Source organism: Prionailurus viverrinus, chromosome A2, assembly GCF_022837055.1.
Source record: "Prionailurus viverrinus isolate Anna chromosome A2, UM_Priviv_1.0, whole genome shotgun sequence".
In the NCBI taxonomy this organism is placed as follows: domain Eukaryota; kingdom Metazoa; phylum Chordata; class Mammalia; order Carnivora; family Felidae; genus Prionailurus; species Prionailurus viverrinus.
In genome coordinates, this window is record NC_062562.1 from 11,026,115 (window position 1) to 11,169,646 (window position 143,532).

General features: G+C 45.4%; 12 protein-coding genes and 5 pseudogenes across 12 annotated transcripts in view; 6 read left to right on the forward strand and 11 right to left on the reverse strand.

Annotated features, from left to right (window-relative positions):
* Nucleotides 1-648, forward strand: part of LOC125160450 (olfactory receptor 10H1) — a 948-nt gene extending 300 nt beyond the window's left edge. The window contains exon 1 of the mRNA XM_047849412.1: nucleotides 1-648. This exon is cut by the window's left edge and continues 300 nt beyond it. Within this exon, the coding sequence (XP_047705368.1) occupies nucleotides 1-648 (648 nt within the window).
* Nucleotides 649-12,048: 11,400 nt separating this feature from the next.
* LOC125160431 (olfactory receptor 10H1-like) lies at nucleotides 12,049-13,008 on the reverse strand. The gene has a single exon (XM_047849376.1). The coding sequence runs from the start codon at nucleotides 13,006-13,008 to the stop codon at nucleotides 12,049-12,051; it is 960 nt and encodes a 319-aa protein (XP_047705332.1).
* Nucleotides 13,009-23,057: 10,049 nt separating this feature from the next.
* LOC125160429 (olfactory receptor 10H3-like) lies at nucleotides 23,058-24,002 on the reverse strand. The gene has a single exon (XM_047849374.1). The coding sequence runs from the start codon at nucleotides 23,985-23,987 to the stop codon at nucleotides 23,058-23,060; it is 930 nt and encodes a 309-aa protein (XP_047705330.1). The 5' UTR covers nucleotides 23,988-24,002.
* A 9,456-nt stretch (nucleotides 24,003-33,458) lies between these two features.
* On the reverse strand, nucleotides 33,459-34,403 carry LOC125160464 (olfactory receptor 10H3-like). Its single transcript, XM_047849430.1, has one exon. The coding sequence runs from the start codon at nucleotides 34,386-34,388 to the stop codon at nucleotides 33,459-33,461; it is 930 nt and encodes a 309-aa protein (XP_047705386.1). The 5' UTR covers nucleotides 34,389-34,403.
* Nucleotides 34,404-34,565: 162 nt separating this feature from the next.
* On the forward strand, nucleotides 34,566-43,543 carry LOC125149015 (olfactory receptor 10H3-like; annotated as a pseudogene).
* Nucleotides 43,544-52,078: 8,535 nt separating this feature from the next.
* Nucleotides 52,079-53,023, forward strand: LOC125160456 (olfactory receptor 10H3-like). The gene has a single exon (XM_047849419.1). It carries the CDS (start codon nucleotides 52,094-52,096, stop codon nucleotides 53,021-53,023), a length of 930 nt encoding a protein of 309 aa, XP_047705375.1. The 5' UTR covers nucleotides 52,079-52,093.
* Nucleotides 53,024-62,153: 9,130 nt separating this feature from the next.
* LOC125160453 (olfactory receptor 10H3-like) lies at nucleotides 62,154-63,104 on the reverse strand. The gene has a single exon (XM_047849416.1). It carries the CDS (start codon nucleotides 63,102-63,104, stop codon nucleotides 62,154-62,156), a length of 951 nt encoding a protein of 316 aa, XP_047705372.1.
* A 6,699-nt stretch (nucleotides 63,105-69,803) lies between these two features.
* On the reverse strand, nucleotides 69,804-73,854 carry LOC125149017 (olfactory receptor 10H3-like; annotated as a pseudogene).
* Nucleotides 73,855-77,136: 3,282 nt separating this feature from the next.
* On the reverse strand, nucleotides 77,137-78,081 carry LOC125160421 (olfactory receptor 10H3-like). Its single transcript, XM_047849360.1, has one exon. The coding sequence runs from the start codon at nucleotides 78,064-78,066 to the stop codon at nucleotides 77,137-77,139; it is 930 nt and encodes a 309-aa protein (XP_047705316.1). The 5' UTR covers nucleotides 78,067-78,081.
* A 9,456-nt stretch (nucleotides 78,082-87,537) lies between these two features.
* On the reverse strand, nucleotides 87,538-88,482 carry LOC125160463 (olfactory receptor 10H3-like). The gene has a single exon (XM_047849429.1). The coding sequence runs from the start codon at nucleotides 88,465-88,467 to the stop codon at nucleotides 87,538-87,540; it is 930 nt and encodes a 309-aa protein (XP_047705385.1). The 5' UTR covers nucleotides 88,468-88,482.
* A 162-nt stretch (nucleotides 88,483-88,644) lies between these two features.
* LOC125149027 (olfactory receptor 10H3-like) lies at nucleotides 88,645-97,635 on the forward strand (annotated as a pseudogene).
* An 8,536-nt stretch (nucleotides 97,636-106,171) lies between these two features.
* Nucleotides 106,172-107,116, forward strand: LOC125160455 (olfactory receptor 10H3-like). Its single transcript, XM_047849418.1, has one exon. It carries the CDS (start codon nucleotides 106,187-106,189, stop codon nucleotides 107,114-107,116), a length of 930 nt encoding a protein of 309 aa, XP_047705374.1. The 5' UTR covers nucleotides 106,172-106,186.
* A 9,130-nt stretch (nucleotides 107,117-116,246) lies between these two features.
* On the reverse strand, nucleotides 116,247-117,197 carry LOC125160452 (olfactory receptor 10H3-like). The gene has a single exon (XM_047849415.1). The coding sequence runs from the start codon at nucleotides 117,195-117,197 to the stop codon at nucleotides 116,247-116,249; it is 951 nt and encodes a 316-aa protein (XP_047705371.1).
* Nucleotides 117,198-123,896: 6,699 nt separating this feature from the next.
* Nucleotides 123,897-127,947, reverse strand: LOC125149036 (olfactory receptor 10H3-like; annotated as a pseudogene).
* Nucleotides 127,948-131,229: 3,282 nt separating this feature from the next.
* LOC125160423 (olfactory receptor 10H3-like) lies at nucleotides 131,230-132,174 on the reverse strand. The gene has a single exon (XM_047849366.1). The coding sequence runs from the start codon at nucleotides 132,157-132,159 to the stop codon at nucleotides 131,230-131,232; it is 930 nt and encodes a 309-aa protein (XP_047705322.1). The 5' UTR covers nucleotides 132,160-132,174.
* Nucleotides 132,175-141,630: 9,456 nt separating this feature from the next.
* LOC125160462 (olfactory receptor 10H3-like) lies at nucleotides 141,631-142,575 on the reverse strand. The gene has a single exon (XM_047849428.1). It carries the CDS (start codon nucleotides 142,558-142,560, stop codon nucleotides 141,631-141,633), a length of 930 nt encoding a protein of 309 aa, XP_047705384.1. The 5' UTR covers nucleotides 142,561-142,575.
* Nucleotides 142,576-142,737: 162 nt separating this feature from the next.
* The window catches only part of LOC125149048 (olfactory receptor 10H3-like), an 8,991-nt pseudogene continuing 8,196 nt past the window's right edge, over nucleotides 142,738-143,532 (forward strand).

Sequence of the window (143,532 nt, forward strand, 5' to 3'; positions counted from 1 at the left end):
ATGTTTTTCTCCTTCACGTTCGGCTTCACCCACTCCTTCCTGCTCACTGTCATGGGCTACGACCGCTACGTGGCCATCTGCCACCCCCTGCGCTACAATGTGCTCATGAGCCCCCACGGCTGCGCCTGCCTGGTGGCCTGGTCCTGGGTAGGTGGCTCGGTCATGGGGCTGGTGGTGACCACGGCCGTTTTCCACCTCACCTTCTGTGGACCCAATGAGATCCACCATTTTGCTTGCCACGTGCCCCCTCTCTTGAAGCTGGCCTGTGGAACTGATGTACCAGTAGTGGCCAAGGGCGTGGGGCTGGTGTGCATCATGGCCCTGCTGGGCTGCTGTCTCTTCATCCTCCTCTCCTATGCCTTCATTGTGGCCGCCATCTTGAGGATCCCCTCAGCTGAGGGCAGGCACAAGGCCTTCTCCACCTGTGCGTCCCACCTCACTGTGGTCATTGTGCACTACGGCTTTGCCTCTGTCATCTATCTGAAGCCCAAGGGTCCCCAGTCTCTGGAAGGAGACACCCTGATGGGCATCACCTACACGGTCCTCACCCCCTTCCTCAGCCCCATCATCTTCAGTCTCAGGAACAAGGAGCTGAAGACAGCCATGACCAAGACCTTCCTCAACAAACTCTACCCAGAAAAAATATGATGATCAGGGAGGAATTACTTGGAAACAGCTAAGTTGGGTTACCAACTTAGAAATTGCACCCTTGAGGGGCACCTGGGTGGCTCAGTTGGTTGACCACCCGGCTCATGATCTCAGGTCAGGTCTTGATCTCAGGGTCTTGAGTTCAAGCACGACATTGGGCTCCATGCTGGGTGTGGAGTCTACATTAAAAAAAAAAAAAAAAAGAGGAAAAAGAAATGGCACCTTGTAAACATGTAATAACCTATATTTATCTGATGCTTTAAGGTTTACAAGGACCCTTGAAGGCAACATCCAAATGCACACACAATGGTTAATCAGCATCAAGAGTATATTCAGAGTGGAAAGATGTATAAGATGATGACACAGAGAAAATCAGATTTCATGATTCTCATCTGCTGCATGACATTTTATCAGACAGCCTCAAACCTGGGATCTGTTCTTCTCCTGACAGCAGCCAGAGTGGTCTAATTAGTCCCACTACCATTAGTCCACACTGCTAGGAGAAATGGAAGATGTCAGGTCCCCACCTTCTACTAGGCAGTAATGGGTACCTCCAACATGGATTTTGTAAGGCTACAAAAAACTAAGCCAGATTATAGCCGAGGAGAGAAAATCACCCTAAATTTCAGCATTGCACAGATCTGTACAATAACAGTTAGAAACAGTAACTGAGCAGACTCACAGAAAAAGTCAAGGAAACCTCTGCATTTCAAGTGTGAATCTTGAGAAGCTGCAGGGACACAGAGAAGTCTCTATAATAAGTCCCACCATGAGATATCGCCTTCTGTGTTAGAGAGTGATGTGACACATGGGCCAGTGTGGAACTCTTTGTTGAGCCACATTGAGTTCAGAGTTCAGGATAAAGGTGTATCTCATGATCAGACCAGCTAAATGCTTCCCTGTGGCCATGAGGGGGATTTAAGGTTGATCATACTACATAGTATTTATACTTTGTTGAAAATAAGTGTATTCAAGAGAATGACAAATACTGTATAATATCATTTATATGCAAAGCCTAAAAAAGCTGAACTCATAAGAACAGAGAGTAGAATCATTGGTTACCAGGGACTGAGGGGTGAGGGAACTGGGGAGATGTTGTTTAGGGGTATAAATTTGCAACCAGTAGATATATAAGTCCTGGAGGTCTCATGCACAGCATAATGATTATAGGTGACAATATTGTATCAGTAACTTCAAAGTCCCTAAGAGGCTAGATCTTAATTGTCCCCACCACAAAAATGAAATGATAATTATGTGACATGATAGAGGTGTTAGCTAATGCTACAGTGGCAAGCATATTGCAATATATAAATGCATCAAATCAATACACTGTACACCTTAAACTTACACAATATTATGTATCGATTATATCTCATTTAAAAAAGTTTCTCTTGAGGCACCTGGCTGGTTCAGCCAGTAAAATATGTGATTCTTGATCTTGGGGTTGTGAGTTCAAACCCCATGCTAGGTGTAGAGATTACTTAAAGAAGAAATTTAAAAAAAAGTTTCTTTGACAAATTTAAATTGTTTCTGAATATGAATCTATGCATTCATTTAAAAATAATAATTTATAGGGGCACCTGGGTGGCTCAGTCGGTGGAGCGTCCGACTTCAGCTCAGGTCATGATCTCACACTCGGTGAGTTAGAGCCCTGCCGTTGGGCTCTGTGCTGACAGCTCGGAGCCTGGAGCCTGCTTCGAATTCTGTGTCTCCCCCTCTCGCTGCCCCTCCCCTGCTCATGCTCTGTCTTTCTCTGTCTCAAAAATAAATAAAAACATTTAAAAAAATAAATAAAAACAATAATTTATAGTAATACTTAATGGACAGTAGCTTATAGTGATACTGTTGTGCACAACAGATGTAATTAAAATGTACGAGGAATGGGGTTCCTGGATGGCTCAGTCAGTTAAGCATCTGACTCTTGATTTCAGCTCAGGTCATGATCTCATTGTTTGTGGGATCAAGCCCCGCTTCAGGCTTTATGCTGACAGCGTGGAGCCTGCTTGGGATTCTCTCTCTCCCTCTGCCCCTCCCCTGCTCCCACTCTTTCTCTCTCTCAAAATAAGTAAATAAACTTTAAAAAATATTTAAAATGCATGAACAATAAATTAAATTACCTAAAGCTAAAATAAAGAAAATGTTTATTCATGTTTATGTTGAATAATAAACTATTCATCATTTGTCCTAAAGTTGGACTCAGTCTTTCTCTATAACTCGAGTGGTAAAAATATCCCATCTTATCATGAAGTGGGGGGATGTAGGAAACAATTTCAGTCAAATGTGGGAAATCCAGACCATCCTTCTTTGCAGAATATACACTGCACTGCATGTTTCCTATTACCCCTCACGAACATAATCTCATCATAGCCACATAAGGGGATCAGGGCACATAAACACATCCATTCCCTTTGACAGAGGGGAAACTCAGGGTCAAAATGGTTGTATGACTCATCCAAGATCACACAACTTGGTAGGGCCAAGTTTCTGGTGTAGGTCTTTTGTGAATCCCGGTCCTGGCCACCCAATGCTTCACACATCTTCCTATGGTGGGTTTTGTGGGGTGCCTGTTCATGGAGGACTAGTCCACCCTCAAACCAAACACCCCATAATCCTAAGAGACTTTTAATTTTTTTTTTCAACGTTTATTTATTTTTGGGACAGAGAGAGACAGAGCATGAATGGGGGAGGGGCAGAGAGAGAGGGAGACACAGAATCGGAAACAGGCTCCAGGCTCCGAGCCATCAGCCCAGAGCCTGACTCGGGGCTCGAACTCACGGACCGTGAGATCGTGACCTGGCTGAAGTCGGACGCTTAACCGACTGCGCCACCCAGGCGCCCCCTAAGAGACTTTTAAACCACAGGCAGGCACTCGCAACCCGCCATGCATGAGCTTTGGGACACTGATGGATTATTTCTATAGATTCAGGTCTACTTCCTGATTTTAAAATAAGTTTCATCTTGCAGTGAATTCTTATCACACTGAGCCAAGATGCTCCTCTTCTCCAACAGCAAGGCCAATCTGGACAAGAATACAAGCTAGTCTCTTTCATTTTCTTCGTTAAAGGCCAAGTTGGCCTCTGATCCTACTGGTATCTGAATAGACAGAGAACCTGGAAGGTAGTTGGTGGGCCAGTGTGAGTCAGGCCTCCAGTGTCTTATGCTAACTTATTTTGATCCCTTAGGCTATCCGCTTCCTGAGGTCAGGAAGTCTGTCTATCTTGCTTACCATCACACAGCATCAACATGATATTAGGAAGACATAAATTGATTAATAAATATTTCTTGGGTGGACCTATGTATTCCCTACAGTACTGAAACAAACCAGAATATTGGTTTATAATATTTACTGTAAGAAGCCTCATTGCCCTCCAAAGCAGTGGGAGATGGTGTAGGGGGAGCTGTGTTTGAGGTCAAACTGACCTGGGTTTGAACTTGCTTCCCATTTTTCCACCGAATTCAATCAACCTCTTACAGATATATTCCACATTTGTGTAAATAAAAGTATATTCAGAGAAATGAAATTTATGATTGGAAAGCATTAGATATATCCATTAGTGAAGGATTGTTAAATGAACATTTGTTCATTCATACTTGAAACACAAAGCAGTTATTGCCAACTTGACAATAAATTATATTAAAAAAACAAATAAATGACAGAAGATTAAAAAAAGAAATTTGATCCTTGGACTTCATCAATGTCCTTTCTCCCTGGGGATCCTATCCAGTATCAGGACTTTACGTACACTCTACATACAGGTGACCCCAAAATTGTTATCTTCATCCCTATCCAATAGCCTACTCAGCATCTCTACATGGATATCTAGTAGGCAACTCAAACTTAATGTGTCCAAAATCTAACTCTTAGACATTTTCGTTGCCATTATCATTTTCTCTGTGTCCCTCCCTCTCTCTCTTTCTCTCTCTCTCTCTCTCTCTCTCTCTCACACACACACACACACACACACATTCTTCCACAGTCTTTCTTATCTCAGAACACAGCAACTCAATCTCAATTCCTTGAAGACATTTCTGCTCAAAAATCATACAGCCCTTCTCTAACCACACTACACAAAATAGATACACTCCTGGCCATGTCCTATGTCTCTTGATCAGCTTTATTTGTCTGACATGTGTTTATCACCACCTGGAATATACCTGCTTATTAGACATTGTCTGTCTCCGCCCAATAGAATGTTGTTTGAGGTAGTCAGGGACCCTTGGCCCATTTTGCAAACTGCTATATGCCTACACAAAATGCAGTAAGTTCTCAAATATTTGTTGAAGACATTAAGTAAAAAGAATGATGACAAATGAACATATAACTGTGAGGTACAGTTTTTGTCTACACAATAAGATGGACAAAAAATGTTTCAAGTTTATTAACACTGTTGGAGTGGGTGTGGGGAAATTGGCTGTCACACTTTGTTGTTTGAGCTTAGGCAGGTCACTTCCCCTCTCTGAGCCTACACTGAAAGAATGTAACAGCACCTACCTTCTAAGACAGTTGTAATATTGAAGTAAGACAATGCTTACAAAGGTTTAGCATGGTTAGCATGGTGCCTGGCGCAATGGTAGCCACAGGAGTTAGGATGACATTATAATTTCAAGTTGTTTTTTTTTTTTTATAAGTTTGGGATCAGAGGGAGAGGTGTGAATTGAAGCAATGACCATCTGGAGCCATCAACTTTGATGTATCCATCTTGGTTATCAGTGTTGCAGAAGGAGTAGGACCTCAGTGGAGAGGATTGGGGTCCAGCAGGGGGCACCACTGGGAGAAGGGTTGCTCCAGCTAGGCTTTCTGACCTAGCCTTTTTCTCCCAGAATCCTCTTCTCCTCCTCTCTGTGGCTCCTAGCCTCCATGCATGGTCCCCATGACTCATCACCATGGCAACAGCTAATGGGACTGGAGATAGGTGATGACACCTGGCTCTCTCAAGAGACAAAGAGGTGCTCTGAATTGCAGACAGGGCTGTGCAGTGGTTAAGTGATGAAGCAAAGTGGTGTTGGTTGAATTACATCCCATTTCTTGGCCTCAGTTTCCCATCTTTAAAATGGGTTCAATAATAATGTAGTCACCTGTTAGGATTGTTCTGAGAATTAAATAACATTGTGTATGTAGGGTAATTGATGATGACTGGCATCCGATTGCACTCAATGCCAGCTTTTTAAGATCTTTTCAGTAATTATTTGTAGCTTTCAAATGTGTCTCAATTCCTGTGCTAGTTTTGGGAGCACAGAGATGGGTACATTGCTATTTCCTGTTTCTAGGTGATTGGTGGAACGACAGAGAAATATCAGGGCTCTCACCAAGATATGGACCAAGGGCTAAGGGTCACCAAAGGGGCATGACCCTCACCTTTGCCCACCAGAGGATGCTTGGAAGTTTCTGGAGAATTTTTGGTTGTTAAAGTTGAAGGAGGGAGACATATGTCACAATATCTAGTGGGCGAAGGCCAGGGATGACATTCAACACCCCACAATGCATAGAACAGACCCAACCACAAAGAATGAGCCATCTCCAAATGTCAGTCATGCCAAGTATGACAAATCCTATTGTATTTCTTCAACAAACACTTATTGAGCACCTACTGTTTGACAGGCACTTTTTTAGATGCCACTAGGGATATAATGTTAAACTCATTAGACATGACCCCTGATTTCAGTGCTTGTACTTCAGAGAGGAAGACGTGGATATTAAACAAATAACCTAATGAACATATATGATAAACTGTGATAAAAGCTGGGAGGAAAAGAAGGGAGTTGCTGTGATAGGAGTTGCTCATAATAGGGGTGGTGGGGCACCTGGGTGGCGCAGTCGGTTAAGCGTCCGACTTCAGCCAGGTCACAATCTCGCGGTCCGTGACTTCGAGCCCCACGTCGGGCTCTGGGCTGATGGCTCAGAGCCTGGAGCCTGTTTCTGGTTCTGTGTCTCCCTCTCTCTCTGCCCCTCCCCCGTTCATGCTCTGTCTCTCTCTGTCCCAAAAATAAATAAACGTTGAAAAAAAAAATTAAAAAAAAAAAATAGGGGTGGTGACACAGTATGGGGAAGTCAGAAAAGGCTTTCCTGAGGAGGTGGCATTTAAAGCCAGACCTATGGATACGTAGGACTAAGGCAAGGTATTTCAGGTAGAAGCAGCAGTCTGTGCAAACTTCCTGAGGTCTGAGCATGCTTGGTTTATTACCGAACAGCTGGAGAACTAGAGGGGCAGGAGAGCTGGGAAGGGCTGTGGGATAAAGCTGGAGTTGAAGCAGTGACCCAACCACACTACAGTTTGTAATGTATCTCAAGAGTATATAAATAGACTGGTGATTTTTCAGGTTTTCCCTTTAGCAAGATCCCTCTGGCCTCGGGACAGAGATAGTCTGGGAGGTTGGGGGTGGGGGAGGAGGAAAACACCCTTGAGGAGGGAATTGGCAAGGGCAAGGGGGTCAAGTCAACATTGGGGAAGAACAGAACAAGAGGAGTTAAGGCAGCAAACTGCATCTCTCAAGCTGGCCTTTGCCTCCAGAAATTAACACTGAAACACTTGGTGGCTCTAATTAGTGCAGGGAGAGGGGTCCCCTAAAGTCTGGAGATCTCGCCATCAACAGCCCTTCTCAGCACTCCAGGCCTTTTAATCACCTCTCTGGGCTCTGGCTATGCCTTGGGGATACCAAAGAATGTGGCACAAAGGGGACCATTAGCAAGGAATGGCAAACAGTGAGGAATGGAGGGGGTGGGGGCAACTTCTAAAAGGGGAAGCTGAATCCTGGCGAGGAGGTGGGACACTTCCCCTGGGCGTGGGGGTGGAGTCCTGGCCAACACTAATGAGCAGAGGGGCGGGGCTCTCTCCCCTGATGTGGAGGGTCTTAACCTAAAACCCTGATGTGTTTACACTGACTTTTGGCACATATTCCTACTTCTATTTTCTATCACCAGATAAGTTAATTATGGCTTCTATTTTTTGGTCTTTTTCAGGGAAAATAAATGCAAGATTATTTGGGGTGGCAAGGAAGGGGAGTCTAGCAAGGCAGGGACTAGGGTCAAGCAAGTGAGGCATTCACCTTGACCACCAAATTTAAGGGGCCACCAAAGAATTCAGTGATCAAGATAAATCATATTTTGGGGCACCTGGGTGGCTCAGTCGGTTGAGTGTCTGACTCTTGGTTTCAGCTCAGGTCATGATCTCACCGTTGGTGGGTTTGAGCCCCACATCAGGCTCTGTGCTGATGGTGTGGAGCCTGTCTAGGATTCTCTCTCCCTCTCTCTCTGCTCACTCTCTCACAATAAACTTAAAAAAGATAAATCGTATTTAATGCAACCTTTTTAAAACCAAAATTAATGCAAAAAATGTATGATGAGCAGCGCATCAACATTTTAAATAAAGATGGGATGTAACGGTGAGCTTTCATAGCTCTGCCTCAAACATCTCGTCCTGACCCAGCCCTTGGGGTCTAGAATCTGTCACCTACAGAAACAACATACATTCACTAACTTCAATTTCCTTGGTTGTTTTAAATTTTCAAAGCAACTAATACTAAATCAAAAGAATTAAAAACGTGGTTTTTTTTTACATTTCGGAGTGCATTGTCATTTGTCAGTCCAATTAGAGGAAGTGGATTTTTTCTCTGATGACCACAGGGAACCACACTTACAGTTTTTGGATATAATCCAGAAGCCATGTTTGCCATCAGCTCTTTCAAATTCACAGTCTCTCACCTGTTTCCCAGGTCAACCAGTATACTCCAAGATGTCTCTGGATCTGTAGCCAGCTAAGGAGCAGTGGCTACACCCCAAGACTTATGCTGGCCACTTAAACATACCTCTTACAGGGCAACTCTAAGAGGGGTCGATCTTACCATCTGGACTCTTTCTCAGTTTGTAAGGGGGGCAAAGGATGTCACCAAATACTGCTAGCTAACTGCCTTGAATCTTCCCAGTATAACCTAGGAATCTGGCTTTAAAAGGAATCAGCATTTCTTTTTTTTTTAATCTTTTTTTAATGTTTATTTCTGAGACAGAGGAGGGGCCGAGAGAGAGGGAGACACAGAATCCGAAGCAGGCTCCAGGCTCCGAGCCGTCAGCACAGAGCCAGACGCGGGGCTCAAACCCACAAACCGTGAGATCATGGCCTGAGCTGAAGTCAGTCGCTCAACTGACTGAGCCCCCCAGGCGCCCCTAAAGGGATCAGCATTTCTTTAGAGCAAACAATTTCATGTTTGAATATAACAATATTTTGCATATTAATACATCTACTAATAAAAACATAGAAATGTTCAGCCAGTTTGGTCGAGATTACGATGTGTCTCACCGATCCTCTCATGCTGAGGGTTTCCTCCTGACCCCTGAGAACGTGTATCTCCAGTTCTGGCTTGTTTTTCAGGGCTTGCTACAATTGGTCCTCTCCTTGCAATTGACACCTTCATGTCTCCATCTCTTCTTGGGACACACTGGCTTCCTCTCCTCATAATTCCTGAGAAATGTATGCTTCTGACCCCAAGTTCCAGCACTTCAGGGCAAGACCTTTAACTAATGGATTTAATCTCTTTATAGCCCTGTTTCCTCATCTTTGAAATGGAGCTGATAATATTATCTTCCTTGTGAAGTAAAAGACCCCACGTGTGTTAAATCATGTAAGACCAAACCTATCATTGGGGCACTTGGGTGCCTCAGTTGGTTGAGCACCTGACTCTTGATCTCAGGTCAGGTCTTGATCCCACGGTCAACGGATTGAGCCCCACCTGAGGCTCTGTGCTGAGCATGGAGTCTGCTTAAGATTCTTTCTCTCCTTCTCTCTGCCTGTCTCTTTTCCTGAAATAAATAAAATTAAATTTAAAAAAGGACTATACCTATCTGTCATTAGTTACCAGGGAAATACAAATCAAACCCACAATAAGATACTACTAGAATGACTATAATCAAAAAGTTAGATACATTAGCGTTGGCGAGGATGTGGAAAAACGGGAACCCGCAGAGACTGCTGGTGGGGATGTAAAATGGAGCCACCACTTTGGAAAGCAGTCTAGCAATTCCTCAAATGATTAAACATAGAGTTACCACATAACCCCTCATTTCTACTCCTAAGTACACACCTCCCAAGTGAAAATGTATGTCCACATAAAAACGTGTACATGAATGTTTATAGCAGCGTTACTCATTATAGCCAAAAGTTAGAAACAACTCAAATATCTATCAACAGATGAATGGATAAATAAAATGTGGCCTATCGAAACAATGGAATATTATTCAGCCATAGAAAGGAATGAAATACTGATACATGTGGATAAACCTTGAAAACATTATGCTGAGTAAAAGAAGCCAAACACAAAAGGATAAATATTGTATGACTTATATATATGACTTATATAAAATGTTCAGAACAGGCAAATCTATAAATACAGTGGATTAGGGCTGCTTAGGGCTGAAGGGAAGAAAGGAAAGAGGGATGACACTTAAAGGCTATAAGGTTTTATTTGGAGGTGATGAAAGTGTTCTAAATTGACTGATTTGGATTACACATATCTTTAAACAGGTGAATCTTATGGTATGTGAATCATATCTCAGTAGAACTATTTTTTTTTAAACCTTACCTAGCTGATGATAAATGTCCCTCCCTCCCCCCACCATGGGGAAAAATGGAAGCTGTTATCAGCATAACTATTAACAAGAAAGGAAGAAAGAAAGGAAGGAAGGGGGAGTAGGCGCCTGGGTGGCTCAGTTGGTTGGGCGGCTGACTTCTGCTCAGGTCATGATCTCACAGTCCGTGAGATCGAGCCCCACGTTGGGCGCTGTGCTGACAGCTCAGAGCCCAGAGCCCGCTTCAGATTCTGTGTCTCCCTCTTTCTCTGCCCCTCTCCTGCTCACACTCTGTCTCTCACTCTTTCTCTCAAAAATAAAGATTAAAAAAATTCAAAAAAAAAAGAAAGGAAGGAGGGGGAGGGAAAGAAGAAAGAAAGAAAGAAAGAAAGAGAGGGAGGGAGGGAGGAAGGAGGAAAGAAAGAAAGAAAGAAAGAAAGAAAGAAAGAAAGTTGATTGCTTTTGTTTCCAACTCATATATCTGGCTTTATCTTTGGGCTAAAGATTCTGTAGGGCAGTGGTTCCCAAAATTTCATCCTCAGACCTGCAGCCCCAGCACCTGAGAGCTTGTTAGATGTACGGATTCTAGAGCCCTACCCTGACCTGTTGAAGCAGACACTTTGAAGTGGGGCCCAGCAGCCTGTGACCTAACCAGCCCTCCAGGTGACTGTGATGTGCCCCCACCTTGGAGCTCCATTGCCACAGAGGACTCACTGGGCTGGTGGCATACCGCATCCCTGCACCTGTCTGGTTTCATGAACCTGGGCAAGTCTGAGCTTCACTGTGTCCATTTCCTCATTTAAAAAACAGGTGCAACCCAAAGGGGCTGCCTGACTCCACCTGAGCACCTCCCTTGAAGCAAGACCCAGCCTGTGGATGCTTCCCTCAATATATCTGAGTACACAACACGTGAAAGAGAAATGGATTGCTTATTGAGGATTTCAAGGGAGTCAGGAAAGGGGGAATTATACCAGGCACTTTATGGCAACCTCATAAACCTTATAAAATGCCCATTTACAGGCCTGCTCATTCCTCAAACTTTTTCACCAGTCACTAGGCCCATCACCTCCCTTACGTCCTGGAGGTTAAGGGCCAGCAACTGGTTCTTCTTCCTGTCCCGATGCTTTCTCTCAGTTCAGCCCCCACTTCCTTATCCCTCTCCCTCTCCACTTCCTTATCCCTCTCCCATGAAGGCTTCAACTCCATGTGTCCACACATAGCTTTTCTCCCAAGGAGACATTCAGATCCCTCCTCTTTCTTTCTCCTCAACCAGTCATTCAGCTCAGTCAATGAAGGCAACTCCTAAGAGGAGACACCTTTCCTCCAAAAATGTGAAGAATTAAAAATGAACAATCATTTTCTTCATCAAGAATGCTTTCCTTTCTTCAGTGTGGTATTCAGAATGACAGCAATGGTGTGTCTGAGGCAGAGGACACAATGCTTAGTACACAGCAGGTGCCCAATCACAGTTTATTCATTTTGGGCAGAGTCGACATCCCTCATTCACACATTCATGATAAACCATGAACACAGGTTCCCCAACACAGCGACGTGGGCACCCCCTCCCCCAATGCCACCATCAGGCACAGGAACCTGGAGGAAGGTGACATACTAGGTCCATAGTGGGAAGGTCGACACCCCAGTGAATCCAGGAAGAACAAGGTCAACCAGACTGAGAGAAAGGAGAGAACACACACATCTAGAATTCGGAGTACTTGCAAAGTGGGGAGGTGGGGTAATTCCCATATAAGAATCATCACCAGTGAAGTGTGATCATTCCCATTTTACAGATAGAAGCCTGAAGTGCCTCTACCTGGCACATCATTGCCATGAAAGGAACCACTTCAGGAGCTCTGGAGATGGAGTTTTCTGAGGAAGGTCTTGGTCATGGCAGTCTTCAGCTCCTTGTTCCTGAGACTGAAGATGATGGGGCTGAGGAAGGGGGTGAGGACCGTGTAGGTGATGGCCATCAGGGTGTCTCCTTCCAGAGACTGGGGACCCTTGGGCTTGAGGTAGACGACAGAGGCAAAGCCGTAGTGCACAATGACCACAGTGAGGTGGGACGCACAGGTGGAGAAGGCCTTGTGCCTGCCCTCAGCTGAGGGGATCCTCAAGATGGCGGCCACGATGAAGGCATAGGAGAGGAGGATGAGGAGACAGCAGCCCAGCAGGGCCATGATGCACACCAGCCCCACGCCCTTGGCCACTACTGGTACATCAGTTCCACAGGCCAGCTTCAAGAGAGGGGGCACATGACATAAAAAATGGTGGATCTCATTGGGTCCACAGAAGGTGAGGTGGAAAACGGCCGTGGTCACCACCAGCCCCATGACCGAGCCACCTACCCAGGACCAGGCCACCAGGCAGGCGCAGCCACGGGGGCTCATGAGCACACTGTAGCGCAGGGGGTGGCAGATGGCCACGTAGCGGTCGTAGCCCATGACAGTGAGCAGGAAGGAGTGGGTGAAGCCGAACGTGAAGGAGAAAAACATCTGGCTGGCACAGGCCGCCCAGGTGATGGTGCGGCGGGTGGAGAGCAGGTCGGCCAGCAGGCGCGGGGTGATGGCCAAGGTGTAGAGGATCTCGGAGGTGGACAGGGCGCACAGGAAGAGGTACATGGGCGTGTGCAGGCTGCGCTCGCTCCAGACTGTGGCCATGATGAGCAGGTTCCCCAGCAGCGTGAACAGGTACATGAGCAGGAACAGCAGGAAGAAGGCAGGCAGGAGATGCCTTGGGAAGGTGGAGAAGCCCACGAGGATGAATTCAGACACGGAGCTGTGGTTTTGGCCCAGCGTGGCAGCCATCCCTGGGTGGGGAGAGAGCGAGGGCGGCCAGGTGGGCGGGAGCTATGGGTGTGTGCTGAGCCCAGCCTGGGAGGACTTCCCCGAGGAGGTACCCCCTCACCCCACAGGCCATGGCCGGTCCCTCGGCCACAGGCTGCTCATGAGGACGGTCAGCGCTCCTCTGAGCTGCGCGGGGTTCACAGAAGATTGTGGGCCTCAAGTGCTTAGCACTGATCCTGGTGCACGGTAAGAACTCAGGACACGATGATAATAATAATACTGTTAATAATAATGGCTACTAGTATTTTAAAATCCCAGTGATAGGAGCTCTGGGTCTCTACTCAGCCACACACCTGGATTGAGTTGCCACTAGCTTGTCAGTGCCTCCAATCATTGTGCTAATAGGGAATGGAAAAATAAAGAAAAACACAATTCAGTCTTCTTTTTTAAAACAGTGATTATGCTGGGGTCTCCCATGAAATATTTTGAATTGGAACAACCTGCTGCTGGTTGGTGTTCCATCTTTGAAAGGACAGCACAAACCTCGCCATCATATGTCCTGTAGGCTGCATCTCCTTAGAGCCTGCCAGGCTTGCTAAGTATTGTGGGGTGGCTTTTCTCTCTTTTTAGACAAAACTCTACGATGTTATCTGCCTAAGTTAAATAAAGTTGAGACGTTGCTTTAAAACACTCTTGCAACACCAACACCAACCACAACAACATTGGGTTGGTTCCTTAAACTTTTTGAGCCTCAGTTTCCTCCTCCATAAAGGAAGTTGATCATAATAATGTCTGGCTGACAAGGTTGTTATGAGAAGTAAGATTATGCACTTAATGTATTTACTGTGGGGTGTGAAATAGAGTAAACACTAGAGACGCTGAGAATGAGGAAGGGCGTGAATGACCAAAATCAGAATCCCTTAAAATGTAGCAACTTATGGTTGTATCTCTCTCTTTCTAGAGAGAGCATGGAAGCTGGGGAGAAGGGCAAGGGAGAGAGAGAGAGTATCTTTTCTTTGGGAGCTTATTTATTTATTTTGAGACAGAGAGAGAGAGAGAGAGAGAGAGAGAGAGGGAGAAGGGCAGAGAGAGAGGGAGAGAGAGAATCCCAAGCAGGTTCCACACTGTCAATGCAGAGCTTAATGCAGGGCTCGATCTCATGAACCATGAGACCATGACCTGAGCCAAAACCAAGAGCCAGATGCTCAACTGGCTAAGCCACCCAGGTGCCCCTGTATCTCTTTTTTGATTATGCATTTAATGCATTTACCACTTTTGTAATTCCTGGTGTTTCTGTCACATTATTTAATACACACACACACACAGCTCAAGTATATATACACACGTATGTGTATATATATGTGCAAAAGCTAATATATACTTATATACATATATTTAACTTGTATAAATATACACAAACATGCATACACTCCTATTCAATACACCAAACAACAAAATAAAACAAAACAAACAAACAAAAAACCCCAACACGAGGAGCATGGACCTATCACCAAAAAAGACCATGTGTGAGGCCATAAAGGAAGTGCAGGTGCATTCCATTCCCAAGTACCAATACCCAAAGCCCCAGATATCTGACCATTTGGCAATACAACTAGACTTTAATAAGAAAAGGACCCCTCAAAATTCCCATGTATTTAGAATGTAAATATTGGGTGAACCATTTGACAATGCCAAAGTAACATATTAGTCGTTAATCATCTGGCTAAAAGGGAAATTAAGAGATACTTAGAAGTGAATGATAATGCAAACTTGAAATAACAACTACATGAAATGGATTGTGTCCTGGAATAGAAAAAGGATATTAGTGGAGAGTCGAAAGAATTCTAGTAAGAGCTGTTGTTTGCTATACAGTGTTATATACCAGCGTTTGTGCCCTGGGTCTCATCATTGTCCTGGTTCTGGAAGATCCTGGCATTCAAAGGGGTTGTTGGGGGGAGGATGAGAGTTTTCTGTATGCTTTTTGCAGCTTTCTCATAAGTTTAAAATTAGTTAATAATAAAACATTACAAAATAAGGTATCATTCAAAGTTGCACAAAACCTGACAACAGTCTAGGAATTACTTTAAACAAGTACACACAGGAGCTTCATGGAGAACTATGAGACCTCTAACAGACAGGAAACATGACAGATGACCTAACAAAATGGATGAAAGCAAAAGACAATATCAGAAAGATGTTCATTCTTCCCCAAATTTAATCTATACATTCAATGTAATGCCCTCAAAAACATCCAGTTGGACTCTTGAGAAAGAGCATAAACGTATTGCAAAATGTTTGTCAAAAATAAGGACCCATGAATAACTGAGTCCATCTGGAAATGAAGAATGACAGGAGGTGGGGGGAGACTGCACTCTGTAGACACGCGACAGCATCTTGGAAACAAAGCAGTGTGGGATCAGTGCAAGGACAGTGACCAGTGGTTCTGGAATCAGAGCTCGGAGACAGAGCCATTCATGTATGGTTCAGGTCACACCACAAATCATTTGGAAAAAAGGTGAATTGTTTAGGAGATGCTGTTGAGGAAAGTACCTCTCTCTACAAACAAAAACCAAAACTAGACTCCCAATACCCCACCAAAAAGAGAATCAAGATAGATTGAAAACATAATTGTGAAAGATAAAAACATAGCTAATGACAGCAAGTGTAATAGGATCTTTGTGCTCCAAGAACAGGAAACACGTTCCTTAAAAAGAAAAAAGAGCACAAACCTTCAGTAAAAAAGATCAGTTCTATTACATGGAAATTCTGAATCCTTTTAACAAAGAGCATCATGGATAAAGGTTACCAATGACAGAGAACAGAGAGCTACTTGCTGTATAAGTTCCTGAGCTCTGCCGTTCAACCTACAAGCTAGAGTTAACAAGACGATAGTGCACAATTAAACACTTGTTAAGAACATAGACGTCAATATTGTATTCTCATCATCAAACTCGCTAAGAGACGAGATCTTCTAGATCTTATTTATCCCCAACACTAAAACAGACATGATGATCACGTGACCTGATAGACATGCTAGCTATTAGCGCAATGGCGATCGCATTATAATGAATAAACATACCAACTCAACACACGGTACACCTTAAATTCACACAAGTTTATTTGTCAACTAGATTTCAATAAAAAATAACTTGTTAAGAGGGTAGATGTCCTTTAAAGTTACTAACACACACACACACACACACACACACACACACAGAAGGGGACATGAGGAATCTTTGGAGGAGGTACATAACATTTATTACCTTGATTGTGCGGATGGTATCACAATTGTAGGCGTATGTCCAAAGTCATCAAAATGTACCCATTAAATGTACGCAGCTCTTCGTATATTATGTGTACCTCGATCCAGCTGAAAAGAACCCATTGACAAGAGAGTAATATCTAGAATCTACAGTGAGAAAAAAGAGAAATGAGGAAACCAATGAGAAAAAGGACAGGCATCATGATAGAAAGTGGGCAAGAGGGGGGCACAGATGATCTGCAGCTGAGGTAACGCACTAGGCCAGCAGCAAACAAGGACATGAGCGGCTCATTAGCAAGGAGAGGAATTCGGTTTACCACAGCAACACTCAGGACGCCTGGGTGGCTCAGTAGGGTAAGTGTCCTTGTCTTGGTTTCAGCTCAGGTCGTGATCTCATGGTCCGTGAGTTCGAGCCCCGCATTGGGCTCTGCTCTGATGGGGTGGAGCCTGTTTGGGATTCTCTGCCCCTCCCCTGCTCATGCTCGCTCTCTCTGTCTGTCTGTCTCTCTCTCAATAAATGAATAAACATGGGGCGCCTGGGTGGCGCAGTCGGTTGAGCGTCCGACTTCAGCCAGGTCACGATCTCGCGGTCCGTGAGTTCGAGCCCCGTGTCAGGCTCTGGGCTGATGGCTCAGAGTCTGGAGCCTGTTTCCGATTCTGTGTCTCCCTCTCTCTCTGCCCCTCCCCCGTTCATGCTCTGTCTCTCTCTGTCCCAAAATAAATAAAAAACGTTGAAAAAAAAATTAAAAAAAAATAAATGAATAAACATTAAAAAAGTAATAAAACAGCAGCAATCTGTGAACACAGTGGGTACAGGCTCCCCATCCGCTTGCTAGAGCGGCAAGACTTAGAAATCTGGATCCGCCCTGTGTTGGCCCAGAGGTGAGATGACTAGACTGAAGACGTCCTCACTTGGTGGTTCACGGCCAGATTAAGGGGACACTTACCCAAGGTCCCGCAAACACTTCTAGATCTCCATCTGAAACTCAGCTCAGCGAGGGGACGTGGTCAAGCCATTCATGGCAGCCTTGTCTGTGATGGCAGACAGTCAGGGGCAGTCAGAGACACCCCCACCCTCACCTGGGGGCAGGGCCAAGTAACATGGGGTGGGCGTGAGCCACGAAGCTCTACACGGCATATAGAAAAAACAAACCTGACAGCCACAGAGCACAGGGGATGGCTCTGAAGCCGCAGCCCTGGTGAAAAATTGGGAAAGAGGTACACACAGGTATGCGTGTTTATATCTGCATCACTGACACATGCATCTCGATGATACATACTAATATATCCATGATACACAATCTGTCATTTACCTATATCAGTGAGATTTGATGACAAGGCTTCAAATACTTACCTTTGGGCAGGGCTCACCCCCATATCACAGCACTGCTTCTGCCCCCTCACCCAGCCCCCAGAAGGTTGTCACCAAGTGTTATCTCAGAGCCAAGTCAGCCAATGCTTGGAGGACCCAGAACCCCACCTGGAAAGTAGATGATTAGACTGGGTGTCAGGATGGGGTCTCTCTCTCATGCAGGAAAGAAGCATTTGGGGGCAGCAGGGGCCTGGGGCGGCCCAGCAATCCCGGGGCACCAGACTCAGCTCCTCCTGGACCTCATCCCTCAGCCACCATCTCTGGCCCCCACTGCTGGCCTCTGTGTGCCGTAGTCTAGCCCTGGCTCTGGCCTCATGCCCCATCTGCTGGTGCACTGTGCCCGCTGACCTCCCCCCTCGACTCCACCCTCCTCTGGCTGCCAGACTCCAGCTCCTGACACAGACACACCTTGTGGAGTCATGCCAACCCGGGGTCCAGGGCAATCTCTGCTCTGCAGGCGAGTGCCCCCTACCCACCTCCTATCCCCACCCCCTTGGGGAGCCCACCCCTTCCTCCCTCCTGGCTACGAACAGGTCCCAAGCATGTGCTCTGAAATCCACAAATAGTACCATAAAAAGGGTCTCTCTTGGCTCCGGGTCTCTCTCTGGCACTCATTCGGGCATTCACCCTTCCCAGAACAGCCCCGCTGCATATGCTGCAAGGGAGCTCCCCAAGTCAGCTGTATAGGTCTGGACCTAATGGGGGAGAGAGGCCCACCTTCTAGCTCTGGGCTCTCAGCCAGAACCCCCAGCCAGGGCACACGCAGGCTGGCTCCCAGATCCTGCTCCTGTACCCTTTCACCTCCAGGGGACACTATGGAACCCACTCTGCTCTCTCTGCTTCTACACCACTGTCAGAGACTCAAGACTGTGCTCACAGGAGCACAAGCAGACAGAGCCAACACCAATGCACATGTACACATGGCTTCTGAAATACACACGGGCAGTGGAACCCAGCAAAGACACAGCCAGGAGCAGAGACACTTGCTGGCTCTGCAACCCATCTACTGATCACTAACCAGTGCCTGGAGCTTGTCTGGGACTGGGATAAGCCAGGGACACACAGACACCGTGGTGGGTTGTATAGCATCCCCCTCAAATTCACATCCACTGGAACCTCAGAATGTGACCTTATTTGGAAATAGGGTACTGGGTAAAGGTGAGACCTAAATCTAATGGCTGGTGTCCTCACAGGAATAGGAGGGGACACACAGAGGGAGGCAGGCTGTGTGCAGACAGAGGCAGGTATTGGGGTGATGCGGCCGCAGGCAAGGAACGGCTGGGGTCACCAGAAGCTGGAAGAGGCCAGGAAAGATTCTGCCCTGGAGTCTCTGGAGGGAGCATGGCCCTGCCGAAACCTTGGTTTTGGATTGTAGCCTCCAGAACTGTGAGGATAAATTTCTGCTGTTTAAAGCCACCTGGTTGTGGTCCTCTGTGACAGCAGCCCCAGGAAACGGATCCAGGCAAATGCAGCTGCATGTACACAAACACTGCACGCAGAAGCAGGCACTGTGCTGCAGAAATGAGCACACGTGCATGGTGACAAGCCCAGGGTCACCCTTCTGGCTCAACCTGGTGCAGAGACTACTTCTTGCCTGGGAATGGACCCTGACAATCCCTGACTGCTGTGGGTCCAGGCTTTGGGGGAAGGAGGCAGCATGGGCCAGGTTGGGACCAGGTTGCTGGGGCCGTAACCCCTGCCCCCATCCGACTCCCCACCCCTTCCTCCAGCCAGAGCCTCCCTCTGCTCTGGCTTTCCGTGGTCGCGTGGTCGCCACAATTTCCCCCTTCAGCTCCCACCTTGCTTGCTACCTGTTCCTGGGAAACCGAGTTCCTCTCACCTGGCGTGAAGACTGTCTGTCTGGGATGCTCTGTTTGCAGCCCAGCCTGGGGCCACCCCTCCTGCTGCTTGGTGAGCAGGGCAGGAGCTCTATCTCCGCAGGTGCCTCCCCTGAGGCGGGTTTCCTGGGAGCCTCTCCCCTGAGACTGGGATGCGGGTTAGAACTCCTCCATGTCCAAGGAGGCTGCTGGGGCCCTGGGAATGCCCCTTCCTCTGTGGATATTTCTCTCTCTCCTTCCTCCCTCCTTCCCTCCCACTCCCTCTCTTCTTCCCCACTAGTCATTCCACCCTTCTGTCATCCTCTCTCCTTCCTTCATCCATCCATCACATCCTCACTGAGCTCTAGCTAAGGGACCCGCTCTGAATCTTGGGATCCGAAACAACACTGATGTAACCTGGCACTAAAAAATCCCTCAGTGTGGGGACAGGAAGAGCTGGATGCAGACATATCACATTTTATAAAATGGAAAAACACAATTATGACATACTATAATATATAATATACTGTGGTTGCACCAGAACAATATTTATTCAGTAAGTTGAGTGTTGTAGTCAACTAACAAATATTTAGTAAACTTCTACTATGTGCCAAGTGGGTTTTTCTTTTGATATTGATTTCAAAGCTTTTTGTTCTGTTTTAAAAGTAGTGCCCAAAAGGAAAGGCATTATAATTTGTGAACTAAATTATACATCTTGCATTTCATTAGCTTAGTAGTTGGAACCACTTAGTCTTCAGCCACAAGACTACTTGTTAGAGTACCAAGGAAAAAATGTTATTTGTGCTTTGAGATTGGTCACAGAAAAGAAAATAGCAAAAAGCAGTAAAAAGATGAATTTAAACATACTGTAACATTATTACATATGTTATATGTTATATACACTTACGTATATATGGTATATATGTTCACATGTGTATATACACATCCATTCTAATGCTTCTGTTTTTCTGGGGAACCCTGACTAACACAAAATCCTTAAAAGAAAAAGAGGCCTTGTAAAAATGTCCCTTTTCCATCTAAAGAGATGAGACCCAGACCTCAGGATCCCTGGTGGTTTGTCCTGTGGGTAAGCATTTCCCCCAGTTCAGCCCCTGCAACTCAGCGTCTCTCTGAGGATGTGCGTGATGCTGTGTCTTTACTCTAACGCAGGGGCCCCAATACACAGGAGGGTGAGCATCCGTCCTGAGTCACACGGTCCACGTCGAGCACGGAGACCGTTCCTGCTGTCCTCCAGCTCCTGCTCCAATAAGTGTTGGTTGAGGGCACACCGCACCCCAGCCCCTGTGCTGGGGCCCCTGCAGCTACATGGTCAGGTGAGTCCTCAAAACACACCCCAACGAGCAAACCCTGCAGCTGGGCTACCGGGACTCCTTCACCTTTGTTGACCGAATTCCAAGGACACTCAGCACTTCTCGAGAGCCATCTCAATGCCCCAGGTCTTCTCCACAAAGAAGAATGGCCTAAGAATCTGGCTTGAAACTAATTGTAAAGTGAAACCCAATAACATTTAACGTCAGGATGCCATTTCACGAGTCAGTTCCTGGGGCTGCTGTATCAAAGCATATAAATCTCGTGCCCTGACTCCACACACATCTATCCTCTTCCATGCTGGAGGCCAGAATTGAATCAGGGTCACCAGGTGTGAGTCCAGGTGTGAGCAGGGCTGCGTCCTTCGGGGGATCCGGGGAGGGATGTGTCTCCTGCTTTCCCAGCTTCGAGGGCACCACGCATCCCCTGGCTCGTGGTTCCTGCCTCAGCTACTCCAATTCCTCCTTCCGGTGTCACATCCCCTACTGCTCCCTGTCTCTGGCCCCTCCTGCCCCCTTGCATAAGGACACTTGCAATTATAGCAGCCCATCTGGGTGATGAGGGTAATCCCCCTGTCTCAGATCTTAACTGCATCTCATCTGCACACTCCCTCTTGCTGGGTAAGGGAACGCAGCCACAGGCTCTGGAGAAGCACATCTTAGGAATGGTGGGGGTATCCATCAGTAACACCGATAATGAGCAAAATAATGAATGGAACCCCAAAACTGCCATAGCCGGTTTTGCCAAGCTCTCGTTGTCAGTGTTCATGAGACAAAGTGTCTCATGAACTCCTCTGGAGTCCGTGTTTCCCTCTGGCTGTGTGAAAGGGGTGTGTACCTAGGGCTGCACCTGCCCTCCTTCCCTGAAAAGGGTCCCTTCCTTCTAATGACAGCCTTCTCCTCCTAGTCATGACCTCACTTCTCTCTGTAGACACCTGAGAGAGGGGGGCTCCTGGTCACCAATTGCACACACGTGCACATTGTAATCGATTCCTGCTCCCTGCCTCCATGGTGCTGTGGCCTGGGACCGATTTGCATTTTTTGCATTTCAAAAATGTGATTAGTGATAGATGTGGGTCATATCTAAATGTGGAGAAAGGATAATTTACTTTGAGACTTAGAAGAGTGAATGCATAGGAAACCCTTCCCACAGCATTTAGCAAGTGGCAGATACTCGTATGTGGCAGCCATCCTTAGATTAGTATTGTAAAACATCTTCTGACTGCAGCTCAAATATCTGACCACAGTTTAAGTAAGAATTTACACCAATGGGAGGCCCCCTCCTGGAGCTTCAGACATGGTTTCCCAACTCCAGCATGGGAGTCAGACACACCTAAAGTTGCATGTGACCCCTTCACTCACATGTTGTGTGACCCCCACCAACATTTGTCATCAGCATAAAGGAGGTACCCACACCCTTGACCTTTCTTTGTGCCATCTTGAGAGAGCACTGTGTCCTCCAACAGAGCCCGTAGATAGATTTGAGTAAACACAAGAATGAGAAACTGATGTTTTACCAGAAGTATTGTGGGGTAAAAGGGAAAAAGATTTCCATAACATGTCAGAGAGCAACACCCTTTAAACATTTTGTATGTTCTTACCCAAACACTGAATCTTCTCCCCTTTCTCTCTCTGTCTCTGTTTCTGTCTCCATTTCTCTATCTCTCTCTTTTCTTCTACTAAACATTCCTACATCCTTCACTCAACCCAGCTCAAAATAGAAACCTCCTTAAGGTCAATCCCCTCTAAACACAGCGAGGAACCGTAAACATTCAACAGTCTCCATGGAGACAAATATTTAATGTTCTTTTGGGCATTTGTTATAATTAGAAGGTAATACTTATAAACAGTGGGCACAGTGCCTGATAAGAAAATCCCTGATACTGGAGGCAGTTATTTTTATGCCTATTTTGATTTATCCTTAAGGTGGTGGAGGAGAAATTCTTCTCTTGCTTCTGCATTTAAGAAGAACAATGGGCATCAGTGTTGACACACATCCATGTCATGTCTCTCACTAGCCAATAGGTAGGTAACACATTCTTAGAAGAGTTAATGGGATGTGGCTCATCACATGGGGTCTTAAACATGAGATCATGCTTACTAGAGCCTATAGAAGAGATGGGCAATCAAATTGAGGAAAAGCAAAGGTGTAGGATGCCTCCACACATATGGATGCACCCACCAATACCTATTCAATATTTTCATATATTGAATCACTAAAAAGTCCTATGGAGACATTATTATCCCCAGCCCTTCTGTCATATTTCCTCACCAACATATTTCCTCCAGTGTCAGGAGCTTAAGGGACTAAATTTTTTCCGGAAGCTTTTCTTTATGGCATTCTTGAGCTCCTTATTCCTGAGGCTGAAAATGATTGGGCTGAGAAAGGGGGTGAAGACTGTATAGGTGGTGGCCATCAGGATGTTACTGTCCATAGAATGGGGGCCCTTGGGCTTGAGGTAGATAATGGAGGCAAAGCCATAGTGCACAATGACCACTGTGAGGTGGGACACACATGTGGAGAAGGTCTTGTGCCTGCCCTCAGCAGAGGGGATCCGCAATATGGCGGCCACGATGAAGACATAGGAAAGGACGATGAGGAATAAGCAGCCCATCAGAGCTGAGACACACACCAGGATCACACCCAAGGTGACAGAGGATGTCTCCTTCCCACAGGCCAACTTTAGAAGGGAAAGCACGTGACAGGCAAAATGGTGGATCACATTAGACCCACAGAAGGTGAGATGAAAAACTATCAGCGTCAACATTATCCCCATGACTGAGCCACCAACCCAGAACCAAGACACAAGGCGGGCACAGCCACGGTTGCTCATGAGCACATTGTAGTGCAGGGGGTGGCAGATGGCCACGTAGCGGTCGTAGCCCATGATCATGAGCAGGAAGGAGTGGGTGAAGCCGAACGTGAAGGAGAAAAACATCTGGCTGGCACAGGCCGTCCAGGTGATGGTGCGGCGGGTGGAGAGCATGTCAACCAGCATGCGAGGGGTGACGGCAACGGTGAACAGAATCTCGGAGGTGGACAGGGCGCACAGGAAGAGGTACATGGGCGTGTGCAGGCTGTGCTCGCTCCAGACTGTGGCCATGATGAGCAGGTTCCCCAGCAGCGTGAACAGGTACATGATCAGGTACAGCAGGAAGAAGGCGGGCAGGAGATGCTGTGGGAAGGTGGAGAATCCCACGAGGATGAACTCAGTCACCATGCTATAGTTCTGACCAGGCACGGGTGCTGCATCTGGTGAGATCAGAAAGGGAATGAGGGTGCGTAATTTATCCCATGAATAACAAAGATGATTCAGTGTCAGAAAACCTATCATGTGATCAGTCACAGGAATAAACTAAAATAAATATCATATAATTATATCAATTCAGACAGCAATCCTGGATTGCTAAATTTCGATTACTGTTTATGATTTTAAAAATTAATACATAATTATCATAAAATATTGTATTATTTTAGATATACAGTATAATGATTGATATATGTACGCATCTTAAAGATTTTTTAGAAGTTTCTTCTAAATATGAAATCAACTGGACTTTTCCTAGATAACTAAGAACATACACTAGAAAACTAGCAAGAAGTGGGAGACAATAGATGCACTATTTTAAATTTTTTTTTCAACGTTTTTATTTATTTTTGGGACAGAGAGAGACAGAGCATGAACGGGGGAGGGGGAGAGAGAGGGAGACACAGAATCGGAAACAGGCTCCAGGCTCCGAGCCATCAGCCCAGAGCCTGACGCGGGGCTCGAACTCACGGACCGCGAGATCGTGACCTGGCTGAAGTCGGACGCTTAACCGATTGCGCCACCCAGGCGCCCCTAGATGCACTATTTTAGCATCAGAAACAAGCCAAGGTTACTCACTGTCTCTGCTGTTCATTAGCAGGGAAATGAAAGCCGGGAGCAGTGCTTGAGGAATGATAAAGAAAGAAGGAATATCAGGATTGGACGGAAAGACACGTGATCATCTACCTAGAAAGGTGCAAGAATGAAGGCAGAAAATCTTTGAGCAAAGACAGAACACATGCTGTGGAAGACAGATCAACTTCCCAAACTCATAGTGTTTCCCATAGAATTGCACCCATAATAATCACACACCAGATAGAATTTAAGGAAAAAGTAAGACAACATTGTCAATAGTGACACAAACTATAAGGAGACAGCTCTCAAACAGTTTGGTCTCAAGATTTCTTTATGAAAAAAACAAAACAAAACAAAACCGGTGAGTCCCCTAGAGGGCTTTTGTTTGAGTGAGTTAGAAGTCTCCATTCTTACCATATTAGTAATTAAAACTGAGATTCTTTGAACATATTTAGTTCTAACACATTTGTAAAGTTTACTTATTATTTTGAGAGAGACAGAGACAGCATGAGTTGGGGAAGGACAGAGAGAGAGAGGGAGAGAAAGAGAATCCCAAGTAGGATCCACACACTGTCAGTGCAAGGCCCACGAGGGGTTAGAACTCATGAAGCGGGAGATCATGACCTGAACTGAAACCAAGAGTTGGTTGCTTAACTGACTGAGCCACCCAGGAGCTCAAAGTTCTTGACACATTTAAAGAATAATAATCAACCTTTGGTTCAAACTAAGGAAAGTAACCATATTTTAAAAACCCATTTAATGACGGAGCACCTGGGTGGCTCAGTCAGTTAAGTGTCTGGCTTCAGCTCAGGTCATGATCTCACGGTTCGTGAGTTCGAGTCCTGCATTGGGCTCTGTGCTGACAACTCAGAGCCTGGAGCCTGCTTCAGATTCTGTGTCTCCTCCTCTTTCTTTGCCCCTTGCCTGCTTGTGCTCTGGCTCTCTCTCTCTCTCTCTCTCTCTCTCAAAAATGAATAAAGATAAAAAAAAAAAAAAACCCTTATTTAATGAGAAGTGTGGCTTTGTTTTAAATTTTAGCAAATTTGTCCAGTGCTGGCTAGATGGCATAGAAGATGATGCAGTATCCTCATCATTCAGCCTGTGGCAATATGTTCTTAATTTGAAGCATATGATGAAAATATATCCTCACCTTCACTGGAAGAGTGAGGACTTGGTGGTCCCCCGGAATGGGTCTCTGGGACCCCAGGGCCCTCATATCATACTTTGAAAACCTCTGTTATGAAAAATCTAGGAATTAATCACACAATGCAGTACTTCCAAGGACAGAAACTGTAACTACTGAGATATCTATATATGGCTATATAAGATTATACACATATATAATATATACAACGGAATATTACTCAACCATAAAAAAGGCTGAAATCTTTCCATTTGCAACATGGATGGACCTAGAGGGTATTATACTAAGTGAATAAGCCAGTCAGAGAAAAACAAATAGCATATGATTTCACTCATATGTGGAATTTAAGAAACAAAAAAAATTGAGAAGTGGAAGAGGGAGAGAGACAGAGAGAGAGAGGCAAACCAAGGAAGAGACTCTTAACTATAGACAACCAACTGATGGTGAACAGAGGACATGGAGTGGGGGGCTGGGTGAATTAGGTAATGGGGATGAAGGAGTGCACTTGCTGTGATGAGCACCGGATGATGTACAGAAGTGCTGCATCACTGTATTGTACACCTGAAACTAATATTACATGTATGTTAACGGGAATTTAAATAAAAACTTCAAAAAAAGATGAAATGTATGTATGCATTCTATATAAATTAATTAATTAATTAATTAATTAATATATACATACACACACACACACACACACAAAGGAGTATTTGAATTTCATCAGCATATCTTCTATGAGTGCTGACGCCATTCTCATTAAATATATTTTAACTATTGGAAAAAGAAACAGACATGAAAACTTCCACAAAGGTTTTGTTCAACAAAGGATATCCAGGATACATGAACAGGCAGATGGAAATTTGGGAAAGGAGCCGGTGCCTTGACTAAAATTGACCAGGGAATACTGTCTAGAGTAAATAAGAAACCAGCACATTAAGAAGAAGAGACTCCAGGGGCGCCTGGGTGGCGCAGTCGGTTAAGCGTCCGACTTCAGCCAGGTCACGATCTCGCAGTCCGAGAGTTCGAGCCCCGCGTCGGGCTCTGGGCTGATGGCTCGGAGCCTGGAGCCTGTTTCCTATTCTGTGTCTCCCTCTCTCTCTGCCCCTCCCCCGTTCATGCTCTGTCTCTCTCTGTCGCAAAAATAAATAAACGTTGAAAAAAAAAATTAAAAAAAAAAAAGAAGAAGAGACTCCATACAGAAACGAGTGCAGGACATGAGCAGAGAACCCACAGAAGGGGTTACACAGGCAAGTGCACAGATGGTTTCAAGACAAGGAAAGGGAAGGGGAAAACGACCCTGAGATTTCCCTGTACACCTATTCATTTCCCCAGATTAGGAAGTGCCCAGTGCCCACAGCTATACGGGGAGGGAGCAATCCCGCGGCCTGCGGCTGAGAACCGAGAATGGAGAAGTGCAGCCTTCACGTGCACCTGAACCTCTGTCTCCATGGCGCACACCTACCTGGACGGAGCCTGTGGGATGCAGCCCCGCTTGTAGTGCGGGAATGGACAAGCCTGCTTGGGAACCGTAACTGGGAAGGGGGCAGGTCCCACGGGCCGGAGGCAAACCCTGGAGCCCCAGCCAGGAGTTCCGTGCACACACAGCAGCGTAAATGAAGCCGTAAAATGACACCGAGTGAATGAGGCAAAAGGCAGCTCAACTCTCCAGCATAATTGCATCTGGGCGCATTAAAAACAGAGCACCTGACACTGTTCTGTGGGATGCTGCAACGCTGTATACATGCCACTATCCGCTGCTCCAAACCCACAGGCTGCAACACAGACAGTGAGCCCTAGTGTAAATGTGGGCGGAGTTACTATAACGTGTCCTGATTGGTTCACCAGTGGAACAAACGCCCCACACTACTACCAGATTGTACAACGTTTAGCAGCATCCCTGGCCTCAGCCCTCCAGATGCCGGTAGCATCCCTCCCTCCCCATGAGCTGTGACAACAAAAGGGCCTCCGGGCATGTGCAAATATTTCAGGGGGACAGGATCAGTCCCAATCAACAATAGTGACCTAGAAGCTGCAAAGGTCACTAGGCTGAGTGAGGAACCCAGGACCCAGCAGGGGCGACCCGAGAAAAGTCCCACCAGCTCCCAAGGCTCAGAGCCTGTCTTACCACCTTTCTCCCCAGTCCTGTTCCCACCCCCAACCGGGGCTTGCTCCCCACAACTGCCTAAATATTGCCACCTACCCTGTCCCTCCTGGTCCCCTCGTGCTGGGCTGCCTCTTCCAGGAAGCAGCCAGCAGGGGAGGACAGAAGACGCTCTCTGGGGTTATTCTGTCAGCAGCACACAGGGGCAGGTGTGGGGCCAGACCTCTGGGCTCCTGGAACTGATGCTGTGTGCTTTATCCCTGTTGCAGCTTCCCAGCAGGCTGTTCCCCAGGGCCTCCTCAGGGTCTGGAGTGGCCAAGAGGATCATCAGAGGATCTCTGGGGATGTGCAGCCCCTACTCCTTCCTCCAACTCCCCAACACAACCAAGACTCCCTGCTGTCTCTGTCTGCCCTGAGAGCCCCAGTCCCTGCTGAGGACTAGGAGCTCCCAGTCTTGGGGGAAACAGGGCTGGAGTAGATGCCCTCAGTCCCTTAGGGTCAAGGAAGAGTCAGAGGGAAAGTAGGAGCTGGTGCAGCCCACAGTGGGAATCCAGAGCTCTGCTCTGGGGTCAGGGCAGCTGGAGGGTGTCCCAGAATAAGGGTAATTTAGAGCTGGGTCTTGGGGACTGATTTCCTTTGGTCAATAGAAGTTTTCAGTGTCTCCTGGTCATACTGGATAGCCCCACCTCCCCACACTGGTCAAGTTCTACCCTATTCCTGTTGTCCTGGTGATCCGAGCCAGAACATCTCCATTAGTATGTGCATCCTTGGGCTATAAAAACACATTTGGTCTTTGTCCACTTCATGACACACAGCTCCTAAAGCCCTTGTCTCAGGAGTGATGATACTGGATTTTGCATGCTAAGGAGATGCGTGGTGGTTGGGAGCCCCTGGATAGTCTAGGAAGGAGGCTGCTCCCCTGAACGGCCAAGGTGAGATCAGAGAGCTGGGACTTCCAGGTGGGGAGAGGGGCTATGGATTGATATTCAATCTCCAAGAACCAATGATTCAATCAATCATGTCTGTGTAACAAAACGTCCACAAAAACTCCCTAAGCAATGGGAATCAGAGACTTTCCCATTTGTCAACACGTGGAGGTGCTAGGAGGGTGGTGTGTCTGGAGAGGGCATGGAAGGTCCTCGGTCCTTCCTCCACCTTGCCTGATGCACCTGTTTTACCTGGCTGTTCCTGACTTGTGTCTTTTATAGTAAACTGGGAAGAGTAAGTGTTGCATTTTCCTGATTTCTGTGAGTCATTCCAGCAAAGTATCCAAAATGAAAGGGGGGAATTTAGAAACCCCAACTGTGAAGTCCCATCAGACAAAAGTGCAGGTACCCTGAACACTGAAAACTTGTCACTGGCATCTCCAGGTAGTTCGTGTCAGAAGTGAACTGAATTATGGGACTGCAGGTTGGTGTCTGGGAAGCTGAAGAATTGTTCATTGTTGTGGGAAGAACTCACCCATTTGGTCTTAAGTGTTAGGTGTAGAAACAGCTCACTTCCTGTGTCCCTCTGTCCAATCAACAACACAGTCCATTCTGCCTCTGAAATCAACCTCCAGTCTGCCACTCGACCCAGTCCAGGATGCCCACGCGCACCTCTGCCCATCTCTTCCTGCGTCTGCCCACCCCGCCGGCCCTCAGCTGCCTGCTTCCCTCACAGCAGCCAGGGGGACTCCCTACAAACGGGAATCTGACCATGGTGCATGGGCTTAAAATGTACCACTTGAATGCCACCTCACACCTGTCAGAATGCCTAGAATTAACAACTCAAGAAATAACAGATGTTTGTGAGGATGCAGAGAAAGGAGAACACTTTTGCGTTGTTGGCGAGAATGCAAACTGGGGCAGCCACTGTGGAAAACAGTATGGAGGCTCCTCAAAAAATTAAACATAGAACTGCCCTATGACCCAGCAATTGCACTAGTAGGTATTTATCCAAAGGATACAAAAATGTGGATTCGAAGGGGTATATGCACCCCAAATTTATAGCAGCACTATCAGCCTTAGTCAAACTACAGAAAGAGTCCAAATGCCCATAGACTGATGAGTGGATAAAGAAGATTTGTATATATATATACATTGGAATAATAACGATGAAAAAGAATGAAATCTTACCATTTGCAACAATGTGGATGGAACTAGAGTGCACAGTAAAACCTTTGACTATGAGTGCCTTGTTCTGCAAGTGCTCTATAAGGCAAGCAAACATTTCTAATAAATTAAAAAATTATCATGTTTATTTTTGAGAGAGACAGACCAGCATGAATGGGAGAGGAGCAGAGAAAGAGAAGACACAGAATTCGAAGCAGGCTCCAGGCTCTGAGCCATAAGTACAGAGCCCAATGTGGAGCTTGAACTCGTGAACCAGGAAATTATGACCTGAGCCGAAGTTGGATGCTTAACTGACTGAGCCACCCAGGCACCCCTCTAATAAATTGCAACTTGATAAGTGAGCAATGTCTTGCAATACGGGTGGGATGTGACTCCAGATGTCACATGATCACAACTGAGCCAATGGTTCCTCTCTCTCTCCTGCTGTAGGATTGTGGGTGATCATCTCCCATGCTCGGTCTCAGGCTGTAGTATTTGGCAGAAATCAGTGATTTTTCAGAATGTTTGAAGATGCCTACAATGGGCACTGGTGTATTTTTTGTCACTTCAAAGCACCTGTGGACAGTCCTTTGCTTCTCCATACAAGAGGAAGCTCAGGAATGCTTTGCTTCATTTTAGGTCAGGCTGCCTGCAGATTGAGGCCCTTTCCTTGCTGCCTTATTGTCAGTTTACATTAAATACAATATATGACAAGAGTTTATTAATACTGTGCTGTAGTCAACATCTATGCAAGTGTATACAATTGCCTCCATGCAGGAAAAGCTTCCACTGAGCCAATAGATAGCAGTGATTCCATTAGTGATCGTGAAAGTCGTCCAACACAATAACCCTCCTCTCTCTTGTCTCCTTCACACCAGCCATGAAGGTTTTCAAAGGTAAGTGCAGGTTAGTTTGTTTATTTTTCTTTATATTTTATATTTCCTTTATTATTTTGTATTATATTACAGTATTGTAATCATTTTTACATAAATATTTTAGGGTTGCAGAACAAATCATCTGAGTTTCCATTATTTCTTATAGGGAAATTTGCTTTGATAGACAAGTGCTTTGGATTACAAGCATGTTTCCAGAACGAATTATTCTCGTAATCCAAGGTTTACTGTATTATGCTAAGTGAAATAAGTCAGTCAGAGAAAAAGAAATATCATATGATTTCACTTATATGCAGAATTTAAGAAACAAAACAGATGAACATAGGGGAAGGAAAGGAAAAATAAGATAAAAACAGGGAGGGAGGCAAACCATAAGAGACCTAAATGCAGAGAACAAACTGAAGGATGCTGGAGGGGAGGTGGGTGGGCAGATGGGCACTTGCTGGGATGAGCGCTAGGTGTTGTATGTAAGTAACAAATCACTAAATTCTACTCCTGAATCCAAAACACTATATGTTAACTAACTTGAATTTGATTAAAAATTTTTTCTACTTGGTACAACCACTTTGGTAAACTTTTGTCAACATCTATTCAACCTGAACATAGTATCCCCTATGACTTGGCCTTTACACTTCTAGCTACAGACTCAACACAACACATAAGTGTTAATCCACTAAGGACATGTAGTAGATGTCATAAGAGCACCATTTGTAGTATCCCCAAATGGAAATGTCTATGCATATGTTCACATAATGGAATACCACACAGCTCTTTTGTGTATGTATTTTAAGAGTATTTAGAGTTCCCCACTGCCCTTGGAACAAACTCTCTAAGTGGACACCATGGTCTCACATGCTCTTGCCCTACCCACATATCTACATCTCATTCCAGCACCCTCTTAGTGACTTCCAACTCTCCCTGGTGAACTGAACATACCAATGTCCCCAAATGCACCATAGATAAGGACATCTTGATGGGGAGGGGTGGCATTAGTTAGTAAACCAATAATGAGTAAAATGATGAAAGGAATCCCAAAATTACCATAGACGGTTTTTCCAAGCTCTCGTTGTCAGTGTGCATGAGCAAAAGTGTCTCATGAACTCCTCTGGAGTCCGTGTTTCCCTCTGGCTGTGTGAAAGGGGTGTGTGCCTAGGGCTGCACCTGCCCTCCTTCCCTGAAAGGGGTCTCTTCCTTCTAATGACAGCCTTCTCCTCCCAGTCATGACCTCACTTCTCTCTGTAGACACCTGAGAGAGGTGGGTTCCTATTCACCAACTGCACACACGTGCACATTGTAATCGATTCCTGCTTCCCCCCTTCAAGGTGGTGTGACCCAGGACAAATTATCTATCAGATTTTCATTTTCTGTGTTTCAAAATTGTGAATAATAATAGAAGTGGGTCATATCTAAATGCGGAGAAATAATGATTTATTTTGAGACTTAGAAGAGTGAATGCATAGGAAACTCTTTCCACAACGTTTGGCAAATGGCAGGCACTCATATGCAACAGCCCTCCCTTGGTTTATTATTATAAAACACCTTCTGCCTGCAGCTCAAATATCTGGCCACAGCTTAAGTAAGAAATTTACATTAACAGAAGACCCCCTCCTGGATGCTCAGACATATGATTTCCCAAACCCTATCATGGAAGTTAGACCTAAAGTTGCATGTGACCCCTTCCTTCACATGTTGTGTGACCCTCACCAACATTTCTCATCTGCCACACCCTTGACCTTCCTTTGTGCTATCTTGAGATAGCACTGTGTCCTCCAACAGAGCCCGCAGATAGATGTAAGTACACAGGAATGAGAAATTGATGTTTTATTGAAAGTAATGTGGGGAAAAACAGAAAAGGATTTCCATAAGCAAGACCCTTTAAACATTCTGTATGTTCTTATCCAAGCACTGAACCGTCTCCTCCCCTCACTCTCTTCCCCTCCCTTCCTCCTACCCTCCCTCCCTCCCTCTTTCCCTTCACTTCTTATTCTGACATCCTTCACTCAACACCAATCAAGGTAGAAAAACTCCCTTAGGGTCTATCCTCTGCTAGGACAGAAGGAACTATATACACTGTCAACCAACTTCTTGGAGAGGAAGAGTTTACTTTTTGTACATTTTTATATTAAATGGTATATAAAACACTGGACACATGCCTGAGAGAAAAGCTGATGGCATTTATTATTATGCATGCTTTTGTTCAGACGTATGGTGATGAAGGGAAAGTCTTTCCTTCCTTCTCCATTTGAGAAGAACCATGGGCATCAGTGCCCAGACACATCCATGTGATGCCCCCCCCCCACTCATCCACAGGTACATAACACATTTGTAGACAGAAGTAATGGGATGGAGTTCATCACATGGGGTCTTGAACAGGAGATCATGATCTCTAGATCCTATGCAAGAGGGAGGCACACAAATTGGAGAAAAACAAATACCTAGCAGGTATCCAACACCTATAGATGCATTCAACAATACTTACTCAGTATTTTCTTATATAGAATCCCTACAACAGGCTTATGGAGATGGACTTGATCATCCCCAACCCTACTGTCATTTTCCTCACCGCCAAACTGGCCGTCAGGAGCTTAGGGGACTGAATTTTCTCTGGAAGCTTTTCTTTATGGCATTCTTGAGCTCCTTATTCCTGAGGCTGAAAATGATTGGACTGAGAAAGGGAGTGAAGACTGTATAGGTGGTGGCCATCAGGGTGTTACTGTCCATAGAATGGGGGCCCTTGGGCTTGAGGTAGATAATGGAAGCAAAGCTGTAGTGCACAATGACCACCGTGAGGTGGGACACACATGTGGAGAAGGTCTTGTGCCTGCCCTCAGCAGAGGGGATCCGCAATATGGCGGCCACGATGAAGACATAGGAGAGGACGATGAGGAATAAACAGCTCATCAGAGCTGAGACACACACCAGGATCACAGCCCAGGTGACAGAGGAATTCTCATTCCCACAGGCCAACTTTAGAAGGGAAAACACATGGCATAGAAAATGGTGGATCACATTAGACCCACAGAAGGTGAGGTGAAAAACTATCAGGGTCACCATCATCCCCATGACTGAGCCACCAGCCCAGGTCCAGGACACCAGACGGGCACAGCTACGGTTGCTCATGAGAACATTGTAGCGCAGGGGGTGGCAGATGGCCACATAGCGGTCGTAGCCCATGATCATGAGCAGGAAGGAGTGGGTGAAGCCAAACGTGAAGGAGAAAAACATCTGGCTGGCACAGGCCGTCCAGGTGATGGTGCGGCGAGTGGAGAGCATGTCAACCAGCATGCGAGGGGTGACGGCAACGGTGAACAGAATCTCAGAGGTGGACAGGGCGCACAGGAAGAGGTACATGGGCGTGTGCAGGCTGCGCTCGCTCCAGACTGTGGCCATGATGAGCAGGTTCCCCAGCAGCGTGAACAGGTACATGAGCAGGTACAGCAGGAAGAAGGTGGGCAGGAGATGCTGTGGGAAGTTAGAGAATCCCACGAGGATGAACTCAGTCACCATGCTATAGTTCTGACCAGGCACGGGTGCTGCATCTGGTGAGATCAGAAGAGGAATGAAGGTGACCAACATGACAATCATGAGTCTATACAACAATATATGAAATGGGGAGACTACAGACGCAGTATGTTAGGATTGGGAAAGTGACCCGGATACTCACTGGTTCTGCTGTTCTTTAGCATGGAACTGAAAGTCATGAGCGGTGCTATAAATAAGAACAAGAAAGAAGGTATGTACGGATGGGAAGGAAAGAGACATGCTCCTTCACCCAGAAAAAGTAAAGAATGAAGACATAAGGTACCACAGCAATAGAGAGCACAGTCTGCAGAAGACAAGATCGGCTCGCAACACTCAGTATTTCTCACAGAATTACTCCAGCAGTAATCATTCAAAGTATAAGCTTTAAGCAAAACTAAGATAACATTCCCAACGGTGACACAAACTGTAAAGACACGGCTCGCCAACATTGTGGTCTGGTGATTTCTTAACACTCAAGAAAATATGAGACTCTGATGGGTTCCTGTTTGGGTGCAGTACAACTCTCCGTTTTCACCATATTAGAAGTTAACACCGAGATTCTTTGAAAATACTTATTATGCATACATTCAAAAGAATAGTCACCTGCTCAATGTCAATACAAGTAACATGTTTTTAGACAGTAACTACATTTACAAAATTAACATTTGGTGAGAAGAGTTGCTGTTTTTTGTTTGTTTGTTTGTTTGTTTGTTTGTTTTTACATTTTAACAAACTTGGATGGGAAACAAATTGATGCTCATACCTGCCTCTTCATTCAGCCTGTGGCAACATGTTGTTTTAGTTGAAGCATATGATGAAAAATGGAAAAGTAAGGAACTGATGTTCCCCCAGAAAGGGTCTCCAGGACCACAGGGTCTTCATATCACACTTTGAAAACTTTTGCTATAAAATATCTAGGAATTAATGAAACACATGCAATACATCCAAATTCAGAAATGTTAACCATTAGTAAAAATGTAGGAGGTGATCTGAATATATGGAGGGCAATCTACACTCTTGGATGGATGAGTGAATATGGTAATGATTACATCATCAGCACACCTACATTATGTCTATAGTGAGTCTACTGTACATTTGATAAAAGTTTCCTTAAGTTCCTTCTGAAAAATAAAGTCAGTGCAAAACCATACCAATCTTGCAAAAATCAGCCCTGACCAGGTACAAAAAGATTGAGATCATACCATGCATATTTTCAGATCACAATGCTAGGAACTTGAAATCAACCACAAGAAAAAATTTGGAAAGCCCTCAGATATATGGAGGTTAAAGAACATCCTTCTAAGGAATGAAAGGGTTAACCAGGAAATTAAAGAAGAAATTTAAAAACACATGGAAGCAGGGGAACCTGGGTGGCTCAGTTGGTTAAACATCGGACTTCGGCTCAGGTCATAATCTTGCAGTTCATGAGTTCAACCCCTGCGTCAAGCTCTGTGCTGACAGCTCAGAGCCTGAAGTCTGCTTCGGATTCTGTGTCTCCCTCTCTCTCTGCCCCTCCTCTGCTCAAGCTCTGTCTCTCCCTCTTTCTCAAAAATAAATAAACATCAAAAAACTAAAAAATAATACATGGAAGCAAATGAAAATGAAAGCACAACAGTCCAAGCCCTTTGGGATGCAGCAAAGACAGTCCTAAGAGGAAAATACACTGGAATTCAGGCCTGTCTCAAGAAGCAAAAGAGGTACCAAATACACAACTTAACCTCACACCTAAAGGAGCTAGAAAAGGAGCAGCAAATAAAGCCCAAAGCCAGGAGAAGAAGGGAAATAATAAAGATTAGAACAGAAATAAATGATATAGAATAAAAAAAAAACAACCCAGTAGAACAGATCAATGAAACTAAGAGCTGGTTTTTTGAAAGAATAAGCAAAATTGATAAACTCCTAACCAGACTTCTCAAAAAGAAAATAGAGAGGACCCAAATAGATAAAATCACAAATGAAAGAGGAGACATCACAACCAACACCACAGGAATACAAACATATACGAGAATACTATGAAGAATTATATGCCAACAAGCTGGACAATCGGGAAGAAATGTACAGATTCTTAGAAACTCATGCACTACCAAAACTCAAACAGGAAGAAACAGAAAATATGAACAGGCCCATAGCCAGGAAAGAAATGGAATCAGTAATCAAAAATCTCCCCAAAAATAAGAGTCCTGGGGCAGATGGCTTCCCAGGACAATTCTACCAGACATTTAAAGCAGAGTTAACACCTATTATTCTCATACTGTTCCAAAAAATAGAAATGGAAGGAAAGCTTCCAAATTCATTCTATGAATCCAGAATTACCTTGATTCCAAACCCAGACAAAGACCCTCCTAAAAAGGAGAATTACAGGCCAATATCCCTGATGAATCTGGATGCAAAAATTCTCAACAAGATACTAGCAAATCGAAGTCAACAGTACATTAAAAGAATTTTTCACCACAATCAAGTGGGATTTATTCCTGGGCTGCAGGCCTGGTTCAATATTCACAAATCAATCAATGTGATACACCACATTAATAAAAGAAAGGGTAAGAACCCTATGATCTTTTAAATAGATGCAGAAAAAGCATTTGACAAAATACAGCATTCTTTCTTGATAAAAACCCTCAAGAAAGCAGGAATAGAAGGAGCATCCCTTAACATCATAAAAGCCATATATGAAAAGCCCACTGTTAGTATCATCCTCAGTGGCAAAAAACTGAGAGCTTTCCCCCTGAGATCAGGAACACAACACAGGTGTCCACTCTCACCACTGTTGTTCAACATAATGTTGGAAGTTCTAGCCTCAGCAGTCAGGCAACAAAAGTAATAAAACTCATCCAAATTGGCAGGAAGAGGTCAAACTTTCACTCTTCACAGACGAATGATGCTCCACAAGGAAAATCCAAAAGACGCCACCAAAAAACTGCTAGAGCTGATACGTGAATTCAGCAAAGTTGCAGGATATAAAATCAATGTACAAACATTGGCTGTGTTTCTGTTCACCAATAATGAAGCAGCAGAAAGAGATATCAAGGAATCAGTACCATTTACAATTGCACCATTAAAATGGATTAACTAGGAGAGAAATGCCCTGGCAGGGGAAGACGCATTATAGACATTATACACATCATTGTCAATTTCAAGTGTGACCCTGGAACAGACACCAACACCGATCAAGTTGGCTGCACACCTCAGAAAGTACCCCAGTGTGATGCAAAACTTGATATATGATACAGGTAGGACACAAATCAATGGAAAAAGATGGATTGTGTAAGAGTTTGTGGTGGGAAAATCCGTCCCGTTTAGAAGCAAAGTAAATGTGAATTTCTGCCTATAAACACATGCATGGGTGGAATCCAATTGGGTTTCTGACATAAATATGAAACATGATGCTATGAAGTTAATAGAAGAAGGTGGAGGAGAATAATTTTCTTGAACTAGGAGTGGGGATCTTCTTTTGTTTTGTGTTTGTTTTTGGTTTTGAGAGAGAGAGAGAGTGAGCAGGGAAGAGGGGAAAGGCCAGAGACAGAGAATCTGAAGCAGGCTCCAAGCTCAGTGTGGAGCTTGGCCGGGTCTTGATCCAATGGCCCTGGGATCATGCCCTGAGCTAAAATCAAAAGTTAGACACTCAGTCGACTGAGCTACCCAGGCACCCCAAGTAGGACTTTTTTAACAAACTCCAGAAGCACAAACCTTACATGATTTTGAAATATACAACGACATCAACAAGAAGCGTTTTTGTCCAACAGAAAATATTCTGGATCCAGTTAAAGGAGACAGAAAGGTGAGAAAAATCATGTTCATTGTGCAAAAAGGACCAAGGAATATGATCTAGAATAAACAAGAAACCAGTTACATCTACAACAAGCAAAAGCTCCATACAGAAATAAGCAGAGGGAAAAGGAAGAAAAATGAGCAAAGGTTTGAGCACAGAACTTACAGAGGGTGTAGCACAGGCAAATAAAAACATGCTAATAAGAAAAAAGAGAGAGAGGGACAGAGAGAGACAAAGGAAGGAAAATGCAGTGGAAATTCAGTGTATATCTATTGAGAGCCCCAAGTTAGAAACTCCCTGGTGTTGATCAGTTTTGGGGAGAACGCAACCCTCGTGCACGGCCTGTGAGAGCGCAGAATAGTGGAAATGAGGAGTGCACGCACTCTGTGCCCCAGCACATGTGCTCCTGAACATCTATCGCGATTGCTCAAAGGCATTTACAGGGGAGCATGTCAGAGGGTGTTTCTGTAGCATTGCTTTTAGTGGGGAACTGGAAAGCCTGCCTGTCCATTCTTTGGAAGGGGGCAGGACCCATGGGCTGGATGCAAACCCTGCAGCCCCAGCCAGGAGTTCGATGCACGCACAGCGCATAAATGAACCCATAAAATGTGTTGAGTGAGTGAAGCAAAAAGCAGACGAACGCTCCAGCATAATACCCTTTTGGCATATTAAAAATAGAGCAGCTGACACTATTCTGTAGGATGCTGTAACGGTGGATACATGCCATTATGCATCTGTCAGAATCCACAGAACCCACGACACAGACAGTGAATCCTAATGTATCCCGTGGGCTCTGGTTGTAGCCATATTGGCTCACCAACAGGAACAAATACACTATTTCAAGAGGTAAAAGAGGAAACCGTGTGAGGGAGAGAGGAAGTATGTGTTTTCCTGCAAACTTATAATTTTTCTATAAAATCAAAAAGCAAAAATTTTTCTATGAAATTTAAAAGGATACAAATAATTCACAGCACATATATGCACAGAGAAGACAGTACGCATGTACAAGAGCACATGCAAATCAAAGCGCATACCTTTAGTATGGGAGAAGGGTTGTTGGCACTGGAGGGAACAAGTGGTCGAAAGGGAACGTGAGCAAAATCAGAGAAGGACGTGATGAAAACCAATGCTTGTCAAGCGCAGCGACCCAGAAACGTCATTGACTCAGACCTCTGCACCTGACATCCACCATAAAACAAAACAAAAATGTTTTTATGAATAACTTGAGCCTCGATGTCGCCCACAGCTCCTGAAACCCTCGTCTCTGGGGCAGAACCCAGCCATAATTGCACCCCCTGGTCTTACTGATGTGTTGTTCTGAAGGATCCCCCACAATAGGGGTCAACCTGGAGCCTAGAGGACACAGAACCAGCAGGATAGGGAGGGACTTTCCTGGAGTGAGGAAGGCTGGGCTGGTGAGCTGGAAATAAAGCCTTCTGACCATGCAGACTTCCCCCCTCCCCAGACCAGGAACCAAGACACCCGTGTCAGCCCCCTTCTGTGCCTCAACCCCCATCACTCAGCACCCTCTCCCCCTGCTAAATAGCTGTCTGTGTGCTCTGCTCCTATCCATCTGCATGGCTGCACCTCCCTCCCTGCACTGCTCACTGCCCCAGGCCCCTCCTCTGCTCCCACTGCACTCTGGCTTCCAGAGAGAACTGTCTGAAACGCACCCCAGGTGTGCAGTCATCAGGGCCAGGGTTCAAGCCCCAGCTTTGGTATGTGTGTCTGAGAAAGAACGTTCGAGCCCTGAGCCTCCTCTCCCCAACTGAAAAATGGGAGTAAGCGGAGAACTATCTTCAGAAGGTCCAGAGGATTCATGGAAAGGGCTCCATGTTTACCTAACATGGGGGGTTATCCCTGATGCTGATATCTTCCCTGTCCTCTGAGCTGCTTTCCTGTCATCAGTCTGTACCAGATGCACCAGCTGGTCACATTCCAAACTCACGGCCTCTGTAGTGCCATTTGCACTAGGCCGAGTGAAGAGCCCAGGACCCAGCATGGGCACCCTGAGAAGCCCCCCTGGCAGGTGTCCAGAGCTAAGAATCTGTCTTACAACCCTTCAACCAGGCCCGGTTCCCATCCACTGTCTGAGTCTTGTTCCCAATAAATGTCCCATTATTGCCACCTACCCTGTCCCTCCTGGTCCCCTCGTGCTGGGCTGCCTCTTCCAGGAAGCAGCCAGCAGGGGAGGACAGAAGACGCTCTCTGGGGTTATTCTGTCAGCAGCACACAGGGGCAGGTGTGGGGCCAGACCTCTGGGCTCCTGGAACTGATGCTGCGTGCTTTATCCCTGTTGCAGCTTCCCAGCAGGCTGTTCCCCAGGGCCTCCTCAAGGTCTGGAGTGGCCAAGAGGATCATCAGAGGATCTCTGGGGATGTGCAGCCCCTACTCCTTCCTCCAACTCCCCAACACAACCAAGACTCCCTGCTGTCTCTGTCTGCCCTGAGAGCCCCAGTCCCTGCTGAGGACTAGGAGCTCCCAGTCTTGGGGGAAACAGGGCTGAAGTAGATGCCCTCAGTCCCTTAGGGTCAAGGAAGAGTCAGAGGGAAAGCAGGAGCTGGTGCAGCCCACAGTGGGAATCCAGAGCTCTGCTCTGGGGTCAGGGCAGCTGGAGGGTGTCCCAGAATAAGGGTAATTTAGAGCTGGGTCTTGGGGACTGATTTCCTTTGGTCAATAGAAGTTTTCAGTGTCTCCTGGTCACACTGGATAGCCCCACCTCCCCACACTGGTCAAGTTCTACCCTATCCCTGTTGTCCTGGTGATCTGAGCCAGAACATCTCCATTAGTATGTGCATCCTTGGGCTATAATAACACATTTGGTCTTTGTCCACTTCATGACACACAGCTCCTAAAGCCCTTGTCTCAGGAGTGATGATACTGGATTTTGCATGCTAAGGAGATGCGTGGTGGTTGGGAGCCCCTGGATAGTCTAGGAAGGAGGCTGCTCCCCTGAACGGCCAAGGTGAGATCAGAGAGCTGGGACTTCCAGGTGGGGAGAGGGGCTATGGATTGATATTCAATCTCCAAGAACCAATGATTCAATCAATCATGTCTGTGTAACAAAACGTCCACAAAAACTCCCTAAGCAATGGGAATCAGAGACTTTCCCATTTGTCAACACGTGGAGGTGCTAGGAGGGTGGTGTGTCTGGAGAGGGCATGGAAGGTCCTCGGTCCTTCCTCCACCTTGCCTGATGCACCTGTTTTACCTGGCTGTTCCTGACTTGTGTCTTTTATAGTAAACTGGGAAGAGTAAGTGTTGCATTTTCCTGATTTCTGTGAGTCATTCCAGCAAAGTATCCAAAATGAAAGGGGGGAATTTAGAAACTCCAACTGTGAAGTCCCATCAGACAAAAGTGCAGGTACCCTGAACACTGAAAACTTGTCACTGGCATCTCCAGGTAGTTCGTGTCAGAAGTGAACTGAATTATGGGACTGCAGGTTGGTGTCTGGGAAGCTGAAGAATTGTTCATTGTTGTGGGAAGAACTCACCCATTTGGTCTTAAGTGTTAGGTGTAGAAACAGCTCACTTCCTGTGTCCCTCTGTCCAATCAGCAACACAGTCCATTCTGCCTCTGAAATCAACCTCCAGTCTGCCACTCGACCCAGTCCAGGATGCCCACGCGCACCTCTGCCCATCTCTTCCTGCGTCTGCCCACCCCGCCGGCCCTCAGCTGCCTGCTTCCCTCACAGCAGCCAGGGGGACTCCCTACAAACAGGAATCTGACCATGGTGCATGGGCTTAAAATGTACCTCTTGGTATAATTACTTTGGAAAGCCATTTGGCAGAATCTATTCAAGCTGAACATAGGTATCCCCTATGACTCAGCATTTACACTGCTAGTGTCAGACCCAACACAACATGTTAAGTATTAATCCACGAAGGAACATGTAGTAGACGTCATAGGACCCCCAAGTGGAAACATCTACAAATATGTTGACATACTCAATTACCATACACATCTTTTCTGTGTATTTAAAATTTTTTTAAATGTTTATTCATTTTTGAGAGAGAAAGAAAGGGAGACACAGAGTGTGAGTGTGAGGAGGGGCAGAGAGAGAGGGAGACACAGAATCAAAAGCAGGCACCAGGTTCTGAGTCGTCAGCACAAAGCCAGATTGCGGGGCTTAAACCCACGAACCATGAGTTCATGACCTGAGCCGAAGTCAGATGCTTAACCAACTGAGCCATCCAGGCTTTCCATCTTTTCTGTATGTATTTTGAGAGTATTTAGAGTTCCTTGGAACAAACTCTTCCAGTGGACGCCATGGTCTTGCATGATCTTGCCCTACCCACCTATCTGCCTTCGCATTCCAGAATTCCCCTAGCCACCTCCAACTCTCTGGGCTGTGCTAGACAACGATTGTCCCCAAATGTACCATGCCTCTGTCACTCTGAACCTTTGCACTTGCTATACTGTCAGGAAACCCATCTTCCACCTACCTGCCTTGCCTGAATCATACTTACACTCCCTCATGTCTCAATGTAGACATCACCAATTGCCAAAGTCTCTAAATCCCAGGTTGGATCTGTGACCCTCGCCAGCTTCTTCAGATCCCTAGGCTGCCTTCATCACATCTCTGACCATTCTGTGCTGTCATCTTTGGTTATATGACAGATTCTTTCACTGGACCATGAAAAGAGAGAGCAGAGACCTAGTTCTTGGGTATAGCTGGATCCCATCACCTATAATATTTCCATATGAAATAAGTGTTGAATAACATTTCTTTACTATATGAATGAATAATGAGGGCAAAGTGATGTGAGGACACAGAGCAGTCCTTTCTGTTCATGATCATGGGCTATGACTGCTACATGGTCATCTGCCACCCCCTGTGCTACAATGTGCTCATGAGTCCCCACAGCTGCCCCTGGTGCTGGGCTGGTGGCTCAGTCATGGGGATGATGGTGACCCTGATAGTTTTTCACCTCACCTTCTGTGGGTTTAATGTGATCCACCATTTTGCCTGCCACGTGCTTTCCCTTCTAAAGTTGGCCTGTGGGAAGGAGACATCCTCCGTCACCTTGGGTGTGATCCTGGTGTGTGTCTCAGCTCTGATGGGCTGTTTATTCCTCATCATCCTCTCCTATGTCTTTATCGTGGCCACCATATTGAGGATCTACTCAGCTGAGACCTTCTACATGTGTGTGTCACCTCACTATGGTCATTGTGCACTATGACTTTGCCTCCATTATTTACCTCAAGCCCAAGGGCCTCCATTCTATGGACAGTAACACCCTGAAGGCCACCACCTACATAGTCTTTACCTCCTTTCTTAGCCCAATAATTTTCAGCCTCAGGAATAAGGAGCTTAAGAATGCCATAAAGAAAAGCTTCCAGAGAAAATTCAGTCCCCTAAGCTCCTGATAGCCAGTTTGCTCATGAGGAAATAGGGAGAAGAGCTGGGGATAGTAACTTCTGTTTTCATAGGACTGAGGTAAGATATCACTCATCATCAGGGAAATACAAATCAAAACCACAGTGAGATACCTCCTCACACCAGTCAGAGTGGCTAAAATTAACCACTCAGGAAACAACAGATGCTGGTGAGGATGTGGAGAAAAGGGAACCCTCTTCACTGTTGGTGGGAATGCAAACTGGTGCAGCCTCTCTGAAAAGCAGTGTGGAGGTTCCTCAAAAAATTAAAAATAGAACTACCTTACAACTCAGCAATAGCACTACTAGAATTTACCCAAAGGATACAGGAGTGCTGATGCATAGGGGCACAGGTCCCCCAAGGTTTACGCCAGTGCTTTCAACAATAGCCAAATTATGGAAAGAGCCTAAAGGTCCATCAACTGATGAATGGATAAAGAAGATGTGGTTTATGTATACAATGGAATATTACTTGGCAATGAGAAAGAGTGAAATCCTGGGGCACCTGGGTGGCTCAGTTGGTTGAGCGTCTGACTTTAGCTCAGGTCATGATCTCATGGTTCATGAGTTTGAGCCCTGCATCGGGCTCTGTGTGGACAGCTCAGAGCCTAGAGACTGCTTCGGATTCTGTGTTCCCTCTCTCTCTCTGCCCCTCCCCAGCTTGCACTCTGTCTCTCCCTCTCTCAAAAATAAATAAACATTAAAAAAAAAGAATGAAATCCTGCCATTTTCAGCAACGTGGATGAAACTGGATGGTATTATGCTAAGTTAAATAAGTCAGTCAGAGAAAGACAGATACCATATGTTTTCACTCATAGGTGAAACTCCAATAAATGAAAATATACATATCGTTGGGTGTTGGATACATGCTGGGTATTTGTTTTTCCCCAATTTTTTACACCCCTCTTGCATGGGATCTAGTGATCATGATCTCTTGTTCTTGACCCCATGTGATGAACTCCTTCCCATTACTCTGCCTAAGAATGTGTTATCTTCTTATGGGCAGGTGGGGGGCATCACATGGATATGTCTGGGCAGTGACACACAAGGTCTTCTTGAATGTTCATGCAAGGGAAGATTTTCCCCTCCTCCAACATAAGGATAAAGAAAATTAAGCAGAGTAATTATATATGACTCAGCATTTCATCCAGCACTTTACCAATGGTTTATACTACTGTCTTTTAAATTATAACAAATGCACAAAAGAAATTAAACTTTTAGTCTCTAAGAAGATGATTTACTATGTATAATTTCTCGCTGCCTTGGAAGGGATAGATTCTAAGGGAGGTTTTCTATGTCAAATTGGGTTCAGAAGGTGACCTGGAGAGAGAGAGAGACAGAAAGAGATACAGAGAGATAAGTAGTGGCATAGGAATCCTTTAAATTGATCTGAACAGACACTTGAATAATTTTGGATATGGGGCCAAATCTGGGAAAGGAATGAAGAATGAGAAGGAAGTTGGTAGCAGGGTAATTTTCACATGAGGAAAGGAAAGGGAAGGTAGAGTGAGAAAGGAAGAGAGGGGGAGAAGAATAGGGAGGAAAAGAGAGAGAAAGGGGAGGGGGAGCAGTGCTTAGATAAGAACATAAAGCATGTTAAAAGGGTTTTGCTTTCTGACAGCTTATGGAAAGTCTTTTCCCTTTTTCCCCCACATTACTTTCCATAAACATCAATTTCTCATTCCTGAGTTTGGAAGAATCTATTTGGGGGATTTGTTGTAGGCACAGTGCTATCTCAAGATGCACAAAGAGAGGTCAAGGGTATGGGTACCCCCTTTATGCAGATGAGAACAGTTGGTGGAGGTCACACAACGTGTGAAGGAAAGGGTCACATGGAGATTGAGGTCTGTCTGACTCCCATGCTGGGGATTGGGAAACCATAGGTCTGAGGATCCAGGAGGGGGGCTTTCTGTGGATCTAAACTACTACTCAAAGGTGAGGCCAGATGTTTGAGTTGGAGGCAGAAGATGTGATATAATGTTAAACCCACAGCTACCAGTCACCTCGTGAGCATACAAGACTCTCCTCGGTAGTCAATAAACAAGGACAACACAGGAGACCAAATATTTGCTTGATTATATCACAGAGAGGCTTATGTTGATGTGGACTCTCAGGCTTGGATCACCAGGATGACAAGGAAAGGGTAGAACTTGACCATGAGGTGAGGTGGGCTGATCCAGTGTGTCCAGGAGACAGTGAACACTTCTATTGACAAGGAGAAATCACTCCCTATGACCCAGCTCTAAATTACCCTTATTGTGGGAAGCCCTCCAGCTGCCTTGACCCCAGGGCAGAGCCCTGGATTCCCACTGGATTCCCAGTGGATTTCCACTCTGGGCTGCTCCAGCTCCTGCCTTCCTTCTGTCCCTGCCCTGACCCTAAGGGATTGAGGGCATCTACTCCAGCCCTGTTTCCCCCAAGACTGGGAGCTCCTAGTCCTCAGCAGGGACTGGGGCTCTCAGGGCAGACAGAGACAGCAGGGAGTCTTGGTTGTGTTGGGGAGTTGGAGGAAGGAGTAGGGGCTGCACATCCCCAGAGATCCTCTGATGATCCTCTTGGCCACTCCAGACCTTGAGGAGGCCCTGGGGAACAGCCTGCTGGGAAGCTGCAACAGGGATAAAGCACGCAGCATCAGTTCCAGGAGCCCAGAGGTCTGGCCCCACACCTGCCCCTGTGTGCTGCTGACAGAATAACCCCAGAGAGCGTCTTCTGTCCTCCCCTGCTGGCTGCTTCCTGGAAGAGGCAGCCCAGCACGAGGGGACCAGGAGGGACAGGGTAGGTGGCAATATTTAGGCAGTTGTGGGGAGCAAGCCCCGGTTGGGGGTGGGAACAGGACTGGGGAGAAAGGTGGTAAGACAGGCTCTGAGCCTTGGGAGCTGGTGGGACTTTTCTCGGGTCGCCCCTGCTGGGTCCTGGGTTCCTCACTCAGCCTAGTGACCTTTGCAGCTTCTAGGTCACTATTGTTGATTGGGACTGATCCTGTCCCCCTGAAATATTTGCACATGCCCGGAGGCCCTTTTGTTGTCACAGCTCATGGGGAGGGAGGGATGCTACCGGCATCTGGAGGGCTGAGGCCAGGGATGCTGCTAAACGTTGTACAATCTGGTAGTAGTGTGGGGCGTTTGTTCCACTGGTGAACCAATCAGGACACGTTATAGTAACTCCGCCCACATTTACACTAGGGCTCACTGTCTGTGTTGCAGCCTGTGGGTTTGGAGCAGCGGATAGTGGCATGTATACAGCGTTGCAGCATCCCACAGAACAGTGTCAGGTGCTCTGTTTTTAATGCGCCCAAATGCAATTATGCTGGAGAGTTGAGCTGCCTTTTGCCTCATTCACTCGGTGTCATTTTACGGCTTCATTTACGCTGCTGTGTGTGCACGGAACTCCTGGCTGGGGCTCCAGGGTTTGCCTCCGGCCCGTGGGACCTGCCCCCTTCCCAGTTACGGTTCCCAAGCAGGCTTGTCCATTCCCGCACTACAAGCGGGGCTGCATCCCACAGGCTCCGTCCAGGTAGGTGTGCGCCATGGAGACAGAGGTTCAGGTGCACGTGAAGGCTGCACTTCTCCATTCTCGGTTCTCAGCCGCAGGCCGCGGGATTGCTCCCTCCCCGTATAGCTGTGGGCACTGGGCACTTCCTAATCTGGGGAAATGAATAGGTGTACAGGGAAATCTCAGGGTCGTTTTCCCCTTCCCTTTCCTTGTCTTGAAACCATCTGTGCACTTGCCTGTGTAACCCCTTCTGTGGGTTCTCTGCTCATGTCCTGCACTCGTTTCTGTATGGAGTCTCTTCTTCTTTTTTTTTTTTAATTTTTTTTTTCAACGTTTATTTATTTTTGCGACAGAGAGAGACAGAGCATGAACGGGGGAGGGGCAGAGAGAGAGGGAGACACAGAATAGGAAACAGGCTCCAGGCTCCGAGCCATCAGCCCAGAGCCCGACGCGGGGCTCGAACTCTCGGACTGCGAGATCGTGACCTGGCTGAAGTCGGACGCTTAACCGACTGCGCCACCCAGGCGCCCCTGGAGTCTCTTCTTCTTAATGTGCTGGTTTCTTATTTACTCTAGACAGTATTCCCTGGTCAATTTTAGTCAAGGCACCGGCTCCTTTCCCAAATTTCCATCTGCCTGTTCATGTATCCTGGATATTCCAGGGTGTCCTGGAAGTTTTCATGTGTGTTTCTTTCTCTAAGCAGTTAAATGAATTTAATGAAATGGCGTCAGCACTCACGGAAGATATGCTTCTGAAATTCGAATGCTGCTTTACCGATTAAGCATACATTTCATGTCTTTTTAAAATCACCTCAACATCTGTGCTTTTGATGTTTGGTTAGACTCCTCCTTCACTTATAGATCACAAAGTCATTCTCCTGAATCCTTTTCCTACTGACTTTATACTTCATTCTACATGTGAAATCCATTTGGATTCCACCTTTATGTGGAATCTCAGGCAGGAATTCAGATTTATACTGCTTCCGGGGCACCTGGGTGGCTCAGTTGGTTGGGTGTCCGACTTCACCTCAGGTCATGATCTCACGGTTTGTGAGTTTGAGCCCACGTCGGGCTCTATGCTGAGGGCTGGGAGCCTGCAACCTGCTTCGGATTCTGTCTCTGACTCTCTCTGCTCCTCCCCCGCTTGTACTCTGTCTCTCCGTCTCTAAAAGAAATAAACATCAAAACAAACATTTTAAAAAGATTTATACTGCTTCATAGAATGACCAGTTTCTCACCACAAACCAGTAAACAATCCATTATTTCCATTTGATTTGTGCTCCCACCTTTATCACATATTGGGTTTGGAATGGTGCAGGATGTTTTGTGAGATATCCAATCAGCACGACACAGGTGTCACACATATCATCTATCATCCATGTCTTCTCCAGGGTCGCATTTAAAAAATTTTTTTAACATTAATTTATTTCTGAGAGACAGAGGGAGGCAGAGCATGAGCAGGGGAGGGGGAGAGAGAGACACAGAATCTGAGCTGTTTGTCAGCACAGAACCCAACGTGGGGCTCGAACCCACAAACTGCGAGACCACGATCTGAGCCGAAGTCGGATGCTCAACCGACTAAGCCACCCAGGGACCCCCAGGGTCGCATTTTTAAAAATGATTCTGATTTGGTAGTGAGACTCAACTCTGGGAGAGACATCTCTCTGTCTCTCTTGTGTGCTCCATTTTAAGAAGACCTGTATAGTTTTTTTACTAGCTTTATTTTTCAGAAGTAGGTTTAGCATAGTTATTAAATTTAACTTCTTCAGTTGTAAATGCAGCTGCACTGAGTATAATTTGGGGAGGAACCAACATGACTGCTATATTGGTTCATCCCATCTGAGAGTACATATTGATTTCCAGTTTTCCACATAGCCAGACCATCTTCTGTCCTCGGAGGTGTGTTTGGTTAATTCCTAGATATTTTTTAAAATGTTTCTCAGTGTTTATTCACTTTCGAGGGAGAGACAGAGAGCGAGTGGAGGAGAAACAGAGAGAGAGGGAGACACACAATCTGAAGCAGGCTCCAGGCCCTAAGCTGTCAGCACAGAGCCTGACACGGTGCTGGAACCCACGAACTGTGAGATCATGACCTGAGCTGACGTCGGACGCCCAACTGACTGAGCCACCCAGGCGCCCAATTCCTAGATATTTTTTTTTAATTTTTTTTTTCAAAGTTTATTTTTTTGGGGACAGAGAGAGACAGAGCATGAACGGGGGAGGGGGAGAGAGAGGGAGACACAGAATCGGAAACAGGCTCCAGGCTCCGAGCCATCAGCCCAGAGCCTGACGCGGGGCTCGAACTCACGGACCGCGAGATCGTGACCTGAGCTGAAGTCGGATGCTTAACCGACTGCGCCACCCAGGCGCCCCTCTAGATATTTTAAAACAAAGGATATCAAAGAGTAATCTGAGGACACTGGGGTCCCAGAGACCCCTTCTGGGGGACCAATAGGTCCTCACTTCTCTAATGAACACGAGGATGTGTTTTCGTCATGTGCTTCAACTAAAACAACATGTTGCCACAGGCGGGATAAAAAAGCAGATACCAGCATCATCGTGTATGCCATCCAGCCAGCACTGGAAAATTTTGCTAAAATGTAAAAGAACACCACAATTCTCACTAAGTGAGTTTTTAAAATGTGGTTACTTTTCTAAAAAGTTAGTTACATTAACATGATACCGATTGTTCCTTTAGGTTGAATCAAATATTGATCATTGTTCTTTTAAATGTGTAAGGAACTCAATATTTTTCAAAAGTCTTAGGATTGGGGCACCTTGGTAACTCAGTTGGTTAGCGTCCGACTTCAGCTCAGGTCATGATCTCACAGTTTGTGGGTTCAAGCCCTGAGCTGGTTTCTGTGTTGACAGCTCAGAGCCTGGAGCCTGCTTCAGATTCTGTGTCTCCCTCTCTCTCTGCCCCTCCCCTGCTCTCTCTGTTTCTCTCTCTCTGACAAATAAACATTAAAAAAATTAAAAAAATAAAATAAAAAAATCTTAGTTTTAATTACAAATACTGTAAGAATGGAGAGTTCTAACTCAGTTAAAGAAAAGCCCTCTAGGGGACTCAATAGTTATGTAGCGTAAACAGATCCTGCGACAAAAACATTTGAGAGCTGTCTCCTTATAGTTTGTGTCACTATTGATGATGTTATCTTACCTTTTCCATGAATTCTATCTTTTATTTATTTTATTTTATTTTATTTTATTTTATTTTATTTATTATTTTAAGAGAGAGTGAGCACGAGTGGGGAAAGGGCAGAGAGAGAGGGAGAGAGAACCCCAAGCAGGTTCTGTGCTGTCAGCCCTGGGGCTCGAACCCATGAACCATGAGATCATTATCTGATCTGGCTTCAGAAGTAGAATTCAAAGATCCATCACTTACATACAACACACAGTGCTCATCACAGCAAGTGCCCTCCTTAATCCTCATCACCCATCTAGCCCATCTCCCACTTGCCTCCCTCCGTCAACCCTCAGTTTGTTCTTTATGGTTAAGAATCTCTTGGGGCACCAGGGTGCCTGGGTGGCTCAGTCAGTTGAGTGTCTGACTTTGGCTCAGGTCATGATCTCACAGTCTGTGAATTTGAGCCCCCACATTGGGCTCTGTGCTGACAGCTCAGAGCCTGGAGCCTGCTTCAGATTCTGTGTCTCTCTCTCTCTCCGCCCCTCCCCTGCTCATGCTCTGTCTCTCTCTCACTCTCTGTCAAAAATAAATAAACATTACAAAAATTAAAAAAAGAAAGAATCTCTTGGGGCGCCTAGGTGGCTCAGTTGGTTAAGCATCTGACTTTGGCTCAGGTCATGATCTCACAGTTCATGAATTTGAGCCCCACATCAGGCTCTATGCTGATAGCCTGGAGCCTGCTTCGGATTCTGTGTCTCCGTCTCTCTCTGTCCCTCTCCCACTCACACTCTGTCTCTCTCTCTCAAAAATAAGTAAACATTAAAAAAAAATCTCTTGTGGTTTGTTTCCCTTTCTTCTCTTCCCCCCTTCCCATACGTTCATCTGTTTTGTTTCTGAAATTCCACATACAAGTGAAATTCATATGACATTTGTCTTTCTCTGATTGACTTATTTCACTTAGCATAATACACTTTAGCTCCATCCATGTCATTGCAAATGGCAAGGTTTCATTCTTTTTGATCGTTGAGTGTTATTCCAATGTGTGTGTATATGTACGTATATACATACACACAATACCACATCTTCTTTATCCATCCATCAATCGATGGACATTTGGGCTCTCTCCATAGCTTAGCTATTGTTGATAATGCTGCATGTGCCCCTTCAAATCTGTATTTTTGTATCCATTAGATAAATACCTAGTAGTGCAGTTGCTGGAATGTAGGGTAGTTCTATGTTTAGGTTTTGGAGGATTTGCATGATTATTACGGGTATCATTCTACAGGAAATACTGAATTTGGGAAGTTGACCTCATCTTCTGCAGCGTGTGTCTGTCTTTGTTCTAATATAGTTGTCTTCATTCCTTTACCTTTCTAGGTAGATGATCACGTCTATTCCCTTCCAATCCTGATATTCCTTCTTTACTTTTTCTCAAGCATCACCACCAGCTTCACTTCCCATCTAATGAACAGCAGAGGCAGTGAGTAACCTTGGCTTCTTCCTGATGCTAAAATAATACATCTATTTCTCCCACTTCGTGTACTATTTGCTAGTTTTGTGCTGTATTTTCCCAGTAAGCTAAGAAAGTCCCCGTTGACTTCATGTTGAGAAGAAGCTTTTAAAAAGATTTTTAAGGTATATACATCTATCACCATTATGCTGTATATCTAAAATGGTGCAATACTTTATGACAATTATGTATTAATTTTTAAACCATAAATAGTAATGGAACTTTAGCAATCCAGGATTGCAGCTTGAATTCATATAATTATATGATATTTATTTTAGTTTATTCCTGTGACTGATCACATGATAGGTTTTCTGATGCTGAATCAACCTTGTTATTCATGGGATAAATTATGAACCTTCATTCCCTTTCTGATCTCACCAGATGCAGCACCCGTGCCTGGTCAGAACTATAGCATGATGACTGAGTTCATCCTCGTGGGCTTCTCCACCTTCCCACAGCATCTCCTGCCTGCCTTCTTCCTGCTGTACCTGCTCATGTACCTGTTCACGCTGCTGGGGAACCTGCTCATCATGGCCACAGTCTGGAGCGAGCGCAGCCTGCACACGCCCATGTACCTCTTCCTGTGCGCCCTGTCCACCTCTGAGATTCTGTTCACCGTTGCCATCACCCCTCGCATGCTGGTTGACATGCTCTTCACCCACCGCACCATCACCTGGGCGGCCTGTGCCAGCCAGATGTTTTTCTCCTTCACGTTTGGCTTCACACACTCCTTCCTGCTCATGATCATGGGCTATGACCGCTACGTGGCCATCTGCCACCCCCTGCGCTACAATGTGCTCATGAGCAACCGTAGCTGTGCCCGTCTGGTGTCCTGGACCTGGGCTGGTGGCTCAGTCATGGGGATGATGGTGACCCTGATAGTTTTTCACCTCACCTTCTGTGGATCTAACATGATCCACCATTTTTTCTGCCATGTGTTTTCCCTTCTAAAGTTGGCCTGTGGGAATGAGAATTCCTCCGTCACCTTGGCTGTGATCCTGGTGTGTGTCTCAGCTCTGATGAGCTGTTTATTCCTCATCGTCCTCTCCTATGTCTTCATCGTGGCCGCCATATTGCGGATCCCCTCTGCTGAAGGCAGGCACAAGACCTTCTCCACATGTGTGTCCCACCTCACTGTGGTCATTGTGCACTATGGCTTTGCCTCCATTATCTACCTCAAGCCCAAAGGCCCCCATTCTATGGACAGTAACACCCTGATGGCCACCACCTATACAGTCTTCACTCCCTTTCTCAGTCCGATCATTTTCAGCCTCAGGAATAAGGAGCTCAAGAACGCCATAAAGAAAAGCATCCAGAGAAAACTCATTCCTCTAAGCTCCTGATGGCCAGTTGGGTGGTGAGGCATATGATTGAAGGACTGAGAATAATGATTGTCTCCAGGGGACAGTTGTAGGAATTCAGTATATGGAAATACTTATTAGGTATTGTTGGATGCATAGGGTTTTGGAGCAGGATAGGTATTAGTTTTTCCCAATTTTTTTTACCTCCCTCGTACATAGGCCCTAGTGATCAGTGTCTCTTCTTCTTGATCCCATGCGATGAACTCCTTCCCATTACCTCTGTCTAAGAATGTGTTAGCTCTCTATGGGCCAGTGGAGAGCATCACACGGATGTGTCTTGGCACTGATGCACAGGGTTCTTCTCGAATAGACAAGCAAGGGAGGACTTTCTCAAACTTCCTTCACCATAGGAATAAACAAAAGTAAGCAAAATAATAAATGCCACCAGCACTGGGGTTTTAGTTATCAGGCACTGTGTCCAGTGTTGTGTAAGTACTATCTTTTAATTATAGCAAATGCACAAAAGAGCATTCACTATTTTATTCTAAGGAATGGTTCCATGTTTATAGTTCCCACCTTCTTTGGAGGTGATAGACCCTAAATGATTCCTAATGTTGAGATGAGTTGAGTGAAGGATGTCAGAATGCAAAGTGGAGAAAGAGAGTTTGAGAGCCAGAGTGACAGAGAGAGAAAGCGGAGAAGATTCAGTGCTTGAGGAAGAACATACAGATTGTTAAAAAGGTGTTGCTCTCTGACATCTTAAGGAAATATTTTTCCCTTTTTTCCCATATTACTTGCAATAAAACATAAATTTCTTATTCCTGTGTTTACTTGAATCTATCTGTGGGATGTGCTGGAGGGTACAGTGCTATCTCAGGATGGGACAAAGAGAGGTCAAGGGTGTGAGCACCCCCTTTATGCCAAGGGTTTGGGAAACCATGTGTCTGAGCACCCAGGAGGGGGTCTTCCATTGGTATAAATTCTTACTCAAAGCTGTGGCCAGATATTGGAGTGGCAGGCAGAAGGTGTTTTATAATAATAAACCTATGATGGCTGTCACATATGAATGCCTGCTGTCTGCCAAATGCTGTGGGAAGGGTTTCCTATGCGTTTACTCTTCTAAGTCTCAAAATGAATTATTCTTTCTCTGCATTTAGATATGACCCACATCTATTACTATTCACATTTTTGAAATGCATAAAATGCAAATGTGATAGATAATTTGTCCTGGGTCACACCACCTTGAAGGCGGGAAGCAGGAATCGATTACAATGTGCATGTGTGTGCAACTGGTGAACAGGAACCCGCCTCTCTCAGGTGTCTACAGAGAGAAGTGAGGTCGTGACTGGGAGGAGAAGGCTGTCATTAGAGGGAAGAGACCCCTTTCAGGGAAGGAGGGCAGGTGCAGCCCTAGGCACACACCCGTTTCACACACCCAGAGGGAAACACGGACTCCAGAGGAGTTCATGAGAAACTTTGTCTCATGAACACTGACAACGAGAGCTTGGCAAAACCGGCTACGGCAGTTTTGGGGTTCCATCCATTATTTTGCTCATTATTGGTGTTACTGACGGATGCCCCCACCATTCCTAAGATGTGCTTCTCCAGAGTCTGCGGCTGTGTTCCCTGACCCATCAAGAGAGGGTGTTCAGATGAGGAGGAGGGTGTTGTAGTTTCAGGGCAGAAGATTTATATGCTTTGTTACAGCAGCCCCAGAAACTGACTCCTGAAATGGTATCCTGACATTAAATGTTTTGGGGTTTTCATTACAAAATCAGCTGAGTTGCAGGGGGTGAAATGACAGATTAAGTACTTACACGAAGGGGAAACCACCAGGAATTGATTGGTAGATCTCAAACTCATCTCTTTAGACAGAAAGGTGACACTTTTACCAGCCCTGTTTTTCTTTTTTAAGGTTTTTTTTTTGTATTATTCCCCAGAGAAACAGAACCACTAGGATGAATGTGTATACAAAGAGATGTGTATATGTACATAGGTGTATATAACATATATAACACATATAACATGTAATAATGTTAGTGTATGTTTTAAATTCATGCTTTGAATAACTACTTGCTATTTTTTTTAATGTACCATATCATCACATATATGACGTTTTCCCTTGGTCCTGGAACAGTAGTCTTTCAGCTACTAAGCTAATTAAATGCAAGATGTATAATTTAGTTCACAAATTATAATGCCTTTCCTTTGAGGCACTGATTTTTAAAACTGAACAAAAAGCTTTGAAATCAATATCAAAAGGAAAAGCCCATTTGGCACATAGTAGAAGTTTATTAAATATTTGTTAGTTGACTACAACACTCAACTTACTGAATAAATATTGTTCTGGTGCAACCACAGTATATTATATATTATAGTATGTCATAATTGTGTTGTTCCATTTTATAAAATGTGATATGTCTGCATCCGGCTCTTCCTGTCCCCACACTGAGGGCTTTTTTAGTGCCAGGTTACATCAGTGTTATTTTCAGGTCCCGAGATTCAGAGTGGGTCCCTTAGCTAGAGATCAGAGTGGATGTGATGAATGGATGAAGGAAGTAGAGAGGATGAGAGAAGGGAGGAATGACTAGAGGGGAAGAAGAGAGGGAGAGGGAGGGAGGGAGGGAGGAAGAGAGAGAGAAAGGAAGGGCATTCCCAGGGTCTCAGCCACCATCTTTGGACATGGAGGAGTTCGCATCCAGCTTCCAGTGCTCTGGGGCCAGGTCCCCGGGATCTGCCTCAGGGGAGGGCACCCTCAGAGGTAACACTCTTGCCCCGCTCACTTCTGACCCCCATGCAGCAGCAACCAGGGTATCCAAGCCAGACATTGTGAGAGAGAGAAAGGGGTGGGCTCCCCAAGGGGGTGGGGATAGGAGGTGGGTAGGGGGCACTCGCCTGCAGAGCAGAGATTGCCCTGGACCCCGGGTTGGCATGACTCCACAAGGTGTGTCTGTGTCAGGAGCTGGAGTCTGGCAGCCAGAGGAGGGTGGAGTCGAGAGGGGAGGTCAGCGGGCACAGTGCACCAGCAGATGGGGCGTGAGGCCAGAGCCAGGGCTAGACCACAGCACACAGAGGCCAGCAGTGGGGGCCAGAGATGGTGGCTGAGGGATGAGGTCCAGGAGGAGCTGAGTCTGGTGCCCCGGGATTGCTGGGCCGCCCCAGGCCCCTGCTGCCCCCAAATACTTCTTTCCTGCATGAGAGAGAGACCCCATCCTGACACCCAGTCTAATCATCCACTTTCCAGGTGGGGTTCTGGGTCCTCCAAGCATTGGCTGACTTGGCTCTGAGATAACACTTGGTGACAACCTTCTGGGGGCTGGGTGAGGGGGCAGAAGCAGTGCTGTGATATGGGGGTGAGCCCTGCCCCAAGGTAAGTATTTGAAGCCTTGTCATCAAATCTCACTGATATAGGTAAATGACAGATTGTGTATCATGGATATATTAGTATGTATCATCGAGATGCATGTGTCAGTGATGCAGATATAAATACGCATACCTGTGTGTACCTCTTTCCCAATTTTTCACCAGGGCTGAGGCTTCAGAGCCATCCCCTGTGCTCTGTGGCTGTCAGGTTTGTTTTTTCTATATGCCGTGTAGAGCTTCGTGGCTCACGCCCACCCCATGTTACTTGGCCCTGCCCCCAGGTGAGGGTGGGGGTGTCTCTGACTGCCCCTGACTGTCTGCCATCACAGACAAGGCTGCCATGAATGGCTTGACCACGTCCCCTCGCTGAGCTGAGTTTCAGATGGAGATCTAGAAGTGTTTGCGGGACCTTGGGTAAGTGTCCCCTTAATCTGGCCGTGAACCACCAAGTGAGGACGTCTTCAGTCTAGTCATCTCACCTCTGGGCCAACACAGGGCGGATCCAGATTTCTAAGTCTTGCCGCTCTAGCAAGTGGATGGGGAGCCTGTACCCACTGTGTTCACAGATTGCTGCTGTTTTATTACTTTTTTAATGTTTATTCATTTATTGAGAGAGAGACAGACAGACAGAGAGAGCGAGCATGAGCAGGGGAGGGGCAGAGAATCCCAAACAGGCTCCACCCCATCAGAGCAGAGCCCAATGCGGGGCTCGAACTCACGGACCATGAGATCACGACCTGAGCTGAAACCAAGACAAGGATGCTTACCCTACTGAGCCACCCAGGCGTCCTGAGTGTTGCTGTGGTAAACCGAATTCCTCTCCTTGCTAATGAGCTGCTCATGTCCTTGTTTGCTGCTGGCCTAGTGCGTTACCTCAGCTGCAGATCACCTGTGCCCCCCTCTTGCCCACTTTCTATCATGATGCCTGTCCTTTTTCTCATTGGTTTCCTCATTTCTCTTTTTTCTCACTGTAGATTCTAGATATTACTCTCTTGTCAATGGGTTCTTTTCAGCTGGATCGAGGTACACATAATATACGAAGAGCTGCGTACATTTAATGGGTACATTTTGATGACTTTGGACATACGCCTACAATTGTGATACCATCCGCACAATCAAGGTAATAAATGTTATGTACCTCCTCCAAAGATTCCTCAAGTCCCCTTCTGTGTGTGTGTGTGTGTGTGTGTGTGTGTTAGTAACTTTAAAGGACATCTACCCTCTTAATAAGTTTTTTTTTATTGAAATCTAGTTGACAAATAAACTTGTGTGAATTTAAGGTGTACCGTGTGTTGAGTTGGTATGTTTATTCATTATAATGCGATCGCCATTGCGCTAATAGCTAGCATGTCTATCAGGTCACGTGATCATCATGTCTGTTTTAGTGTTGGGGATAAATAAGATCTCGTCTCTTAGCGAGTTTGATGATTAGAATACAATATTGGCGTCTATGTTCTTAACAAGTGTTTAATTGTGCACTATCGTCTTGTTAACTCTAGCTTGTAGGTTGAACGGCAGAGCTCAGGAACTTATACAGCAAGTAGCTCTCTGTTCTCTGTCATTGGTAACCTTTATCCATGATGCTCTTTGCTAAAAGGATTCAGAATTTCCATGTAATAGAACTGATCTTTTTTACTGAAGGTTTGTGCTCTTTTTTCTTTTTTTTTTTTTTTTTTTAAATTTTTTTTTTTCAACATTTATTTATTTTTGGGACAGAGAGAGACAGAGCATGAATGGGCGAGGGGCAGAGAGAGAGGGAGACACAGAATCGGAAACAGGCTCCAGGCTCTGAGCCATCAGCCCAGAGCCCGACGCGGGGCTCGAACTCACGGACCGTGAGATCGTGACCTGGCTGAAGTCGGACGCTTAACCGACTGCGCCACCCAGGCGCCCCTCTTTTTTCTTTTTAAGGAACGTGTTTCCTGTTCCTGGAGCACGAAGATCCTATTACACTTGCTGTCATTAGCTATGTTTTTATCTTTCACAATTATGTTTTCAATCTATCTTGATTCTCTTTTTGGTGGGGTATTGGGAGTCTAGTTTTGGTTTTTGTTTGTAGAGAGAGGTACTTTCCTCAACAGCATCTCCTAAACAATTCACCTTTTTTCCAAATGATTTGTGGTGTGACCTGAACCATACATGAATGGCTCTGTCTCCGAGCTCTGATTCCAGAACCACTGGTCACTGTCCTTGCACTGATCCCACACTGCTTTGTTTCCAAGATGCTGTCGCGTGTCTACAGAGTGCAGTCTCCCCCCACCTCCTGTCATTCTTCATTTCCAGATGGACTCAGTTATTCATGGGTCCTTATTTTTGACAAACATTTTGCAATACGTTTATGCTCTTTCTCAAGAGTCCAACTGGATGTTTTTGAGGGCATTACATTGAATGTATAGATTAAATTTGGGGAAGAATGAACATCTTTCTGATATTGTCTTTTGCTTTCATCCATTTTGTTAGGTCATCTGTCATGTTTCCTGTCTGTTAGAGGTCTCATAGTTCTCCATGAAGCTCCTGTGTGTACTTGTTTAAAGTAATTCCTAGACTGTTGTCAGGTTTTGTGCAACTTTGAATGATACCTTATTTTGTAATGTTTTATTATTAACTAATTTTGAACTTATGAGAAAGCTGCAAAAAGCATACAGAAAACTCTCATCCTCCCCCCAACAACCCCTTTGAATGCCAGGATCTTCCAGAACCAGGACAATGATGAGACCCAGGGCACAAACGCTGGTATATAACACTGTATAGCAAACAACAGCTCTTACTAGAATTCTTTCAACTCTCCACTAATATCCTATTTCTATTCCAGGACACAATCCATTTCATGTAGTTGTTATTTCAAGTTTGCATTATCATTCACTTCTAAGTATTTCTTAATTTCCCTTTAAGCCAGATGATTAATGACTAATATGTTACTTTGGCATTGTCAAATGGTTCACCCAATATTTACATTCTAAATACATGGGAATTTTGAGGGGTCCTTTTCTTATTAAAGTCCAGTAGTATTGCCAAATGATCAGATATTTGGGGCTTTGGGTATTGGTACTTGGGGATGTACCTGTATTTCCTTTATGACCTGACAGTGTTTGATGTTTTTCTCTTTTTCTTTCATTTTGTGTTGGTGTAGTGAATAGGAGCATATGTGTGTTTGTGTGTATTTGTACAGGATAAATAAACATATATAAGTATATATTACCTTTTGTATATATATATACATGTATGTACATGAATGTATATAGAATACACAGAATATACACGAGCTATGTATATATATATATACTTATATATGTATGTATATATATATATATATACACATAGCTCAAGTATTAAATAATGTGACATAATTAAGTCTTAAAACACCAGTAATTAAAATTATAATGCAGGGGCCCCAATACACAGGAGGGTGAGCATCCCTCCTGAGTCACACGGTCCACGTCGAGCACGGAGACCGTTCCTGCTGTCCTCCAGCTCCTGCTCCGATAGTGTTGGTTGAGGGCACACCGCACCCCAGGCCCTGTGCTGGGGCCCCTGCAGCTACACGGTCAGGTGAGTCCTCAAAACACACCCCAATGAGCAAACCCTGTAGCTGGGCTACCGGGACTCCTTCACCTTCGTTGACCGAATTCCAAGGACACTCAGCACTTCTCGAGAGCCATCTCAATGCCCCAGGTCTTCTCCACAAAGAAGAATGGTCTAAGAATCTGGCTTGAAACTAATTGTAAAGTGAAACCCAATAACATTTAACGTCAGGATGCCATTTCACGAGTCAGTTCCTGGGGCTGCTGTATCAAAGCATATAAATCTCGTGCCCTGACTCCACACACATCTATCCTCTTCCATGCTGGAGGCCAGAATTGAATCAGGGTCACCAGGTGTGAGTCCAGGTGTGAGCAGGGCTGCGTCCTTCGGGGGATCCGGGGAGGGATGTGTCTCCTGCTTTCCCAGCTTCGAGGGCACCACGCATCCCCTGGCTCGTGGTTCCTGCCTCAGCTACTCCAATTCCTCCTTCCGGTGTCACATCCCCTACTGCTCCCTGTCTCTGGCCCCTCCTGCCCCCTTGCATAAGGACACTTGCAATTATAGCAGCCCATCTGGGTGATGAGGGTAATCCCCCTGTCTCAGATCTTAACTGCATCTCATCTGCACACTCCCTCTTGCTGGGTAAGGGAACGCAGCCACAGGCTCTGGAGAAGCACATCTTAGGAATGGTGGGGGCATCCATCAGTAACACCGATAATGAGCAAAATAATGAATGGAACCCCAAAACTGCCATAGCCGGTTTTGCCAAGCTCTCGTTGTCAGTGTTCATGAGACAAAGTGTCTCATGAACTCCTCTGGAGTCCGTGTTTCCCTCTGGCTGTGTGAAAGGGGTGTGTACCTAGGGCTGCACCTGCCCTCCTTCCCTGAAAAGGGTCCCTTCCTTCTAATGACAGCCTTCTCCTCCTAGTCATGACCTCACTTCTCTCTGTAGACACCTGAGAGAGGGGGGCTCCTGGTCACCAATTGCACACACGTGCACATTGTATTCGATTCCTGCTCCCTGCCTTCATGGCACTGTGGCCTGGGACAAATTACCTATCACATTTGCATTTTCTGCATTTCAAAAATGTTATTAGTGATATATGTGGGTCATATCTAAATGTGGAGAAAGGATAATTTATTTTGAGGCTTAGAAGAGTGAATGCATAGGAAACCCTTCCCACAGCATTTGGCAAACAATAGGCCCTCATATGTGACAGACATCCTTAGGTTTATTATTGTAAAACATCTTCTGACTGCAACTCAAATATCTGACCACAATTTAGCTAAGAATTTACACCAATGGAAGACTCCCCTCCCCCAGATGCTCAGACATATGGTTTCCCAACCCCAGCATGGGAGTCAGACAGACCTAAAGTTGCATGTGACTCCTTCCTTCACCTGTTGTGTGCCTTCTACCAACAATTCTTTTCTGCATAAAGGGGTACCTACACCCTTGACCTGTCTTTGTTCTATCTTCAGATAGCACTATGCCTTCCAACAAATACCCCAGATAGATTCAAGTAACCACAGCAATGAGAACTTGATGTTTATGGAAAGTAATGTGGGGAAAAAGGAAGAAGACTTTCCATAAGCTGTCAGAAAGCAACTTCCTGTAAACACACTTTACGTTATTACCCAAACACTGAACCCTTTCCTCCACCCACTCTCTACCCCTCCCTCCCTCTCTCACTTCACTTCGGACTCTGATATTCTTCACTCTACTCAGATCAACATAGTAACCTCCTTAGGATCTATTCCTTCCAAAGACAGTGAAGAACCATTAACGTTCAACCATTCCCTTAGAGACAAACAGTTAATGTTATTTTGTGCATTTGCTATAATTAAAAGATAATATATACAATACTGGACACAGTTCCTGCTTAGAAAAGCCCCAATTCTGGCAGCACTAATTTTTCCTATTTTTGTTTATCCTTATGTTGGTGAAGGAGAAATTCCTTTCTTGTATGTGCATTCAATAAGAACCATGGGCATCAGTGCCCAGACACATCCATGTGATGCTCCCCACTAGCCCAAGGGTAGAGAACACAACATAGACAGAATATAGGAAGGAGTTCATCACATGGGGTCAAGAGCAGGAGGTGATGATCACTACAGACTATGGAAGACACGGTCAAACAAATTGGAGAAAAACAAATACCCAGCAGGTATCCATAATCTATCAATGTGTGTCTTTTCACATACATGAATCCTTACAAAAGCTCTATGGAGACAGACCTCATTATCCCCAGGCATGCTACCATATTTCCTCACCACCAACTGGCTTTCAGGAGCTTAAGGGACTGAATTTTCTCTGGAAGCTTTTCTTTATGGCGTTCTTGAGCTCCTTATTCCTGAGGCTGAAAATGATCGGGCTGAGAAAGGGGGTGAAGACTGTATAGGTGGTGGCCATCAGGGTGTTACTGTCCATAGAATGGGGGCCCTTGGGCTTGAGGTAGATAATGGAGGCAAAGCCATAGTGCACAATGACCACCGTGAGGTGGGACACACACGTGGAGAAGGTCTTGTGCCTGCCCTCAGCAGAGGGGATCCGCAATATGGCGGCCACGATGAAGACATAGGAGAGGACGATGAGGAATAAACAGCTCATCAGAGCTGAGACACACACCAGGATCACACCCAAGGTGACGGAGGATGTCTCCTTCCCACAGGCCAACTTTAGAAGGGAAAGCACGTGGCAGACAAAATGGTGGATCACATTAGACCCACAGAAGGTGAGGTGAAAAACTATCAGGGTCAACATCATTCCCATGACTGAGCCACCAGCCCAGGACAAGGACACCAGACGGGCACAGCCACGGGGGCTCATGAGCACATTGTAGCGCAGGGGGTGGCAGATGGCCACGTAGCGGTCATAGCCCATGATCATGAGCAGGAAGGAGTGTGTGAAGCCAAACGTGAAGGAGAAAAACATCTGGCTGGCACAGGCCATCCAGGTGATGGTGCGGCGAGTGGAGAGCATGTCAACCAGCATGCGAGGGGTGACAGCAACGGTGAACAGAATCTCAGAGGTGGACAGGGCGCACAGGAAGAGGTACATGGGCGTGTGCAGGCTGCGCTCGCTCCAGACTGTGGCCATGATGAGCAGGTTCCCCAGCAGCGTGAACAGGTACATGAGCAGGTACAGCAGGAAGAAGGTGGGCAGAAGATGCCGTGGGAAGTTAGAGAATCCCACAAGGATGAACTCAGTCACCATGCTATAGTTCTGACCAGCCATGGGTGCTGCATCTGGTGAGATCAGAAGAGGAATGAAGGTGACCAGCATGACAATCATGAGTCTATACAACAATATATGAAATGGGGAGACTACAGACGCAGTATGTTAGGATTGGGAAAGTGACCCGGATACTCACTGGTTCTGCTGTTCTTTAGCATGGAACTGAAAGTCATGAGCGGTGCTATAAATAAGAACAAGAAAGAAGGTATGTACGGATGGGAAGGAAAGAGACATGCTCCTTCACCCAGAAAAAGTAAAGAATGAAGACATAAGGTACCACAGCAATAGAGAGCACAGTCTGCAGAAGACAAGATCGGCTCGCAACACTCAGTATTTCTCACAGAATTACTCCAGCAGTAATCATTCAAAGTATAAGCTTTAAGCAAAACTAAGATAACATTCCCAACGGTGACACAAACTTTAAAGGCTCAGCTTGCCAACATTGTGGTCTGGTGATTTCTTAACACTCAAGAAAATGTGAGACTCTGATGGGTTCCTGTTTGGGTGCAGTACAACTCTCCGTTCTCACCATATTAGAAGTTAACACTGAGATTGTCTGAAAATATGTAGTATGGATACATTCATGGGACACCTGAAGGCTCAGTCAGTTAATGGTTTGACCCTTGATTTCTGCCCAGATCATGATCTCACAGTCGTGAGATCAAGCCCCAGGCTGGCATCAATACTGAGCATTGAGTCTGCTTACGATATCCTCTCTCTCTCTCTACCCACCCCGCACTTGCACATGTTCTCTCTCTTCTCCCTAGAAAAAAAGAAGGAAGAAAGAAAGGAAAGAGGGAAGGAAGAAGGAAGGGCGGTATGGAGGGAAGGTGGGAGAGAGGAAAGAAAGAAAGGTCAACCTGTTCAAACTGTAATATAAATCAAACTGTCAATATAAGTAACATGGTTTTAGGAAAGTAAGTACATTTACAAAATTAACATTTAGTGAGAAGAATGGCTTTAAAAAACATTTTAACAAATTTGGATTGGGGACCAATTGATGCTCATTCTGCTTCTTCATTCAGCCTGTGGCAACGTGTTGTTTTAGTCGAGCATATGATGAAAATACACCCTCACCTTCATTGGAAAAGTAAGCACCTGATGGTCCCCCAGAAAGGGTCTCCGGGACCCCAGGGTCCTCATATCACACTTTGACAACTTCTGTTATACGATATCTAGGAACTAATCAAACACAAGCAATACCTCCAGATTCAGAAATGTTAACCATTAGTAAAAATGTCGATGGCTATCTGAATACACGAAGGACAATCCACTCTCTCGGGTGGATGAGCGAATATGGTAATGACTACATTGTCAGTATACCTGCATGTTCGGCTACAGTGAATCAAATGTACATTTGATAAAAGTTTCCTTAAGTTCCTTCTGGAAAATAAAGTCAGTGCAAAACCATACCAGTCTTCTAAAAAAATGGGTTAACTAGGAGAGAAATGCCCTGGCAGGTGTGGAGACCCATGATAGACCTCATACACATCGTTGTCATTTTCAAGTGTGACCCTGGAGCAGCCACAGACACCGATCAAATTGGCTACATACCTCAAAAAGTACCCCAGCGTGATTCAAAACTTGATACAGGTGGGAGCACAAATCCAAGAGAAAAGATGGATGGTTTAGGAGTCCGTGGTGGGAAAACTAGCCCTTTTATGAAGCAAAGCAAATCTGAATTTCTGCCTAAGGCCATACACACAGGTGGAATCCAGGTGGATTCAAGACTTAAATATGAAACACAATGCCCTGAAGGTAATAGGAGAAGGTGTCGGAAAATACTTCTGTTGATAAGAGTGGAGAAGGACTTCTTAAACAAACTTCAGAAGCACAAACATGAGGTGGTTTTGAAAGACATGAAAACATCAGCACGATGGGTTTCTATTCAACAAAATATCCTGCATCCAGTCAATGGGAGATGGAAAGGTAAGAAAAATCATTTTCATTGTACAAAAAAGGACCAGGGAATATAATCTAGATTTAACAAGAGACCGATTATGTGTACAAGAGCAGAAAACTTGATACAGAAATGAGCAAGGGATAAAACAGAATTTAGCAAAGGTATGAGGAGATAGCTCACAGAGGGTGTAGTAAGAGCCAATAAAAACATGCTAATAAGAAAAAAGAGAGAGAGGGACAGAGAGAGAAAGGAAGGGAAACACAATGGAAATTCAGTGTATATCTATTGAGAGCCCCAACTTAGAAACTCCCTGGTGTTGATCAGTTTTGGGGAGAACGCAACCCTCATGCACGGCCTGTGAGAGCGCAGAATAGTGGAAATGAGGAGTGCACGCACTCTGTGCCCCAGCACATGTGCTCCTGAACATCTATCGCGATTGCTCAAAGGCATTTACAGGGGAGCATGTCAGAGGGTGTTTCTGTAGCATTGCTTTTAGTGGGGAACTGGAAAGCCTGCTTGTCCATTCTTTGGAAGGGGGCAGGACCCGTGGGCTGGATGCAAACCCTGCAGCCCCAGCCAGGAGTTCGATGCACGCACAGCAGCATAAATGAACCCATAAAATGTGTTGAATGAATGAAGTAAAAAGCAGACGAACGCTCCAGCATAATAACCTTTTGGCATATTAAAAATAGAGCAGCTGACACTAATCTGTAGGATGCTGTAATGGTGGATACATGCCATTATACATCATAACGTGCAACACAGACAGTGAATCCTAATGTATCCTCCACCTATACCCCTCACTGCTCCGGGCTACTCCTCTGTTCCCACTCCACTCTGACTTCCAGAGACAATTGTCTGAAATATACCCAAGGTGTGCAGACATCAGAGCTAGGGTTCAAGCCCCGGTTTTTGCTGTGTGTATCTGAGAAAGAACTTTCCAATTAAGAGCCTCCTCTCCCCAGCTGAAATATGGGAGTAAGCAGAGAACTATCTTTAGAAGAACCATGAAGATTCACTGAAAGGGCTCTATGTTTACCTAATATGGGTGGTTATCCCTGACGCTGATGTTTTCTCTGTTCTCCAAACTGCTTTCCTGTCATCAGTCTGTACCATATGCACCAGTTGGTCCCATTCCAAACTCATAGTTTCTGACCTCAATGGGGTCTTTAGGACCTCTGGTAAATTGGCAACACAGTTTGACAAGTGGCTGGTCCAACCTCTGCCTCCTCGCCTGGCCCCTGCCTCACCCTACAGTCTGCCTTCCCACCTGCCACTTGGTGGAGTGGCTGTAGTTCGCCGGGCTGGGCTCCCCCATCTCCTCTGACAGGTGCAGGAGAGAGTTCGTCTACTTTGGTCTCACAGAGGTTGGCTCACCCACAGGTGCTGAGCTTATGTCACACACCTGCATCCAGGAGTGAATCCAGCTCAACCTCTCTGCCTCCCCTCAAGGATCACCTCCAGGTTAGCAAAGGCCACCTTCAAGCAACTCAGGACACAACGGCCAAGGCAAGATACACACCTGACGCAAAGTTTCTGAACCTCAGTACGTGTGGGATTTGGTGTCAGATCATTCTCTGGGGTGGTGGCTGTCCTGTGCATTATATAACGTTTAACGGGATCTCTGGCTTCGACCCAGCAGATGTCAATAGTGTCCCTACCAATCATGAGTCACAACAATCAAAAATGTCTCCAGACATGCCCACATGTCTCCCGTGGGGCCCAACTACCCTGGGTTGAGGACCACTGGCCTAGAATCTTCTGGGGCCCTGGGCTGGGTAAGAACCCAGGACCCATAACAGCACCTGAGAAGACCACAGGCAACGGTAAGAGCCTGTCTTATGACCTGTCTACCGGGCCCTGCTCCCATCCCCTGTCTGGGTCTTGCTCCCGACAACTGTTTGAATATTGCCACCTACCTTGTCCCTCCTGGACCCCCTTGTGCTGGGCTGCCTGTTCCAGGAAGTAGCCAGCAGGGCAGGGAAGAAGATGCTCTCCTGTGTTGTTATGCTATCAGCAGCACACAGGGGCAGGTGTGGGGCCAGACCTCTGGGCTCCTGGAACTGATGCTGTGTGCTTTATCCCTGCTGCAGCTTCCCAGCACGCTGCTCCCTAGAGCATCCCTGGAACACCAATCTGGAGTGCTGTCCTCAGGGTCTGGAGAGGTCAGAAGGATCATCAGAGGGCCTCTGGGACCTGCAGCCTCTACTCCTCCTTCCAACTCGCCAACACAACTCCCTGCTGTCTCTATCTGCCCAGAGAGTCCCAGTCCCTGCTGAGGACTAGGAGCTCCCAGTCTTGGGGGAGACAGGACTGGAGTAAATGCCTTCAACCCCTTAGGGTCAGGGCAGAGTCAGAGGGAAGGAAGGAGCTGGAGCAGCCCAGAATGGGAATCCAGGGCTCTGCCCTGGGGTCAAGGCAGCTGGAGGGCTTCTCACAATAAGGGTAATTTAGAGCTGGGTCATAGGGAGCGATTTCTCCTTGTCAGTAGAAGTGTTCACTGTCTCCTGGACACACTGGATTGCCCCACCTCGCCTCATGGTCAAGTTCTACCCTTTCCTTGTCATCCTGGTGATCCAAGCCTGAGAGTCCACATCAACATAAGCCTCTCTATGATACAATCAAGCAAATATTTGGTCTCCTATGTTGTCCATGTTCATTGACCTCCGAGGAGAGTCTTGTATGCTCAAGAGGTGACTGGTAGCTGTGGGTTTAGCATTATATCACATCTTCCGCCTCCAACTCAAACATCTGGCCTCACCTTTGAGTAGTAGTTTAGATCCACAGAAATCCCACTTCCTGGGTCCCCAGACCTATGGTTTCCCAATCCCCAGCATGGGAGTCAGACAGACCTCAATCTCCATGTGACCTTTTCCTTCACATTTTGTGTGACCTCCACCAACTGTTCTCATCTGCATAAAGGGGGTACCCATACCCTTGACCTCTCTTTGTGCATCTTGAGATAGCACTGTGCCTACAACAAATCCCCCTACAACAAATCAAATAGATTCTTCCAAACTCAGGAATGAGAAATTGATGTTTATGGAAATTAATGTGGGGAAAAAGGGAAAAGACTTTCCATAAGCTGTCAGAAAGCAACACCCTTTTTTTTTTTTGCTAGTGGGTTATCATTTATTTGGTGGCTTTTCAGCTAACAGCACAGAAATGTACATATGTAAACTAACCTGTTATATAAAGACATATCTGAGATTATGTTCTTTTTTTTATGAAATTTATTGTCAAATTGGTTTTCATACAACACACAGTGCTCATCCCAACAGGTGCCCTCCTCAATGCCCCTCACCCACCCTCCCTTCCCTCCCACCTTCCCATCAACCCTCAGTTTATTCTCAGTTTTTTAGAGTCTCTTATAATTTGGCTCCCTCCCTCTCTAACTTTTTTTTCCCTTCCCCTCCCCCATGGTCTTCTGTTAAGTTTCTCAGGATCCACATAGGAGTGAAAACATATGGAATCTGTCCTTCTCTGTATGACTTATTTCACGTAGCATAACACTCTCCAGTTCCATCTATGTTGCTACAAAATGCCATATTTCATTTTCTCATTGCCATGTAGTATTCCATTGTGTATATAAACAATTTCTTTATCCATTCATCAGTTGATGGACATTTAGGCTCTTTCCATAATTTAGCTATTGTTGAGAGTGCAAAGCAACACCCTTTTAACATGCTTTATGTTCTTATCCAAGCACTGATCCCCCTCCCCTTTCTCTCTCTTTTTTCCTCCCTATTCCTCTCCCCCTCTCCTTCTCTCTCACTCTCCCTTCCCTTTCCCTTCCTCATGTGAAAATTGTGCTGTTACCAACTTCCTTCTCATTTTCATGCCTTTTCCAGATTTTGCCCATATGCACTTTTATCCAACTTCTTGTTCAGATCATTTTCAGGACTCCTATCCCACTACTTATCTTTCTCTCTCTCTCTCTTCCGGTGTCTCTCCCTTCCCCTCTCTGCTTCACCCTCTGAACCCTATTTTTTTAATTTTTTTTAAGTTTTATTTTTCATATTTGAGAGAGAGAGAGAGAGAGAATGACCAGGGGAGGGGCAGAGTGATGGAGACAGAATCTGAAGCAGGCTCCAGGCTCTGAGCTGTCAGCACAGAGCCCGACACGGAGCTCGAACTCACAAGCAGTGAGACCATGACCTGAACTGAAGTCGGACGCCTAACCAACTGAGCCACTCAGGCATCCCTGAACCCTATATTATGCAGAAATCCTCCCTTAAGGTCTATCCCTTCCAAGGTAGTGAGGAATTGTAAACAATAAATCATCTTCTAATAGTTTACTTTTTTTACCTTTTTTTTACTTTTCTAATAGTTTAATTTTTTTGTGCATTTGTCATACTCTAAAAGACAATACTATAAACCACTGGATGAATAGCTTGATATGAAAAGGGTCAATTCTGGGGTCAGATATTATTACTCTGCTTAATTTTCTTTATCCTTATGTTGGAGGAGGGGAAAATCTTCCCTTGCATGAACATTCAAGAAGATCTTGTGCGTTATTTCCCAGACACATCCCTGTGATACTCCCCACTGGTCCATAGAGAGACAACACATCCTTAGACAGAGTAATGGGAAGGAGTTCATCACATGGGGTCAAGAACAAGAGATCATGGTCACTAGATCCCATGCAAGAGGGGTGTAAAAAATTGGGGAAAAACAAATACCCAGCATGCATCCAACATCTACGGATATGTGTATTTTCATAGACTGAAACTCTACAACATTCCTGTGGAGATAGATGTTATTGTCCTCAGGCCTTCTACCATATTTCTTCATCACTAAACTGGCCAACAGTAGCTTAAGGGACTGAATTTTCTCTGGAAGCTTTTCTTTTTTTTTTTTAATTTAATTTTTAGTTATTAATATGCAGTGCGATATTGGTTTCAGGAGTAGAACTCAGTGATTCATCACTTGCATACAACATCCAGTGCTTATCACAAGTGCCCTGCTAGTGCCCATCACCCGTCTATCCATCTCCCACCCACCTCCTTCCATCAACCTTCAGTCTGTTCTCTATCATTAACAGTCTCTTATGGTTTGTTTCTCCCCCTTCTCTTCCCTCCCTTCCTATGTGTTCATCTGTTTTGTTTCTTTAAAAATTTTTTTTAATCTTTATTTATTTTTTAGACAGAGAGAGACAGAGCATGAGTGGGGGAGGGGCAGAGAGAGAGAGGAAGACACGGAATCCAAAGCAGGCTCCAGGCTCTGCACTGTCAGGACGGAGCCTGATGCAGGGCTCAAACTCATAAAGTGTGAGATCATGACCTGATCTGAAGTCGGATGACCAACTAACTAAGCCACCCAGGCACCCCTGTTTTGTTTTCTAAATTCCACATATGAGTGAAATCATACGATATTTGTCTTTCTCTCATTGACTTATTTCACTTAGCATAATACACTCTAGCTCTATCAACATTGTTGCAAATGGCAAGATTTCATTCTTTTGGATGGCTGAGTAATATTCCATTGTGCATGAGCAATATTCCACATCTTTATTCATTCATCAGTTGATGGACATTGGGGCTCTCTCCCTCATTTGACTATTGTTAATACTGCTGCTATGAACATTGGGGTGCATGTACCCCTTCAAATTTGTATTTTTGTGTCCTTTGGGTAATAGGGCAATTGCTGGGTTGTAGGGTAGTTGTATTTTTCAATTTTGGAGGAGCATCCATACTATTCTCCAGAGTGGTTGCACCAGTTTGCATTGCCACCAACAGTACAAGTGGACTCCCTTTTCTCTGCATCCTTGCCAACACCTGTTGTCTCTTGTGTTGTTAGTTTTAGCCATTCTGACAGGTGTGAAGTAATATCTCGTTGTAGTTTTGATTTGTATTTCTCTGATGATGAGTGATATTGAGCATATAAAATCAATGTGCAAAAATCTGTTGCATTTCTATACACCAATGATGAAGCATCAGAAAAAGAAATCAAGGAATCAATCCCATTTACAATTGCACTAAAACAATAAGATGCCTAGGAATAATCCTAAGAAGTAAAAGATCTGTACTCTGAAAACTATAGAAGACTTATGAAGGATATTTAAAAAGACACAAAGAAATGGAAAACCATTGCATGCTTATGGATTGGAAGAACAAACAATGTTAAAGTGTGTGTACTACCCAAGCCATCTACACATTTAATGCAATCCCTAGGAAAATATATCACCAGGATTCTTCTCAGAGCTAGAATAGAGAATCCTAAAATTTTTATGGAACCACAAAAGACTGCAAATAGCCAAAGCAATCTTGAAAAAGAAAAAAACTGGAGGCATCACAATTCCAGATTTCAAGTTATATTACAAACCCCTAGTCATCAAGACAATATGACTAGCAGGAAAACAGACATATAGATCAATGGAACAGAATAGAAAACCCAGAAATGGACCCACAAATCTATGGCCAACTCATCTTCGATAAAGCAGTAAAGAATATCCAATGGAAAAAAAGACAGTCTCTTCAACAAATGGTGTTGAGAAAACTGGATGGCAACATGCAGGGGAATGAAACTGTACCACTTTCTTACACCAGACACACAAATAAATTCAAAATGGATGAAAGACCTACATGTGAGATGAGAAACCATCAAAACCCTGGAGGACACAGACAGCAACTTCTTTCACCTTGGCCATAGCAACTTCTTACTAGATACATTGCTGAAGACAAGGGAAACAAAAACAAACTTGAGCCATTGGGACTTTATCAAGATAAAAAGCTTCTTCACAGAGAAGGAAACAATCAACAAAACCAAAAGGCAGCCTATGGAATGAGAGAAGATATTTGCAAATAACATATCTCATAAAGGAATCATATCCAAAATCCATAAAGAACTTATCGAACTCAGAGCGCCTGGGTGGCTCAGTTGGTTAAGCATCTGACTTCAGCTCAGATTGTGATCTCACGGTTCATGAGTTCAAGGCCTGCATCAGGCTCTGTGCTGATGGCTCAGAGCCTGGAGCCTGCTTTGGATTCTGTGTCTCCCTCTCTCTCTGCCCCTCCCTGCTCACATTCTGTCTCTCTCTCTCTCTCTCTTTCTCTCAAAAATAAGTAAACATTACAAAAAATTTAAAAACTTATCAATCTCAACACCCAAAACACAACAACCCAGTTAAGAAATGGGTAGAAGACATGAGAAGACTTTTCTGAAGAAGACACCAGATGACTAACATACACATGAAAACATGGAAGCTTCTCATTATGGCGTTCTTGAGCTCCTTATTCCTGAGGCTGAAATGATCGGGCTGAGAAAGGGGTGAAGACTATATAGGTGGTGGCCATCAGGGTGTTACTGTCCATAGAATGGGGGCCCTTGGGCTTGAGGTAGATAATGGAGGCAAAGCTGTAGTGCACAATGACCACCGTGAGGTGGGACACACATGTGGAGAAAGTCTTGTGCCTGCCTTCAGCAGAAGGGATCCTCAATATGGCATCCACGATGAAGACATAGGAGAGGATGATGAGGAATAAACAGCCCATCAGAGCTGAGACACACACCAGGATCACAGCCAAGGTGACGGAGGCTGTTTCTTTCCCACAGGCCAATTTCAAGAGGGAAAATACATGGAAGGCAAAATGGTGGATCACATTAGACCCACAGAAGGTGAGGTGAAAAACTATCAGGGTCACCATCATCCCCATGATCGAGCCACCAGCCCAGGACCAGGACACGAGGCGGGCACAGCCATGGGGGCTCATGAGCACATTGTAGCACAGGGGGTGGCAGATGGCCATGTAGCGGTCATAGCCCATGATCATGAGCAGGAAGGAGTGGGTGAAGCCGAATGTGAAGGAGAAAAACATCTGGCTGGCACAGGCCGTCCAGGTGATGGTGCGGCGGGTGGAGAGCATGTCAACCAGCATGACAAAATGGTGGATCACACAAGACCTACAGAAAGTGAGATGAAAAACCACTGGGGTCATTATCATTCCCAGCTGAGCCACCAGCCCAGCCCTGGGATGTAGGACAGCACAGCCACAGGGACTCATGAGCATACTGTAGCACATGGGGTGGCAGATGGCCACGTAGCAGTCATAGCTTCTGATCATGAGCAGACAGGAATGCTCTTTGTTCTCACAATACTTTGCCTTCATTTAGCATGTGTATAGTCAAGAAATGTTCTTCCAGGGGCGCCTGGATGGCTCAGTCGGTTAAGCATCTGACTTCGGCTCAGGTCATGATCTCACGGCTCATGAGTTCAAGCCCCGTGTCAGGCTCTGTGCTGACAGCCCAGAGCCCGGAGCCTGTTTCGGATTCTGTGTCTCCTTCTCTCTCTGACCCTCCCCTGTTCGTGCTCTGTCTCTCTCTGTCTCAAAAATAAATAAATTTTAAAGAAAATTAAAAAAAAAAGAAATGTTCTTCCAGGCTTATTTTGTATGGAAATATTCTAGGTGCTAGGATCTAGCAATGACCCAGGACTAGGTCTCTGCTCTCCCCTTTTCATGGTCCATTGAGAGAACCTGTCATATAACCAAACATGACAATACACAGTGGTCAGAGGTGTGACCAGGGCAGCCTAGGGATCTGCAGAAGCTAAGGGTGAGTCACAGACCCAGCCTGCAATTTAGAGACTTTGGCAATTGGTAGTGTCTACATTGAGACATGATGCTTAATTGACTGAGCCACCAGGCGCCTCTCACCTGAATTTTGAAGTGCTTTGTGGCACAGGTTAAGGAACTGACGAGTGGATGTAGGGTCACACAAGGAGCAGGTGGCGAGCATGTCGCTGGGGTCGTTGTGATCATCCTCACTTGCTATGGCCACATGAAGATCCCCCCTGCCATCTCCAGTTCCGGCTTCTGTCCCCAAGGCTGAGAGCAGGGGTAAGTCCATGGGCTGTTGTAGAAAATAATCTACTTTTTATTTTGGTACTGGTTTGCATAGCCACTTTTCTCTTCTGGGTGTGTATTTTAAGGACCTTAGTTTGGGGGCGCCTGGGTGGCTCAGTCGGTTAGGCATCCGACTTCAGCTCAGGTCATGATCTCACAGTTAGTGAGTTCGAGCCCCGCATCAGGCTCTGTGCTGACAGCTTAGAGCCTGGAGCCTGCTTCAAATTCTGTGTCTCCCTCTCTCTCGGTTCCTCCCCTGCTCATGCTCTGTCTCTCTTTCTCCTTCAAAAATAAATAAAAATATTTTTTAAATTTAAATTAAAAAAGACCTTAGTTTGTATTCTTTAAAAATTAGTATAAAAATTAGAAGTATTATACTTTGTAAACTAAATTATATATCTTGCATTTCATTAGCTTAGTAGTTGGAACCACTTAGTCTTCAGCCACAAGACTACTTGTTAGAGTACCAAGGAAAAAATGTTATTTGTGCTTTGAGATTGATCACGGAAAAGAAAATAGCAAAAAGCAGTAAAAAGATGAATTTAAACATACTGTAACATTATTAAATATATGTTATATACACTTACGTATATATGTTCACACGGGTATATACACATTCATTCTAGTAGTTCTGCTTTTCTGAGGAACCCTAACACAAAAACCTTAAAAGAAAAAGAGGCCTTGTAAAAATGTCCCTTTTCCATCTAAAGAGATGAGACCCAGACCTCAGGATCCCTGGTGGTTTGTCCTGTGGGTAAGCATTTCCCCCAGTTCAGCCCCTGCAACTCAGCGTCTCTCTGAGGATGTGCGTGATGCTGTGTCTTTACTCTAACGCAGGGGCCCCAATACACAGGAGGGTGAGCATCCGTCCTGAGTCACACGGTCCACGTCGAGCACGGAGACCGTTCCTGCTGTCCTCCAGCTCCTGCTCCAATAAGTGTTGGTTGAGGGCACACCGCACCCCAGCCCCTGTGCTGGGGCCCCTGCAGCTACATGGTCAGGTGAGTCCTCAAAACACACCCCAACGAGCAAACCCTGCAGCTGGGCTACCGGGACTCCTTCACCTTTGTTGACCGAATTCCAAGGACACTCAGCACTTCTCGAGAGCCATCTCAATGCCCCAGGTCTTCTCCACAAAGAAGAATGGCCTAAGAATCTGGCTTGAAACTAATTGTAAAGTGAAACCCAATAACATTTAACGTCAGGATGCCATTTCACGAGTCAGTTCCTGGGGCTGCTGTATCAAAGCATATAAATCTCGTGCCCTGACTCCACACACATCTATCCTCTTCCATGCTGGAGGCCAGAATTGAATCAGGGTCACCAGGTGTGAGTCCAGGTGTGAGCAGGGCTGCGTCCTTCGGGGGATCCGGGGAGGGATGTGTCTCCTGCTTTCCCAGCTTCGAGGGCACCACGCATCCCCTGGCTCGTGGTTCCTGCCTCAGCTACTCCAATTCCTCCTTCCGGTGTCACATCCCCTACTGCTCCCTGTCTCTGGCCCCTCCTGCCCCCTTGCATAAGGACACTTGCAATTATAGCAGCCCATCTGGGTGATGAGGGTAATCCCCCTGTCTCAGATCTTAACTGCATCTCATCTGCACACTCCCTCTTGCTGGGTCAGGGAACGCAGCCACAGGCTCTGGAGAAGCACATCTTAGGAATGGTGGGGGTATCCATCAGTAACACCGATAATGAGCAAAATAATGAATGGAACCCCAAAACTGCCATAGCCGGTTTTGCCAAGCTCTCGTTGTCAGTGTTCATGAGACAAAGTGTCTCATGAACTCCTCTGGAGTCCGTGTTTCCCTCTGGCTGTGTGAAAGGGGTGTGTACCTAGGGCTGCACCTGCCCTCCTTCCCTGAAAAGGGTCCCTTCCTTCTAATGACAGCCTTCTCCTCCTAGTCATGACCTCACTTCTCTCTGTAGACACCTGAGAGAGGGGGGCTCCTGGTCACCAATTGCACACACGTGCACATTGTAATCGATTCCTGCTCCCTGCCTCCATGGTGCTGTGGCCTGGGACCGATTTGCATTTTTTGCATTTCAAAAATGTGATTAGTGATAGATGTGGGTCATATCTAAATGTGGAGAAAGGATAATTTACTTTGAGACTTAGAAGAGTGAATGCATAGGAAACCCTTCCCACAGCATTTAGCAAGTGGCAGATACTCGTATGTGGCAGCCATCCTTAGATTAGTATTGTAAAACATCTTCTGACTGCAGCTCAAATATCTGACCACAGTTTAAGTAAGAATTTACACCAATGGGAGGCCCCCTCCTGGAGCTTCAGACATGGTTTCCCAACTCCAGCATGGGAGTCAGACACACCTAAAGTTGCATGTGACCCCTTCACTCACATGTTGTGTGACCCCCACCAACATTTGTCATCAGCATAAAGGAGGTACCCACACCCTTGACCTTTCTTTGTGCCATCTTGAGAGAGCACTGTGTCCTCCAACAGAGCCCGTAGATAGATTTGAGTAAACACAAGAATGAGAAACTGATGTTTTACCAGAAGTATTGTGGGGTAAAAGGGAAAAAGATTTCCATAACATGTCAGAGAGCAACACCCTTTAAACATTTTGTATGTTCTTACCCAAACACTGAATCTTCTCCCCTTTCTCTCTCTGTCTCTGTTTCTGTCTCCATTTCTCTATCTCTCTCTTTTCTTCTACTAAACATTCCTACATCCTTCACTCAACCCAGCTCAAAATAGAAACCTCCTTAAGGTCAATCCCCTCTAAACACAGCGAGGAACCGTAAACATTCAACAGTCTCCATGGAGACAAATATTTAATGTTCTTTTGGGCATTTGTTATAATTAGAAGGTAATACTTATAAACAGTGGGCACAGTGCCTGATAAGAAAATCCCTGATACTGGAGGCAGTTATTTTTATGCCTATTTTGATTTATCCTTAAGGTGGTGGAGGAGAAATTCTTCTCTTGCTTCTGCATTTAAGAAGAACAATGGGCATCAGTGTTGACACACATCCATGTCATGTCTCTCACTAGCCAATAGGTAGGTAACACATTCTTAGAAGAGTTAATGGGATGTGGCTCATCACATGGGGTCTTAAACATGAGATCATGCTTACTAGAGCCTATAGAAGAGATGGGCAATCAAATTGAGGAAAAGCAAAGGTGTAGGATGCCTCCACACATATGGATGCACCCACCAATACCTATTCAATATTTTCATATATTGAATCACTAAAAAGTCCTATGGAGACATTATTATCCCCAGCCCTTCTGTCATATTTCCTCACCAACATATTTCCTCCAGTGTCAGGAGCTTAAGGGACTAAATTTTTTCCGGAAGCTTTTCTTTATGGCATTCTTGAGCTCCTTATTCCTGAGGCTGAAAATGATTGGGCTGAGAAAGGGGGTGAAGACTGTATAGGTGGTGGCCATCAGGGTGTTACTGTCCATAGAATGGGGGCCCTTGGGCTTGAGGTAGATAATGGAGGCAAAGCCATAGTGCACAATGACCACTGTGAGGTGGGACACACATGTGGAGAAGGTCTTGTGCCTGCCCTCAGCAGAGGGGATCCGCAATATGGCGGCCACGATGAAGACATAGGAAAGGACGATGAGGAATAAGCAGCCCATCAGAGCTGAGACACACACCAGGATCACACCCAAGGTGACAGAGGATGTCTCCTTCCCACAGGCCAACTTTAGAAGGGAAAGCACGTGACAGGCAAAATGGTGGATCACATTAGACCCACAGAAGGTGAGATGAAAAACTATCAGCGTCAACATTATCCCCATGACTGAGCCACCAACCCAGAACCATGACACAAGGCGGGCACAGCCACGGTTGCTCATGAGCACATTGTAGTGCAGGGGGTGGCAGATGGCCACGTAGCGGTCGTAGCCCATGATCATGAGCAGGAAGGAGTGGGTGAAGCCGAACGTGAAGGAGAAAAACATCTGGCTGGCACAGGCCGTCCAGGTGATGGTGCGGCGGGTGGAGAGCATGTCAACCAGCATGCGAGGGGTGACGGCAACGGTGAACAGAATCTCGGAGGTGGACAGGGCGCACAGGAAGAGGTACATGGGCGTGTGCAGGCTGTGCTCGCTCCAGACTGTGGCCATGATGAGCAGGTTCCCCAGCAGCGTGAACAGGTACATGATCAGGTACAGCAGGAAGAAGGCGGGCAGGAGATGCTGTGGGAAGGTGGAGAATCCCACGAGGATGAACTCAGTCACCATGCTATAGTTCTGACCAGGCACGGGTGCTGCATCTGGTGAGATCAGAAAGGGAATGAGGGTGCGTAATTTATCCCATGAATAACAAAGATGATTCAGTGTCAGAAAACCTATCATGTGATCAGTCACAGGAATAAACTAAAATAAATATCATATAATTATATCAATTCAGACAGCAATCCTGGATTGCTAAATTTCGATTACTGTTTATGATTTTAAAAATTAATACATAATTATCATAAAATATTGTATTATTTTAGATATACAGTATAATGATTGATATATGTACGCATCTTAAAGATTTTTTAGAAGTTTCTTCTAAATATGAAATCAACTGGACTTTTCCTAGATAACTAAGAACATACACTAGAAAACTAGCAAGAAGTGGGAGACAATAGATGCACTATTTTAAATTTTTTTTTCAACGTTTTTATTTATTTTTGGGACAGAGAGAGACAGAGCATGAACGGGGGAGGGGGAGAGAGAGGGAGACACAGAATCGGAAACAGGCTCCAGGCTCCGAGCCATCAGCCCAGAGCCTGACGCGGGGCTCGAACTCACGGACCGCGAGATCGTGACCTGGCTGAAGTCGGACGCTTAACCGATTGCGCCACCCAGGCGCCCCTAGATGCACTATTTTAGCATCAGAAACAAGCCAAGGTTACTCACTGTCTCTGCTGTTCATTAGCAGGGAAATGAAAGCCGGGAGCAGTGCTTGAGGAATGATAAAGAAAGAAGGAATATCAGGATTGGACGGAAAGACACGTGATCATCTACCTAGAAAGGTGCAAGAATGAAGGCAGAAAATCTTTGAGCAAAGACAGAACACATGCTGTGGAAGACAGATCAACTTCCCAAACTCATAGTGTTTCCCATAGAATTGCACCCATAATAATCACACACCAGATAGAATTTAAGGAAAAAGTAAGACAACATTGTCAATAGTGACACAAACTATAAGGAGACAGCTCTCAAACAGTTTGGTCTCAAGATTTCTTTATGAAAAAAACAAAACAAAACAAAACCGGTGAGTCCCCTAGAGGGCTTTTGTTTGAGTGAGTTAGAAGTCTCCATTCTTACCATATTAGTAATTAAAACTGAGATTCTTTGAACATATTTAGTTCTAACACATTTGTAAAGTTTACTTATTATTTTGAGAGAGACAGAGACAGCATGAGTTGGGGAAGGACAGAGAGAGAGAGGGAGAGAAAGAGAATCCCAAGTAGGATCCACACACTGTCAGTGCAAGGCCCACGAGGGGTTAGAACTCATGAAGCGGGAGATCATGACCTGAACTGAAACCAAGAGTTGGTTGCTTAACTGACTGAGCCACCCAGGAGCTCAAAGTTCTTGACACATTTAAAGAATAATAATCAACCTTTGGTTCAAACTAAGGAAAGTAACCATATTTTAAAAACCCATTTAATGACGGAGCACCTGGGTGGCTCAGTCAGTTAAGTGTCTGGCTTCAGCTCAGGTCATGATCTCACGGTTCGTGAGTTCGAGTCCTGCATTGGGCTCTGTGCTGACAACTCAGAGCCTGGAGCCTGCTTCAGATTCTGTGTCTCCTCCTCTTTCTTTGCCCCTTGCCTGCTTGTGCTCTGGCTCTCTCTCTCTCTCTCTCTCTCAAAAATGAATAAAGATAAAAAAAAAAAAAAACCCTTATTTAATGAGAAGTGTGGCTTTGTTTTAAATTTTAGCAAATTTGTCCAGTGCTGGCTAGATGGCATAGAAGATGATGCAGTATCCTCATCATTCAGCCTGTGGCAATATGTTCTTAATTTGAAGCATATGATGAAAATATATCCTCACCTTCACTGGAAGAGTGAGGACTTGGTGGTCCCCCGGAATGGGTCTCTGGGACCCCAGGGCCCTCATATCATACTTTGAAAACCTCTGTTATGAAAAATCTAGGAATTAATCACACAATGCAGTACTTCCAAGGACAGAAACTGTAACTACTGAGATATCTATATATGGCTATATAAGATTATACACATATATAATATATACAACGGAATATTACTCAACCATAAAAAAGGCTGAAATCTTTCCATTTGCAACATGGATGGACCTAGAGGGTATTATACTAAGTGAATAAGCCAGTCAGAGAAAAACAAATAGCATATGATTTCACTCATATGTGGAATTTAAGAAACAAAAAAAATTGAGAAGTGGAAGAGGGAGAGAGACAGAGAGAGAGAGGCAAACCAAGGAAGAGACTCTTAACTATAGACAACCAACTGATGGTGAACAGAGGACATGGAGTGGGGGGCTGGGTGAATTAGGTAATGGGGATGAAGGAGTGCACTTGCTGTGATGAGCACCGGATGATGTACAGAAGTGCTGCATCACTGTATTGTACACCTGAAACTAATATTACATGTATGTTAACGGGAATTTAAATAAAAACTTCAAAAAAAGATGAAATGTATGTATGCATTCTATATAAATTAATTAATTAATTAATTAATTAATTAATATATACATACACACACACACACACACACAAAGGAGTATTTGAATTTCATCAGCATATCTTCTATGAGTGCTGACGCCATTCTCATTAAATATATTTTAACTATTGGAAAAAGAAACAGACATGAAAACTTCCACAAAGGTTTTGTTCAACAAAGGATATCCAGGATACATGAACAGGCAGATGGAAATTTGGGAAAGGAGCCGGTGCCTTGACTAAAATTGACCAGGGAATACTGTCTAGAGTAAATAAGAAACCAGCACATTAAGAAGAAGAGACTCCAGGGGCGCCTGGGTGGCGCAGTCGGTTAAGCGTCCGACTTCAGCCAGGTCACGATCTCGCAGTCCGAGAGTTCGAGCCCCGCGTCGGGCTCTGGGCTGATGGCTCGGAGCCTGGAGCCTGTTTCCTATTCTGTGTCTCCCTCTCTCTCTGCCCCTCCCCCGTTCATGCTCTGTCTCTCTCTGTCGCAAAAATAAATAAACGTTGAAAAAAAAAATTAAAAAAAAAAAAGAAGAAGAGACTCCATACAGAAACGAGTGCAGGACATGAGCAGAGAACCCACAGAAGGGGTTACACAGGCAAGTGCACAGATGGTTTCAAGACAAGGAAAGGGAAGGGGAAAACGACCCTGAGATTTCCCTGTACACCTATTCATTTCCCCAGATTAGGAAGTGCCCAGTGCCCACAGCTATACGGGGAGGGAGCAATCCCGCGGCCTGCGGCTGAGAACCGAGAATGGAGAAGTGCAGCCTTCACGTGCACCTGAACCTCTGTCTCCATGGCGCACACCTACCTGGACGGAGCCTGTGGGATGCAGCCCCGCTTGTAGTGCGGGAATGGACAAGCCTGCTTGGGAACCGTAACTGGGAAGGGGGCAGGTCCCACGGGCCGGAGGCAAACCCTGGAGCCCCAGCCAGGAGTTCCGTGCACACACAGCAGCGTAAATGAAGCCGTAAAATGACACCGAGTGAATGAGGCAAAAGGCAGCTCAACTCTCCAGCATAATTGCATCTGGGCGCATTAAAAACAGAGCACCTGACACTGTTCTGTGGGATGCTGCAACGCTGTATACATGCCACTATCCGCTGCTCCAAACCCACAGGCTGCAACACAGACAGTGAGCCCTAGTGTAAATGTGGGCGGAGTTACTATAACGTGTCCTGATTGGTTCACCAGTGGAACAAACGCCCCACACTACTACCAGATTGTACAACGTTTAGCAGCATCCCTGGCCTCAGCCCTCCAGATGCCGGTAGCATCCCTCCCTCCCCATGAGCTGTGACAACAAAAGGGCCTCCGGGCATGTGCAAATATTTCAGGGGGACAGGATCAGTCCCAATCAACAATAGTGACCTAGAAGCTGCAAAGGTCACTAGGCTGAGTGAGGAACCCAGGACCCAGCAGGGGCGACCCGAGAAAAGTCCCACCAGCTCCCAAGGCTCAGAGCCTGTCTTACCACCTTTCTCCCCAGTCCTGTTCCCACCCCCAACCGGGGCTTGCTCCCCACAACTGCCTAAATATTGCCACCTACCCTGTCCCTCCTGGTCCCCTCGTGCTGGGCTGCCTCTTCCAGGAAGCAGCCAGCAGGGGAGGACAGAAGACGCTCTCTGGGGTTATTCTGTCAGCAGCACACAGGGGCAGGTGTGGGGCCAGACCTCTGGGCTCCTGGAACTGATGCTGTGTGCTTTATCCCTGTTGCAGCTTCCCAGCAGGCTGTTCCCCAGGGCCTCCTCAGGGTCTGGAGTGGCCAAGAGGATCATCAGAGGATCTCTGGGGATGTGCAGCCCCTACTCCTTCCTCCAACTCCCCAACACAACCAAGACTCCCTGCTGTCTCTGTCTGCCCTGAGAGCCCCAGTCCCTGCTGAGGACTAGGAGCTCCCAGTCTTGGGGGAAACAGGGCTGGAGTAGATGCCCTCAGTCCCTTAGGGTCAAGGAAGAGTCAGAGGGAAAGTAGGAGCTGGTGCAGCCCACAGTGGGAATCCAGAGCTCTGCTCTGGGGTCAGGGCAGCTGGAGGGTGTCCCAGAATAAGGGTAATTTAGAGCTGGGTCTTGGGGACTGATTTCCTTTGGTCAATAGAAGTTTTCAGTGTCTCCTGGTCATACTGGATAGCCCCACCTCCCCACACTGGTCAAGTTCTACCCTATTCCTGTTGTCCTGGTGATCCGAGCCAGAACATCTCCATTAGTATGTGCATCCTTGGGCTATAAAAACACATTTGGTCTTTGTCCACTTCATGACACACAGCTCCTAAAGCCCTTGTCTCAGGAGTGATGATACTGGATTTTGCATGCTAAGGAGATGCGTGGTGGTTGGGAGCCCCTGGATAGTCTAGGAAGGAGGCTGCTCCCCTGAACGGCCAAGGTGAGATCAGAGAGCTGGGACTTCCAGGTGGGGAGAGGGGCTATGGATTGATATTCAATCTCCAAGAACCAATGATTCAATCAATCATGTCTGTGTAACAAAACGTCCACAAAAACTCCCTAAGCAATGGGAATCAGAGACTTTCCCATTTGTCAACACGTGGAGGTGCTAGGAGGGTGGTGTGTCTGGAGAGGGCATGGAAGGTCCTCGGTCCTTCCTCCACCTTGCCTGATGCACCTGTTTTACCTGGCTGTTCCTGACTTGTGTCTTTTATAGTAAACTGGGAAGAGTAAGTGTTGCATTTTCCTGATTTCTGTGAGTCATTCCAGCAAAGTATCCAAAATGAAAGGGGGGAATTTAGAAACCCCAACTGTGAAGTCCCATCAGACAAAAGTGCAGGTACCCTGAACACTGAAAACTTGTCACTGGCATCTCCAGGTAGTTCGTGTCAGAAGTGAACTGAATTATGGGACTGCAGGTTGGTGTCTGGGAAGCTGAAGAATTGTTCATTGTTGTGGGAAGAACTCACCCATTTGGTCTTAAGTGTTAGGTGTAGAAACAGCTCACTTCCTGTGTCCCTCTGTCCAATCAACAACACAGTCCATTCTGCCTCTGAAATCAACCTCCAGTCTGCCACTCGACCCAGTCCAGGATGCCCACGCGCACCTCTGCCCATCTCTTCCTGCGTCTGCCCACCCCGCCGGCCCTCAGCTGCCTGCTTCCCTCACAGCAGCCAGGGGGACTCCCTACAAACGGGAATCTGACCATGGTGCATGGGCTTAAAATGTACCACTTGAATGCCACCTCACACCTGTCAGAATGCCTAGAATTAACAACTCAAGAAATAACAGATGTTTGTGAGGATGCAGAGAAAGGAGAACACTTTTGCGTTGTTGGCGAGAATGCAAACTGGGGCAGCCACTGTGGAAAACAGTATGGAGGCTCCTCAAAAAATTAAACATAGAACTGCCCTATGACCCAGCAATTGCACTAGTAGGTATTTATCCAAAGGATACAAAAATGTGGATTCGAAGGGGTATATGCACCCCAAATTTATAGCAGCACTATCAGCCTTAGTCAAACTACAGAAAGAGTCCAAATGCCCATAGACTGATGAGTGGATAAAGAAGATTTGTATATATATATACATTGGAATAATAACGATGAAAAAGAATGAAATCTTACCATTTGCAACAATGTGGATGGAACTAGAGTGCACAGTAAAACCTTTGACTATGAGTGCCTTGTTCTGCAAGTGCTCTATAAGGCAAGCAAACATTTCTAATAAATTAAAAAATTATCATGTTTATTTTTGAGAGAGACAGACCAGCATGAATGGGAGAGGAGCAGAGAAAGAGAAGACACAGAATTCGAAGCAGGCTCCAGGCTCTGAGCCATAAGTACAGAGCCCAATGTGGAGCTTGAACTCGTGAACCAGGAAATTATGACCTGAGCCGAAGTTGGATGCTTAACTGACTGAGCCACCCAGGCACCCCTCTAATAAATTGCAACTTGATAAGTGAGCAATGTCTTGCAATACGGGTGGGATGTGACTCCAGATGTCACATGATCACAACTGAGCCAATGGTTCCTCTCTCTCTCCTGCTGTAGGATTGTGGGTGATCATCTCCCATGCTCGGTCTCAGGCTGTAGTATTTGGCAGAAATCAGTGATTTTTCAGAATGTTTGAAGATGCCTACAATGGGCACTGGTGTATTTTTTGTCACTTCAAAGCACCTGTGGACAGTCCTTTGCTTCTCCATACAAGAGGAAGCTCAGGAATGCTTTGCTTCATTTTAGGTCAGGCTGCCTGCAGATTGAGGCCCTTTCCTTGCTGCCTTATTGTCAGTTTACATTAAATACAATATATGACAAGAGTTTATTAATACTGTGCTGTAGTCAACATCTATGCAAGTGTATACAATTGCCTCCATGCAGGAAAAGCTTCCACTGAGCCAATAGATAGCAGTGATTCCATTAGTGATCGTGAAAGTCGTCCAACACAATAACCCTCCTCTCTCTTGTCTCCTTCACACCAGCCATGAAGGTTTTCAAAGGTAAGTGCAGGTTAGTTTGTTTATTTTTCTTTATATTTTATATTTCCTTTATTATTTTGTATTATATTACAGTATTGTAATCATTTTTACATAAATATTTTAGGGTTGCAGAACAAATCATCTGAGTTTCCATTATTTCTTATAGGGAAATTTGCTTTGATAGACAAGTGCTTTGGATTACAAGCATGTTTCCAGAACGAATTATTCTCGTAATCCAAGGTTTACTGTATTATGCTAAGTGAAATAAGTCAGTCAGAGAAAAAGAAATATCATATGATTTCACTTATATGCAGAATTTAAGAAACAAAACAGATGAACATAGGGGAAGGAAAGGAAAAATAAGATAAAAACAGGGAGGGAGGCAAACCATAAGAGACCTAAATGCAGAGAACAAACTGAAGGATGCTGGAGGGGAGGTGGGTGGGCAGATGGGCACTTGCTGGGATGAGCGCTGGGTGTTGTATGTAAGTAACAAATCACTAAATTCTACTCCTGAATCCAAAACACTATATGTTAACTAACTTGAATTTGATTAAAAATTTTTTCTACTTGGTACAACCACTTTGGTAAACTTTTGTCAACATCTATTCAACCTGAACATAGTATCCCCTATGACTTGGCCTTTACACTTCTAGCTACAGACTCAACACAACACATAAGTGTTAATCCACTAAGGACATGTAGTAGATGTCATAAGAGCACCATTTGTAGTATCCCCAAATGGAAATGTCTATGCATATGTTCACATAATGGAATACCACACAGCTCTTTTGTGTATGTATTTTAAGAGTATTTAGAGTTCCCCACTGCCCTTGGAACAAACTCTCTAAGTGGACACCATGGTCTCACATGCTCTTGCCCTACCCACATATCTACATCTCATTCCAGCACCCTCTTAGTGACTTCCAACTCTCCCTGGTGAACTGAACATACCAATGTCCCCAAATGCACCATAGATAAGGACATCTTGATGGGGAGGGGTGGCATTAGTTAGTAAACCAATAATGAGTAAAATGATGAAAGGAATCCCAAAATTACCATAGACGGTTTTTCCAAGCTCTCGTTGTCAGTGTGCATGAGCAAAAGTGTCTCATGAACTCCTCTGGAGTCCGTGTTTCCCTCTGGCTGTGTGAAAGGGGTGTGTGCCTAGGGCTGCACCTGCCCTCCTTCCCTGAAAGGGGTCTCTTCCTTCTAATGACAGCCTTCTCCTCCCAGTCATGACCTCACTTCTCTCTGTAGACACCTGAGAGAGGTGGGTTCCTATTCACCAACTGCACACACGTGCACATTGTAATCGATTCCTGCTTCCCCCCTTCAAGGTGGTGTGACCCAGGACAAATTATCTATCAGATTTTCATTTTCTGTGTTTCAAAATTGTGAATAATAATAGAAGTGGGTCATATCTAAATGCGGAGAAATAATGATTTATTTTGAGACTTAGAAGAGTGAATGCATAGGAAACTCTTTCCACAACGTTTGGCAAATGGCAGGCACTCATATGCAACAGCCCTCCCTTGGTTTATTATTATAAAACACCTTCTGCCTGCAGCTCAAATATCTGGCCACAGCTTAAGTAAGAAATTTACATTAACAGAAGACCCCCTCCTGGATGCTCAGACATATGATTTCCCAAACCCTATCATGGAAGTTAGACCTAAAGTTGCATGTGACCCCTTCCTTCACATGTTGTGTGACCCTCACCAACATTTCTCATCTGCCACACCCTTGACCTTCCTTTGTGCTATCTTGAGATAGCACTGTGTCCTCCAACAGAGCCCGCAGATAGATGTAAGTACACAGGAATGAGAAATTGATGTTTTATTGAAAGTAATGTGGGGAAAAACAGAAAAGGATTTCCATAAGCAAGACCCTTTAAACATTCTGTATGTTCTTATCCAAGCACTGAACCGTCTCCTCCCCTCACTCTCTTCCCCTCCCTTCCTCCTACCCTCCCTCCCTCCCTCTTTCCCTTCACTTCTTATTCTGACATCCTTCACTCAACACCAATCAAGGTAGAAAAACTCCCTTAGGGTCTATCCTCTGCTAGGACAGAAGGAACTATATACACTGTCAACCAACTTCTTGGAGAGGAAGAGTTTACTTTTTGTACATTTTTATATTAAATGGTATATAAAACACTGGACACATGCCTGAGAGAAAAGCTGATGGCATTTATTATTATGCATGCTTTTGTTCAGACGTATGGTGATGAAGGGAAAGTCTTTCCTTCCTTCTCCATTTGAGAAGAACCATGGGCATCAGTGCCCAGACACATCCATGTGATGCCCCCCCCCCACTCATCCACAGGTACATAACACATTTGTAGACAGAAGTAATGGGATGGAGTTCATCACATGGGGTCTTGAACAGGAGATCATGATCTCTAGATCCTATGCAAGAGGGAGGCACACAAATTGGAGAAAAACAAATACCTAGCAGGTATCCAACACCTATAGATGCATTCAACAATACTTACTCAGTATTTTCTTATATAGAATCCCTACAACAGGCTTATGGAGATGGACTTGATCATCCCCAACCCTACTGTCATTTTCCTCACCGCCAAACTGGCCGTCAGGAGCTTAGGGGACTGAATTTTCTCTGGAAGCTTTTCTTTATGGCATTCTTGAGCTCCTTATTCCTGAGGCTGAAAATGATTGGACTGAGAAAGGGAGTGAAGACTGTATAGGTGGTGGCCATCAGGGTGTTACTGTCCATAGAATGGGGGCCCTTGGGCTTGAGGTAGATAATGGAAGCAAAGCTGTAGTGCACAATGACCACCGTGAGGTGGGACACACATGTGGAGAAGGTCTTGTGCCTGCCCTCAGCAGAGGGGATCCGCAATATGGCGGCCACGATGAAGACATAGGAGAGGACGATGAGGAATAAACAGCTCATCAGAGCTGAGACACACACCAGGATCACAGCCCAGGTGACAGAGGAATTCTCATTCCCACAGGCCAACTTTAGAAGGGAAAACACATGGCATAGAAAATGGTGGATCACATTAGACCCACAGAAGGTGAGGTGAAAAACTATCAGGGTCACCATCATCCCCATGACTGAGCCACCAGCCCAGGTCCAGGACACCAGACGGGCACAGCTACGGTTGCTCATGAGAACATTGTAGCGCAGGGGGTGGCAGATGGCCACATAGCGGTCGTAGCCCATGATCATGAGCAGGAAGGAGTGGGTGAAGCCAAACGTGAAGGAGAAAAACATCTGGCTGGCACAGGCCGTCCAGGTGATGGTGCGGCGAGTGGAGAGCATGTCAACCAGCATGCGAGGGGTGACGGCAACGGTGAACAGAATCTCAGAGGTGGACAGGGCGCACAGGAAGAGGTACATGGGCGTGTGCAGGCTGCGCTCGCTCCAGACTGTGGCCATGATGAGCAGGTTCCCCAGCAGCGTGAACAGGTACATGAGCAGGTACAGCAGGAAGAAGGTGGGCAGGAGATGCTGTGGGAAGTTAGAGAATCCCACGAGGATGAACTCAGTCACCATGCTATAGTTCTGACCAGGCACGGGTGCTGCATCTGGTGAGATCAGAAGAGGAATGAAGGTGACCAACATGACAATCATGAGTCTATACAACAATATATGAAATGGGGAGACTACAGACGCAGTATGTTAGGATTGGGAAAGTGACCCGGATACTCACTGGTTCTGCTGTTCTTTAGCATGGAACTGAAAGTCATGAGCGGTGCTATAAATAAGAACAAGAAAGAAGGTATGTACGGATGGGAAGGAAAGAGACATGCTCCTTCACCCAGAAAAAGTAAAGAATGAAGACATAAGGTACCACAGCAATAGAGAGCACAGTCTGCAGAAGACAAGATCGGCTCGCAACACTCAGTATTTCTCACAGAATTACTCCAGCAGTAATCATTCAAAGTATAAGCTTTAAGCAAAACTAAGATAACATTCCCAACGGTGACACAAACTGTAAAGACACGGCTCGCCAACATTGTGGTCTGGTGATTTCTTAACACTCAAGAAAATATGAGACTCTGATGGGTTCCTGTTTGGGTGCAGTACAACTCTCCGTTTTCACCATATTAGAAGTTAACACCGAGATTCTTTGAAAATACTTATTATGCATACATTCAAAAGAATAGTCACCTGCTCAATGTCAATACAAGTAACATGTTTTTAGACAGTAACTACATTTACAAAATTAACATTTGGTGAGAAGAGTTGCTGTTTTTTGTTTGTTTGTTTGTTTGTTTGTTTGTTTTTACATTTTAACAAACTTGGATGGGAAACAAATTGATGCTCATACCTGCCTCTTCATTCAGCCTGTGGCAACATGTTGTTTTAGTTGAAGCATATGATGAAAAATGGAAAAGTAAGGAACTGATGTTCCCCCAGAAAGGGTCTCCAGGACCACAGGGTCTTCATATCACACTTTGAAAACTTTTGCTATAAAATATCTAGGAATTAATGAAACACATGCAATACATCCAAATTCAGAAATGTTAACCATTAGTAAAAATGTAGGAGGTGATCTGAATATATGGAGGGCAATCTACACTCTTGGATGGATGAGTGAATATGGTAATGATTACATCATCAGCACACCTACATTATGTCTATAGTGAGTCTACTGTACATTTGATAAAAGTTTCCTTAAGTTCCTTCTGAAAAATAAAGTCAGTGCAAAACCATACCAATCTTGCAAAAATCAGCCCTGACCAGGTACAAAAAGATTGAGATCATACCATGCATATTTTCAGATCACAATGCTAGGAACTTGAAATCAACCACAAGAAAAAATTTGGAAAGCCCTCAGATATATGGAGGTTAAAGAACATCCTTCTAAGGAATGAAAGGGTTAACCAGGAAATTAAAGAAGAAATTTAAAAACACATGGAAGCAGGGGAACCTGGGTGGCTCAGTTGGTTAAACATCGGACTTCGGCTCAGGTCATAATCTTGCAGTTCATGAGTTCAACCCCTGCGTCAAGCTCTGTGCTGACAGCTCAGAGCCTGAAGTCTGCTTCGGATTCTGTGTCTCCCTCTCTCTCTGCCCCTCCTCTGCTCAAGCTCTGTCTCTCCCTCTTTCTCAAAAATAAATAAACATCAAAAAACTAAAAAATAATACATGGAAGCAAATGAAAATGAAAGCACAACAGTCCAAGCCCTTTGGGATGCAGCAAAGACAGTCCTAAGAGGAAAATACACTGGAATTCAGGCCTGTCTCAAGAAGCAAAAGAGGTACCAAATACACAACTTAACCTCACACCTAAAGGAGCTAGAAAAGGAGCAGCAAATAAAGCCCAAAGCCAGGAGAAGAAGGGAAATAATAAAGATTAGAACAGAAATAAATGATATAGAATAAAAAAAAAACAACCCAGTAGAACAGATCAATGAAACTAAGAGCTGGTTTTTTGAAAGAATAAGCAAAATTGATAAACTCCTAACCAGACTTCTCAAAAAGAAAATAGAGAGGACCCAAATAGATAAAATCACAAATGAAAGAGGAGACATCACAACCAACACCACAGGAATACAAACATATACGAGAATACTATGAAGAATTATATGCCAACAAGCTGGACAATCGGGAAGAAATGTACAGATTCTTAGAAACTCATGCACTACCAAAACTCAAACAGGAAGAAACAGAAAATATGAACAGGCCCATAGCCAGGAAAGAAATGGAATCAGTAATCAAAAATCTCCCCAAAAATAAGAGTCCTGGGGCAGATGGCTTCCCAGGACAATTCTACCAGACATTTAAAGCAGAGTTAACACCTATTATTCTCATACTGTTCCAAAAAATAGAAATGGAAGGAAAGCTTCCAAATTCATTCTATGAATCCAGAATTACCTTGATTCCAAACCCAGACAAAGACCCTCCTAAAAAGGAGAATTACAGGCCAATATCCCTGATGAATCTGGATGCAAAAATTCTCAACAAGATACTAGCAAATCGAAGTCAACAGTACATTAAAAGAATTTTTCACCACAATCAAGTGGGATTTATTCCTGGGCTGCAGGCCTGGTTCAATATTCACAAATCAATCAATGTGATACACCACATTAATAAAAGAAAGGGTAAGAACCCTATGATCTTTTAAATAGATGCAGAAAAAGCATTTGACAAAATACAGCATTCTTTCTTGATAAAAACCCTCAAGAAAGCAGGAATAGAAGGAGCATCCCTTAACATCATAAAAGCCATATATGAAAAGCCCACTGTTAGTATCATCCTCAGTGGCAAAAAACTGAGAGCTTTCCCCCTGAGATCAGGAACACAACACAGGTGTCCACTCTCACCACTGTTGTTCAACATAATGTTGGAAGTTCTAGCCTCAGCAGTCAGGCAACAAAAGTAATAAAACTCATCCAAATTGGCAGGAAGAGGTCAAACTTTCACTCTTCACAGACGAATGATGCTCCACAAGGAAAATCCAAAAGACGCCACCAAAAAACTGCTAGAGCTGATACGTGAATTCAGCAAAGTTGCAGGATATAAAATCAATGTACAAACATTGGCTGTGTTTCTGTTCACCAATAATGAAGCAGCAGAAAGAGATATCAAGGAATCAGTACCATTTACAATTGCACCATTAAAATGGATTAACTAGGAGAGAAATGCCCTGGCAGGGGAAGACGCATTATAGACATTATACACATCATTGTCAATTTCAAGTGTGACCCTGGAACAGACACCAACACCGATCAAGTTGGCTGCACACCTCAGAAAGTACCCCAGTGTGATGCAAAACTTGATATATGATACAGGTAGGACACAAATCAATGGAAAAAGATGGATTGTGTAAGAGTTTGTGGTGGGAAAATCCGTCCCGTTTAGAAGCAAAGTAAATGTGAATTTCTGCCTATAAACACATGCATGGGTGGAATCCAATTGGGTTTCTGACATAAATATGAAACATGATGCTATGAAGTTAATAGAAGAAGGTGGAGGAGAATAATTTTCTTGAACTAGGAGTGGGGATCTTCTTTTGTTTTGTGTTTGTTTTTGGTTTTGAGAGAGAGAGAGAGTGAGCAGGGAAGAGGGGAAAGGCCAGAGACAGAGAATCTGAAGCAGGCTCCAAGCTCAGTGTGGAGCTTGGCCGGGTCTTGATCCAATGGCCCTGGGATCATGCCCTGAGCTAAAATCAAAAGTTAGACACTCAGTCGACTGAGCTACCCAGGCACCCCAAGTAGGACTTTTTTAACAAACTCCAGAAGCACAAACCTTACATGATTTTGAAATATACAACGACATCAACAAGAAGCGTTTTTGTCCAACAGAAAATATTCTGGATCCAGTTAAAGGAGACAGAAAGGTGAGAAAAATCATGTTCATTGTGCAAAAAGGACCAAGGAATATGATCTAGAATAAACAAGAAACCAGTTACATCTACAACAAGCAAAAGCTCCATACAGAAATAAGCAGAGGGAAAAGGAAGAAAAATGAGCAAAGGTTTGAGCACAGAACTTACAGAGGGTGTAGCACAGGCAAATAAAAACATGCTAATAAGAAAAAAGAGAGAGAGGGACAGAGAGAGACAAAGGAAGGAAAATGCAGTGGAAATTCAGTGTATATCTATTGAGAGCCCCAAGTTAGAAACTCCCTGGTGTTGATCAGTTTTGGGGAGAACGCAACCCTCGTGCACGGCCTGTGAGAGCGCAGAATAGTGGAAATGAGGAGTGCACGCACTCTGTGCCCCAGCACATGTGCTCCTGAACATCTATCGCGATTGCTCAAAGGCATTTACAGGGGAGCATGTCAGAGGGTGTTTCTGTAGCATTGCTTTTAGTGGGGAACTGGAAAGCCTGCCTGTCCATTCTTTGGAAGGGGGCAGGACCCATGGGCTGGATGCAAACCCTGCAGCCCCAGCCAGGAGTTCGATGCACGCACAGCGCATAAATGAACCCATAAAATGTGTTGAGTGAGTGAAGCAAAAAGCAGACGAACGCTCCAGCATAATACCCTTTTGGCATATTAAAAATAGAGCAGCTGACACTATTCTGTAGGATGCTGTAACGGTGGATACATGCCATTATGCATCTGTCAGAATCCACAGAACCCACGACACAGACAGTGAATCCTAATGTATCCCGTGGGCTCTGGTTGTAGCCATATTGGCTCACCAACAGGAACAAATACACTATTTCAAGAGGTAAAAGAGGAAACCGTGTGAGGGAGAGAGGAAGTATGTGTTTTCCTGCAAACTTATAATTTTTCTATAAAATCAAAAAGCAAAAATTTTTCTATGAAATTTAAAAGGATACAAATAATTCACAGCACATATATGCACAGAGAAGACAGTACGCATGTACAAGAGCACATGCAAATCAAAGCGCATACCTTTAGTATGGGAGAAGGGTTGTTGGCACTGGAGGGAACAAGTGGTCGAAAGGGAACGTGAGCAAAATCAGAGAAGGACGTGATGAAAACCAATGCTTGTCAAGCGCAGCGACCCAGAAACGTCATTGACTCAGACCTCTGCACCTGACATCCACCATAAAACAAAACAAAAATGTTTTTATGAATAACTTGAGCCTCGATGTCGCCCACAGCTCCTGAAACCCTCGTCTCTGGGGCAGAACCCAGCCATAATTGCACCCCCTGGTCTTACTGATGTGTTGTTCTGAAGGATCCCCCACAATAGGGGTCAACCTGGAGCCTAGAGGACACAGAACCAGCAGGATAGGGAGGGACTTTCCTGGAGTGAGGAAGGCTGGGCTGGTGAGCTGGAAATAAAGCCTTCTGACCATGCAGACTTCCCCCCTCCCCAGACCAGGAACCAAGACACCCGTGTCAGCCCCCTTCTGTGCCTCAACCCCCATCACTCAGCACCCTCTCCCCCTGCTAAATAGCTGTCTGTGTGCTCTGCTCCTATCCATCTGCATGGCTGCACCTCCCTCCCTGCACTGCTCACTGCCCCAGGCCCCTCCTCTGCTCCCACTGCACTCTGGCTTCCAGAGAGAACTGTCTGAAACGCACCCCAGGTGTGCAGTCATCAGGGCCAGGGTTCAAGCCCCAGCTTTGGTATGTGTGTCTGAGAAAGAACGTTCGAGCCCTGAGCCTCCTCTCCCCAACTGAAAAATGGGAGTAAGCGGAGAACTATCTTCAGAAGGTCCAGAGGATTCATGGAAAGGGCTCCATGTTTACCTAACATGGGGGGTTATCCCTGATGCTGATATCTTCCCTGTCCTCTGAGCTGCTTTCCTGTCATCAGTCTGTACCAGATGCACCAGCTGGTCACATTCCAAACTCACGGCCTCTGTAGTGCCATTTGCACTAGGCCGAGTGAAGAGCCCAGGACCCAGCATGGGCACCCTGAGAAGCCCCCCTGGCAGGTGTCCAGAGCTAAGAATCTGTCTTACAACCCTTCAACCAGGCCCGGTTCCCATCCACTGTCTGAGTCTTGTTCCCAATAAATGTCCCATTATTGCCACCTACCCTGTCCCTCCTGGTCCCCTCGTGCTGGGCTGCCTCTTCCAGGAAGCAGCCAGCAGGGGAGGACAGAAGACGCTCTCTGGGGTTATTCTGTCAGCAGCACACAGGGGCAGGTGTGGGGCCAGACCTCTGGGCTCCTGGAACTGATGCTGCGTGCTTTATCCCTGTTGCAGCTTCCCAGCAGGCTGTTCCCCAGGGCCTCCTCAAGGTCTGGAGTGGCCAAGAGGATCATCAGAGGATCTCTGGGGATGTGCAGCCCCTACTCCTTCCTCCAACTCCCCAACACAACCAAGACTCCCTGCTGTCTCTGTCTGCCCTGAGAGCCCCAGTCCCTGCTGAGGACTAGGAGCTCCCAGTCTTGGGGGAAACAGGGCTGAAGTAGATGCCCTCAGTCCCTTAGGGTCAAGGAAGAGTCAGAGGGAAAGCAGGAGCTGGTGCAGCCCACAGTGGGAATCCAGAGCTCTGCTCTGGGGTCAGGGCAGCTGGAGGGTGTCCCAGAATAAGGGTAATTTAGAGCTGGGTCTTGGGGACTGATTTCCTTTGGTCAATAGAAGTTTTCAGTGTCTCCTGGTCACACTGGATAGCCCCACCTCCCCACACTGGTCAAGTTCTACCCTATCCCTGTTGTCCTGGTGATCTGAGCCAGAACATCTCCATTAGTATGTGCATCCTTGGGCTATAATAACACATTTGGTCTTTGTCCACTTCATGACACACAGCTCCTAAAGCCCTTGTCTCAGGAGTGATGATACTGGATTTTGCATGCTAAGGAGATGCGTGGTGGTTGGGAGCCCCTGGATAGTCTAGGAAGGAGGCTGCTCCCCTGAACGGCCAAGGTGAGATCAGAGAGCTGGGACTTCCAGGTGGGGAGAGGGGCTATGGATTGATATTCAATCTCCAAGAACCAATGATTCAATCAATCATGTCTGTGTAACAAAACGTCCACAAAAACTCCCTAAGCAATGGGAATCAGAGACTTTCCCATTTGTCAACACGTGGAGGTGCTAGGAGGGTGGTGTGTCTGGAGAGGGCATGGAAGGTCCTCGGTCCTTCCTCCACCTTGCCTGATGCACCTGTTTTACCTGGCTGTTCCTGACTTGTGTCTTTTATAGTAAACTGGGAAGAGTAAGTGTTGCATTTTCCTGATTTCTGTGAGTCATTCCAGCAAAGTATCCAAAATGAAAGGGGGGAATTTAGAAACTCCAACTGTGAAGTCCCATCAGACAAAAGTGCAGGTACCCTGAACACTGAAAACTTGTCACTGGCATCTCCAGGTAGTTCGTGTCAGAAGTGAACTGAATTATGGGACTGCAGGTTGGTGTCTGGGAAGCTGAAGAATTGTTCATTGTTGTGGGAAGAACTCACCCATTTGGTCTTAAGTGTTAGGTGTAGAAACAGCTCACTTCCTGTGTCCCTCTGTCCAATCAGCAACACAGTCCATTCTGCCTCTGAAATCAACCTCCAGTCTGCCACTCGACCCAGTCCAGGATGCCCACGCGCACCTCTGCCCATCTCTTCCTGCGTCTGCCCACCCCGCCGGCCCTCAGCTGCCTGCTTCCCTCACAGCAGCCAGGGGGACTCCCTACAAACAGGAATCTGACCATGGTGCATGGGCTTAAAATGTACCTCTTGGTATAATTACTTTGGAAAGCCATTTGGCAGAATCTATTCAAGCTGAACATAGGTATCCCCTATGACTCAGCATTTACACTGCTAGTGTCAGACCCAACACAACATGTTAAGTATTAATCCACGAAGGAACATGTAGTAGACGTCATAGGACCCCCAAGTGGAAACATCTACAAATATGTTGACATACTCAATTACCATACACATCTTTTCTGTGTATTTAAAATTTTTTTAAATGTTTATTCATTTTTGAGAGAGAAAGAAAGGGAGACACAGAGTGTGAGTGTGAGGTGTGAGTGTGAGGAGGGGCAGAGAGAGAGGGAGACACAGAATCAAAAGCAGGCACCAGGTTCTGAGTCGTCAGCACAAAGCCAGATTGCGGGGCTTAAACCCACGAACCATGAGTTCATGACCTGAGCCGAAGTCAGATGCTTAACCAACTGAGCCATCCAGGCTTTCCATCTTTTCTGTATGTATTTTGAGAGTATTTAGAGTTCCTTGGAACAAACTCTTCCAGTGGACGCCATGGTCTTGCATGATCTTGCCCTACCCACCTATCTGCCTTCGCATTCCAGAATTCCCCTAGCCACCTCCAACTCTCTGGGCTGTGCTAGACAACGATTGTCCCCAAATGTACCATGCCTCTGTCACTCTGAACCTTTGCACTTGCTATACTGTCAGGAAACCCATCTTCCACCTACCTGCCTTGCCTGAATCATACTTACACTCCCTCATGTCTCAATGTAGACATCACCAATTGCCAAAGTCTCTAAATCCCAGGTTGGATCTGTGACCCTCGCCAGCTTCTTCAGATCCCTAGGCTGCCTTCATCACATCTCTGACCATTCTGTGCTGTCATCTTTGGTTATATGACAGATTCTTTCACTGGACCATGAAAAGAGAGAGCAGAGACCTAGTTCTTGGGTATAGCTGGATCCCATCACCTATAATATTTCCATATGAAATAAGTGTTGAATAACATTTCTTTACTATATGAATGAATAATGAGGGCAAAGTGATGTGAGGACACAGAGCAGTCCTTTCTGTTCATGATCATGGGCTATGACTGCTACATGGTCATCTGCCACCCCCTGTGCTACAATGTGCTCATGAGTCCCCACAGCTGCCCCTGGTGCTGGGCTGGTGGCTCAGTCATGGGGATGATGGTGACCCTGATAGTTTTTCACCTCACCTTCTGTGGGTCTAATGTGATCCACCATTTTGCCTGCCACGTGCTTTCCCTTCTAAAGTTGGCCTGTGGGAAGGAGACATCCTCCGTCACCTTGGCTGTGATCCTGGTGTGTGTCTCAGCTGTGATGGGCTGTTTATTCCTCATCGTCCTCTCCTATGTCTTCATCGTGGCCACCATATTGAGGATCTACTCAGCTGAGACCTTCTACATGTGTGTGTCACCTCACTATGGTCATTGTGCACTATGACTTTGCCTCCATTATTTACCTCAAGCCCAAGGGCCTCCATTCTATGGACAGTAACACCCTGAAGGCCACCACCTACATAGTCTTTACCTCCTTTCTTAGCCCAATAATTTTCAGCCTCAGGAATAAGGAGCTTAAGAATGCCATAAAGAAAAGCTTCCAGAGAAAATTCAGTCCCCTAAGCTCCTGATAGCCAGTTTGCTCATGAGGAAATAGGGAGAAGAGCTGGGGATAGTAACTTCTGTTTTCATAGGACTGAGGTAAGATATCACTCATCATCAGGGAAATACAAATCAAAACCACAGTGAGATACCTCCTCACACCAGTCAGAGTGGCTAAAATTAACCACTCAGGAAACAACAGATGCTGGTGAGGATGTGGAGAAAAGGGAACCCTCTTCACTGTTGGTGGGAATGCAAACTGGTGCAGCCTCTCTGAAAAGCAGTGTGGAGGTTCCTCAAAAAATTAAAAATAGAACTACCTTACAACTCAGCAATAGCACTACTAGAATTTACCCAAAGGATACAGGAGTGCTGATGCATAGGGGCACAGGTCCCCCAAGGTTTACGCCAGTGCTTTCAACAATAGCCAAATTATGGAAAGAGCCTAAAGGTCCATCAACTGATGAATGGATAAAGAAGATGTGGTTTATGTATACAATGGAATATTACTTGGCAATGAGAAAGAGTGAAATCCTGGGGCACCTGGGTGGCTCAGTTGGTTGAGCGTCTGACTTTAGCTCAGGTCATGATCTCATGGTTCGTGAGTTTGAGCCCTGCATCGGGCTCTGTGTGGACAGCTCAGAGCCTAGAGACTGCTTCGGATTCTGTGTTCCCTCTCTCTCTCTGCCCCTCCCCAGCTTGCACTCTGTCTCTCCCTCTCTCAAAAATAAATAAACATTAAAAAAAAAGAATGAAATCCTGCCATTTTCAGCAACGTGGATGAAACTGGATGGTATTATGCTAAGTTAAATAAGTCAGTCAGAGAAAGACAGATACCATATGTTTTCACTCATAGGTGAAACTCCAATAAATGAAAATATACATATCGTTGGGTGTTGGATACATGCTGGGTATTTGTTTTTCCCCAATTTTTTACACCCCTCTTGCATGGGATCTAGTGATCATGATCTCTTGTTCTTGACCCCATGTGATGAACTCCTTCCCATTACTCTGCCTAAGAATGTGTTATCTTCTTATGGGCAGGTGGGGGGCATCACATGGATATGTCTGGGCAGTGACACACAAGGTCTTCTTGAATGTTCATGCAAGGGAAGATTTTCCCCTCCTCCAACATAAGGATAAAGAAAATTAAGCAGAGTAATTATATATGACTCAGCATTTCATCCAGCACTTTACCAATGGTTTATACTACTGTCTTTTAAATTATAACAAATGCACAAAAGAAATTAAACTTTTAGTCTCTAAGAAGATGATTTACTATGTATAATTTCTCGCTGCCTTGGAAGGGATAGATTCTAAGGGAGGTTTTCTATGTCAAATTGGGTTCAGAAGGTGACCTGGAGAGAGAGAGAGACAGAAAGAGATACAGAGAGATAAGTAGTGGCATAGGAATCCTTTAAATTGATCTGAACAGACACTTGAATAATTTTGGATATGGGGCCAAATCTGGGAAAGGAATGAAGAATGAGAAGGAAGTTGGTAGCAGGGTAATTTTCACATGAGGAAAGGAAAGGGAAGGTAGAGTGAGAAAGGAAGAGAGGGGGAGAAGAATAGGGAGGAAAAGAGAGAGAAAGGGGAGGGGGAGCAGTGCTTAGATAAGAACATAAAGCATGTTAAAAGGGTTTTGCTTTCTGACAGCTTATGGAAAGTCTTTTCCCTTTTTCCCCCACATTACTTTCCATAAACATCAATTTCTCATTCCTGAGTTTGGAAGAATCTATTTGGGGGATTTGTTGTAGGCACAGTGCTATCTCAAGATGCACAAAGAGAGGTCAAGGGTATGGGTACCCCCTTTATGCAGATGAGAACAGTTGGTGGAGGTCACACAACGTGTGAAGGAAAGGGTCACATGGAGATTGAGGTCTGTCTGACTCCCATGCTGGGGATTGGGAAACCATAGGTCTGAGGATCCAGGAGGGGGGCTTTCTGTGGATCTAAACTACTACTCAAAGGTGAGGCCAGATGTTTGAGTTGGAGGCAGAAGATGTGATATAATGTTAAACCCACAGCTACCAGTCACCTCGTGAGCATACAAGACTCTCCTCGGTAGTCAATAAACAAGGACAACACAGGAGACCAAATATTTGCTTGATTATATCACAGAGAGGCTTATGTTGATGTGGACTCTCAGGCTTGGATCACCAGGATGACAAGGAAAGGGTAGAACTTGACCATGAGGTGAGGTGGGCTGATCCAGTGTGTCCAGGAGACAGTGAACACTTCTATTGACAAGGAGAAATCACTCCCTATGACCCAGCTCTAAATTACCCTTATTGTGGGAAGCCCTCCAGCTGCCTTGACCCCAGGGCAGAGCCCTGGATTCCCACTGGATTCCCAGTGGATTTCCACTCTGGGCTGCTCCAGCTCCTGCCTTCCTTCTGTCCCTGCCCTGACCCTAAGGGATTGAGGGCATCTACTCCAGCCCTGTTTCCCCCAAGACTGGGAGCTCCTAGTCCTCAGCAGGGACTGGGGCTCTCAGGGCAGACAGAGACAGCAGGGAGTCTTGGTTGTGTTGGGGAGTTGGAGGAAGGAGTAGGGGCTGCACATCCCCAGAGATCCTCTGATGATCCTCTTGGCCACTCCAGACCTTGAGGAGGCCCTGGGGAACAGCCTGCTGGGAAGCTGCAACAGGGATAAAGCACGCAGCATCAGTTCCAGGAGCCCAGAGGTCTGGCCCCACACCTGCCCCTGTGTGCTGCTGACAGAATAACCCCAGAGAGCGTCTTCTGTCCTCCCCTGCTGGCTGCTTCCTGGAAGAGGCAGCCCAGCACGAGGGGACCAGGAGGGACAGGGTAGGTGGCAATATTTAGGCAGTTGTGGGGAGCAAGCCCCGGTTGGGGGTGGGAACAGGACTGGGGAGAAAGGTGGTAAGACAGGCTCTGAGCCTTGGGAGCTGGTGGGACTTTTCTCGGGTCGCCCCTGCTGGGTCCTGGGTTCCTCACTCAGCCTAGTGACCTTTGCAGCTTCTAGGTCACTATTGTTGATTGGGACTGATCCTGTCCCCCTGAAATATTTGCACATGCCCGGAGGCCCTTTTGTTGTCACAGCTCATGGGGAGGGAGGGATGCTACCGGCATCTGGAGGGCTGAGGCCAGGGATGCTGCTAAACGTTGTACAATCTGGTAGTAGTGTGGGGCGTTTGTTCCACTGGTGAACCAATCAGGACACGTTATAGTAACTCCGCCCACATTTACACTAGGGCTCACTGTCTGTGTTGCAGCCTGTGGGTTTGGAGCAGCGGATAGTGGCATGTATACAGCGTTGCAGCATCCCACAGAACAGTGTCAGGTGCTCTGTTTTTAATGCGCCCAGATGCAATTATGCTGGAGAGTTGAGCTGCCTTTTGCCTCATTCACTCGGTGTCATTTTACGGCTTCATTTACGCTGCTGTGTGTGCACGGAACTCCTGGCTGGGGCTCCAGGGTTTGCCTCCGGCCCGTGGGACCTGCCCCCTTCCCAGTTACGGTTCCCAAGCAGGCTTGTCCATTCCCGCACTACAAGCGGGGCTGCATCCCACAGGCTCCGTCCAGGTAGGTGTGCGCCATGGAGACAGAGGTTCAGGTGCACGTGAAGGCTGCACTTCTCCATTCTCGGTTCTCAGCCGCAGGCCGCGGGATTGCTCCCTCCCCGTATAGCTGTGGGCACTGGGCACTTCCTAATCTGGGGAAATGAATAGGTGTACAGGGAAATCTCAGGGTCGTTTTCCCCTTCCCTTTCCTTGTCTTGAAACCATCTGTGCACTTGCCTGTGTAACCCCTTCTGTGGGGTCTCTGCTCATGTCCTGGACTCGTTTCTGTATGGACTCTCTTCTTCTTTTTTTTTTTTTAATTTTTTTTTTCAACGTTTATTTATTTTTGCGACAGAGAGAGACAGAGCATGAACGGGGGAGGGGCAGAGAGAGAGGGAGACACAGAATAGGAAACAGGCTCCAGGCTCCGAGCCATCAGCCCAGAGCCCGACGCGGGGCTCGAGCTCCCAGACCGCGAGATCGTGACCTGGCTGAAGTCGGACGCTTAACCGACTGCGCCACCCAGGCGCCCCTGGAGTCTCTTCTTCTTAATGTGCTGGTTTCTTATTTACTCTAGACAGTATTCCCTGGTCAATTTTAGTCAAGGCACCGGCTCCTTTCCCAAATTTCCATCTGCCTGTTCATGTATCCTGGATATTCCAGGGTGTCCTGGAAGTTTTCATGTGTGTTTCTTTCTCTAAGCAGTTAAATGAATTTAATGAAATGGCGTCAGCACTCACGGAAGATATGCTTCTGAAATTCGAATGCTGCTTTACCGATTAAGCATACATTTCATGTCTTTTTAAAATCACCTCAACATCTGTGCTTTTGATGTTTGGTTAGACTCCTCCTTCACTTATAGATCACAAAGTCATTCTCCTGAATCCTTTTCCTACTGACTTTATACTTCATTCTACATGTGAAATCCATTTGGATTCCACCTTTATGTGGAATCTCAGGCAGGAATTCAGATTTATACTGCTTCCGGGGCACCTGGGTGGCTCAGTTGGTTGGGTGTCCGACTTCACCTCAGGTCATGATCTCACGGTTTGTGAGTTTGAGCCCACGTCGGGCTCTATGCTGAGGGCTGGGAGCCTGCAACCTGCTTCGGATTCTGTCTCTGACTCTCTCTGCTCCTCCCCCGCTTGTACTCTGTCTCTCCGTCTCTAAAAGAAATAAACATCAAAACAAACATTTTAAAAAGATTTATACTGCTTCATAGAATGACCAGTTTCTCACCACAAACCAGTAAACAATCCATTATTTCCATTTGATTTGTGCTCCCACCTTTATCACATATTGGGTTTGGAATGGTGCAGGATGTTTTGTGAGATATCCAATCAGCACGACACAGGTGTCACACATATCATCTATCATCCATGTCTTCTCCAGGGTCGCATTTAAAAAATTTTTTTAACATTAATTTATTTCTGAGAGACAGAGGGAGGCAGAGCATGAGCAGGGGAGGGGGAGAGAGAGACACAGAATCTGAGCTGTTTGTCAGCACAGAACCCAACGTGGGGCTCGAACCCACAAACTGCGAGACCACGATCTGAGCCGAAGTCGGATGCTCAACCGACTAAGCCACCCAGGGACCCCCAGGGTCGCATTTTTAAAAATGATTCTGATTTGGTAGTGAGACTCAACTCTGGGAGAGACATCTCTCTGTCTCTCTTGTGTGCTCCATTTTAAGAAGACCTGTATAGTTTTTTTACTAGCTTTATTTTTCAGAAGTAGGTTTAGCATAGTTATTAAATTTAACTTCTTCAGTTGTAAATGCAGCTGCACTGAGTATAATTTGGGGAGGAACCAACATGACTGCTATATTGGTTCATCCCATCTGAGAGTACATATTGATTTCCAGTTTTCCACATAGCCAGACCATCTTCTGTCCTCGGAGGTGTGTTTGGTTAATTCCTAGATATTTTTTAAAATGTTTCTCAGTGTTTATTCACTTTCGAGGGAGAGACAGAGAGCGAGTGGAGGAGAAACAGAGAGAGAGGGAGACACACAATCTGAAGCAGGCTCCAGGCCCTAAGCTGTCAGCACAGAGCCTGACACGGTGCTGGAACCCACGAACTGTGAGATCATGACCTGAGCTGACGTCGGACGCCCAACTGACTGAGCCACCCAGGCGCCCAATTCCTAGATATTTTTTTTTAATTTTTTTTTTCAAAGTTTATTTTTTTGGGGACAGAGAGAGACAGAGCATGAACGGGGGAGGGGGAGAGAGAGGGAGACACAGAATCGGAAACAGGCTCCAGGCTCCGAGCCATCAGCCCAGAGCCTGACGCGGGGCTCGAACTCACGGACCGCGAGATCGTGACCTGAGCTGAAGTCGGATGCTTAACCGACTGCGCCACCCAGGCGCCCCTCTAGATATTTTAAAACAAAGGATATCAAAGAGTAATCTGAGGACACTGGGGTCCCAGAGACCCCTTCTGGGGGACCAATAGGTCCTCACTTCTCTAATGAACACGAGGATGTGTTTTCGTCATGTGCTTCAACTAAAACAACATGTTGCCACAGGCGGGATAAAAAAGCAGATACCAGCATCATCGTGTATGCCATCCAGCCAGCACTGGAAAATTTTGCTAAAATGTAAAAGAACACCACAATTCTCACTAAGTGAGTTTTTAAAATGTGGTTACTTTTCTAAAAAGTTAGTTACATTAACATGATACCGATTGTTCCTTTAGGTTGAATCAAATATTGATCATTGTTCTTTTAAATGTGTAAGGAACTCAATATTTTTCAAAAGTCTTAGGATTGGGGCACCTTGGTAACTCAGTTGGTTAGCGTCCGACTTCAGCTCAGGTCATGATCTCACAGTTTGTGGGTTCAAGCCCTGAGCTGGTTTCTGTGTTGACAGCTCAGAGCCTGGAGCCTGCTTCAGATTCTGTGTCTCCCTCTCTCTCTGCCCCTCCCCTGCTCTCTCTGTTTCTCTCTCTCTGACAAATAAACATTAAAAAAATTAAAAAAATAAAATAAAAAAATCTTAGTTTTAATTACAAATACTGTAAGAATGGAGAGTTCTAACTCAGTTAAAGAAAAGCCCTCTAGGGGACTCAATAGTTATGTAGCGTAAACAGATCCTGCGACAAAAACATTTGAGAGCTGTCTCCTTATAGTTTGTGTCACTATTGATGATGTTATCTTACCTTTTCCATGAATTCTATCTTTTATTTATTTTATTTTATTTTATTTTATTTTATTTTATTTATTATTTTAAGAGAGAGTGAGCACGAGTGGGGAAAGGGCAGAGAGAGAGGGAGAGAGAACCCCAAGCAGGTTCTGTGCTGTCAGCCCTGGGGCTCGAACCCATGAACCATGAGATCATTATCTGATCTGGCTTCAGAAGTAGAATTCAAAGATCCATCACTTACATACAACACACAGTGCTCATCACAGCAAGTGCCCTCCTTAATCCTCATCACCCATCTAGCCCATCTCCCACTTGCCTCCCTCCGTCAACCCTCAGTTTGTTCTTTATGGTTAAGAATCTCTTGGGGCACCAGGGTGCCTGGGTGGCTCAGTCAGTTGAGTGTCTGACTTTGGCTCAGGTCATGATCTCACAGTCTGTGAATTTGAGCCCCCACATTGGGCTCTGTGCTGACAGCTCAGAGCCTGGAGCCTGCTTCAGATTCTGTGTCTCTCTCTCTCTCCGCCCCTCCCCTGCTCATGCTCTGTCTCTCTCTCACTCTCTGTCAAAAATAAATAAACATTACAAAAATTAAAAAAAGAAAGAATCTCTTGGGGCGCCTAGGTGGCTCAGTTGGTTAAGCATCTGACTTTGGCTCAGGTCATGATCTCACAGTTCATGAATTTGAGCCCCACATCAGGCTCTATGCTGATAGCCTGGAGCCTGCTTCGGATTCTGTGTCTCCGTCTCTCTCTGTCCCTCTCCCACTCACACTCTGTCTCTCTCTCTCAAAAATAAGTAAACATTAAAAAAAAATCTCTTGTGGTTTGTTTCCCTTTCTTCTCTTCCCCCCTTCCCATACGTTCATCTGTTTTGTTTCTGAAATTCCACATACAAGTGAAATTCATATGACATTTGTCTTTCTCTGATTGACTTATTTCACTTAGCATAATACACTTTAGCTCCATCCATGTCATTGCAAATGGCAAGGTTTCATTCTTTTTGATCGTTGAGTGTTATTCCAATGTGTGTGTATATGTACGTATATACATACACACAATACCACATCTTCTTTATCCATCCATCAATCGATGGACATTTGGGCTCTCTCCATAGCTTAGCTATTGTTGATAATGCTGCATGTGCCCCTTCAAATCTGTATTTTTGTATCCATTAGATAAATACCTAGTAGTGCAGTTGCTGGAATGTAGGGTAGTTCTATGTTTAGGTTTTGGAGGATTTGCATGATTATTACGGGTATCATTCTACAGGAAATACTGAATTTGGGAAGTTGACCTCATCTTCTGCAGCGTGTGTCTGTCTTTGTTCTAATATAGTTGTCTTCATTCCTTTACCTTTCTAGGTAGATGATCACGTCTATTCCCTTCCAATCCTGATATTCCTTCTTTACTTTTTCTCAAGCATCACCACCAGCTTCACTTCCCATCTAATGAACAGCAGAGGCAGTGAGTAACCTTGGCTTCTTCCTGATGCTAAAATAATACATCTATTTCTCCCACTTCGTGTACTATTTGCTAGTTTTGTGCTGTATTTTCCCAGTAAGCTAAGAAAGTCCCCGTTGACTTCATGTTGAGAAGAAGCTTTTAAAAAGATTTTTAAGGTATATACATCTATCACCATTATGCTGTATATCTAAAATGGTGCAATACTTTATGACAATTATGTATTAATTTTTAAACCATAAATAGTAATGGAACTTTAGCAATCCAGGATTGCAGCTTGAATTCATATAATTATATGATATTTATTTTAGTTTATTCCTGTGACTGATCACATGATAGGTTTTCTGATGCTGAATCAACCTTGTTATTCATGGGATAAATTATGAACCTTCATTCCCTTTCTGATCTCACCAGATGCAGCACCCGTGCCTGGTCAGAACTATAGCATGATGACTGAGTTCATCCTCGTGGGCTTCTCCACCTTCCCACAGCATCTCCTGCCTGCCTTCTTCCTGCTGTACCTGCTCATGTACCTGTTCACGCTGCTGGGGAACCTGCTCATCATGGCCACAGTCTGGAGCGAGCGCAGCCTGCACACGCCCATGTACCTCTTCCTGTGCGCCCTGTCCACCTCTGAGATTCTGTTCACCGTTGCCATCACCCCTCGCATGCTGGTTGACATGCTCTTCACCCACCGCACCATCACCTGGGCGGCCTGTGCCAGCCAGATGTTTTTCTCCTTCACGTTTGGCTTCACACACTCCTTCCTGCTCATGATCATGGGCTATGACCGCTACGTGGCCATCTGCCACCCCCTGCGCTACAATGTGCTCATGAGCAACCGTAGCTGTGCCCGTCTGGTGTCCTGGACCTGGGCTGGTGGCTCAGTCATGGGGATGATGGTGACCCTGATAGTTTTTCACCTCACCTTCTGTGGATCTAACATGATCCACCATTTTTTCTGCCATGTGTTTTCCCTTCTAAAGTTGGCCTGTGGGAATGAGAATTCCTCCGTCACCTTGGCTGTGATCCTGGTGTGTGTCTCAGCTCTGATGAGCTGTTTATTCCTCATCGTCCTCTCCTATGTCTTCATCGTGGCCGCCATATTGCGGATCCCCTCTGCTGAAGGCAGGCACAAGACCTTCTCCACATGTGTGTCCCACCTCACTGTGGTCATTGTGCACTATGGCTTTGCCTCCATTATCTACCTCAAGCCCAAAGGCCCCCATTCTATGGACAGTAACACCCTGATGGCCACCACCTATACAGTCTTCACTCCCTTTCTCAGTCCGATCATTTTCAGCCTCAGGAATAAGGAGCTCAAGAACGCCATAAAGAAAAGCATCCAGAGAAAACTCATTCCTCTAAGCTCCTGATGGCCAGTTGGGTGGTGAGGCATATGATTGAAGGACTGAGAATAATGATTGTCTCCAGGGGACAGTTGTAGGAATTCAGTATATGGAAATACTTATTAGGTATTGTTGGATGCATAGGGTTTTGGAGCAGGATAGGTATTAGTTTTTCCCAATTTTTTTTACCTCCCTCGTACATAGGCCCTAGTGATCAGTGTCTCTTCTTCTTGATCCCATGCGATGAACTCCTTCCCATTACCTCTGTCTAAGAATGTGTTAGCTCTCTATGGGCCAGTGGAGAGCATCACACGGATGTGTCTTGGCACTGATGCACAGGGTTCTTCTCGAATAGACAAGCAAGGGAGGACTTTCTCAAACTTCCTTCACCATAGGAATAAACAAAAGTAAGCAAAATAATAAATGCCACCAGCACTGGGGTTTTAGTTATCAGGCACTGTGTCCAGTGTTGTGTAAGTACTATCTTTTAATTATAGCAAATGCACAAAAGAGCATTCACTATTTTATTCTAAGGAATGGTTCCATGTTTATAGTTCCCACCTTCTTTGGAGGTGATAGACCCTAAATGATTCCTAATGTTGAGATGAGTTGAGTGAAGGATGTCAGAATGCAAAGTGGAGAAAGAGAGTTTGAGAGCCAGAGTGACAGAGAGAGAAAGCGGAGAAGATTCAGTGCTTGAGGAAGAACATACAGATTGTTAAAAAGGTGTTGCTCTCTGACATCTTAAGGAAATATTTTTCCCTTTTTTCCCATATTACTTGCAATAAAACATAAATTTCTTATTCCTGTGTTTACTTGAATCTATCTGTGGGATGTGCTGGAGGGTACAGTGCTATCTCAGGATGGGACAAAGAGAGGTCAAGGGTGTGAGCACCCCCTTTATGCCAAGGGTTTGGGAAACCATGTGTCTGAGCACCCAGGAGGGGGTCTTCCATTGGTATAAATTCTTACTCAAAGCTGTGGCCAGATATTGGAGTGGCAGGCAGAAGGTGTTTTATAATAATAAACCTATGATGGCTGTCACATATGAATGCCTGCTGTCTGCCAAATGCTGTGGGAAGGGTTTCCTATGCGTTTACTCTTCTAAGTCTCAAAATGAATTATTCTTTCTCTGCATTTAGATATGACCCACATCTATTACTATTCACATTTTTGAAATGCATAAAATGCAAATGTGATAGATAATTTGTCCTGGGTCACACCACCTTGAAGGCGGGAAGCAGGAATCGATTACAATGTGCATGTGTGTGCAACTGGTGAACAGGAACCCGCCTCTCTCAGGTGTCTACAGAGAGAAGTGAGGTCGTGACTGGGAGGAGAAGGCTGTCATTAGAGGGAAGAGACCCCTTTCAGGGAAGGAGGGCAGGTGCAGCCCTAGGCACACACCCGTTTCACACACCCAGAGGGAAACACGGACTCCAGAGGAGTTCATGAGAAACTTTGTCTCATGAACACTGACAACGAGAGCTTGGCAAAACCGGCTACGGCAGTTTTGGGGTTCCATCCATTATTTTGCTCATTATTGGTGTTACTGACGGATGCCCCCACCATTCCTAAGATGTGCTTCTCCAGAGTCTGCGGCTGTGTTCCCTGACCCATCAAGAGAGGGTGTTCAGATGAGGAGGAGGGTGTTGTAGTTTCAGGGCAGAAGATTTATATGCTTTGTTACAGCAGCCCCAGAAACTGACTCCTGAAATGGTATCCTGACATTAAATGTTTTGGGGTTTTCATTACAAAATCAGCTGAGTTGCAGGGGGTGAAATGACAGATTAAGTACTTACACGAAGGGGAAACCACCAGGAATTGATTGGTAGATCTCAAACTCATCTCTTTAGACAGAAAGGTGACACTTTTACCAGCCCTGTTTTTCTTTTTTAAGGTTTTTTTTTTGTATTATTCCCCAGAGAAACAGAACCACTAGGATGAATGTGTATACAAAGAGATGTGTATATGTACATAGGTGTATATAACATATATAACACATATAACATGTAATAATGTTAGTGTATGTTTTAAATTCATGCTTTGAATAACTACTTGCTATTTTTTTTAATGTACCATATCATCACATATATGACGTTTTCCCTTGGTCCTGGAACAGTAGTCTTTCAGCTACTAAGCTAATTAAATGCAAGATGTATAATTTAGTTCACAAATTATAATGCCTTTCCTTTGAGGCACTGATTTTTAAAACTGAACAAAAAGCTTTGAAATCAATATCAAAAGGAAAAGCCCATTTGGCACATAGTAGAAGTTTATTAAATATTTGTTAGTTGACTACAACACTCAACTTACTGAATAAATATTGTTCTGGTGCAACCACAGTATATTATATATTATAGTATGTCATAATTGTGTTGTTCCATTTTATAAAATGTGATATGTCTGCATCCGGCTCTTCCTGTCCCCACACTGAGGGCTTTTTTAGTGCCAGGTTACATCAGTGTTATTTTCAGGTCCCGAGATTCAGAGTGGGTCCCTTAGCTAGAGATCAGAGTGGATGTGATGAATGGATGAAGGAAGTAGAGAGGATGAGAGAAGGGAGGAATGACTAGAGGGGAAGAAGAGAGGGAGAGGGAGGGAGGGAGGGAGGAAGAGAGAGAGAAAGGAAGGGCATTCCCAGGGTCTCAGCCACCATCTTTGGACATGGAGGAGTTCGCATCCAGCTTCCAGTGCTCTGGGGCCAGGTCCCCGGGATCTGCCTCAGGGGAGGGCACCCTCAGAGGTAACACTCTTGCCCCGCTCACTTCTGACCCCCATGCAGCAGCAACCAGGGTATCCAAGCCAGACATTGTGAGAGAGAGAAAGGGGTGGGCTCCCCAAGGGGGTGGGGATAGGAGGTGGGTAGGGGGCACTCGCCTGCAGAGCAGAGATTGCCCTGGACCCCGGGTTGGCATGACTCCACAAGGTGTGTCTGTGTCAGGAGCTGGAGTCTGGCAGCCAGAGGAGGGTGGAGTCGAGAGGGGAGGTCAGCGGGCACAGTGCACCAGCAGATGGGGCGTGAGGCCAGAGCCAGGGCTAGACCACAGCACACAGAGGCCAGCAGTGGGGGCCAGAGATGGTGGCTGAGGGATGAGGTCCAGGAGGAGCTGAGTCTGGTGCCCCGGGATTGCTGGGCCGCCCCAGGCCCCTGCTGCCCCCAAATACTTCTTTCCTGCATGAGAGAGAGACCCCATCCTGACACCCAGTCTAATCATCCACTTTCCAGGTGGGGTTCTGGGTCCTCCAAGCATTGGCTGACTTGGCTCTGAGATAACACTTGGTGACAACCTTCTGGGGGCTGGGTGAGGGGGCAGAAGCAGTGCTGTGATATGGGGGTGAGCCCTGCCCCAAGGTAAGTATTTGAAGCCTTGTCATCAAATCTCACTGATATAGGTAAATGACAGATTGTGTATCATGGATATATTAGTATGTATCATCGAGATGCATGTGTCAGTGATGCAGATATAAATACGCATACCTGTGTGTACCTCTTTCCCAATTTTTCACCAGGGCTGAGGCTTCAGAGCCATCCCCTGTGCTCTGTGGCTGTCAGGTTTGTTTTTTCTATATGCCGTGTAGAGCTTCGTGGCTCACGCCCACCCCATGTTACTTGGCCCTGCCCCCAGGTGAGGGTGGGGGTGTCTCTGACTGCCCCTGACTGTCTGCCATCACAGACAAGGCTGCCATGAATGGCTTGACCACGTCCCCTCGCTGAGCTGAGTTTCAGATGGAGATCTAGAAGTGTTTGCGGGACCTTGGGTAAGTGTCCCCTTAATCTGGCCGTGAACCACCAAGTGAGGACGTCTTCAGTCTAGTCATCTCACCTCTGGGCCAACACAGGGCGGATCCAGATTTCTAAGTCTTGCCGCTCTAGCAAGTGGATGGGGAGCCTGTACCCACTGTGTTCACAGATTGCTGCTGTTTTATTACTTTTTTAATGTTTATTCATTTATTGAGAGAGAGACAGACAGACAGAGAGAGCGAGCATGAGCAGGGGAGGGGCAGAGAATCCCAAACAGGCTCCACCCCATCAGAGCAGAGCCCAATGCGGGGCTCGAACTCACGGACCATGAGATCACGACCTGAGCTGAAACCAAGACAAGGATGCTTACCCTACTGAGCCACCCAGGCGTCCTGAGTGTTGCTGTGGTAAACCGAATTCCTCTCCTTGCTAATGAGCTGCTCATGTCCTTGTTTGCTGCTGGCCTAGTGCGTTACCTCAGCTGCAGATCACCTGTGCCCCCCTCTTGCCCACTTTCTATCATGATGCCTGTCCTTTTTCTCATTGGTTTCCTCATTTCTCTTTTTTCTCACTGTAGATTCTAGATATTACTCTCTTGTCAATGGGTTCTTTTCAGCTGGATCGAGGTACACATAATATACGAAGAGCTGCGTACATTTAATGGGTACATTTTGATGACTTTGGACATACGCCTACAATTGTGATACCATCCGCACAATCAAGGTAATAAATGTTATGTACCTCCTCCAAAGATTCCTCAAGTCCCCTTCTGTGTGTGTGTGTGTGTGTGTGTGTGTGTTAGTAACTTTAAAGGACATCTACCCTCTTAATAAGTTTTTTTTTATTGAAATCTAGTTGACAAATAAACTTGTGTGAATTTAAGGTGTACCGTGTGTTGAGTTGGTATGTTTATTCATTATAATGCGATCGCCATTGCGCTAATAGCTAGCATGTCTATCAGGTCACGTGATCATCATGTCTGTTTTAGTGTTGGGGATAAATAAGATCTCGTCTCTTAGCGAGTTTGATGATTAGAATACAATATTGGCGTCTATGTTCTTAACAAGTGTTTAATTGTGCACTATCGTCTTGTTAACTCTAGCTTGTAGGTTGAACGGCAGAGCTCAGGAACTTATACAGCAAGTAGCTCTCTGTTCTCTGTCATTGGTAACCTTTATCCATGATGCTCTTTGCTAAAAGGATTCAGAATTTCCATGTAATAGAACTGATCTTTTTTACTGAAGGTTTGTGCTCTTTTTTCTTTTTTTTTTTTTTTTTTTAAATTTTTTTTTTTCAACATTTATTTATTTTTGGGACAGAGAGAGACAGAGCATGAATGGGCGAGGGGCAGAGAGAGAGGGAGACACAGAATCGGAAACAGGCTCCAGGCTCTGAGCCATCAGCCCAGAGCCCGACGCGGGGCTCGAACTCACGGACCGTGAGATCGTGACCTGGCTGAAGTCGGACGCTTAACCGACTGCGCCACCCAGGCGCCCCTCTTTTTTCTTTTTAAGGAACGTGTTTCCTGTTCCTGGAGCACGAAGATCCTATTACACTTGCTGTCATTAGCTATGTTTTTATCTTTCACAATTATGTTTTCAATCTATCTTGATTCTCTTTTTGGTGGGGTATTGGGAGTCTAGTTTTGGTTTTTGTTTGTAGAGAGAGGTACTTTCCTCAACAGCATCTCCTAAACAATTCACCTTTTTTCCAAATGATTTGTGGTGTGACCTGAACCATACATGAATGGCTCTGTCTCCGAGCTCTGATTCCAGAACCACTGGTCACTGTCCTTGCACTGATCCCACACTGCTTTGTTTCCAAGATGCTGTCGCGTGTCTACAGAGTGCAGTCTCCCCCCACCTCCTGTCATTCTTCATTTCCAGATGGACTCAGTTATTCATGGGTCCTTATTTTTGACAAACATTTTGCAATACGTTTATGCTCTTTCTCAAGAGTCCAACTGGATGTTTTTGAGGGCATTACATTGAATGTATAGATTAAATTTGGGGAAGAATGAACATCTTTCTGATATTGTCTTTTGCTTTCATCCATTTTGTTAGGTCATCTGTCATGTTTCCTGTCTGTTAGAGGTCTCATAGTTCTCCATGAAGCTCCTGTGTGTACTTGTTTAAAGTAATTCCTAGACTGTTGTCAGGTTTTGTGCAACTTTGAATGATACCTTATTTTGTAATGTTTTATTATTAACTAATTTTGAACTTATGAGAAAGCTGCAAAAAGCATACAGAAAACTCTCATCCTCCCCCCAACAACCCCTTTGAATGCCAGGATCTTCCAGAACCAGGACAATGATGAGACCCAGGGCACAAACGCTGGTATATAACACTGTATAGCAAACAACAGCTCTTACTAGAATTCTTTCAACTCTCCACTAATATCCTATTTCTATTCCAGGACACAATCCATTTCATGTAGTTGTTATTTCAAGTTTGCATTATCATTCACTTCTAAGTATTTCTTAATTTCCCTTTAAGCCAGATGATTAATGACTAATATGTTACTTTGGCATTGTCAAATGGTTCACCCAATATTTACATTCTAAATACATGGGAATTTTGAGGGGTCCTTTTCTTATTAAAGTCCAGTAGTATTGCCAAATGATCAGATATTTGGGGCTTTGGGTATTGGTACTTGGGGATGTACCTGTATTTCCTTTATGACCTGACAGTGTTTGATGTTTTTCTCTTTTTCTTTCATTTTGTGTTGGTGTAGTGAATAGGAGCATATGTGTGTTTGTGTGTATTTGTACAGGATAAATAAACATATATAAGTATATATTACCTTTTGTATATATATATACATGTATGTACATGAATGTATATAGAATACACAGAATATACACGAGCTATGTATATATATATATACTTATATATGTATGTATATATATATATATATACACATAGCTCAAGTATTAAATAATGTGACATAATTAAGTCTTAAAACACCAGTAATTAAAATTATAATGCAGGGGCCCCAATACACAGGAGGGTGAGCATCCCTCCTGAGTCACACGGTCCACGTCGAGCACGGAGACCGTTCCTGCTGTCCTCCAGCTCCTGCTCCGATAGTGTTGGTTGAGGGCACACCGCACCCCAGGCCCTGTGCTGGGGCCCCTGCAGCTACACGGTCAGGTGAGTCCTCAAAACACACCCCAATGAGCAAACCCTGTAGCTGGGCTACCGGGACTCCTTCACCTTCGTTGACCGAATTCCAAGGACACTCAGCACTTCTCGAGAGCCATCTCAATGCCCCAGGTCTTCTCCACAAAGAAGAATGGTCTAAGAATCTGGCTTGAAACTAATTGTAAAGTGAAACCCAATAACATTTAACGTCAGGATGCCATTTCACGAGTCAGTTCCTGGGGCTGCTGTATCAAAGCATATAAATCTCGTGCCCTGACTCCACACACATCTATCCTCTTCCATGCTGGAGGCCAGAATTGAATCAGGGTCACCAGGTGTGAGTCCAGGTGTGAGCAGGGCTGCGTCCTTCGGGGGATCCGGGGAGGGATGTGTCTCCTGCTTTCCCAGCTTCGAGGGCACCACGCATCCCCTGGCTCGTGGTTCCTGCCTCAGCTACTCCAATTCCTCCTTCCGGTGTCACATCCCCTACTGCTCCCTGTCTCTGGCCCCTCCTGCCCCCTTGCATAAGGACACTTGCAATTATAGCAGCCCATCTGGGTGATGAGGGTAATCCCCCTGTCTCAGATCTTAACTGCATCTCATCTGCACACTCCCTCTTGCTGGGTAAGGGAACGCAGCCACAGGCTCTGGAGAAGCACATCTTAGGAATGGTGGGGGCATCCATCAGTAACACCGATAATGAGCAAAATAATGAATGGAACCCCAAAACTGCCATAGCCGGTTTTGCCAAGCTCTCGTTGTCAGTGTTCATGAGACAAAGTGTCTCATGAACTCCTCTGGAGTCCGTGTTTCCCTCTGGCTGTGTGAAAGGGGTGTGTACCTAGGGCTGCACCTGCCCTCCTTCCCTGAAAAGGGTCCCTTCCTTCTAATGACAGCCTTCTCCTCCTAGTCATGACCTCACTTCTCTCTGTAGACACCTGAGAGAGGGGGGCTCCTGGTCACCAATTGCACACACGTGCACATTGTATTCGATTCCTGCTCCCTGCCTTCATGGCACTGTGGCCTGGGACAAATTACCTATCACATTTGCATTTTCTGCATTTCAAAAATGTTATTAGTGATATATGTGGGTCATATCTAAATGTGGAGAAAGGATAATTTATTTTGAGGCTTAGAAGAGTGAATGCATAGGAAACCCTTCCCACAGCATTTGGCAAACAATAGGCCCTCATATGTGACAGACATCCTTAGGTTTATTATTGTAAAACATCTTCTGACTGCAACTCAAATATCTGACCACAATTTAGCTAAGAATTTACACCAATGGAAGACTCCCCTCCCCCAGATGCTCAGACATATGGTTTCCCAACCCCAGCATGGGAGTCAGACAGACCTAAAGTTGCATGTGACTCCTTCCTTCACCTGTTGTGTGCCTTCTACCAACAATTCTTTTCTGCATAAAGGGGTACCTACACCCTTGACCTGTCTTTGTTCTATCTTCAGATAGCACTATGCCTTCCAACAAATACCCCAGATAGATTCAAGTAACCACAGCAATGAGAACTTGATGTTTATGGAAAGTAATGTGGGGAAAAAGGAAGAAGACTTTCCATAAGCTGTCAGAAAGCAACTTCCTGTAAACACACTTTACGTTATTACCCAAACACTGAACCCTTTCCTCCACCCACTCTCTACCCCTCCCTCCCTCTCTCACTTCACTTCGGACTCTGATATTCTTCACTCTACTCAGATCAACATAGTAACCTCCTTAGGATCTATTCCTTCCAAAGACAGTGAAGAACCATTAACGTTCAACCATTCCCTTAGAGACAAACAGTTAATGTTATTTTGTGCATTTGCTATAATTAAAAGATAATATATACAATACTGGACACAGTTCCTGCTTAGAAAAGCCCCAATTCTGGCAGCACTAATTTTTCCTATTTTTGTTTATCCTTATGTTGGTGAAGGAGAAATTCCTTTCTTGTATGTGCATTCAATAAGAACCATGGGCATCAGTGCCCAGACACATCCATGTGATGCTCCCCACTAGCCCAAGGGTAGAGAACACAACATAGACAGAATATAGGAAGGAGTTCATCACATGGGGTCAAGAGCAGGAGGTGATGATCACTACAGACTATGGAAGACACGGTCAAACAAATTGGAGAAAAACAAATACCCAGCAGGTATCCATAATCTATCAATGTGTGTCTTTTCACATACATGAATCCTTACAAAAGCTCTATGGAGACAGACCTCATTATCCCCAGGCATGCTACCATATTTCCTCACCACCAACTGGCTTTCAGGAGCTTAAGGGACTGAATTTTCTCTGGAAGCTTTTCTTTATGGCGTTCTTGAGCTCCTTATTCCTGAGGCTGAAAATGATCGGGCTGAGAAAGGGGGTGAAGACTGTATAGGTGGTGGCCATCAGGGTGTTACTGTCCATAGAATGGGGGCCCTTGGGCTTGAGGTAGATAATGGAGGCAAAGCCATAGTGCACAATGACCACCGTGAGGTGGGACACACACGTGGAGAAGGTCTTGTGCCTGCCCTCAGCAGAGGGGATCCGCAATATGGCGGCCACGATGAAGACATAGGAGAGGACGATGAGGAATAAACAGCTCATCAGAGCTGAGACACACACCAGGATCACACCCAAGGTGACGGAGGATGTCTCCTTCCCACAGGCCAACTTTAGAAGGGAAAGCACGTGGCAGACAAAATGGTGGATCACATTAGACCCACAGAAGGTGAGGTGAAAAACTATCAGGGTCAACATCATTCCCATGACTGAGCCACCAGCCCAGGACAAGGACACCAGACGGGCACAGCCACGGGGGCTCATGAGCACATTGTAGCGCAGGGGGTGGCAGATGGCCACGTAGCGGTCATAGCCCATGATCATGAGCAGGAAGGAGTGTGTGAAGCCAAACGTGAAGGAGAAAAACATCTGGCTGGCACAGGCCATCCAGGTGATGGTGCGGCGAGTGGAGAGCATGTCAACCAGCATGCGAGGGGTGACAGCAACGGTGAACAGAATCTCAGAGGTGGACAGGGCGCACAGGAAGAGGTACATGGGCGTGTGCAGGCTGCGCTCGCTCCAGACTGTGGCCATGATGAGCAGGTTCCCCAGCAGCGTGAACAGGTACATGAGCAGGTACAGCAGGAAGAAGGTGGGCAGAAGATGCCGTGGGAAGTTAGAGAATCCCACAAGGATGAACTCAGTCACCATGCTATAGTTCTGACCAGCCATGGGTGCTGCATCTGGTGAGATCAGAAGAGGAATGAAGGTGACCAGCATGACAATCATGAGTCTATACAACAATATATGAAATGGGGAGACTACAGACGCAGTATGTTAGGATTGGGAAAGTGACCCGGATACTCACTGGTTCTGCTGTTCTTTAGCATGGAACTGAAAGTCATGAGCGGTGCTATAAATAAGAACAAGAAAGAAGGTATGTACGGATGGGAAGGAAAGAGACATGCTCCTTCACCCAGAAAAAGTAAAGAATGAAGACATAAGGTACCACAGCAATAGAGAGCACAGTCTGCAGAAGACAAGATCGGCTCGCAACACTCAGTATTTCTCACAGAATTACTCCAGCAGTAATCATTCAAAGTATAAGCTTTAAGCAAAACTAAGATAACATTCCCAACGGTGACACAAACTTTAAAGGCTCAGCTTGCCAACATTGTGGTCTGGTGATTTCTTAACACTCAAGAAAATGTGAGACTCTGATGGGTTCCTGTTTGGGTGCAGTACAACTCTCCGTTCTCACCATATTAGAAGTTAACACTGAGATTGTCTGAAAATATGTAGTATGGATACATTCATGGGACACCTGAAGGCTCAGTCAGTTAATGGTTTGACCCTTGATTTCTGCCCAGATCATGATCTCACAGTCGTGAGATCAAGCCCCAGGCTGGCATCAATACTGAGCATTGAGTCTGCTTACGATATCCTCTCTCTCTCTCTACCCACCCCGCACTTGCACATGTTCTCTCTCTTCTCCCTAGAAAAAAAGAAGGAAGAAAGAAAGGAAAGAGGGAAGGAAGAAGGAAGGGCGGTATGGAGGGAAGGTGGGAGAGAGGAAAGAAAGAAAGGTCAACCTGTTCAAACTGTAATATAAATCAAACTGTCAATATAAGTAACATGGTTTTAGGAAAGTAAGTACATTTACAAAATTAACATTTAGTGAGAAGAATGGCTTTAAAAAACATTTTAACAAATTTGGATTGGGGACCAATTGATGCTCATTCTGCTTCTTCATTCAGCCTGTGGCAACGTGTTGTTTTAGTCGAGCATATGATGAAAATACACCCTCACCTTCATTGGAAAAGTAAGCACCTGATGGTCCCCCAGAAAGGGTCTCCGGGACCCCAGGGTCCTCATATCACACTTTGACAACTTCTGTTATACGATATCTAGGAACTAATCAAACACAAGCAATACCTCCAGATTCAGAAATGTTAACCATTAGTAAAAATGTCGATGGCTATCTGAATACACGAAGGACAATCCACTCTCTCGGGTGGATGAGCGAATATGGTAATGACTACATTGTCAGTATACCTGCATGTTCGGCTACAGTGAATCAAATGTACATTTGATAAAAGTTTCCTTAAGTTCCTTCTGGAAAATAAAGTCAGTGCAAAACCATACCAGTCTTCTAAAAAAATGGGTTAACTAGGAGAGAAATGCCCTGGCAGGTGTGGAGACCCATGATAGACCTCATACACATCGTTGTCATTTTCAAGTGTGACCCTGGAGCAGCCACAGACACCGATCAAATTGGCTACATACCTCAAAAAGTACCCCAGCGTGATTCAAAACTTGATACAGGTGGGAGCACAAATCCAAGAGAAAAGATGGATGGTTTAGGAGTCCGTGGTGGGAAAACTAGCCCTTTTATGAAGCAAAGCAAATCTGAATTTCTGCCTAAGGCCATACACACAGGTGGAATCCAGGTGGATTCAAGACTTAAATATGAAACACAATGCCCTGAAGGTAATAGGAGAAGGTGTCGGAAAATACTTCTGTTGATAAGAGTGGAGAAGGACTTCTTAAACAAACTTCAGAAGCACAAACATGAGGTGGTTTTGAAAGACATGAAAACATCAGCACGATGGGTTTCTATTCAACAAAATATCCTGCATCCAGTCAATGGGAGATGGAAAGGTAAGAAAAATCATTTTCATTGTACAAAAAAGGACCAGGGAATATAATCTAGATTTAACAAGAGACCGATTATGTGTACAAGAGCAGAAAACTTGATACAGAAATGAGCAAGGGATAAAACAGAATTTAGCAAAGGTATGAGGAGATAGCTCACAGAGGGTGTAGTAAGAGCCAATAAAAACATGCTAATAAGAAAAAAGAGAGAGAGGGACAGAGAGAGAAAGGAAGGGAAACACAATGGAAATTCAGTGTATATCTATTGAGAGCCCCAACTTAGAAACTCCCTGGTGTTGATCAGTTTTGGGGAGAACGCAACCCTCATGCACGGCCTGTGAGAGCGCAGAATAGTGGAAATGAGGAGTGCACGCACTCTGTGCCCCAGCACATGTGCTCCTGAACATCTATCGCGATTGCTCAAAGGCATTTACAGGGGAGCATGTCAGAGGGTGTTTCTGTAGCATTGCTTTTAGTGGGGAACTGGAAAGCCTGCTTGTCCATTCTTTGGAAGGGGGCAGGACCCGTGGGCTGGATGCAAACCCTGCAGCCCCAGCCAGGAGTTCGATGCACGCACAGCAGCATAAATGAACCCATAAAATGTGTTGAATGAATGAAGTAAAAAGCAGACGAACGCTCCAGCATAATAACCTTTTGGCATATTAAAAATAGAGCAGCTGACACTAATCTGTAGGATGCTGTAATGGTGGATACATGCCATTATACATCATAACGTGCAACACAGACAGTGAATCCTAATGTATCCTCCACCTATACCCCTCACTGCTCCGGGCTACTCCTCTGTTCCCACTCCACTCTGACTTCCAGAGACAATTGTCTGAAATATACCCAAGGTGTGCAGACATCAGAGCTAGGGTTCAAGCCCCGGTTTTTGCTGTGTGTATCTGAGAAAGAACTTTCCAATTAAGAGCCTCCTCTCCCCAGCTGAAATATGGGAGTAAGCAGAGAACTATCTTTAGAAGAACCATGAAGATTCACTGAAAGGGCTCTATGTTTACCTAATATGGGTGGTTATCCCTGACGCTGATGTTTTCTCTGTTCTCCAAACTGCTTTCCTGTCATCAGTCTGTACCATATGCACCAGTTGGTCCCATTCCAAACTCATAGTTTCTGACCTCAATGGGGTCTTTAGGACCTCTGGTAAATTGGCAACACAGTTTGACAAGTGGCTGGTCCAACCTCTGCCTCCTCGCCTGGCCCCTGCCTCACCCTACAGTCTGCCTTCCCACCTGCCACTTGGTGGAGTGGCTGTAGTTCGCCGGGCTGGGCTCCCCCATCTCCTCTGACAGGTGCAGGAGAGAGTTCGTCTACTTTGGTCTCACAGAGGTTGGCTCACCCACAGGTGCTGAGCTTATGTCACACACCTGCATCCAGGAGTGAATCCAGCTCAACCTCTCTGCCTCCCCTCAAGGATCACCTCCAGGTTAGCAAAGGCCACCTTCAAGCAACTCAGGACACAACGGCCAAGGCAAGATACACACCTGACGCAAAGTTTCTGAACCTCAGTACGTGTGGGATTTGGTGTCAGATCATTCTCTGGGGTGGTGGCTGTCCTGTGCATTATATAACGTTTAACGGGATCTCTGGCTTCGACCCAGCAGATGTCAATAGTGTCCCTACCAATCATGAGTCACAACAATCAAAAATGTCTCCAGACATGCCCACATGTCTCCCGTGGGGCCCAACTACCCTGGGTTGAGGACCACTGGCCTAGAATCTTCTGGGGCCCTGGGCTGGGTAAGAACCCAGGACCCATAACAGCACCTGAGAAGACCACAGGCAACGGTAAGAGCCTGTCTTATGACCTGTCTACCGGGCCCTGCTCCCATCCCCTGTCTGGGTCTTGCTCCCGACAACTGTTTGAATATTGCCACCTACCTTGTCCCTCCTGGACCCCCTTGTGCTGGGCTGCCTGTTCCAGGAAGTAGCCAGCAGGGCAGGGAAGAAGATGCTCTCCTGTGTTGTTATGCTATCAGCAGCACACAGGGGCAGGTGTGGGGCCAGACCTCTGGGCTCCTGGAACTGATGCTGTGTGCTTTATCCCTGCTGCAGCTTCCCAGCACGCTGCTCCCTAGAGCATCCCTGGAACACCAATCTGGAGTGCTGTCCTCAGGGTCTGGAGAGGTCAGAAGGATCATCAGAGGGCCTCTGGGACCTGCAGCCTCTACTCCTCCTTCCAACTCGCCAACACAACTCCCTGCTGTCTCTATCTGCCCAGAGAGTCCCAGTCCCTGCTGAGGACTAGGAGCTCCCAGTCTTGGGGGAGACAGGACTGGAGTAAATGCCTTCAACCCCTTAGGGTCAGGGCAGAGTCAGAGGGAAGGAAGGAGCTGGAGCAGCCCAGAATGGGAATCCAGGGCTCTGCCCTGGGGTCAAGGCAGCTGGAGGGCTTCTCACAATAAGGGTAATTTAGAGCTGGGTCATAGGGAGCGATTTCTCCTTGTCAGTAGAAGTGTTCACTGTCTCCTGGACACACTGGATTGCCCCACCTCGCCTCATGGTCAAGTTCTACCCTTTCCTTGTCATCCTGGTGATCCAAGCCTGAGAGTCCACATCAACATAAGCCTCTCTATGATACAATCAAGCAAATATTTGGTCTCCTATGTTGTCCATGTTCATTGACCTCCGAGGAGAGTCTTGTATGCTCAAGAGGTGACTGGTAGCTGTGGGTTTAGCATTATATCACATCTTCCGCCTCCAACTCAAACATCTGGCCTCACCTTTGAGTAGTAGTTTAGATCCACAGAAATCCCACTTCCTGGGTCCCCAGACCTATGGTTTCCCAATCCCCAGCATGGGAGTCAGACAGACCTCAATCTCCATGTGACCTTTTCCTTCACATTTTGTGTGACCTCCACCAACTGTTCTCATCTGCATAAAGGGGGTACCCATACCCTTGACCTCTCTTTGTGCATCTTGAGATAGCACTGTGCCTACAACAAATCCCCCTACAACAAATCAAATAGATTCTTCCAAACTCAGGAATGAGAAATTGATGTTTATGGAAATTAATGTGGGGAAAAAGGGAAAAGACTTTCCATAAGCTGTCAGAAAGCAACACCCTTTTTTTTTTTTGCTAGTGGGTTATCATTTATTTGGTGGCTTTTCAGCTAACAGCACAGAAATGTACATATGTAAACTAACCTGTTATATAAAGACATATCTGAGATTATGTTCTTTTTTTTATGAAATTTATTGTCAAATTGGTTTTCATACAACACACAGTGCTCATCCCAACAGGTGCCCTCCTCAATGCCCCTCACCCACCCTCCCTTCCCTCCCACCTTCCCATCAACCCTCAGTTTATTCTCAGTTTTTTAGAGTCTCTTATAATTTGGCTCCCTCCCTCTCTAACTTTTTTTTCCCTTCCCCTCCCCCATGGTCTTCTGTTAAGTTTCTCAGGATCCACATAGGAGTGAAAACATATGGAATCTGTCCTTCTCTGTATGACTTATTTCACGTAGCATAACACTCTCCAGTTCCATCTATGTTGCTACAAAATGCCATATTTCATTTTCTCATTGCCATGTAGTATTCCATTGTGTATATAAACAATTTCTTTATCCATTCATCAGTTGATGGACATTTAGGCTCTTTCCATAATTTAGCTATTGTTGAGAGTGCAAAGCAACACCCTTTTAACATGCTTTATGTTCTTATCCAAGCACTGATCCCCCTCCCCTTTCTCTCTCTTTTTTCCTCCCTATTCCTCTCCCCCTCTCCTTCTCTCTCACTCTCCCTTCCCTTTCCCTTCCTCATGTGAAAATTGTGCTGTTACCAACTTCCTTCTCATTTTCATGCCTTTTCCAGATTTTGCCCATATGCACTTTTATCCAACTTCTTGTTCAGATCATTTTCAGGACTCCTATCCCACTACTTATCTTTCTCTCTCTCTCTCTTCCGGTGTCTCTCCCTTCCCCTCTCTGCTTCACCCTCTGAACCCTATTTTTTTAATTTTTTTTAAGTTTTATTTTTCATATTTGAGAGAGAGAGAGAGAGAGAATGACCAGGGGAGGGGCAGAGTGATGGAGACAGAATCTGAAGCAGGCTCCAGGCTCTGAGCTGTCAGCACAGAGCCCGACACGGAGCTCGAACTCACAAGCAGTGAGACCATGACCTGAACTGAAGTCGGACGCCTAACCAACTGAGCCACTCAGGCATCCCTGAACCCTATATTATGCAGAAATCCTCCCTTAAGGTCTATCCCTTCCAAGGTAGTGAGGAATTGTAAACAATAAATCATCTTCTAATAGTTTACTTTTTTTACCTTTTTTTTACTTTTCTAATAGTTTAATTTTTTTGTGCATTTGTCATACTCTAAAAGACAATACTATAAACCACTGGATGAATAGCTTGATATGAAAAGGGTCAATTCTGGGGTCAGATATTATTACTCTGCTTAATTTTCTTTATCCTTATGTTGGAGGAGGGGAAAATCTTCCCTTGCATGAACATTCAAGAAGATCTTGTGCGTTATTTCCCAGACACATCCCTGTGATACTCCCCACTGGTCCATAGAGAGACAACACATCCTTAGACAGAGTAATGGGAAGGAGTTCATCACATGGGGTCAAGAACAAGAGATCATGGTCACTAGATCCCATGCAAGAGGGGTGTAAAAAATTGGGGAAAAACAAATACCCAGCATGCATCCAACATCTACGGATATGTGTATTTTCATAGACTGAAACTCTACAACATTCCTGTGGAGATAGATGTTATTGTCCTCAGGCCTTCTACCATATTTCTTCATCACTAAACTGGCCAACAGTAGCTTAAGGGACTGAATTTTCTCTGGAAGCTTTTCTTTTTTTTTTTTAATTTAATTTTTAGTTATTAATATGCAGTGCGATATTGGTTTCAGGAGTAGAACTCAGTGATTCATCACTTGCATACAACATCCAGTGCTTATCACAAGTGCCCTGCTAGTGCCCATCACCCGTCTATCCATCTCCCACCCACCTCCTTCCATCAACCTTCAGTCTGTTCTCTATCATTAACAGTCTCTTATGGTTTGTTTCTCCCCCTTCTCTTCCCTCCCTTCCTATGTGTTCATCTGTTTTGTTTCTTTAAAAATTTTTTTTAATCTTTATTTATTTTTTAGACAGAGAGAGACAGAGCATGAGTGGGGGAGGGGCAGAGAGAGAGAGGAAGACACGGAATCCAAAGCAGGCTCCAGGCTCTGCACTGTCAGGACGGAGCCTGATGCAGGGCTCAAACTCATAAAGTGTGAGATCATGACCTGATCTGAAGTCGGATGACCAACTAACTAAGCCACCCAGGCACCCCTGTTTTGTTTTCTAAATTCCACATATGAGTGAAATCATACGATATTTGTCTTTCTCTCATTGACTTATTTCACTTAGCATAATACACTCTAGCTCTATCAACATTGTTGCAAATGGCAAGATTTCATTCTTTTGGATGGCTGAGTAATATTCCATTGTGCATGAGCAATATTCCACATCTTTATTCATTCATCAGTTGATGGACATTGGGGCTCTCTCCCTCATTTGACTATTGTTAATACTGCTGCTATGAACATTGGGGTGCATGTACCCCTTCAAATTTGTATTTTTGTGTCCTTTGGGTAATAGGGCAATTGCTGGGTTGTAGGGTAGTTGTATTTTTCAATTTTGGAGGAGCATCCATACTATTCTCCAGAGTGGTTGCACCAGTTTGCATTGCCACCAACAGTACAAGTGGACTCCCTTTTCTCTGCATCCTTGCCAACACCTGTTGTCTCTTGTGTTGTTAGTTTTAGCCATTCTGACAGGTGTGAAGTAATATCTCGTTGTAGTTTTGATTTGTATTTCTCTGATGATGAGTGATATTGAGCATATAAAATCAATGTGCAAAAATCTGTTGCATTTCTATACACCAATGATGAAGCATCAGAAAAAGAAATCAAGGAATCAATCCCATTTACAATTGCACTAAAACAATAAGATGCCTAGGAATAATCCTAAGAAGTAAAAGATCTGTACTCTGAAAACTATAGAAGACTTATGAAGGATATTTAAAAAGACACAAAGAAATGGAAAACCATTGCATGCTTATGGATTGGAAGAACAAACAATGTTAAAGTGTGTGTACTACCCAAGCCATCTACACATTTAATGCAATCCCTAGGAAAATATATCACCAGGATTCTTCTCAGAGCTAGAATAGAGAATCCTAAAATTTTTATGGAACCACAAAAGACTGCAAATAGCCAAAGCAATCTTGAAAAAGAAAAAAACTGGAGGCATCACAATTCCAGATTTCAAGTTATATTACAAACCCCTAGTCATCAAGACAATATGACTAGCAGGAAAACAGACATATAGATCAATGGAACAGAATAGAAAACCCAGAAATGGACCCACAAATCTATGGCCAACTCATCTTCGATAAAGCAGTAAAGAATATCCAATGGAAAAAAAGACAGTCTCTTCAACAAATGGTGTTGAGAAAACTGGATGGCAACATGCAGGGGAATGAAACTGTACCACTTTCTTACACCAGACACACAAATAAATTCAAAATGGATGAAAGACCTACATGTGAGATGAGAAACCATCAAAACCCTGGAGGACACAGACAGCAACTTCTTTCACCTTGGCCATAGCAACTTCTTACTAGATACATTGCTGAAGACAAGGGAAACAAAAACAAACTTGAGCCATTGGGACTTTATCAAGATAAAAAGCTTCTTCACAGAGAAGGAAACAATCAACAAAACCAAAAGGCAGCCTATGGAATGAGAGAAGATATTTGCAAATAACATATCTCATAAAGGAATCATATCCAAAATCCATAAAGAACTTATCGAACTCAGAGCGCCTGGGTGGCTCAGTTGGTTAAGCATCTGACTTCAGCTCAGATTGTGATCTCACGGTTCATGAGTTCAAGGCCTGCATCAGGCTCTGTGCTGATGGCTCAGAGCCTGGAGCCTGCTTTGGATTCTGTGTCTCCCTCTCTCTCTGCCCCTCCCTGCTCACATTCTGTCTCTCTCTCTCTCTCTCTTTCTCTCAAAAATAAGTAAACATTACAAAAAATTTAAAAACTTATCAATCTCAACACCCAAAACACAACAACCCAGTTAAGAAATGGGTAGAAGACATGAGAAGACTTTTCTGAAGAAGACACCAGATGACTAACATACACATGAAAACATGGAAGCTTCTCATTATGGCGTTCTTGAGCTCCTTATTCCTGAGGCTGAAATGATCGGGCTGAGAAAGGGGTGAAGACTATATAGGTGGTGGCCATCAGGGTGTTACTGTCCATAGAATGGGGGCCCTTGGGCTTGAGGTAGATAATGGAGGCAAAGCTGTAGTGCACAATGACCACCGTGAGGTGGGACACACATGTGGAGAAAGTCTTGTGCCTGCCTTCAGCAGAAGGGATCCTCAATATGGCATCCACGATGAAGACATAGGAGAGGATGATGAGGAATAAACAGCCCATCAGAGCTGAGACACACACCAGGATCACAGCCAAGGTGACGGAGGCTGTTTCTTTCCCACAGGCCAATTTCAAGAGGGAAAATACATGGAAGGCAAAATGGTGGATCACATTAGACCCACAGAAGGTGAGGTGAAAAACTATCAGGGTCACCATCATCCCCATGATCGAGCCACCAGCCCAGGACCAGGACACGAGGCGGGCACAGCCATGGGGGCTCATGAGCACATTGTAGCACAGGGGGTGGCAGATGGCCATGTAGCGGTCATAGCCCATGATCATGAGCAGGAAGGAGTGGGTGAAGCCGAATGTGAAGGAGAAAAACATCTGGCTGGCACAGGCCGTCCAGGTGATGGTGCGGCGGGTGGAGAGCATGTCAACCAGCATGACAAAATGGTGGATCACACAAGACCTACAGAAAGTGAGATGAAAAACCACTGGGGTCATTATCATTCCCAGCTGAGCCACCAGCCCAGCCCTGGGATGTAGGACAGCACAGCCACAGGGACTCATGAGCATACTGTAGCACATGGGGTGGCAGATGGCCACGTAGCAGTCATAGCTTCTGATCATGAGCAGACAGGAATGCTCTTTGTTCTCACAATACTTTGCCTTCATTTAGCATGTGTATAGTCAAGAAATGTTCTTCCAGGGGCGCCTGGATGGCTCAGTCGGTTAAGCATCTGACTTCGGCTCAGGTCATGATCTCACGGCTCATGAGTTCAAGCCCCGTGTCAGGCTCTGTGCTGACAGCCCAGAGCCCGGAGCCTGTTTCGGATTCTGTGTCTCCTTCTCTCTCTGACCCTCCCCTGTTCGTGCTCTGTCTCTCTCTGTCTCAAAAATAAATAAATTTTAAAGAAAATTAAAAAAAAAAGAAATGTTCTTCCAGGCTTATTTTGTATGGAAATATTCTAGGTGCTAGGATCTAGCAATGACCCAGGACTAGGTCTCTGCTCTCCCCTTTTCATGGTCCATTGAGAGAACCTGTCATATAACCAAACATGACAATACACAGTGGTCAGAGGTGTGACCAGGGCAGCCTAGGGATCTGCAGAAGCTAAGGGTGAGTCACAGACCCAGCCTGCAATTTAGAGACTTTGGCAATTGGTAGTGTCTACATTGAGACATGATGCTTAATTGACTGAGCCACCAGGCGCCTCTCACCTGAATTTTGAAGTGCTTTGTGGCACAGGTTAAGGAACTGACGAGTGGATGTAGGGTCACACAAGGAGCAGGTGGCGAGCATGTCGCTGGGGTCGTTGTGATCATCCTCACTTGCTATGGCCACATGAAGATCCCCCCTGCCATCTCCAGTTCCGGCTTCTGTCCCCAAGGCTGAGAGCAGGGGTAAGTCCATGGGCTGTTGTAGAAAATAATCTACTTTTTATTTTGGTACTGGTTTGCATAGCCACTTTTCTCTTCTGGGTGTGTATTTTAAGGACCTTAGTTTGGGGGCGCCTGGGTGGCTCAGTCGGTTAGGCATCCGACTTCAGCTCAGGTCATGATCTCACAGTTAGTGAGTTCGAGCCCCGCATCAGGCTCTGTGCTGACAGCTTAGAGCCTGGAGCCTGCTTCAAATTCTGTGTCTCCCTCTCTCTCGGTTCCTCCCCTGCTCATGCTCTGTCTCTCTTTCTCCTTCAAAAATAAATAAAAATATTTTTTAAATTTAAATTAAAAAAGACCTTAGTTTGTATTCTTTAAAAATTAGTATAAAAATTAGAAGTATTATACTTTGTAAACTAAATTATATATCTTGCATTTCATTAGCTTAGTAGTTGGAACCACTTAGTCTTCAGCCACAAGACTACTTGTTAGAGTACCAAGGAAAAAATGTTATTTGTGCTTTGAGATTGATCACGGAAAAGAAAATAGCAAAAAGCAGTAAAAAGATGAATTTAAACATACTGTAACATTATTAAATATATGTTATATACACTTACGTATATATGTTCACACGGGTATATACACATTCATTCTAGTAGTTCTGCTTTTCTGAGGAACCCTAACACAAAAACCTTAAAAGAAAAAGAGGCCTTGTAAAAATGTCCCTTTTCCATCTAAAGAGATGAGACCCAGACCTCAGGATCCCTGGTGGTTTGTCCTGTGGGTAAGCATTTCCCCCAGTTCAGCCCCTGCAACTCAGCGTCTCTCTGAGGATGTGCGTGATGCTGTGTCTTTACTCTAACGCAGGGGCCCCAATACACAGGAGGGTGAGCATCCGTCCTGAGTCACACGGTCCACGTCGAGCACGGAGACCGTTCCTGCTGTCCTCCAGCTCCTGCTCCAATAAGTGTTGGTTGAGGGCACACCGCACCCCAGCCCCTGTGCTGGGGCCCCTGCAGCTACATGGTCAGGTGAGTCCTCAAAACACACCCCAACGAGCAAACCCTGCAGCTGGGCTACCGGGACTCCTTCACCTTTGTTGACCGAATTCCAAGGACACTCAGCACTTCTCGAGAGCCATCTCAATGCCCCAGGTCTTCTCCACAAAGAAGAATGGCCTAAGAATCTGGCTTGAAACTAATTGTAAAGTGAAACCCAATAACATTTAACGTCAGGATGCCATTTCACGAGTCAGTTCCTGGGGCTGCTGTATCAAAGCATATAAATCTCGTGCCCTGACTCCACACACATCTATCCTCTTCCATGCTGGAGGCCAGAATTGAATCAGGGTCACCAGGTGTGAGTCCAGGTGTGAGCAGGGCTGCGTCCTTCGGGGGATCCGGGGAGGGATGTGTCTCCTGCTTTCCCAGCTTCGAGGGCACCACGCATCCCCTGGCTCGTGGTTCCTGCCTCAGCTACTCCAATTCCTCCTTCCGGTGTCACATCCCCTACTGCTCCCTGTCTCTGGCCCCTCCTGCCCCCTTGCATAAGGACACTTGCAATTATAGCAGCCCATCTGGGTGATGAGGGTAATCCCCCTGTCTCAGATCTTAACTGCATCTCATCTGCACACTCCCTCTTGCTGGGTCAGGGAACGCAGCCACAGGCTCTGGAGAAGCACATCTTAGGAATGGTGGGGGTATCCATCAGTAACACCGATAATGAGCAAAATAATGAATGGAACCCCAAAACTGCCATAGCCGGTTTTGCCAAGCTCTCGTTGTCAGTGTTCATGAGACAAAGTGTCTCATGAACTCCTCTGGAGTCCGTGTTTCCCTCTGGCTGTGTGAAAGGGGTGTGTACCTAGGGCTGCACCTGCCCTCCTTCCCTGAAAAGGGTCCCTTCCTTCTAATGACAGCCTTCTCCTCCTAGTCATGACCTCACTTCTCTCTGTAGACACCTGAGAGAGGGGGGCTCCTGGTCACCAATTGCACACACGTGCACATTGTAATCGATTCCTGCTCCCTGCCTCCATGGTGCTGTGGCCTGGGACCGATTTGCATTTTTTGCATTTCAAAAATGTGATTAGTGATAGATGTGGGTCATATCTAAATGTGGAGAAAGGATAATTTACTTTGAGACTTAGAAGAGTGAATGCATAGGAAACCCTTCCCACAGCATTTAGCAAGTGGCAGATACTCGTATGTGGCAGCCATCCTTAGATTAGTATTGTAAAACATCTTCTGACTGCAGCTCAAATATCTGACCACAGTTTAAGTAAGAATTTACACCAATGGGAGGCCCCCTCCTGGAGCTTCAGACATGGTTTCCCAACTCCAGCATGGGAGTCAGACACACCTAAAGTTGCATGTGACCCCTTCACTCACATGTTGTGTGACCCCCACCAACATTTGTCATCAGCATAAAGGAGGTACCCACACCCTTGACCTTTCTTTGTGCCATCTTGAGAGAGCACTGTGTCCTCCAACAGAGCCCGTAGATAGATTTGAGTAAACACAAGAATGAGAAACTGATGTTTTACCAGAAGTATTGTGGGGTAAAAGGGAAAAAGATTTCCATAACATGTCAGAGAGCAACACCCTTTAAACATTTTGTATGTTCTTACCCAAACACTGAATCTTCTCCCCTTTCTCTCTCTGTCTCTGTTTCTGTCTCCATTTCTCTATCTCTCTCTTTTCTTCTACTAAACATTCCTACATCCTTCACTCAACCCAGCTCAAAATAGAAACCTCCTTAAGGTCAATCCCCTCTAAACACAGCGAGGAACCGTAAACATTCAACAGTCTCCATGGAGACAAATATTTAATGTTCTTTTGGGCATTTGTTATAATTAGAAGGTAATACTTATAAACAGTGGGCACAGTGCCTGATAAGAAAATCCCTGATACTGGAGGCAGTTATTTTTATGCCTATTTTGATTTATCCTTAAGGTGGTGGAGGAGAAATTCTTCTCTTGCTTCTGCATTTAAGAAGAACAATGGGCATCAGTGTTGACACACATCCATGTCATGTCTCTCACTAGCCAATAGGTAGGTAACACATTCTTAGAAGAGTTAATGGGATGTGGCTCATCACATGGGGTCTTAAACATGAGATCATGCTTACTAGAGCCTATAGAAGAGATGGGCAATCAAATTGAGGAAAAGCAAAGGTGTAGGATGCCTCCACACATATGGATGCACCCACCAATACCTATTCAATATTTTCATATATTGAATCACTAAAAAGTCCTATGGAGACATTATTATCCCCAGCCCTTCTGTCATATTTCCTCACCAACATATTTCCTCCAGTGTCAGGAGCTTAAGGGACTAAATTTTTTCCGGAAGCTTTTCTTTATGGCATTCTTGAGCTCCTTATTCCTGAGGCTGAAAATGATTGGGCTGAGAAAGGGGGTGAAGACTGTATAGGTGGTGGCCATCAGGGTGTTACTGTCCATAGAATGGGGGCCCTTGGGCTTGAGGTAGATAATGGAGGCAAAGCCATAGTGCACAATGACCACTGTGAGGTGGGACACACATGTGGAGAAGGTCTTGTGCCTGCCCTCAGCAGAGGGGATCCGCAATATGGCGGCCACGATGAAGACATAGGAAAGGACGATGAGGAATAAGCAGCCCATCAGAGCTGAGACACACACCAGGATCACACCCAAGGTGACAGAGGATGTCTCCTTCCCACAGGCCAACTTTAGAAGGGAAAGCACGTGACAGGCAAAATGGTGGATCACATTAGACCCACAGAAGGTGAGATGAAAAACTATCAGCGTCAACATTATCCCCATGACTGAGCCACCAACCCAGAACCATGACACAAGGCGGGCACAGCCACGGTTGCTCATGAGCACATTGTAGTGCAGGGGGTGGCAGATGGCCACGTAGCGGTCGTAGCCCATGATCATGAGCAGGAAGGAGTGGGTGAAGCCGAACGTGAAGGAGAAAAACATCTGGCTGGCACAGGCCGTCCAGGTGATGGTGCGGCGGGTGGAGAGCATGTCAACCAGCATGCGAGGGGTGACGGCAACGGTGAACAGAATCTCGGAGGTGGACAGGGCGCACAGGAAGAGGTACATGGGCGTGTGCAGGCTGTGCTCGCTCCAGACTGTGGCCATGATGAGCAGGTTCCCCAGCAGCGTGAACAGGTACATGATCAGGTACAGCAGGAAGAAGGCGGGCAGGAGATGCTGTGGGAAGGTGGAGAATCCCACGAGGATGAACTCAGTCACCATGCTATAGTTCTGACCAGGCACGGGTGCTGCATCTGGTGAGATCAGAAAGGGAATGAGGGTGCGTAATTTATCCCATGAATAACAAAGATGATTCAGTGTCAGAAAACCTATCATGTGATCAGTCACAGGAATAAACTAAAATAAATATCATATAATTATATCAATTCAGACAGCAATCCTGGATTGCTAAATTTCGATTACTGTTTATGATTTTAAAAATTAATACATAATTATCATAAAATATTGTATTATTTTAGATATACAGTATAATGATTGATATATGTACGCATCTTAAAGATTTTTTAGAAGTTTCTTCTAAATATGAAATCAACTGGACTTTTCCTAGATAACTAAGAACATACACTAGAAAACTAGCAAGAAGTGGGAGACAATAGATGCACTATTTTAAATTTTTTTTTCAACGTTTTTATTTATTTTTGGGACAGAGAGAGACAGAGCATGAACGGGGGAGGGGGAGAGAGAGGGAGACACAGAATCGGAAACAGGCTCCAGGCTCCGAGCCATCAGCCCAGAGCCTGACGCGGGGCTCGAACTCACGGACCGCGAGATCGTGACCTGGCTGAAGTCGGACGCTTAACCGATTGCGCCACCCAGGCGCCCCTAGATGCACTATTTTAGCATCAGAAACAAGCCAAGGTTACTCACTGTCTCTGCTGTTCATTAGCAGGGAAATGAAAGCCGGGAGCAGTGCTTGAGGAATGATAAAGAAAGAAGGAATATCAGGATTGGACGGAAAGACACGTGATCATCTACCTAGAAAGGTGCAAGAATGAAGGCAGAAAATCTTTGAGCAAAGACAGAACACATGCTGTGGAAGACAGATCAACTTCCCAAACTCATAGTGTTTCCCATAGAATTGCACCCATAATAATCACACACCAGATAGAATTTAAGGAAAAAGTAAGACAACATTGTCAATAGTGACACAAACTATAAGGAGACAGCTCTCAAACAGTTTGGTCTCAAGATTTCTTTATGAAAAAAACAAAACAAAACAAAACCGGTGAGTCCCCTAGAGGGCTTTTGTTTGAGTGAGTTAGAAGTCTCCATTCTTACCATATTAGTAATTAAAACTGAGATTCTTTGAACATATTTAGTTCTAACACATTTGTAAAGTTTACTTATTATTTTGAGAGAGACAGAGACAGCATGAGTTGGGGAAGGACAGAGAGAGAGAGGGAGAGAAAGAGAATCCCAAGTAGGATCCACACACTGTCAGTGCAAGGCCCACGAGGGGTTAGAACTCATGAAGCGGGAGATCATGACCTGAACTGAAACCAAGAGTTGGTTGCTTAACTGACTGAGCCACCCAGGAGCTCAAAGTTCTTGACACATTTAAAGAATAATAATCAACCTTTGGTTCAAACTAAGGAAAGTAACCATATTTTAAAAACCCATTTAATGACGGAGCACCTGGGTGGCTCAGTCAGTTAAGTGTCTGGCTTCAGCTCAGGTCATGATCTCACGGTTCGTGAGTTCGAGTCCTGCATTGGGCTCTGTGCTGACAACTCAGAGCCTGGAGCCTGCTTCAGATTCTGTGTCTCCTCCTCTTTCTTTGCCCCTTGCCTGCTTGTGCTCTGGCTCTCTCTCTCTCTCTCTCTCTCAAAAATGAATAAAGATAAAAAAAAAAAAAAACCCTTATTTAATGAGAAGTGTGGCTTTGTTTTAAATTTTAGCAAATTTGTCCAGTGCTGGCTAGATGGCATAGAAGATGATGCAGTATCCTCATCATTCAGCCTGTGGCAATATGTTCTTAATTTGAAGCATATGATGAAAATATATCCTCACCTTCACTGGAAGAGTGAGGACTTGGTGGTCCCCCGGAATGGGTCTCTGGGACCCCAGGGCCCTCATATCATACTTTGAAAACCTCTGTTATGAAAAATCTAGGAATTAATCACACAATGCAGTACTTCCAAGGACAGAAACTGTAACTACTGAGATATCTATATATGGCTATATAAGATTATACACATATATAATATATACAACGGAATATTACTCAACCATAAAAAAGGCTGAAATCTTTCCATTTGCAACATGGATGGACCTAGAGGGTATTATACTAAGTGAATAAGCCAGTCAGAGAAAAACAAATAGCATATGATTTCACTCATATGTGGAATTTAAGAAACAAAAAAAATTGAGAAGTGGAAGAGGGAGAGAGACAGAGAGAGAGAGGCAAACCAAGGAAGAGACTCTTAACTATAGACAACCAACTGATGGTGAACAGAGGACATGGAGTGGGGGGCTGGGTGAATTAGGTAATGGGGATGAAGGAGTGCACTTGCTGTGATGAGCACCGGATGATGTACAGAAGTGCTGCATCACTGTATTGTACACCTGAAACTAATATTACATGTATGTTAACGGGAATTTAAATAAAAACTTCAAAAAAAGATGAAATGTATGTATGCATTCTATATAAATTAATTAATTAATTAATTAATTAATTAATATATACATACACACACACACACACACACAAAGGAGTATTTGAATTTCATCAGCATATCTTCTATGAGTGCTGACGCCATTCTCATTAAATATATTTTAACTATTGGAAAAAGAAACAGACATGAAAACTTCCACAAAGGTTTTGTTCAACAAAGGATATCCAGGATACATGAACAGGCAGATGGAAATTTGGGAAAGGAGCCGGTGCCTTGACTAAAATTGACCAGGGAATACTGTCTAGAGTAAATAAGAAACCAGCACATTAAGAAGAAGAGACTCCAGGGGCGCCTGGGTGGCGCAGTCGGTTAAGCGTCCGACTTCAGCCAGGTCACGATCTCGCAGTCCGAGAGTTCGAGCCCCGCGTCGGGCTCTGGGCTGATGGCTCGGAGCCTGGAGCCTGTTTCCTATTCTGTGTCTCCCTCTCTCTCTGCCCCTCCCCCGTTCATGCTCTGTCTCTCTCTGTCGCAAAAATAAATAAACGTTGAAAAAAAAAATTAAAAAAAAAAAAGAAGAAGAGACTCCATACAGAAACGAGTGCAGGACATGAGCAGAGAACCCACAGAAGGGGTTACACAGGCAAGTGCACAGATGGTTTCAAGACAAGGAAAGGGAAGGGGAAAACGACCCTGAGATTTCCCTGTACACCTATTCATTTCCCCAGATTAGGAAGTGCCCAGTGCCCACAGCTATACGGGGAGGGAGCAATCCCGCGGCCTGCGGCTGAGAACCGAGAATGGAGAAGTGCAGCCTTCACGTGCACCTGAACCTCTGTCTCCATGGCGCACACCTACCTGGACGGAGCCTGTGGGATGCAGCCCCGCTTGTAGTGCGGGAATGGACAAGCCTGCTTGGGAACCGTAACTGGGAAGGGGGCAGGTCCCACGGGCCGGAGGCAAACCCTGGAGCCCCAGCCAGGAGTTCCGTGCACACACAGCAGCGTAAATGAAGCCGTAAAATGACACCGAGTGAATGAGGCAAAAGGCAGCTCAACTCTCCAGCATAATTGCATCTGGGCGCATTAAAAACAGAGCACCTGACACTGTTCTGTGGGATGCTGCAACGCTGTATACATGCCACTATCCGCTGCTCCAAACCCACAGGCTGCAACACAGACAGTGAGCCCTAGTGTAAATGTGGGCGGAGTTACTATAACGTGTCCTGATTGGTTCACCAGTGGAACAAACGCCCCACACTACTACCAGATTGTACAACGTTTAGCAGCATCCCTGGCCTCAGCCCTCCAGATGCCGGTAGCATCCCTCCCTCCCCATGAGCTGTGACAACAAAAGGGCCTCCGGGCATGTGCAAATATTTCAGGGGGACAGGATCAGTCCCAATCAACAATAGTGACCTAGAAGCTGCAAAGGTCACTAGGCTGAGTGAGGAACCCAGGACCCAGCAGGGGCGACCCGAGAAAAGTCCCACCAGCTCCCAAGGCTCAGAGCCTGTCTTACCACCTTTCTCCCCAGTCCTGTTCCCACCCCCAACCGGGGCTTGCTCCCCACAACTGCCTAAATATTGCCACCTACCCTGTCCCTCCTGGTCCCCTCGTGCTGGGCTGCCTCTTCCAGGAAGCAGCCAGCAGGGGAGGACAGAAGACGCTCTCTGGGGTTATTCTGTCAGCAGCACACAGGGGCAGGTGTGGGGCCAGACCTCTGGGCTCCTGGAACTGATGCTGTGTGCTTTATCCCTGTTGCAGCTTCCCAGCAGGCTGTTCCCCAGGGCCTCCTCAGGGTCTGGAGTGGCCAAGAGGATCATCAGAGGATCTCTGGGGATGTGCAGCCCCTACTCCTTCCTCCAACTCCCCAACACAACCAAGACTCCCTGCTGTCTCTGTCTGCCCTGAGAGCCCCAGTCCCTGCTGAGGACTAGGAGCTCCCAGTCTTGGGGGAAACAGGGCTGGAGTAGATGCCCTCAGTCCCTTAGGGTCAAGGAAGAGTCAGAGGGAAAGTAGGAGCTGGTGCAGCCCACAGTGGGAATCCAGAGCTCTGCTCTGGGGTCAGGGCAGCTGGAGGGTGTCCCAGAATAAGGGTAATTTAGAGCTGGGTCTTGGGGACTGATTTCCTTTGGTCAATAGAAGTTTTCAGTGTCTCCTGGTCATACTGGATAGCCCCACCTCCCCACACTGGTCAAGTTCTACCCTATTCCTGTTGTCCTGGTGATCCGAGCCAGAACATCTCCATTAGTATGTGCATCCTTGGGCTATAAAAACACATTTGGTCTTTGTCCACTTCATGACACACAGCTCCTAAAGCCCTTGTCTCAGGAGTGATGATACTGGATTTTGCATGCTAAGGAGATGCGTGGTGGTTGGGAGCCCCTGGATAGTCTAGGAAGGAGGCTGCTCCCCTGAACGGCCAAGGTGAGATCAGAGAGCTGGGACTTCCAGGTGGGGAGAGGGGCTATGGATTGATATTCAATCTCCAAGAACCAATGATTCAATCAATCATGTCTGTGTAACAAAACGTCCACAAAAACTCCCTAAGCAATGGGAATCAGAGACTTTCCCATTTGTCAACACGTGGAGGTGCTAGGAGGGTGGTGTGTCTGGAGAGGGCATGGAAGGTCCTCGGTCCTTCCTCCACCTTGCCTGATGCACCTGTTTTACCTGGCTGTTCCTGACTTGTGTCTTTTATAGTAAACTGGGAAGAGTAAGTGTTGCATTTTCCTGATTTCTGTGAGTCATTCCAGCAAAGTATCCAAAATGAAAGGGGGGAATTTAGAAACCCCAACTGTGAAGTCCCATCAGACAAAAGTGCAGGTACCCTGAACACTGAAAACTTGTCACTGGCATCTCCAGGTAGTTCGTGTCAGAAGTGAACTGAATTATGGGACTGCAGGTTGGTGTCTGGGAAGCTGAAGAATTGTTCATTGTTGTGGGAAGAACTCACCCATTTGGTCTTAAGTGTTAGGTGTAGAAACAGCTCACTTCCTGTGTCCCTCTGTCCAATCAACAACACAGTCCATTCTGCCTCTGAAATCAACCTCCAGTCTGCCACTCGACCCAGTCCAGGATGCCCACGCGCACCTCTGCCCATCTCTTCCTGCGTCTGCCCACCCCGCCGGCCCTCAGCTGCCTGCTTCCCTCACAGCAGCCAGGGGGACTCCCTACAAACGGGAATCTGACCATGGTGCATGGGCTTAAAATGTACCACTTGAATGCCACCTCACACCTGTCAGAATGCCTAGAATTAACAACTCAAGAAATAACAGATGTTTGTGAGGATGCAGAGAAAGGAGAACACTTTTGCGTTGTTGGCGAGAATGCAAACTGGGGCAGCCACTGTGGAAAACAGTATGGAGGCTCCTCAAAAAATTAAACATAGAACTGCCCTATGACCCAGCAATTGCACTAGTAGGTATTTATCCAAAGGATACAAAAATGTGGATTCGAAGGGGTATATGCACCCCAAATTTATAGCAGCACTATCAGCCTTAGTCAAACTACAGAAAGAGTCCAAATGCCCATAGACTGATGAGTGGATAAAGAAGATTTGTATATATATATACATTGGAATAATAACGATGAAAAAGAATGAAATCTTACCATTTGCAACAATGTGGATGGAACTAGAGTGCACAGTAAAACCTTTGACTATGAGTGCCTTGTTCTGCAAGTGCTCTATAAGGCAAGCAAACATTTCTAATAAATTAAAAAATTATCATGTTTATTTTTGAGAGAGACAGACCAGCATGAATGGGAGAGGAGCAGAGAAAGAGAAGACACAGAATTCGAAGCAGGCTCCAGGCTCTGAGCCATAAGTACAGAGCCCAATGTGGAGCTTGAACTCGTGAACCAGGAAATTATGACCTGAGCCGAAGTTGGATGCTTAACTGACTGAGCCACCCAGGCACCCCTCTAATAAATTGCAACTTGATAAGTGAGCAATGTCTTGCAATACGGGTGGGATGTGACTCCAGATGTCACATGATCACAACTGAGCCAATGGTTCCTCTCTCTCTCCTGCTGTAGGATTGTGGGTGATCATCTCCCATGCTCGGTCTCAGGCTGTAGTATTTGGCAGAAATCAGTGATTTTTCAGAATGTTTGAAGATGCCTACAATGGGCACTGGTGTATTTTTTGTCACTTCAAAGCACCTGTGGACAGTCCTTTGCTTCTCCATACAAGAGGAAGCTCAGGAATGCTTTGCTTCATTTTAGGTCAGGCTGCCTGCAGATTGAGGCCCTTTCCTTGCTGCCTTATTGTCAGTTTACATTAAATACAATATATGACAAGAGTTTATTAATACTGTGCTGTAGTCAACATCTATGCAAGTGTATACAATTGCCTCCATGCAGGAAAAGCTTCCACTGAGCCAATAGATAGCAGTGATTCCATTAGTGATCGTGAAAGTCGTCCAACACAATAACCCTCCTCTCTCTTGTCTCCTTCACACCAGCCATGAAGGTTTTCAAAGGTAAGTGCAGGTTAGTTTGTTTATTTTTCTTTATATTTTATATTTCCTTTATTATTTTGTATTATATTACAGTATTGTAATCATTTTTACATAAATATTTTAGGGTTGCAGAACAAATCATCTGAGTTTCCATTATTTCTTATAGGGAAATTTGCTTTGATAGACAAGTGCTTTGGATTACAAGCATGTTTCCAGAACGAATTATTCTCGTAATCCAAGGTTTACTGTATTATGCTAAGTGAAATAAGTCAGTCAGAGAAAAAGAAATATCATATGATTTCACTTATATGCAGAATTTAAGAAACAAAACAGATGAACATAGGGGAAGGAAAGGAAAAATAAGATAAAAACAGGGAGGGAGGCAAACCATAAGAGACCTAAATGCAGAGAACAAACTGAAGGATGCTGGAGGGGAGGTGGGTGGGCAGATGGGCACTTGCTGGGATGAGCGCTGGGTGTTGTATGTAAGTAACAAATCACTAAATTCTACTCCTGAATCCAAAACACTATATGTTAACTAACTTGAATTTGATTAAAAATTTTTTCTACTTGGTACAACCACTTTGGTAAACTTTTGTCAACATCTATTCAACCTGAACATAGTATCCCCTATGACTTGGCCTTTACACTTCTAGCTACAGACTCAACACAACACATAAGTGTTAATCCACTAAGGACATGTAGTAGATGTCATAAGAGCACCATTTGTAGTATCCCCAAATGGAAATGTCTATGCATATGTTCACATAATGGAATACCACACAGCTCTTTTGTGTATGTATTTTAAGAGTATTTAGAGTTCCCCACTGCCCTTGGAACAAACTCTCTAAGTGGACACCATGGTCTCACATGCTCTTGCCCTACCCACATATCTACATCTCATTCCAGCACTCTCTTAGTGACTTCCAACTCTCCCTGGTGAACTGAACATACCAATGTCCCCAAATGCACCATAGATAAGGACATCTTGATGGGGAGGGGTGGCATTAGTTAGTAAACCAATAATGAGTAAAATGATGAAAGGAATCCCAAAATTACCATAGACGGTTTTTCCAAGCTCTCGTTGTCAGTGTGCATGAGCAAAAGTGTCTCATGAACTCCTCTGGAGTCCGTGTTTCCCTCTGGCTGTGTGAAAGGGGTGTGTGCCTAGGGCTGCACCTGCCCTCCTTCCCTGAAAGGGGTCTCTTCCTTCTAATGACAGCCTTCTCCTCCCAGTCATGACCTCACTTCTCTCTGTAGACACCTGAGAGAGGTGGGTTCCTATTCACCAACTGCACACACGTGCACATTGTAATCGATTCCTGCTTCCCCCCTTCAAGGTGGTGTGACCCAGGACAAATTATCTATCAGATTTTCATTTTCTGTGTTTCAAAATTGTGAATAATAATAGAAGTGGGTCATATCTAAATGCGGAGAAATAATGATTTATTTTGAGACTTAGAAGAGTGAATGCATAGGAAACTCTTTCCACAACGTTTGGCAAATGGCAGGCACTCATATGCAACAGCCCTCCCTTGGTTTATTATTATAAAACACCTTCTGCCTGCAGCTCAAATATCTGGCCACAGCTTAAGTAAGAAATTTACATTAACAGAAGACCCCCTCCTGGATGCTCAGACATATGATTTCCCAAACCCTATCATGGAAGTTAGACCTAAAGTTGCATGTGACCCCTTCCTTCACATGTTGTGTGACCCTCACCAACATTTCTCATCTGCCACACCCTTGACCTTCCTTTGTGCTATCTTGAGATAGCACTGTGTCCTCCAACAGAGCCCGCAGATAGATGTAAGTACACAGGAATGAGAAATTGATGTTTTATTGAAAGTAATGTGGGGAAAAACAGAAAAGGATTTCCATAAGCAAGACCCTTTAAACATTCTGTATGTTCTTATCCAAGCACTGAACCGTCTCCTCCCCTCACTCTCTTCCCCTCCCTTCCTCCTACCCTCCCTCCCTCCCTCTTTCCCTTCACTTCTTATTCTGACATCCTTCACTCAACACCAATCAAGGTAGAAAAACTCCCTTAGGGTCTATCCTCTGCTAGGACAGAAGGAACTATATACACTGTCAACCAACTTCTTGGAGAGGAAGAGTTTACTTTTTGTACATTTTTATATTAAATGGTATATAAAACACTGGACACATGCCTGAGAGAAAAGCTGATGGCATTTATTATTATGCATGCTTTTGTTCAGACGTATGGTGATGAAGGGAAAGTCTTTCCTTCCTTCTCCATTTGAGAAGAACCATGGGCATCAGTGCCCAGACACATCCATGTGATGCCCCCCCCCCACTCATCCACAGGTACATAACACATTTGTAGACAGAAGTAATGGGATGGAGTTCATCACATGGGGTCTTGAACAGGAGATCATGATCTCTAGATCCTATGCAAGAGGGAGGCACACAAATTGGAGAAAAACAAATACCTAGCAGGTATCCAACACCTATAGATGCATTCAACAATACTTACTCAGTATTTTCTTATATAGAATCCCTACAACAGGCTTATGGAGATGGACTTGATCATCCCCAACCCTACTGTCATTTTCCTCACCGCCAAACTGGCCGTCAGGAGCTTAGGGGACTGAATTTTCTCTGGAAGCTTTTCTTTATGGCATTCTTGAGCTCCTTATTCCTGAGGCTGAAAATGATTGGACTGAGAAAGGGAGTGAAGACTGTATAGGTGGTGGCCATCAGGGTGTTACTGTCCATAGAATGGGGGCCCTTGGGCTTGAGGTAGATAATGGAAGCAAAGCTGTAGTGCACAATGACCACCGTGAGGTGGGACACACATGTGGAGAAGGTCTTGTGCCTGCCCTCAGCAGAGGGGATCCGCAATATGGCGGCCACGATGAAGACATAGGAGAGGACGATGAGGAATAAACAGCTCATCAGAGCTGAGACACACACCAGGATCACAGCCCAGGTGACAGAGGAATTCTCATTCCCACAGGCCAACTTTAGAAGGGAAAACACATGGCATAGAAAATGGTGGATCACATTAGACCCACAGAAGGTGAGGTGAAAAACTATCAGGGTCACCATCATCCCCATGACTGAGCCACCAGCCCAGGTCCAGGACACCAGACGGGCACAGCTACGGTTGCTCATGAGAACATTGTAGCGCAGGGGGTGGCAGATGGCCACATAGCGGTCGTAGCCCATGATCATGAGCAGGAAGGAGTGGGTGAAGCCAAACGTGAAGGAGAAAAACATCTGGCTGGCACAGGCCGTCCAGGTGATGGTGCGGCGAGTGGAGAGCATGTCAACCAGCATGCGAGGGGTGACGGCAACGGTGAACAGAATCTCAGAGGTGGACAGGGCGCACAGGAAGAGGTACATGGGCGTGTGCAGGCTGCGCTCGCTCCAGACTGTGGCCATGATGAGCAGGTTCCCCAGCAGCGTGAACAGGTACATGAGCAGGTACAGCAGGAAGAAGGTGGGCAGGAGATGCTGTGGGAAGTTAGAGAATCCCACGAGGATGAACTCAGTCACCATGCTATAGTTCTGACCAGGCACGGGTGCTGCATCTGGTGAGATCAGAAGAGGAATGAAGGTGACCAACATGACAATCATGAGTCTATACAACAATATATGAAATGGGGAGACTACAGACGCAGTATGTTAGGATTGGGAAAGTGACCCGGATACTCACTGGTTCTGCTGTTCTTTAGCATGGAACTGAAAGTCATGAGCGGTGCTATAAATAAGAACAAGAAAGAAGGTATGTACGGATGGGAAGGAAAGAGACATGCTCCTTCACCCAGAAAAAGTAAAGAATGAAGACATAAGGTACCACAGCAATAGAGAGCACAGTCTGCAGAAGACAAGATCGGCTCGCAACACTCAGTATTTCTCACAGAATTACTCCAGCAGTAATCATTCAAAGTATAAGCTTTAAGCAAAACTAAGATAACATTCCCAACGGTGACACAAACTGTAAAGACACGGCTCGCCAACATTGTGGTCTGGTGATTTCTTAACACTCAAGAAAATATGAGACTCTGATGGGTTCCTGTTTGGGTGCAGTACAACTCTCCGTTTTCACCATATTAGAAGTTAACACCGAGATTCTTTGAAAATACTTATTATGCATACATTCAAAAGAATAGTCACCTGCTCAATGTCAATACAAGTAACATGTTTTTAGACAGTAACTACATTTACAAAATTAACATTTGGTGAGAAGAGTTGCTGTTTTTTGTTTGTTTGTTTGTTTGTTTGTTTGTTTTTACATTTTAACAAACTTGGATGGGAAACAAATTGATGCTCATACCTGCCTCTTCATTCAGCCTGTGGCAACATGTTGTTTTAGTTGAAGCATATGATGAAAAATGGAAAAGTAAGGAACTGATGTTCCCCCAGAAAGGGTCTCCAGGACCACAGGGTCTTCATATCACACTTTGAAAACTTTTGCTATAAAATATCTAGGAATTAATGAAACACATGCAATACATCCAAATTCAGAAA

Excerpts from the sequence above, each read along its gene's own strand:
- LOC125160431 (XM_047849376.1), bottom strand. The coding sequence starts at position 13,008 with ATGGCTGCCACGCTGGGCCAAAACCACAGCTCCGTGTCTGAATTCATC.
- LOC125160429 (XM_047849374.1), bottom strand. The coding sequence starts at position 23,987 with ATGGTGACTGAGTTCATCCTCGTGGGATTCTCCACCTTCCCACAGCAT.
- LOC125160464 (XM_047849430.1), bottom strand. The coding sequence starts at position 34,388 with ATGGTGACTGAGTTCATCCTCGTGGGATTCTCTAACTTCCCACAGCAT.
- LOC125160456 (XM_047849419.1), top strand. The coding sequence starts at position 52,094 with ATGATGACTGAGTTCATCCTCGTGGGCTTCTCCACCTTCCCACAGCAT.
- LOC125160453 (XM_047849416.1), bottom strand. The coding sequence starts at position 63,104 with ATGGCTGGTCAGAACTATAGCATGGTGACTGAGTTCATCCTTGTGGGA.
- LOC125160421 (XM_047849360.1), bottom strand. The coding sequence starts at position 78,066 with ATGGTGACTGAGTTCATCCTCGTGGGATTCTCCACCTTCCCACAGCAT.
- LOC125160463 (XM_047849429.1), bottom strand. The coding sequence starts at position 88,467 with ATGGTGACTGAGTTCATCCTCGTGGGATTCTCTAACTTCCCACAGCAT.
- LOC125160455 (XM_047849418.1), top strand. The coding sequence starts at position 106,187 with ATGATGACTGAGTTCATCCTCGTGGGCTTCTCCACCTTCCCACAGCAT.
- LOC125160452 (XM_047849415.1), bottom strand. The coding sequence starts at position 117,197 with ATGGCTGGTCAGAACTATAGCATGGTGACTGAGTTCATCCTTGTGGGA.
- LOC125160423 (XM_047849366.1), bottom strand. The coding sequence starts at position 132,159 with ATGGTGACTGAGTTCATCCTCGTGGGATTCTCCACCTTCCCACAGCAT.
- LOC125160462 (XM_047849428.1), bottom strand. The coding sequence starts at position 142,560 with ATGGTGACTGAGTTCATCCTCGTGGGATTCTCTAACTTCCCACAGCAT.